This window comes from Carcharhinus amblyrhynchos, chromosome 3 (assembly GCF_965287045.1).
Source record: "Carcharhinus amblyrhynchos chromosome 3, sCarAmb.v2.hapA, whole genome shotgun sequence".
NCBI classification, from domain to species: domain Eukaryota; kingdom Metazoa; phylum Chordata; class Chondrichthyes; order Carcharhiniformes; family Carcharhinidae; genus Carcharhinus; species Carcharhinus amblyrhynchos.
In genome coordinates this window covers 82,868,300-83,012,478 of record NC_137326.1, presented here as the reverse complement: position 1 = coordinate 83,012,478, position 144,179 = coordinate 82,868,300, and the positions used below count along the sequence as shown (strand labels likewise).

At 42.6% G+C, this 144,179-nt stretch overlaps 2 protein-coding genes and 1 long non-coding RNA gene across 6 annotated transcripts; 2 read left to right on the top strand and 1 right to left on the bottom strand.

Annotated features, from left to right (window-relative positions):
* The first annotated feature begins 821 nt into the window (after positions 1 to 821).
* LOC145341425 (uncharacterized) lies at positions 822 to 7,145 on the top strand. The gene is made up of 4 exons (XM_080186370.1): positions 822 to 965; positions 1,203 to 1,323; positions 4,770 to 4,847; positions 6,167 to 7,145. The coding sequence occupies exons 1-4, from the start codon at positions 872 to 874 to the stop codon at positions 6,210 to 6,212; spliced, it is 339 nt and encodes a 112-aa protein (XP_080042496.1). The 5' UTR covers positions 822 to 871; the 3' UTR covers positions 6,213 to 7,145.
* A 41,172-nt stretch (positions 7,146 to 48,317) lies between these two features.
* On the bottom strand, positions 48,318 to 88,677 carry LOC145341424 (ubl carboxyl-terminal hydrolase 18-like). 4 transcript variants are annotated; one of them, XM_080186366.1, is made up of 14 exons: positions 88,445 to 88,677; positions 81,513 to 81,609; positions 81,186 to 81,328; positions 78,065 to 78,153; positions 76,909 to 77,040; positions 72,212 to 72,307; positions 67,704 to 67,841; positions 67,397 to 67,435; positions 61,211 to 61,252; positions 58,860 to 58,904; positions 58,110 to 58,241; positions 55,722 to 55,780; positions 55,522 to 55,577; positions 48,318 to 49,446 (listed from the first exon to the last, which is right to left on the bottom strand). In XM_080186366.1, exons 1-14 carry the CDS (start codon positions 88,485 to 88,487, stop codon positions 48,662 to 48,664), a joined length of 1,896 nt encoding a protein of 631 aa, XP_080042492.1. In that variant the 5' UTR covers positions 88,488 to 88,677; the 3' UTR covers positions 48,318 to 48,661. The 4 variants fall into 4 exon arrangements, with proteins under 4 accessions (XP_080042492.1, XP_080042493.1, XP_080042494.1 ...); XM_080186367.1 differs by lacking the exon at positions 67,397 to 67,435; XM_080186368.1 differs by lacking the exons at positions 58,860 to 58,904; positions 67,397 to 67,435.
* Positions 88,678 to 107,404: 18,727 nt separating this feature from the next.
* On the top strand, positions 107,405 to 119,057 carry LOC145340896 (uncharacterized). Its single transcript, XR_013886318.1, has 2 exons — positions 107,405 to 107,458; positions 118,800 to 119,057. It is a non-coding gene; the product is annotated as an uncharacterized LOC145340896 (long non-coding RNA).
* Positions 119,058 to 144,179: the final 25,122 nt, after the last annotated feature.

Below are 144,179 nucleotides of genomic sequence, written 5' to 3'. Positions count from 1 at the left end.
CCCTGTGTCTGAGCGGGTTTTCTCTGGGTGCTCTGGTTTCCTTCCATATCCTGAAGGACTTGCTGGTTAGGTGCATTGACCTGAACAGGTGCCGGAATGTGACGACTAGGGGATTTTCGCAGTAACTTCGTTTCAGTGTGTGTAAGCCTTACCTGTGACTAATAAATAAACTTTAGTTTGTTTTGAGGTTTGTGTGCTCTCTGCGATGCTTTGATTTTGCCTCTGCTTGTTCTCAATGAAGACTGTCAATCTGTTTGATGCTTTCTCAAATGGGCCTTCTCCATTTTGGTTGGTCACTCATCAGTGACATTCAAAGGTTGGTGTTGATGCTTGACCTCCTCAGTTTTGCTTTGTTTCATAATGCTCTAGTGAAGCACCTTAGGACGTTTTATCAAAACTATAATGTGCCAAATAAACATAAGTTGTTCTTAATGTAATATTTAAATGAAATAGTTCGGTGGAGCATCAACAGCTTTTGTTAGTGCTATACTTAAATACAAACCATGAAAGAACCAGTCACCACAACTGAGTCCTTAAAATAGCTAGATAATCTCATGAACTTAGAAGAAATGGAATTAATGAATCATCTTAGCGAGGATGAAAAACATTCTCTCCACTGCAATTTTATTAAATATTTTTGAAGAAACCCACACTCAGATAAAGTCTGCCCCCAAACTTCCACAAATCAATTTACTAAACCATTAACAAAAATTAACATGTGGTTATGACAATGGACTGATGTCTTATTTCCTTTGCGTAGTTTCTGATACTATATTCAGGAATGGACAGGGGATGAGGTTTTTTTTTGTGTGACATTTTACAGCCTATAAGACTCATTTGTGCTCCTAGCTAACAGATCAGGAACATCTGGATGTTTAAGATGCAGCAGATATTAAATAGGAGATCTCCACATCTTATTCTCTCCTTGATGATGCTTGGCTTCATTACTTTGACTGCTGGGTCATGTAAGTTGGTTAAAAATTGAATTGTAGTTAACGTGTTTACAAGCCATGTTAAAAACTTAGTTTGTGAAAGCAACAATTTACCAATAGCTTGCAAGAAACAACACTTTTCATTGTATGTGACAATGGTAAATCAATTCAGTTCATTTTTTGAGAGAAGCATGTTGCTGAATAAGAATGGAAGTCTGAAAAGGTGTTTGCACTTTATCTTGAAGATGTGTCTACCCTTTTGCTTTTCAGATCTGCGGCCAGGTACGGTTCGGCTCAGGTGCTGCGAGTCTGTTTCCCGGAGGAACTTCGATTTTAACATCACACAATACAGGATTCAGCGTGAGATGAAGCCTTGTGTTAAAGCTATTATGTAGGTACAATAGGGTAAATTGTTGTGCTGTAAAATGCTGTTTATCTCAGTTGTGGAAAATGAATCTGTGAGGAAAAAAGCAAACATTTTTCATCAAGTTAATGATGGCTAATGGGCAGGTGCCAGAAGACTTCTATAATAAACTGGATTGCACATAGTTGGCTAAAGGGAGGAAAGCAGAACTTTAATTGAGTGATACTAATAACATTATAAACGGCATCAACTGTGGTTGAATAATTTACAACAGGCACTCAAGTCTCTAAGTTGAAGCAAATAGGCTGCAAGCGAAAGCGACCATTTGATTTCTGTATTACTGATTGAATAAGCTTGCAGAACTGAATTATAAAAAGCTTTTATTCTATTTTTATTATTATTGAGATCTTGGCTTTTAATTTTCTCTTTTGAACCAGCAAGACGACCTTAGCTTAGTGAAGAAATCAGAGACTGGTACAGTACTCAAGATAGAACTCTTACCAATACGGATTTCTTTGATCTGACTTAGGGCTGCAGTGAATAGAGATTTGGAGAATGAATTCGCTGTACTTCAGTCTCTGGTGATACTGCATGGCTTCTTTCATGACATTGGGTGAAAAAACATTGGGGTGGCACAGTGGTTAGCACTGCTGCCTCACAGTGCCATGGATCTGGGTTCAGTTCTTGGCTTGGATCGCTATCTGTGTGGAGTTTGCACATTCTCCCTGTATCTGCATGGGTTTCCTTTGGATGCTCCGGTTTTCTCCCACAATCTGAAAGACATGCTGGTTAGGTGCATTGGCCATGCTAAATTATCCCTCAGTGGACCCAAACAGGTGCTAGAGTATGGAGACTCGGGGATTTTCACAGTAACTTAATTGCAGTGTTAATGTACGCCTACTTGTCCTACTTGTGACACTAATAAATAAATTTAACTTAAACAGATGTAGACTCAGCGATGATACCCCCATAGTGGAATAGTCTACCAACAATTTCAGTGCAATTTGGAACATGAAGCCTGGTTCCTCAGGGAAACTAATAGAGGCTATCATTAATGCAAAAAATAAAGTATCACGCAAAACAGAACAAGTCATTACCTTTAGGATCTAATGGACAAGGGGAACAAATAATTTTCAAAAGGCAATACCGATTTAGGGTGGATGTCACATTGTTAGTAGATTAACTTTTATTTTTAAATCACTGAATTAAGTTCTGAGAGAGAAACACAGAGAGAGAAAGAAAGAAGGAAAGATAGAACTGTAGTTTTGTTGGTTCTGGCTCTCGGTTATCTTTTCTGTACTCTTTACATGTTTTGAAGGCTTTTCTATATCTAAACCCTTTCAGACTGCATCTATCCCACTCTGTTAATGAAATGATTTCCCCTTGAATCCCCTGTAAGCCTCCAGTCTCTCATCCTAAACTCATCACTGGATATGGACCCCTCAACCAAGGGACTAGGGTCTTTCCACTCACTCCATCCACATGCTATTTTCTTTGTTTTGTAATTTTCCTTGTTCTTTGGGCAGGGGGTTTAGTTCAGCCAGGCAGCATGGTCAGTGCAAGCTTGAAGGGCCGAAGGGCCTGTTCCTATGCTGTAATTTTCTTTGTTCTTTGTACAACCCTCACAACTTTATGCATTTCAACTAGATCTCCCCTCAGGCTCCACTGTTCCAAAGAAAATAATCTTGGCCTATTCATGCTAAAATTTTCCAATCTAGGCAATATCCAGGGCAAAATCTTGGAACTCTGATCCTAACATCACTAAGAGTGAACCTACACCACATGGACTGCAGCAGTTCAATAAGGCAGGTCATCACCACTTTCTCTGGGACAATAAAGGATAGGCAATAAATGCTGGCCTAGCCAATGATGTTCACATTCCCTGTGAAAGAATTTTTAAAAATCCTCATAAATCTCCTTTGTAGCATCTCCAATGCAATTACATCTTCCCTATAATGCAGTGACAAGAATTGCAGGCTTACAGAACTCCACTTATAGGCTATTTTATACAGTTCCAGTATAACCTCCTGCCTCTTAATCCAAGCCTTAACTTACAAAAACAAGTATCTCACCTATTTAACTGCCTTATCTACCTGTCCAGTCATCCTCAGGAGTCTATGGATATGCTCTCCAAGATCCCTCAGTTCCTCCACACTTTTCACTCTCTTACCATTTATTGTCTATTCTCTTGTCCAGCTTTCTCCAAATGCATTACCTCAGAGTCTTTAGATTAAATTCCATTTTTCATTCTGCTGCCTATTAAATGTGTCTATTGATATCTTCCTGCAGTCCACAGCTTTCTTCTTTACTCCTAAACACTCAGCCAAAGTTTGCATCATCCGCAAACTTCTTAATCACTCTCCTTCCATTCATGACCAAATCCTACCTCAGAAAGCAAGGGATCTATAGTACTGAACTTGCAGAAACAGCCTTCCCGTAACAGAAATACCCATCAACCACTAAGCTTTTTTTCCCAATGCAAACACTTAACTCCCAAAAAAAAATCAGGAAAGAAGGTGAATAACATTTAATTTATTTTATCGTGTTGGGCAAGGAATGAACTATGGTCAGAGCATCAGGAGAATCTCCTTCCCTCCCTGAGGTCAACCCAGATTAGGCGCTCATTCCATGGAACTGAGCCTGAAGCTTTTATATTCAAAATGTGGGGTTACCGCCGTTGGACTGGGGTGGGTACAGTAAGAAGTCTCACATCAGGTTAAAGTCCAACAGATTTATTTAGTATCATGAGCTTTCGGAGTACTGCTGCTTCATCAGGTGAGTGGAGAGTTGGGTTCACAAACAGGGCATATATAGACACAGACTCAATTGCAAGATAATGGTTATTCAAAGTGGTTAGATAGAGTTAAGACGTAGATTAGCAATTGTCTAACTAAATGATGAAAGAGACTCACTGGACTGAATTAAAAACAGAAAATGCTGGAAACACTCAATAGCTCAGACAACATCTGTTTAGAGAGAAACAAAGGTAATGTTTCAAGTCAATAGCCCTTCTATCAACCTGAAATGCAAAATATAAACAAGAGAAAATCTATAAACTTTCTGAAAATCGTGAGAAGGTAGTATTCACAGAGCAGCCCTCAAATGGCAATCTCATCATCTCAGTTTGCGAAGAGACTGCAAGGTGGTAAATTGCTACTTGATTCACACAAAAATAAGATTAGAAACCAGGCTTGACTGCAGCCTATTAAAGATCCTGAGACCATTACAGACAATAACCAATATGCTAGGGAACAATAAAAAATAGTGTTACTGAAAAAGATGATTTAACAAAGTAGGATTACAGGGAATCTTTTTGGAAACTATTTGAAACGTATTATTCTGGATTATTTTGGAAATGGTGCATCAAAGTCATTTGGCAAGTAGGTGTCATGTTTTATTGTAATTGGGAATCTCACCCTACTTCTGGTTTCTTGCTTGTAAAGCAAATGGTCATGATTTATCTTCTCCTTTAGATTGTACACCAAAGAGAAGGGACCACTTTGTGTTCATCCTAAAGCACGGTGGGTGCCACAGAAGATCAAAAAGCTGCTGTAAGTAGGACATGATTGCTTAAAGCTGGCATATCTGCCATTAGTGCAAGAGCTACAGCCACTGAATGGCAAAGGCAGCAGGGAAGCTGCAATTAGATGTGATTAATACTAACTGGATCACTTCCAAGCTATGACCTACATTTGCTTTGCTTAATAAATGCAAGTTTGAAGAAATCAATGCCCCATTTATTTAATTCTGAAATGGTTGTGTTAAAGCAGTTCCTCTTCTAATGCCAATCCATTGAAAAGCACTGCCTCTCCTGTCATTGGAACCAATTCCAATGCACTGATCCTTATTGGGTGGAACAACTTAATGTCTTCCCCCAAGGAGAGTTTGAAGGTTGGGGGATGGGGTATCATTCAATTGAACCAGAGGGTGCAGGGTGAGGTCCCGCCATGCTCCTACCTCTGCCCGATTAAGCCCAGGATACAAAGGCTTGTGAACAGCCTAACTGCCCCAGCATCAATTGAAGTCCTTAAGAGGGCAATTGTTGCTCATTTAAGGGCCTCATCACATATCTTCTAGTGTTCAACTGACGGGGGGAAGGGCAGTTGCTACATGGGGAGCCCAAAATGCTTGGGTTCACAGGGGATCCCTTCTTGTCAGGTACTCACTGTCTGGTTAAGGCCCTGGCATCAGACATGGGAGGGTCTGCTGAAAGCCGTCCCCTGCTCTTTCTTCCAACTACCCTCACTCCCTGAACCACCAGCCACATCCAATCACACACCTGTGGCCTATGACCTCACCAATTCTGGGGCCAGAATCCTACCATTGTTCAAGCCAATGAGATCTCCCCAATCCACCTCAATGAACAGAGAGTTGGCTGGCTGCCAAATTCTCTGACCTCGCTTCAATGAGAGTGTGGCGTAAATGGGTGGTGAGAACGCGCCCTGGGGCTGGTGGCACTGACAGACTGACGGCTTCTGATTGGCTGGCAGCTTTATGGGAACAGAATTTCCACCTCTTGGGTCCTTGATCCTGGGGAAGACCTGTTTCTGGCCATAAAAGTGCCTGATTGGCATTTAATAGGGCAGACATTCCCTAATGGTTGGTGGGGGGTGTGGAATAGAGGGCTCTTGCCAGTCCTCCTGCTGGTGTACAAGGACCCATCACCTGGATTAAATTCCAAGTGTGTGGAAGTACATGTTGAAGTCCTACCTCCCAGCCCTGTACACAGTAATGCAACAGTACCATAGCTCCCTGACTACGTTGCTGTTTCTGCCCCAATGGATAGAACCTAAGAAAGCCACAGAATCTGAAATGCTTTAATTGGACCTTAATTGCATCTGTCTAAACATTTTATTCTTTACATAAACAGGTCTGCTGCTCACCTGCCTCAGCATTTAATTGAATTTCTTTACTGAAGAATGAAGAAAAGTGAAGAGGCCAGCAAGGTTTTAATGAAAATGATTGCTCTGTTTTATAATCATTTTTGCTTCATCTTTGAAATGCCATTGCTTATACTGAAATCAACAGATTGCTATAACATATATTGCAATGTTAACTAGGCTTTATATAAAGTATACATATTGGCATTAAAAATACCCACAAATAACAATTAAATGAAAACAAATCTAAAATAGAAAATTTGACGCAAATAATCTTTGGGCTGGATTCTCCGAACTCATCTGTGCCCACCCCGCTGCTAGTGAGAACAGCGAATTTGGTGTTCCAGCCAAAACTCCATTCATTTTCAGCAGCACCAGAGAATCCCAGCCATGAGCAAGGATGGAGGTTCTTGGAAAACTGTGACAATACAGACGATCACTGTAAAAAGTCTCAAAACACCAGGTTAAAGTCCAACAGGTTTATTTGGTATCACAAGCTTTTGGAGCTCCACTCCTTCAGGCACTCACCTGATGAAGGAGCAGCTCATGATATCAAATGAACCTGTTGGACTTTAACCTAGGGAGCCTCCCTAGCTTGAGAAAATTCATCAATTCATCTTGGACATGGAAGGATAATTGATATCTACAAGTCAGACACAAGTTGTTATGTTGATGATAAATTATAGCTGCAGTAAATCAGACTGGATAGCATGTATGAACCTTTACTCTGGTTACTATAATCAATAGATATGCACATGTTGTAACTGGTCAATTGTATTTGCACTTTAGGCATGATGTAAGCCTAATTGATAGTTTTGAGTGGATATTGATAATTCGTTGCAATGTATATCTTTTGATTGGTATATGCTAATTTCTTTTAACTAGATTTTAACTATGATTGTTTGAATGATTCTTAATTCAGGGTTTTTTCATGTGTGCCACTATTTAAAGCACTGAGACTTGCACAATCAAATTCACAATAAAGGCTTTGCCTGAAACTCCAGAGACTCTGTCTGGTTTGTTCAAGAGTGAGAGAATGAAGTGCACTGCGGTTGAATAGCTATACTTTTTCCCTAACATCAAATTTGCCATTTCTGGGCTCATTGTTCTTGTTAACACACTCTCCCTCAAATATCCCAGCACTTTTTAAATGAATCATCATTCAGTTGGCACCTGGTTTTATTGAGTTTTTGGAAGTCGTGGATGTTTGAATCTTTGGAAAAGTTGGAAAAGTCTATGGGGGAGTGGGTGTTGGTGGTGGGTGTTGGACGTTGGGAGGGCTACTAGAAAGACAATGAGCACAACACTTGCTCCAGGTCATAGAGGATGTGGTTTCAATCCCGATGGGAGACCACCATCAGAACAAAATAGAGTGGAAGCAGCAAAGAGGCAGCGGGAGCAGGAGGAGTAGTTCCAGCAGAGGGCCTTACTCACTTCACACCCTTAAAGAACATTCCTCTGACCTGCACCTAAGTCAAAGCAAATGTAATGTTTATGGTGCAGCTGGTACGATATGGCACAAGTGGATGCATTCACTTACCTCGACAATTTGTTTGAATTTGTAAAATGGCATAGCATCCAGGTCCTTGGGCACAATGTAGAACTGACTACCATTGGTACAAGCCTCCACTACCTTCTCAACACTTTCCTGGTCTGGATGACCTCCATGCCTCACCTGAGGGAAGAAAACCTTTGACCACTAGCCAACATCCTGCAGCAAGGTTTTCAACATGGCCTCCAAAAACTTTGGGCCACCCCCTCTGGCTTATTGTGTCATCTCTGTTGATTTTAAATCATAACAAGTTTTCCTTTTTGCTCTAAGCTGTTTTAGCATCTGCTGCAGCCAGAATGCACTTTGCCTTTAAGAAATGAAGGCTGGTTTTATTTAGCAGGTGAGCATTAAGTGTTGCCAACTGGGCCCCTTGCTGAGGTTAACCACTCAGCAACATGTTTAGCACCAGGCTGATGCCAGTGCCATCATACCTAACAGGCAGCAGACAGTTTGCACACTGCCCCCAATACTTTGAAGGGGTACAGGTTAAATGTACAGCAATCCCCACACCTAATTCAGGAGCAATCACAATTTTAACCCCATGAGTACATATGACATACATTAGCAAAATCTTGACAGAAAGTGGTGCAAAGGAAATGAAAGTAGCTTCAATTTCGAAGAAACTCTCGTGTTGCAATCTGCACCTTGACAATATTCTATCATCACAATATAATCAAAGTAAAATAAATATTTTTTAATGTGAAGACCCATGCAGTTTTATTTCAATTTTACTTTGTACTAAATTTATAAAATGTTCTTGGTCTACTTGCCATCTTTATCCTTTAGACTGATGGGATCCTTTGGCCAATTGAACCTTTTGATCTTCTTCTGCCTGAGATGCCAGAAGCCACATTTGAGCTATGCCTCACCTTTGGGGAAGCAATGGGCTAGAGGTACTGTCACTGAACTAGTAACCTAGTAGGATAATGGTCTGGGGACCAGGGTTCAAATCCCACAAAAACAGATGGTAAAATCTGAACCCAATAAAAGTGTAATGAGAACCTCAAAGCATTAATTATAAAAACCCATCTCATTCACCAATGCCCAGTGTGGAGAAATAAATCTGCTGTCTTAGGAGAGATAAATTGGCTCTGTCACAAGCTGCTCCAAATAAAATCTCATCAGTATTCCACAAATTCCTTTCCTTGGGATTCACTACCTACCCGATTTTCCCAGGGCCACCTGCATATTGAAGATATAGATGAAGGAGAGCAGGAATTCAAGGCTGGATCCTCGTGGGTGTTTTGAGGTGATGGTGTGGGAGTGGGAAGAGGAGACATTGCTAGGAATGATCAATTGGAGAATAAGCCTCAAGGGAATTGATAAGTTTGAACTGTGGACTCCCTCACAACGAAATGAGCTAAGAATCAGCAATACATTGAAGCACTCACCTCAATGACTTGTACATTTCACTTATGGCAAGATAGCGAGATATGCAGGTCTGCATCATTAATCAATATATTACCTGCAAACAAAACATAACTGCAAAATTGCTGGATCATCTTTGATGAAGCTCAGCAACCAAGTTCAATTACACCCATACCTTGCATGGACTGCATAACCTCAAAAGAGATAAACATATATACACACAAGATAATCATATTTCTCAATTTGAATCAGATCAACCAACTTGGAACTCAAGGGAAATAAATCCGATTTCTCCCCAATTATTTGGTTTCTTGGAATATTTAGTAAGTTGTCATGCTGTAAATATAAGGGGCAACATTTTTCAGATCCCATTCCACGACCAAAAATGTTGGCAAGGAAAGCATCCCCCATGATATCAGCTACCACCCCACCTCTTCCCTCTTATTTAACGTTCCCCTCCTAACCATTTAACATTCGTGGGGCACGTGAATTGGCCAGAGGCACAACTTCTGCTCCTCACTCAGGAGAAAGTCCCGCCGCTGAGAGCTGCCAATCAATCTGATTGGTCAGTAGTTTTCGACTCAGAAGTGCCACTGTAAGTGATGGTCACTGATGGGAACATTGCCCCCAGATTCAAAATGTCAAGAGTCTCATGACCAGGGACAGGTAACTTGCCAGCCTTCTCCCCCGTCTTTGATCTCCTCCCATCAATCTTAAAGTTGAGGCCAGACAGTAAACAACCCTTTAATTCATCCACAGGATGTGTGCATCACTGGCTAGGCCAGCATTTATTATCCATCCCTGATTGCCATTGTGAATACCATGGTTCACCACTTTCTTGAACTGTTAAAAGCCATGTGGCATAGATAAACCCTTGGGAAGGGTTTTCCAGGATTTTGACTCAATGACAATGAAGGAAGTGCAATGGTTCCAAATCAGGATGGTGTGTGGTTTGGAGGAAACCTGCAAGTAGCAGGTTCTGCTGCCTTTGTCCTTCGAGGTAATAGATGCTGCAGATTTGGAAGGTGCTGATGAAAGAGCCTTGGTGAATTCCTGCAGTCCATCTTCGAGATGATACACACTGCTGCCACTGTGCATCAGTCGTGGGGAGAGGAAATGTTTACAAAGATGGATAGGGTGTCAATCAGCTGAGCTGTTTTGTCTTAGACAATGTCAAGATTCTTAGAATCTATAGAATCCGTTGAATCCCTACAATACAAAAAGAAGCCATTCTGCCCATTGAGTTTTCACTAACTTGCCAAAAGAGCATTCTAGCCAAAGCCCACTCTCCTGCCCTATCCTCATAACCCTACACATTTAACATGGCTAATCCACGTAGCCTACACATCTTTAGACTGTGGAAGGAAACTAGAGTACCTGGGGAAAACCCATGCAGACACAGGGAGCATGTGCAAACTCTACACAGACAGTCACCCAAGGCTGGAATCAAACCTGGATCCCTGATGCTGTGAGGCAGCAGTGCTAATCATTGAGCCACTATACTGTTTATTGAGCGTTGTTGGAGCTGCGGTCTTCCAGTCTCTATTACTTGTCCATTTAAGGTCAAGTAATGGAGACTCCATTTCTTGTCCATTTAAGGCCCTCAATTGGGGTGAGGGCAGGTGAGACACATGGAATTTTATCAGCCCTGCTACCTGCACACCCACTGACCAGGGGTCCTGAAATTCTACCCAAGAAAACCATGTTTCTTTGATAATTAGAACCTTGACTAGCTTTTTCATCATATGTTATAATGTTCTGTTGGGTAATTAATTTGTGCCGCCTTAATTTATAAGCAACATACTGTGGATGCACCTTAATTTAGATTTGCTGCTAATTGGATCATTGCCAGAATAATTTATTAATGACATGATAACAGAGCATTTAAAGAATCATAGTGGGATTGTGTTGAGTCAACAGAGATTTATGAAAGGAAAATATTGTTTGATAAATCAATTAGAACTTTTTGAAGTGCTAACAGTGTAGATAAGGGTGAACCAGGGATTGTAAAGTAACTGGATTTTTCAAAGTCATTCCATAAGGGGCCACACAGAGGCTATCAGACAAAGTTAGGGCCCATGAGATTTGGAGTAATATATTTGCTTAGATTGAGGATTGGTTCACAACAGAAAACAATATGAATAAATTAATCATTTTTTGGGTTGTCAGGCTGTAACTAATGAGGTATGGCGAGGATCAGTGCTTAGGCCTCAACTATTCGCAATCTTTATTATGGTTTAATTAAGGAGGCTGAGTGTAAAGTAGACAAATTTGCTGACAATTAGAAACTAGTTGGGAAAGGAAGCTGTGACGAGGACACAAAGAAGCTGCAAAGGGATATAGGTGGGTTAATCGAGAGGACAAGGTCATGGTAGATGGAATATAATTTGGGGAAGAATGAAGTTATCCATTTTGGACGGAAACACAGAATATTTTGTCAATGATGAGAGACTAGGGAAAGTTGATATTCAGAGGGACCTGATTACAATTGTTCATGAATCATAGAAAATTGACAAAATTCAATTAAATACTCTGAAATATAAAGCTAGGGCAAAATTCACCCATCTGGGACTACGTCCTGTGGCAGGGATAGGGACAGGGAGTGTTTCCTGCTGGGGAGGCTGATGGGAAACCACGCCATATCTTCTGACTCTAAGCTCATAAATTATGCAACCAGGAGTTTAGCGCTGCATTCCATGGCAGGGTGGGTTTAATTGCGCATGTCCTGCCATCATATCTAGGTGCCATATTTAAAAGGCACCCAATGTGACTGACCAACTGTTGAAGAAAGAAGGTGGATATCCAAGAACACTCTGAGGCTGGAAGATGAACCTCCTGAATGAAACTGAAGCTGAAGATCCACCTGAAAGGTGCTCCACTCAGCAATTGTTGTGGTGCCTCGTGTCACTGGTGGCCTCCATCCCAAACTCTGGAGGCAGCCCCAGGCATTCTAGAGGTAAGTCTCATCTCCTGAATACTATGTTGTTCCAGATGTGTTCTACACTGATGTGTTTTCCCACTGGCATCATGAAGAATTGAGCATGAGGGGAAGATTTTGGTCACGCCCTTATCTGCATCCTATTAGCAGATGCAAATCAGTTTCGTGCCTGCCACACATCCTGATCCACAGTGGCCAGCACCAGTAGAAGATCCCATGGAGAATTCACACCAACGTAGAAACAATTTTCTGCCTCCTGCTGCATTCTTCCTCCCCGACAACCATTAAACCGGATGGTGGGGGAATGGGAGAATTCCACCCCTAGGCTGGAACTCTCTGACCTCACCCGCGGCTGGGATTCTCCAGCCCCACTGCAGTGAATGGAGATTTAGCTGAGCCCCAAATTCTCTTTTGCTGGCAGCAGTAATGAGGCATGTGGGACTGGAGAATTCATGCCCTCACCTCAATAATGGTTACTATAAAACTATCGTTGATTGTTATACGGACCTATCAAGTTCATTAATGTCCTTTTGGGAGGGAAATTTGCCATCCTTTGTTGCAACAGGTCCCTCAGTGACATCTCCAAATTTGTTACACTCCGTCCTCTCCGTGGGAGTTATCTCGGAATGGTTCCCAATTTGTTATCCTTCTGGACAGGACATCCAAATTGTTATGCTCCCGGGTGAAGATCGATGAACTGGCTTCCCTTTATTCAACTTTCTTGATTGGTTGCAACAAAGTTAATTTGAAGATGATCACTTCCCTTCTGGATACCTTTACCCAGTCCAACTGTTTCAAAAGGGGCCAATTTAACCACACTTTCTTCAGTTGAAGAAAGAGTGAGTTTATAATTTACTGAAACATTAGAAGAAAATGCTAAAATGCAATACACATGCACAGATTAGAAATGAGAAATGGGTGCTAAAATAAATGTTTACAAAAGATACACAAGTCATTTTTTGGTTTGACTGTGAGGGATAATTTCGTGGTGAATCTGTGAACTCTTTGTCACAGAAGGCTGTGGAGGCCAGTTCATTGAGTGTCTTCAAGACAGAGATAGATAGGTTCTTGATTAATAAGGGGATCAGGGGTTATGGGGAAAAGGAAGGAGAATGGGGATGAGAAAAAAATCAGCCATGATTAAATGGCAGAGTATACTCAATGGCTGAGTAGTCTAACTCTGCTTCTATGTTTCATGGTCTTATGAGTAATGGTGAAATATTGCAGTTATTTATCTGGGTGATTTCAGTGGCGCATTTGAGCAGTTGGTTTGGAGATTCCTGGTTCTGCAGGTTAGCTGAAAAGATTTGTCCTGCTTCTTTTTCTACTGTGGCTTTGCTGACTTTCCATCAGCTTGTGGCTGCGCTTTCTTCCATCAGCAGAGAGATGTTTTCCTGCAAGTTGCCTTTGCAAAGATGACTGACTGAATTCTATTTTCCATGTCACATTGTACTGCAGCTTTTTTTTAATCCCAATGTCCTGTGTTTTTAAAAATTATTCATGGGACATGGCCATCACTGGCTAGGCCAGCATTTATTACCCATCTCTAATTGCCCTTAAAGTGAGCGGCTTGCTCAGCCGTTCAGAGGGCAGTCGAAAGTCAACCACATGCTGTGGCTCTGGAGTCACGTGTAGACCAGACCAAGGTCTGCAGATTTCCTTCTCTAAAGGACATTAGTGAACCAGATGGTTTTCTCCAACAATTGGCACTGGTTTTATGGTCAACAGTAGATTCTTAATTCCAGATTTTTTTTCACTGAACTCAAATTCCATCATCTCCATGGCGAGATTCAAATCCGGGTCTCCAAAGCTTAAGCTGAGTTTATGGATTAATAGTCTAGCCGTAATATCACTCGGCCATCACTCCCCTTGTCTGTCAGGCAGTAGTAAACCACATTAAACTCAAAGCATGGTTGTAGCTTCTGCTGAGATGATAATTAGTACAATTATCACCACAGATTACAGTTCAGTTTTTGCACTACTTCTTCCTTTGAAACGTCCCTGTTTGAAGAAGGATGCAACATTCTAAAGATGTGCAGGTTGGGTGGATTGGCCATGCTAAGTTGCTCCTTAGTGTCTACAGATGTGTAGGTTAGAACCATAGAAACCCTACAGTGCAGAAAGAGGTCATTCGGCCCATCGAGTCTGCACTGACAACAAGCCCACCCAGGCCCTATCCCCGTATCCCTACATACTTACTCGCTAATCCTTCTAACCTACACATCCCGGGACACTAACGGGCAATTTAGCTTGGCCAATCAGCCTAACCCGCACATCTTTGGACTGTGGGAGGAAACCAGAGCACCTGGAGGAAACCCATGCAGGCACAGGGAGAATGTGCAAACTCCACACAGACAGTGACCTGAGCCGGGAATCGAACCCAGATCCCTGGAGCTGTGAAGCAGCAGTGCTAACCACTGTGCTACCATGCCGCCCTTAGGTTAGGGGGATTAGCCATAGTAAATGCGCTGAGTGAAGGGAATAGGACGAGAGGGTGGGTCTGGATAAGATGCTCTTTTGGAGAATCGGTGCAGACTCAATGGGCTGAATAGCCTCCTCCTATACTGCAGGGATTCAATGATTCTATCCCATTGTCTCTCTCTGGGAGCTGAGCACAATCCAGGTAAGAACTTTCTCGACAGCCACTGAATTACATGCTCAAAATTTACATTCTCGCTCATCTTTGGCTTGTATGTCCATTTTAAAAACACACCTTGCTTAAAAGTTCAATCAGTCCATAAATAATTTGCATCATAATCCATTGTTATGAAAGTTACCTGGTCTGGCTTACAAGTAACTTCAGATGCACAGCAAGGTCAATGACCCTTAACTGCCCCCTGAAATGTTCAGTTCAAGGGCAACTGGGAATGGATAACAAATGCTGGTTTTATCAGCAACACTTCCATCCTATGAACGACTAAAACAAAACATAGAGACAGGAATAATCCATTCAGTGCTTTGAGCCTATGATATTGGAGAAAGGAATATAGTGCAGAGATTATATTTTAAGCATACTTTCACAAATGCTTACACTTAAACCAATGTGATCTCCTGAACTAAAGCACCAAAGTGCGCAAGAGGTCTACTTGAGATTAATGATTTGCAAGGAGAATGGATTTAGGGCTCTGCTTTCCTACCCATTCATCAGCTTTTCCAGCCCTTAGGAGGTTCACAATAAATGGCTCACCTGTGAGGATCATGGATGTTTGATCAAACAAATATTAAATCGTCTTGAAGTACAAAGTAATCTTGTAAGATGGTCTAACGCTGTTTGTCATAAAGCGTTATTTCACCCTCAAATTGTAGCTTCAATGTTTTGTTGCTAAAATTACCTTTCTGGAACTTTATGTAACGTTTAAAATTATTGCTTAAAGGTTTCTGTCAGGGAACAGTAAAACAAACAATTTCAATGTACTAATTTTAACGCAAATTACATAATCAGAATCAAAATAAATAAAGTAATCTTGTTTAGCTCTGATCCTGTCCGCATGGCACCTCAAGGGTGCATCACAATCAGCAAAATGCTGTTTCTTTTTACAGTGATATTTATTTCAGAACTAATATGAAGGACAGGCAGGGGGTGCTGTAGTCCATATCATTCAGTCTGGTATGGTGGAACTCAAAAACAGATGAATGCTCTGAATGCTGCCAGAAGAATGAGATACTTGTTGAAATTTAACTATAATGTTCATAAGAGTTCAGATGTGAAACCTACAGATTCTTTTATTGCCATAAATTTGACAAGGTGCTGACTGATGTTAGTTGTGCAAGAATAAGAAGTGTTAGAATAGCGTAAGTAGATATTTTCAAAGCCAATTCACCTCACCAATGTGTGGTATATCATGGTGCTGTACCGTTTACTTGTCACGAAGTGCATAAGTGAGCAAGGAAAGTAAACAGGCCCTTTCACCCAGCCCTTCCCACTGGATGCCTTGCCCATTTTTCTAAGGTTTATTCTATGTGAATTAAGGTCCCTTGTATTGGGAGTATATCCTTCATTATGACACAATTTTCCCCTTGCTTCAATCAGTAGTGTCCTGAAAGCAGAAGCAAATTGTTGAAATGTTGAAAGTTTGAAGGTTCCACACCTTTTCATGCAAAGAGTCAGTCCATCGCTTCTCAGCTATTTAGCTCAGACCAAGTGTCAAATCAAGCCCAAGAGGGGTGCAATGTCTTATCTTGTCAGTTTGGAACTTGTTTGTCTCTCTGGTGGGGACCATGAATTTGATTCAACTGGAATTTGAATTTTGTTTTTGGAGTGAGCAAGGAATGGATTCGGGTTTGTCCGTTCCAGTCTGAACATTGGCTTTGTCACTTTAAGAATGGAGTTAAAAAAAAGACAGTCCTTCTGTTGGCTTATGTTGAAAGTGGAATTTTTGGTATAACTTCCAAGCTCTGAGCGACACTAATTCAATGTTTTGGTGCCATCATATCATGCGTCCTGCAGCAACAATAGCTGTGGAGATGAATATTTGATAAAGGTGAAATGTTGTCTGTCTTCAGTCAAATCGTTGTCAATGGCATGTACTCACAGAGATATTTGCTGACAGGGGTAGGTGTTCCAGTGAAATGAAGGCGGCAATCCTCCTTTGTTACACCTCTTCCAGCAAAATTCCCCTTCCATTTTCTACTTCTCCAGTATGTCTCAGTAATTGCCAAAAACTGACCTGTGGAAAGATGAGGCCATTCATGTCTGAACATCAGCAACTCTCTAAGAGCCAGGTATCCTACTCCAGCCAACAATTTAGCAAGCTTCATAATGGATCCAAACTGTAGAGGCTGAACAATTATTGAAGTGAGCTGACCTCTCAAATTCTCATGGTCAACTTAGTATATCTTCAGCAAGCCATGGGACCACCAAGTTAATTATCTCTTATTCTTATATAATCTCCCCAATTCACCAATAAAGTTAATGGATGGGCAGGCCTAGTGTGATGTGTGATAGAATGAGGACATTCAGCCCATAGTCAAAGGAATTAAGGGTTATGGGGAGAAAGCGGGAAAGTGGAACTGATCCACTTCAGATCAGCCATGATCTTATTGAATGGCGGGGCAGGTTCGAAGGGCTAGATGGCCTACTCCTGCTCCTATTTCTTATGTTCTTATGTTTTTATCTGCCAGATAATCTCACTGTCATAGTCCTAGATCTTCATCTGGCACAACTCTCTGTCAAACAATCTCCGAATTCCCCTCTTCACTCTAGTAATGACAATCTTTATGCATTCTGTCTTGTGGTTAGCATTGCTGCCTCACAGCACCAGGGATCCTGGTTGAATTCTGCATTGGTGGATAGATTAATAAATACGATAAAGTTACAGACATTAATCAGCAATTAAACAAGCACTGCGAATTCACATGGTCCAACTGTCCAAGTTGTGATGAAACAGCGGTTTAGCATTTTTTTCTTCTCCGTCCTCTCCTGAACATACTGATTGATATTGGGGTGTAATTCATCAGCCACTAGCCTTGTTAATCCATCTAAATAAATTTTCTACAAGAGTAAGCCTTATCAGAGAGTACTGGCTGTCTCTTTCACCATTAGGGGCATCTTGCTCTGAGGGCCAGTCTCACATTCCTGCTACAACAGCAAAACCAGGGAAACGGTCAGAAGTGATAACCATGGCTCATTTTTTCATAGAATCATAGAATCCTACAGTGCAGAAGGAGGCCATTTGGCCCACTGAGTCTGCCCCGCCTACAATCCCACCCAGGCCCTATCCCCATAACCCCATGCATCCCCCGCCTCCCCCCCCCCCCCAGGAGACAGAGGCCAATTAAAGTAAAATGGGAAAGTTTGGGAGCAAAAGCAAAAATAAGTGCAAGTGATGGCACAGCAAATATTTCAAAAAAAAATCTTGGCTCATAAACAGCTAAATGTTTGGAATGATCAACATAGTAAGATCACAGAGACAGAAATATTGGCATTATTGAAAACACCGCCCAGATTGCATGAAGGAAGAGTTTGTACTGTAGGGGTGAATGTGATGGCTCAGATGGTTTCTTCTTCTCACTAACATAAAACTTTACCACATAACTCAGCACCCTGCCAACAACCCAATAAACTACCATGACACTGATGAACTTTTGAAGTTCCTAGCTGTGATGCTTTTTGCATCAAAAAACAAATGAAGTTTGGAATTAATCTTTGTATTCATAGAACATAGGTATAAATTTGAAGAAAAATGAAACCATCCATCAGTTTCTCCCAGATTGAAAAGGAGATCAGACTCTCACTCCTTGGGGGCGATTCTCCCAAAAGTGCTGAATTGGCGGGAAAACTAGACTGTGACTGTTCTGACAGGTCAGCTTCTCACCCGAATCTATGCACTACACCAGTGGTGAACATCATTAAACGCTCGGGGGGAGGGGCCAAAGAGCTTGAAATTGGCAGGACGAGTGGGAACCCGCACATGCGCATATTGCTGGGAGATCGCGGAAAAGACTTCCCAGCATCCAAATCATTGCCATCAAAACCCCACACACATTGTTGGCCTCATGGTTGGCCCCCACAAGACCCCCTCAATACATTGCTGGCCTCATTGCTGCCCCCGCAATCCTCCCCACAGATCGCTGTTCTCATTGCTGGGACCCACACCCCTCCACATGTCGCTGGCCTCGTCGCTGGGACCCACCCACCCCCCAACCCCCCAACCCTCCAACCCCCCCACCCTCCAACCCCAACCCCCCCACCCCCCCACACCCCAATCCCCCCACCCCCTCCAACCCCCCCACTCCCCCAATCCCCCCCACCCCCCAACCCCAACCCCCCACCCCTCCCACCCCCCCACCCCCCAAGCGCAACCCCCCACCCCCCCAATCCCCCCCCAACCCCAATCCCCCCACCCCCCCAATCCCCCCCACCCCCCAACCCCAATCCCCCCAACCCCCCCACTCCCCCACCACCCCCCACCATCATACGAGCAAACAGCTCGTATGTAGTGGATTCCTAGAGAGAGATTGAAACACAATATAATATAGGGAATTGCATTACATTTTAATTTTGAAAGAATATGGAATATGACACAAATGTTCTTACTCAAGGTGTTATTAATTCTGATTTTAATGTTGAGCATGTTAAAATCCTTTTGAAATAAACAAAAATGTTATTGTTCTTATATTGTAAACTAATATTGCACGTGAAAACATCTTTAAAACAGTCTGGTTTATCAACATTTCATCCACCACTTGAACATCCTTTTCCTTCACTGACGATGCACAGTGGAATCAAAACTATCCACAAGATGCGCTGTAGAAACTTTTCAAATATCCTTTAACAGTGCCTTCCAAACCCATGAACCCATCACCTAGATGAATAAGGCAGCTAATACCTGAGAACCATCATCTAAAGGTTCCCCTGCAAAATGCATTAGATCCTGACTGTTCCTTCACTATTGCTGCAGTAAATTTGTAATACCTCCCCCCCCCACCCCTAGTAGCATTGCACCAGATAGACTAGTTCAAGAATGTGGCTTGCCACAGCCTTTTTAAGGCAATTAGGAATGGGCAACAGATCCTGGTATTATGTCTCTAAGAGATGAAAGTGTTCATAAACTGCTCAAATCAAATCTTACTTTTTTACTTGTTTAAAAGGTGGATTTTTCTGAACAAAAAGTCACGTGATTCACAACTTGGTTACAGTTTCCAGAAATTTCCAACATCAGCTATAGGACAAAATTTTAATCCTTGTCACACAACCCTATATTTAGGCACAGGGCAATCAACAAAACCAGTGACCAACAGATGGACTGCCTCCCTAGCCTGGTGGTATAACAAAGTTATACCTGCAGAGGCATGAATAGCCACCATCTATCTCCTAAGGTGAACAATAGATTTTGACCATAGGCACTGAAACTGTTCGTTCATCTGCAGCAGACTTATTAATGGGCAACTTCACTTGATCTAAGCTTCTAACCTTTAGAAAGTTTTAATATTACATTTCTAGACTTTCAATGCAGTCTGTTGTTTAAACTTCAACCTGGAAGGGCTCCACGCTAACCAACAGATTGCATCAAGTTTAAATCTCCTGAAAGCCTGTTTTCTCTGGAAGATTCCTGCCATCACATGCTGAGCAGATCAACTGTCAGTATAGCAAATTAATCTTGTAACATCACCATCAACTTTAAAGAAATTCTGAAACTCTTGCTTCAGCCTCCAAAATCCTGATTTGGAAATATATTGCTGTTCCTTCATTTTCTCTGGATCAAAATCCTGGAACACTTTCCTTAACAGCACAGTGGGTGTACCAACACCACATGGACAGCAATAGTTCACAAACAGAGCTGCTCACCAACATCTTCCAAAGAGCAGTTAGGAATGGGCAATAAATTTCGGCCTAACCAGCAGCTCCCACATCCCATGAATATATGTTAAAAATTGCTGAACTCAACTGCACTGTAACTCTCTCTGAAGGAAACTTTGGTGGAGTTTGACTTTCTGAACTCCAGCGCTGCATGAACTGATGTTGGTATGTATCGTGCTCTTTGCAAAGTTATTCGTAGTTGTAAAAACTCCTCTTTCCTACTTCCTTGTCGTATGCAAGACGTTGCAACAATTCCCTACCTTTTAATATATGAATAAGCTATATTTATAATTTTAAAATGTGAATCAATTCCAATTGGCTATCTGACCTATTAAAGCTCCCAGTTTGGAAACACCTTAATTTTAAAATTCACTTTGTCTTCAATCCCCCCACTGCCTCACCCATCCCTCTCTCTGTCTTGTCTTGCATTCAGACAAACCTTTGAGATCTCTGCACTCTTCAATTTTGTCCTCTTACAAATCCTTGATTTTAATTCTTCCATCATTTACAGTTGTGTCTTTAGACCACAGCACCATATTCTAGAAACCTCATCGTGCCCTTCCCTCTTTTTTCATTTTAAGTTATTCCTTATCTCTTTCACTAAGCTTTTGAGCAACCTTTTATGCAACCTGGTGCCAAATTTTGTTTCCAAACATTTAGTGAAGCACAATAGAACATTAGACTATGTTAAACGTGGTAGGGAAATGTACATTGTTGTTGCTGTTGAATAGATAAAACTCAGGAGGAGTTTTATCTATGCATTCATGCACATAAAAGGGCTTGGCCAGATTTTTGCCTGTTTGAGACACAGTCCATGTCAATGCCATGTGATCGCCAAACAATTCAGAAAAGAATGATGCATGGATATTCCCATATGCCGCAGCTATAGATAGACAGTCCTTTTAAAGTAATAAAACAGACCATAAAATGACCTTTGATACGATATAATAATATGCCTCAGGCAGACGTTGTACAATTTCCCAAGTTCAGCACTCCTTACCTTCTGTTTCTCATCTTTTGATAGTTTCTGGCTTTCTTCAGATTCATCATTTCTGGATACTTTTGCTGATTGTGGTTCATGCTGTGTAGAATCTGTCTGTTCTGTTTTGGATTCCTGTGAAAATTTTCAATCAAAACCTTTTCAATGTACAGTAAAAACACTATATATCCTACTTCTCAATTTTCTATTTAAATGTTCATGATTGCAATACAATATTAGAACTTAGAGACCCTATAGTGCAAAAAGAGGCTATTTGGCCCCATCAAGTCTGTACTGACAACAATCCCACACAGACCCTAATGCCTCTTTAGTAACCCTGCTAATACCCATTTAATTTTAGTTTTCTTTCTTGCCAATTTCCTTCCTGAAGTTGGTAACTGCTTACTAGGTGCAGTTCTATCAGTGTTGGTCATCTCTAAGCACTTCATCCAAGCTTGATATTTTGCAGTGAGTTTTTGCAGACTATAGGCAGGGTACTCGAAAAGTAAGCCAAGTTGTGTTCCTGGACAGCTGTATGCATTGAGGGTTAATTTTTTTCTCTAACCTGTTGTGTTCTGAAGCCAAGCTGGTTATGATTAGCTGCTAGCTAGCAAGGGAGTCTTCCTGGCCTATAAAGCTCAGAATGAAACCCGAGCCATGAGGACAATTTGCTTCTGACGGCTGATTGAGGCACACATACTGTGTAAAAGCATTACACTTCACGAGATGGCTGGACTGTATATAAATGTAAAATAATGATTTAATGTGCCTGACTCCATGCAGTTTATAATTTTGTGTAGAAATGGTGGAAGTTTAAAAAAAGTATAACCTCTGAGTGCTCCGGTTTCCTCCCACAATCCAAAGATGTGCAGGTTAGGCTGATTGGCCATGTTAAAAATTGCCCTTAGTGTCTGGAAATGTTTAGGTTAGAGGGATTAGTGGGTAAATATGTAGGGATATCGGGGTAGGGCCTGGGTAGGATTGTGGTCGGTGCAGACTCGATGGGCTGTATGGCCTCTTTCTGTATTGTAGGGTTTCTATGATTTTGATGACTTCTAGGGTCAATTTAGCATGGCCAATCAACCTAACTCACACATCTTGCGACTGTGGGGGGAAACCAGAGCACCCAAGGAAACCCGCACAGACACGGTGAGAATGTGCAAACTCTACATAGACAGTGACCCAAGCCGAGAATCAAATCCTGGGTGCCTGGCACTGTGAAGCAGCAGTGCTAACCACTGTGGAATAATAATTAAGTAAATTTTCTTTATTCTGATTGTTGTGTTAATATAAGTTCATATTGAAGAAAAGATTTAAAACAAAACACATTCCACTATAAAGCAAAAACCTGATGACATAAATCTGTCTATAGCATCCTCAGGAAGTTAAATACAGTATTTGTTGAAAAGAAAAGATTTATAATTGTATGAAAAAGTCTGGCAAACTTAAGAGTCGGGATGGTTTTAGAAAGTAATAAATCACACATTAGAACTCGGTAAAAAAGGGAAACATAATATATGAATTACATTAGCTAGAAATATAAAAACGGATTATAAGAACTTTCAAAGAATATAAAAAGGCGACAAGTGATTAAAGTAGATGTTGCCCTTCAGAGGCAGAGACAGCAGAAATAATGAGGAACAAGGAAGTTGCAGAGACGCTTGTTAGGAATAGATCAGAAATTTCTAGGTATATCATAAAGTTAGAGGAGACTATTTTTTCATTTTGACATTAACGTGAGGATGAGGTAATATTGCCGTGGTACTGGCCATAATTTTGCAGCCTTCCTAAGACTCAGAGGTGGCTATTGAACACTAGAAAATTGCAAATGGTTCACCCCTGTTCAAAAAGCATGTAAAGACATTCCCTCAACCCAGATGGTGTTTTTTTTTTGGCAGCACAGGCAACTCAACATTAACCAATGGCAGGATCTTTTGGTTTTTCCAAATTTTTTGATGCTTTGTATGGTTCACTCAACTGTGCCAGGGAACCTATCACGTTCCCAACTTTTTTGGGAGATTTCGCTAGTGGGAACCACCAGAAAATCCTTTCCAACAATTCAGGAAAAAATTAATAGTCACAGAGATAAATGTGAGTTAATTAGGGATAGCCAGTATGGATTTGTTACGGCAAAATCATGTTTATCTAACTTGCTGGAGTTTTATGAAGTAACAGAGAGGCTCTGCTGAGGGTAATGCTGTTGTATTGGAGTACATGGACTTCTAAAATATATTTGAAACAGTGCCACACAACTGGCTTGTAAGCAAAGTTATAGCCCATGAAATAAAAGGGATGGTAACAACATGGATAAGGAATTGGCTCGGTGACAAGAAACAGAGTTGCAGTTCAATCTATGCAGAACTTAGCAGTAGGGAATGCTTCCCCCATACAAACTTCAAACGTTTTGCTTAATGGATGGTTTTCTGGCTGGAGGAAGGCTTGTAATGGATTTGCCTGTGGATCCTTCCACGGCTTCATCCATCCCTGTCGTTGTGATCTCCTGCGGTAAGACAAGCCTTTGAGATCTCCTCAATCCTCAATTCTTCCATTTTACTTATCCTTGGTTTTAATTCTTCTCCCATTTGCAGTTGTGCCTTGAATTGTCATAGCACCATGTTCTGGAAATCTCGTCAACTCCTTTCCTCTTCTTTATTTTAAATTACTCCTTAAAGCTTGTCTCTTTGACCATATCCCCTTATGCATCTTGGTGTCAAAATTTGTTTCAAAATACTTTTGGTGGGATTTTACAATCTCGGCGAGTGCGGTCGTACTATCTCACCCAAGGCCATTGGAAATTTCCATTCTGTGAGCTTCGCCCAGCCTGATTTCGGTGTGGGCGAGGCGGTAAAATTCCAGCCTTACTTTAATGTTCTATTGTGCTTCATTATGTTAAATGTGGTAGAGAAATGTACATTGTTGTTGCTGTTGAATAGACAAAACTCAGCAGGAGTGAAATAATGTCCATAAAAGGGCCTGGCCAGATTTCTGCCTGTTTGAGACATTGTTCATGTCAATGCCACGCAACCTCCACACAAGCGGTGTCGATCGTAGTCATGATGTGGAGATGCCAGCGTTGGGCTGGGGTAAACACAGTAAGAAGTCTGACAACACCAGGTTTAAGTCCAACAGATTTATTTAAGTCTAACTGAAATAAATCGGTTGCTCTTAAACCTGGTGTTGTCAGATGTCTTACTGTGTTTACTTACACACAACCCAGAAAAGAATGATGCATGAATATTTCTACATGCCACATCTAGAACAACAACCAATAGATATACAGTCCTATTAAAATAATAAGAGTTCATAAAATGACCTTTGATACCAGATAATAGAATGCCTCAGGCAGAGCTGTGTGCCTTGTACAATTTCACAAGTTCAGCACTCTTTACCTTCTGTGTCTCATCTTTTGGTCGTTTCCGGCTTTCTTCGGATTCATCATTTCTGGATATTTTCGATGATTGTGGTCTAGCTGTGTAGAATCTGTCTGTTCACCTTCTTTAGATTCCTGTGGAAAATTTCAATTAAAACCTGTTCAATGGACAGTAATAGCACTACATAGACTACTCTTCAATTTTCTATTGAAATGCTCATGATTGCAATACAATATTAGGACATGCTATGAATGTTTTGGAAAATACTCGGCACAAGATAGTAATTGAGGACATTTTCTTTATTCTGATTGTTGTGCTAATACAAGTTTATATTTAAGGAATTATTTAAAAAGAATCAACAAAACAAATTCCATCATAAAACAAAAACTCAGTGGCATAAATCTGTGGTGTCCACAGGAAGTTATTCGAAAGTAAATGTTTATAATTTCACGAAGAAATCGAACAAACCTGTGAGTTCGGGGGTTTTAGAAACCAATAAGTTACACACTAGAAGTTGATAAAAAGAGACAAAACCTAATCTATGTAAGATATCTAGCTAGGAATATACAAACTCAAAAAATATGGAAAGGAGACATGTGGTTAAGTCAGTCTTCAAAGACAGCAAAAGTTAGCCTGGGTAATGCAGAAGTAGCAGTAACATTTGTTAGGGACCAGATCAGAAATCCCAAAGTATTTTATGAAGCTAGACTAGACCCCAACTTGGGACTAGTGTAAGGGTAAGGTGTTTCACTCCAGTGTGATTCCATTGACACACTTGAAGCTTTACCAAAACAAGCTTTATGTTAACAACAGAGTTTACGTGTAAGAAATTAATTAGCTTAACTTTTACCAACTGAAAAACTTAAACTTAACTGCTAACCTCTCTCTATTAGTTCCAATTTAAGCAATGTTCCTCATAGACTTAACCCCTCTTCAAAATCAATAGGCAAACAACAAAGGTTTATGTGTTTTTACCTGTTAATCGTCATAGAACCTTTGAACACCCCGGAGAGAGAGACACATCTGTCACTGGCAAATTCAAAACAGCAGACTCCAGAGAGAGAGTGAGAAACACCTTTTGCTCCTTTCAGGATCAAACAGAAATTAAGCTAATTTAACTAAGCTGCAGGATAGGTTGAAAGAGTGGTTAAGAAAGCATAACGCTTTATTAATAGGGGCATAGATTACAAGAGCAAGGAGGTTATGTTCACCTGTCTAGCTTGGTCTCAACTAAAGCTGAAACAAACCATTGCAACCTTTGTTATTCTATCTAACCCTGAAAGCAGCCTCTGGATGATTATCTCCTCCAATACTGCGAATGTCTACTTCCAAATCCATTCTATTATGCATCACACTCCCTTATTCAAACCTTCTGATACTGAAATCCTCCCCCCATACTTTTCTTACCTCCAGATTTGTCTATTCAAATGCTTTCCTGGCTGACATCCCACCTTCCAACCTCCACTAAAGATCAGTTAATTTATAATGTGGATCAAGTCCCATTTGCTATTTGAGCTTTGAAAGCTCCCAGTTTGGAAACACTTTAATTTAACAATTCCCTTTGTCTTCAGTTCCTCCACAGCCTCAACCATCTCTGTCTCTGTGATGTCCTGCACTGAGACAAAGCTTTGAGATCTCTGCACTCCTCAATTGTGGCCTCTTGCAAATCCTTGATTTTAATTCTTTCACCATTTGCAGTTTTGCCTTCAGATGCTACAGAGCCATATTCTAGAAACCTCATCATGCATTTCCATTTCTTTTCATTTTAAGTTACTGCTTAAAGCTTACCTCTTTTACCAAGTTTTTGAACATCTACTGTAATATCCCCTTATACAACTTGGTGTCAAATTTTGTTCCCAAACACTTAGTGAAGCACAATAGAACATAAGACAATGCTGAATGTGGTCGAGAAATGTACATTGTTGTTGCTGTTGAATAGAGAAAACTCAGGAGGAGTGAAATACATGCCCATAAAAGGGTCTGGCCAGATTTCTGCCTGTTTGAGACACAGTTTATATCAATGCCATGCAACTTCCATGCAACTCAGAAAAGAATGATGCATAAATATTTCTATATGCTGCAGCTAGATCAACAACAACCTATAGATAGACAGTCCTTTTAAAGTAACACAACAGCTCATAAAATGACCTTTGATACTATATAATAATATGCCTCAGACAGAGCTGTGTGCCTTGTGCAATTTCCCAAGTTCAGCACGCTTTATCTCCTGTCTCTCATCTTTTAGTAGTTTCTGGCTTTCTTTGGATTCATCATTTCTGGACATTTTCAAAGATTGTGGTTCTAGCTGTGTAGAATCTGTCTGTTGACCTTTGTTAGATTTCTATGGAAAATTTCAACCAAAACCTGCTCAATGGACAGTAATAGCACTAAATATTCTATTCTTCAATTTCCTATTTAAATGTTCATGATTGCAGTACAATATTAGAGCTTGTTACAAATGTTCTGGAAAATACTTGGCACAAGCTAGTAACTAAGAAAATTTTCTTTATTCCAATTGTTGTGTTAATATCAGTTCATATTTAAGGAATGATTTAAAAAGACTCAACAAAACACATTCCACTATAAAGCAAAAATCTAGTGACACAATCTAACTGTGGTGTCCTCAGGAAGTTAAAAACAGTACTTGTTCAAATGAAAGGCTCATAATTTCACAAAGTAATATAGCAAATTTGAGGGTTAGGAGGTTTCAGAAACTGATAAATCACGTACTAGAATTCATAAAAAGGGGGAGAAACATAATATATGAGGTATACTAGTTAAGAATATCAAAATGTTTTGTAAGAACTTCCAAAAAGTATCAAAAGGAGACAAGTGGTTAAAGTGGATGTCAGTCTTCTGAGGCAGAGGCAGCAAAAATTAGCCTAGGGAATGAAGAAGTTGCAGAGACACTTGTTAGGAATCAGATCCGAAACTTCAAGGTATAGTGTGAAGTTAAATGAGAACCCAATTTTTTTTTATTTTGGCATTAGTGTGTGAGGATGAGTGGAAATTGCAGTGACATTGGCCATAATTGTAAGGCTTCCTAAGATTCAGGGATAGTTTCAGGACATTAAAGAATTACAAATGGTTCACCCTTGTTCAAAAAGGATGTAAAGATGGTGTTTTGTTTTTAGTGGTGGAGGCATCTCAGTATTAGCCAATGGCAGGATCTCCTGGTTCCACCAAAGTTTTTTGGTGTTTTGCATAGTTCACCCAACTGATGCCAAGGAACCTATCATGGGCCCAACTTTGTTGGGAGAGGAAGATTCCACTGGCGGGAACAACAGGCATTCCTGCCCAATAATTCAGGACAAAATTAATAGTCATAAGGATAAATGTGGGTTATTTAGGGAAAGCCAGCATGGATTTCTTCAGCAAATTAGTTAAACATAATTTTGCTTCAAATTTTTTGAAGTAGTAACAGGGAGGCTTGATGAGGATAATGTTATTTTGTTGGAGTACATGGACTTCTAAAAGATATTTGAAACAGTGCCACACAACAGACTTGTAAGCAAAATTATAGCTCATGAAGTAAAAGGGACAGTAACAACGTGGATATGGAATTGGCGGAGTGGCAGAAAATAGAGCAGTTCAGTCTGTGCAGAACCTAACAGCAGGAACTGCTTCCTCTTTCTGACTGGGGGAAGGCTAGCAATGGAGTTCTGCAGGGGTCAATGTTGGGACCCTTGTTTATAATGATATGTTCTATGGCACAATTCCAAAAAATGAGGATGATACAAAAAATTGGAAATATTGTGAAGTGTGGGAAGATAGGTTAGAAATTCATAGGCAAGTTGGTGGAATGGGCAGACAAATGTCGATGAAACTAAATGTGAAGTGATTCATTTGAACCGGAAGATCATGGACAGACAATATAAAATAAAGGGTACAGATTCAAAAGGTGCTCAGGACTTTAATGCACATGTGCATAAGTCAATGAAGGATAGGTTGAAAGAGTGGTTAAAAAAGCATAAATGTCCTTGGCTTTATTAATAGGGCACAGATTATAAGAGCAAGGAGGTTATTTTCAACTGTCTAAGATACTAATTCAGTCTCATTTAAGGCTGAGGCAAACCATTGCAACCCTTGTTATTCTACCTGACACCGAAAGGAGCCTCTGGATGATACATCTTCTCCAACATCTTCAACATGACGAATGTCTACTTGTATATCCATAATATTATCCATTGCACTCCCCTATTCAAACCATCTGATGCTGAAATCCTCCTTCACACTTTCTTACCTCCAGATTTGTCTATTCAAATGCCCTCTTTGCTGGCATCCTAACTTCTAACCTCCACTAAAGATCAGTTAATCTAAAATGTGAATCAAGTCCCATTTGCTATCTGATGGTTTAATTTTAAAATTCTCTTTGTCTTCAATCCCTGGATGGCCTCATCCATCCCTGTCTCTGTGACCTCCTGCACTCAGATAAACCTTTGAGTTCTCTGAAATTCCTCAATTTTGGCCTTTTACAAATCCTTGATTTGCAGTTGTGCCTTTAGTTGCCACAGCGTAATGTTCCAGAAATCTCATCATCTCCTTCTCTTTCTTTCCATTGTAATTTACTCCTTACAACTTACTTCTTGTACCAAGTATTTGATCAACTATTCTAATAACCCCTGATGCAACTTGGTGTCAAATTTTGTTTCCAAACCCATAGTCTAATGTTCTATTTTGCTTCGCTATGTTAAATGTTGTTGCTGTTGAATAGACAAAACAGAAAGAGTGAAATACATGCCCATAAGAGGACCTGGCCAGATTTCTACCTATTTGAGATGCAGTTCATGTCAATGCTGTGCAACCTCCACACAGCTCAGAAAAGAATAATGCATGAATATGCTGCAACTATAACAACAATAACTTATAGATAAACAGGCCTTTCAAAGTGACAAAACAGTTCATAAAATGACCTTCCATACTGTATAATAATGTGCCTCAGACAGAGCTGTGTGCCTTGTACAATTTCCCAAGTTCAGCACTCCTTACCTTCTGTCTCTCATCTTTTGGTATTTTCTGGCTTTCTTCGGATTCATCATTTCTGGATATTTTCGGTGATTGTGGTTTTAGCTGTGTAGAATCTGTCTGTTCTCCTTCTTCAGATTCCTGTGGAAAATTTCAATCAAAACCTATTCAATGGACAGGAATAGCACTATATAATCCAATAGCACTATTGAAGCATAATAAATCACACATTAAAAGTTGATAAGAATGGAAAAAGATATGAAAGTAAATTAGAATATAAAAACAGATTGAAAGTTCAAAAAATATAAAAAGGAGACAAGTAGCTAAAGTAAACGTCAGTTTTCAGAGACAGAGGTAAGCCTGGGGAATGAGAAAGTTGCAGAGACATTTGTTAGGGACCAGATCAGATACTCCATGGTATATTGTGAAGTTAGGCTGGATTCCAACTGTTTTTTCTTTATTTTGACATTAGTGAGAAGATGTTTCACTCCAGATGTGATTCTTTTGATGCACTAGGTAGCTTTTATTGAAACAAACTTCATTTTAACAATATAGTTTAAATATAATGAATGAATTAGCTTAGGTTTTACCAATTGAAAAACTTAGATGTGACAAGAAACAATTCTATCTCTGTTAGTTCCAATTTTAGCAATATTCCTCATAGACTTAAACTCTTCTTCAAAATCAGTAAGCAAGCAACACAGGCTTAGATGTGTTTACTTGTTAATAGTCAAAATATACTGCTGGAGAAAGAGACACCTGTTTTCTGACAGCTCCAGAACTGTAGCCTCCAGAGAGGAATGAGAGACACTTCTTCCTTCTTTCAGGATCAATCAGAAACTGTTTTTCCCTCCAAGCTTAGTTCTGCACAATCAGATGAATATGACTCTTGTCAATCAAACAAATTAAATCCTACTCTGAAACCCCAGGACAAAACCAAAAAAATACAAAAATTCATTAATTCAGATTAAAGCAAATACTACATTATCTAGGATCAATTATTCTCTTGCATTCCTTAAGTTACTCCTTAAAACCTCCCCCTTTGACCAACCTTTTGGTCATCCATCCTAATATCTTCTTATGAGGTTGGATGTCAAATTTTGTGTGTAAACACTTCAGTTAAGCACAATAGAACATATGTCACATTAGAAGTGCTATTGAAATGTACACTGCTGTTGAATTGAAAAACCAGGAGTAACATACCTGACCATAAGGAGCCTTAAGATTTCCATCTAATTGAGATGAAACGAAGATGAGTGGAAAAGCAAATTGCGTGGAGGGTGTGGAAAGTCTGCAGAGGGATCTGGATAGGCTAAGCGAGTGGGCGAGGACCAGGCAGATGGAGTATAATGCTGGCAAGTGTGAGGTTATCCACTTTGGCAGAAATAATAGTAAGAGGGATTATTATTTAAAAGGCAAAAAGCTGCAGCATGCTACAGTGCAGAGGGACCTGGGGGTCCTTGTGCATGAGTCGCAAAAACCCAGTCTGCAGCTGCAGCAGGTGATCAAGAAGGCGAATGGGATGCTGGCCTTTATAGCGAGGGGGTTAGAATATAAAAGTAGGGAAGTCTTGCTGCAACTGTACAGGGTACTGGTGAGGCCGCAGCTGGAGTACTGTGTGCAGTTTTGGTCGCTGCACTTGCGGAAGGATATATTGGCCTTGGAGGGAGTGCAGAGGTGGTTCACTAGGCTGATACCGGAGATGAGGGGGTTGGACTATGAAGAAAGACTAAATAGACTGGGTCTGTACTTGTTGGAGTTTAGAAGGATGAGGGGGGATCTTATAGAGATGTATAAGATAATGAAGGGGATGGATAGGGTAGAGGTAGAGAGATTCTTCCCGCTTAGAAAGGATAGCAGGACACGAGGGCACAGCCTCAAGATAAGGGAGGGGGGGGGGACAGTTTAGATCGGAGTTGAGGAGGAACTTCTTCACTCAAAAGGTGGTGAATCTCTGGAATTCTCTGCCCGTTGAAGTGGTGGAGGCTACCTCGCTAAATATATTTAAGTCACGGGTAGATAGGTTTTTGATAGACAGGGGAATTAAGGGTTATGGGGAGAGAGCGGGAAAGTGGAACTGATCCACTTCAGATCAGCCATGATCTTACTGAATGGCGGGGCAGGCTCGAAGGGCTAGATGGCCTACTCCTGCTCCTATTTCTTACGTTCTTATGTTCATGTAACACTACATAACTTCCACACTCTCCACAAGGAAAGAGCTTCCAATGATGTACTGTCAAGGTATATGAATATTTATATATGCCACAGTAAAAACAACAGCTTGCCTATGTAGGGGGTGATCTTACCAAAAAAATTCTAAGTGCTCAATGAGCTTGAAAATGAGACTTTCAGACCTATTTGCTTGATGAGAGAAAAAAAATCAAATGTGTGACACTTAGAAAAAACATGAGGCAAAGTGTGATTCTCATCAGTAGGGAAGATGGAAGGAGTCTATTCATACTGGGAAGCCAGCTGCTGAGTGCTAGAGAGCATGATTGCGCATGCACTCTGATCAACATGACACAGTGCACTGGGAGATGTTGCTCTCCTACACGCTTGGACATTGCCTCACCTCCCACCACCGATCACCTACCCAATTACCACCGATTAATTCCCACCCCCTCCTCTCTGGTGATCCTCTCCCCTGATTCACCCTTCCCAGTCAACTGCTTTCCCTGATTCTGCCCCTGGGTGATCACCATCCCTGTTAGCCACCTCCAGTCGATCGTTGCCCCTCCCTGATGATCCTGAGTGCAGAGTGCACAGCTCCCACATGCTGCCTCCCCTTCAGGCCTTGTCCCTTTTGCAGTGCCTAGTGCCCAGTGGACAGTGCCAGGGTATCAGGAACTGTCAGGGTCCCAGGTTGGTAGTGCCAGGTTGGCACTGCCCAAGGGGCACTGCCAGCCCCTGTCTTCAACCAGGGGCTTTAATAGCTTCCGGTCCCACCGGTGAGACCATGATATCTGGCCCCCAAAGCTGGGGACCACACGTGATCCACGTCAGTGAGGCTGTTAAGGCAACTAAGTCCAGACACTTGCGTCCCGGGTTCGCTAGTAATACTTAACTACCTTATAAATATTAAAATCAGCCTTGCGCTGATTACACCAGCATATCAGGGCTAGTATGATCACGAAAGGCAAGAAACCGGGTGTGAATCTGATTTCTCATCTCTCGCAATCTTACCAGCTTGATCCACTAATTGACTGGCGTGATGAGCCCATAAGATCTCCACCACAGTATTTTTAAAGTATCGCATAAAGGGATTTCCCACACTATGTATTGATATGTCTCAGACACAGCCATGCGTCTTGTTGATATGCCATACCTCTTGGCTCTCATCTTTTGATATCTTCTGGCCTACTTCAGATTCATCATTTCTGGCCTTTTTTGATGGCTGTGGTCTCAGCTGTGCATCATCTGATCTTCCTCCTTCTTTGGAGTCCTGTGGAAAATTCAATGAGCCATATTAGTATTGTAGCAGGGCTTCCAGTGGTGGTGAAATTGGAAGAGAGAAACAAACAAGTGGTTGGCTTATTTGGAACTGTCCCTCGGGGAGGAGAGCCTCAAACAATCTGAAGGCAGAGACAGGTGCCCTGTGGCAAGGGGGAAAGCAGCCAGGTCAAAGCCAGGATGAGTGACAAAATGATAGGAGCCTACGACAGCTTGAAAATCCTGAGCGTGGTGAAGCACCAGGAAGGGGGAGGTGGGATCATATTCAGACAAACTGGCATAAATCCTGAATCTTAGCGATCTCATGAAAGGAGCGATGATCAGGACTGCAGCCAGGATCTAGGCAGCAGGACATGCTGAACATAAGTGCTGAGGAGCCGACGCTCAGAATAGATAGAGATTTGGAGCATCGGCAGCGAAAATTCTCTGCACAGCCTTTTCTTGGAACACTTTGCCTTGATAGTTAATACAGTTCTGATACTGGTGGAATAATGGAATCTTGGTTTCCATTCTCAGTGCTGTCTGCATATTTAAATCACGTTACTGTAATTTACATTCTACTTCTTGTTAGAAAATTTTTCTACTGAAATATTCAAGGTTAATCAACATTAATCGAATGAATTAAGTAATATCAACGGAGCAGAAGTATTAGAGAAACTGAAGGGACTAAGAGCTGTCATATCCTAACGATCCAATGGACAACATCCTGGGATTTTAAAAGAGGCAACTGCAGAGAATCAAAACACTAAAATAGGGCCCTAAGTGCTGGGCAGACTTGAAACTGGGAGTGTTTCAGATCTGATTTTTAGACCTGTTCTCAAGTGCCCCCATATACAGTCTACCTGCAAAAATATCAGTGAGTCTGAATCACACTGCAGAAGCCTGTGGCTGGGGTTTAACATGCCCGAAACCCTGCAGATCCGATCAGCACCTCCAACTGCGCATGCGAAGAAACAAATGAAAGAATGCTGCTCCCCTGCCACATCCCTCCCGGGCCGAATAATGCACCTCCCTGTCCCCCACTGACATTGCCCCATCCCCACAGCACTACTGACCCCCTCATCCTCCCCACGCCCTCGCCACCCAGACCAATTGTGGGCCTGTCCTCCCTTCCCTCCACACCAATCTCAGGCAGAGTGGCAGCAGACCACTATCCACACCGCGCACCCTACCCCCCCATCCCCACTGATCTCAGGCAGAGTGGCAACAGATCCCCCTCTCCCCCGATCTCAGGCAGAGTGGCAGTGGACCCACCTTCGCCCCTCCCCCTCCCCCCCACCCCGCACCGATCTCAAGCAGAGAGCCGTTGGATGCTAGGCACTACTTCCCCACTAACTGGAGCGCCCGAATTGGACTTCTGTGAAGCACGTCTCTTTCACACTGATTCTGGATGGACGAGCGCAGTGGTAAACGGGAAGTTCTGGTAAAATTGGTCCTGCAGCCTATTAAATCAATTTAAATGCATGCAAATGCATTTAAATGGCTGTTGCCTCCATTTTCAGGTCTTGGTAAAGGGGGAACCGGTGCGGAGGTGGGCATGGATCGCGCTACTCGCCTCAGGCCCCACTTTACCAAGTTCACAATGCAATGGTAAAATTGGGCCTGTTCAATGCTCTGCTTATGGTTTTCAAAAGTGCCTGGATTCTGCACTCTCTTGTTTCCTTCTATATGAACAGTATGCTTTGTCTTATAGCATGCAAGAAACAATACTTTCACTGTATACTAACACGTGACAATAGTAAATCAAATCAAATCAAAATCACTTGCTATTTTACTCTGTTCACAGAAGGTTGAAGGTTTCCTTTACAGGATTCGTGATACATGGCTGATTTCACAACTATTCATTATCATCGTATGATGCCTGCTATTTCACAATTTGATTGACAGCTACAAATGGTTATAGACTCTTACATGGCATTATTTCCAATACTTGTTATAATGGATTGTTCACTTGAACTGTTTGTTGTTAAAAGGTTTTACTTATGTGAAGGAAAGTAAATGGGTTTTTTGAATGAGACATTCTTTTTCAATACAGTGAGATTTGAAATAGACATTTAGAACTTTATTTTATCTCATTAATGCATGGGACCTATCCCTGCCCTCCCACCCCCCATGAAAATACTAGGTGAGTTGACAAGGTAGGTATTAGGGAAAAGGGTGGTACTTTGGGGCATGAATTGTAACTAAGTTGGCACAGGGACTATGGAGGGCCATGGGAATGAGTGGAAGAGCTATAGGTTGGCCTGGAGGGGTTAAAAGGTCATGGAGGAGGTGGGTAGAAGACATGAGATGCCATTGCAGGGTTTAGGTATTGGTAGCGTGTGCGTTTGTGCACACACGCATGCAGGGTTTGGTGTTGGGAGAGAAAAAGTCTGTGCTGAAACACGTAGGCAGAATTTTATTGCCCTGTTCGCTACGGGAATTGGAGCTGGTAAAGGGCAGTCAGTGGAAAAGTCCATTGACCTTGGGCGGGATCTTATGGTTTCGGGACAAGTGAGGCTGTAAAATCTTGCCGCTAGTCCTTCACATCAGCCCCAAAAGTACTTAAGAATGATTTGCTCTGTACAAGGAAGCCTTTTAATGATAGGTGAGTTAGATAAAAATGGGAATGCAATGTTTCACCTTTGAAGAGGCTTCAGCTAAAATGGGTTTGTGATTAAAACAGATATACTCTGTATGAAATAAGCAGTTTGGTAGATAGAATAGTCTGTTGTGTTATCAAACATAATTTCTGACTATAATAACTACAATAGTCTATATTAAAACAATCTGCACCCTGTAAAGGAATCAGGATATTTTGAATTTACCTGAATATTTAGTTTCTGGTAGCTCATGTGCCTGCTGTTGGACTAGCTTAGCTGCATTTTTAAATGAAATAAAGATGCTGGCATTCCTGTCAGCCACCGCAAAAAACCTCGAGGAATTTAGCAACCCAGAGCCAAAGCCAGTTGTTCTGCATTTTATTTGGTAAAGCCATATTTGTGATTATTTGGGAGAAGTAATTGCAATATCTTTGAATTTAAATCACAATATTCAATATTAGCCACTAATACTGTGGCAAGGGAACTTCTGTCTCAGCAGCTAACATCAATAGATGTTCGATTCAAGTCATTTATTACATTAAGCAAGCATATTAATATTCACTTAAAATATTTTAAAACATTTTTACTGTGGTAACTACATCAAAGTGCTCTCTACCCAGGAGAATAGTAATTATGCTTGTCTTCACCTACATGTAGATACTGCGTTGACCAAACTTGTAGTATTTTGTTTTGTAGTGCAGGGAGCTGCAGTTATTCAGGATACATCCATGAATATGCACACAAGCACATGACTTTAAGCACTGTATGTCACCCAGAAGCCTACAGCATCTTAAAAATGCATTACCTTGGTGATCGTCAGCTAGGGCCTTTCTTTGGTGCTGGGATTTTTGCTTTCTGAATATTTGATTTATTTCCTGACCATAAATTTTGTATTTTTTGCTTGAACAATTTTTGGGGCTTCTTGATGGATATTAGGATTTAAAGAATGTGCATCAATGGCTGTATGGTGTTCACCAGGAAGTGCCCCAGAAACCTCACCGCTAACATGTCCCACCGAGGTGACTGTATCAGTGTAGGTGGATTGTGTGGTGGAAGACTGTGTCAACTATTGGGTGCTTTCCTCGGAGGTTTCGATGGGGGTTCAGGGGTGCACTGATCCCTGACGACAATCTTCACTGGGTTTCTCTCCTGCAAAACAAGACTCATGGTTCAATGCAAGGAAGGGACAAGTATCTGGGCAGACTGCGACCTACCTGAGATAGTTCATATGAATGATGGTTTTGTGGCTCCTCACTTCTGTGGCACATACTGACCTGTCTTGTTAGTCAGAACTTCTCCTCAGACTCCCCCAACAGTTCCATCACATGCTCCTCGAAAAGAGTGAAGAGGTGCAGCTCAGAGACCTCACCTCCAAACTTCTCCTGCTGCCAGTGCAGTGTTTTCTCCTGTGCAACCAAAAATGGGAGATTGAAAGCCTGATGGTTGGAAAGGTGCAAGTGTCAGGGGTGGGTGCAGTCAAGTGGTGTATGTTGGCACCATGCCACGGCGGGCAGGAATTCTGATGGGGAATACCAGATGGTTTCGAGGCAGGTGGTAGGGGGTCAAGTGCGGGAAGCCCACAGGACATCAGAGTGGATGCAGATGAGAGGCAGGACTGATGCCAGGACAGGATGGACACTCACCCTTGCTGCCCGAAAGAGGTCATTCATTTTCTTGCGGCATTAGGCGACAGTCTTCCATGCCAGTGCGTGGGCACACACTGTTACTGCTATCGCTTCCCAGGCTGCATTGCTAGCCTAACCCCTGGACTGCTGACTGTCTCAGTAGTAGCCATCCCAGCTCTCCCTCTGTAAATTGTGGGGCTGCTCTACGTTGGGCCATCTTGCTGATGTGACTGACTATGAGTGCATCGTTAGTGTTTAAATGAAGCTCCCCTTTGTTAACAGTGCACAGCTTCAGCCACTTTGGGTGAGTCACACGCTTCGAGCCTCCATAATGTATGATTCACATGGAGACTCTTTCTTTTAACTAAGTGTCAAAAGATTGTAATGCCTGAGAGACTGGTATGGGAAACTCCTGTTTTCTCACCGTTATGAGACGTAGGAAATTTCTAAGTGTCAGAATAGTGAGAATAATGGAGTGATCCACGCCAGTTTCTCAGGTCCACTCCGCAATGTAAATCTCCAACATTCAGTCACATTTTTAGAGATTTGGGAGTTTCACACTGGTTCAGGGTAGAGAGGGGCCCAAACATGTTGGTGAGCCTGGCTTCAGAGTGCTCAGGCATCATTTTGTAGAGGACCTTGATCTCATAACACACTGGCAAACCCCTTCCCTTATCCCATGAACATGAGGATCATTCCTCCTCACACTTACAAGTCTCACATTTAATTTTAGATTGACTTTTCACAGATCCACAAATCAAATTTACATGATATTAATTTGACAATAATCGCAATCAATAATTACATCCTCATGTTTGTATCTTCATGCACCTTAGAAATAAGTGCCAAAATATCCCCAGATTACCAGCTACAGATAAAAGAAACACTTTAGCCAAAATTTTCCAGAAGTTCCCAATGGCGGATCATCCGGACCTATCAGCTGTTATACCCCGCCATAGGTTCCCCGGCAATGGAAGATGTCAACAACCGGAAAATCCGGTAGACAGCAGTGGCACCGGAAGATACTGCTGCTGCTGCCTCAAAACATGCCATGCGGTCCATGGGGTGCCGGGGGAGTGTGGGGGGGGTGGGGGGGTGCGCGGGTGTGGGATGTGTGCTTGTGGGGAAGAGGGGTTAGTGGGTGTGGAAATCACGCTCTTCAAATTTGAACTCGTTTAAATCACATTTATGATACAAATGGAAACATACGAGGGCAGAATTTTATGCTGCCCCCCAAGGCAGTTTGGTGGGAGGTGGTGAGCATAAAATTGAATCAACATGATTCCTCCCCCCGACCCCACAACCTGCCAGCCAAAATCCAGACTCATTTTAAGACTTGAATGGGCAGTACCTCATATTAGAACCCCATCTTTTCACCAATTACAACTGTTGAGAGGTCATTGGACTTTTTCCACTCAGCCTCAATGGGAGTGAGTGAAGGTAGGGTGGGAAACTGACAAAAACAGTTTTCCTATTGAGGCACAGCGACTAGCATTGCTGCCTCACAGCGACAGCGACCTAGGTTCAATTCCGACCTTGGGTGCCTGTGGAGGTTTTCTCCAGGTGCTCCAGTTTCTTTCCACAGTCAAAAGGTGTGTGGGTTAGGTTGATTGGTCATGCTAAATTGCCTCTTAGAGTTTGGGGAATAAGCAGGTAAATGTGTAGGGTTACAGGGATAAGGGCTTGATAGGATTTTGTCGGTGCAGGCTGGATGGGTTGAATGACCTCCTTTTGCTTTGTAGGGATTCTGTCATCTCAGGTGGGAATGAGGGAGAGATCGCAAATGGTGCTGAACATTGTGCAGTCATCAGTGAACATCCCCATTTCTGACCTTTTGATGGAAGGAAGGTCATTGCTGAAGCAGCTGAAGATGGTTGGGCCTAGGATACTATCCTAAGAAACTCCTGCAGTGATGTCCTGGAGATAAGATGATTGATTTACAATGACCACAATCATCTTTCTTTGTGCCAGCTTTGACTCCAACCAGTACAGAATTCTCCACTGATTCCCACTGAATGCAATTTTGCTAGGGCTCTTCAATGCCATACTTGATCAAATACTGCTTTATAGAGTCATTGAATCCTACAGTGCAGAAGGAGGCCATTCAGCCCATTGAATCTGCACTGACCACAATCCCACCCAGGCCCTATCCCCCTAACTCCATGCATTTACCTTAGCTAAGGGGAAATTTAGCATGGTCAATCCACCTAACTCACATATCTTTGGACTGTGGGAGGAAACCAGAGGACCTGGAGGAAACCCACGCAGACATGCGGAGAATGTATAGACCCACACAGATAAGGACCCAAGCTAAGAATTGAACCCAGGTCCCTGGCAGCCATGCCAAACACTGTGCCACCATGCTGTTCCGATTAAGGGCAGTTACTCTCACCTCACCTCTGGTGTAAAGCTCATTTGTCCATGTTTGAATCAATACTGTAATGAGGTCAGGAGCAGAGTGACCTTGTTGGAGCCCAAACTGAGTATCCATGAGCAGGTTATTGGTGTGTAATTGGTGCTTGTTGATGATCCTTCCATCACTTTACTGATGCTCGAGAGTGGACTGATGGAGCAGCAATTGGCCGGGTTGGAATTAGTCTGTTTCTCGTGTAGAAGACATACCTGGGCAATTTTCCACACTACCAGGTAGATGCCAGGGTGGTAACTTTACTGGAACAACTTGGCTTATTTTACACCTATGAGATTAGCGGTTTACATATCCAGTTGTCTGGGTGATACAGACAAAGCTGAATCACCCACACAGTCATGATCAACTTTTACATTAATCCGTGAAAAAAAATTGGTCTCCTTCATTGAGGCTTTCTGTCTTTAATTCAACCATTGTAAATTCGCATTTCCTCTCTTGCTTTCTGCTTTAATTCAATCAAGCGACTAATGGTTACAGAAAAATATTCTCAATAATCTAGTCCACATTGCAGTGGCACAGTGGTTTCATTGCTGTCTGACAGCACCAGGGACTTGGGTTTGACTCCTGGGTCATTGTCCATGTGGAGTCAGCACATTCTTCCTGTGTTTACATGGGTTTCCTCCCACAGCCCAAAAAGATGTGCTGGTAAGGTGCATTGGCCGTGCTAAATTCTCCCTCAATGCATCCGAACAGGCACCGGAATGTGGCGGCCAGGGAATTTTCACAGTAACTTCATTACAGTGTTAATGTAAGATACATGTGACACTAATAAAAAGCTTTAGATAACACTTGGAGTACTGACCAAATGACCAAGGGAAAAGATGTAATCTCTAACAAATTGGCCCACATCTGGCTGTTGTCACAATGATGTGACGTGCACGTGTGATATTAATCTTTAATTTCACTGGTTGATCAAATATATGTCAACCTACTTACAAAGGACTCAAAGAACTAGAAAGCAGGTGTTGAAGTTGTTCATTGTATGCTGTGGAAAAAGAGAATGTTTGCTGGCAGTCATGGGATTATATGATGGCTGATGACCCGGGTGCGAAACATCAAACTGAGGAACAGGCATTGTACAACACCTGCCAGCTTAGTACAAGGCCCATTTCTGAACAGGATATGGAGATGCTGGTTTTGGACTGGGGGTGGGCACAATAAGAAGTCTCACAACATTAGGTTAAAGTCTAACAGGTTCATTTGGAATCACAAGCTTTCGGAGCACTGCTCCGTCATCAGGTGAGTTACTCAGTTACAGAAAACTCACTTTAACCTGGCGTTGTGACACTTCTTCCATTACTGAACAGGCCATTGGCCTCCTGAAAAATAACAGTACCTTGACTGGTTCAGGGATACCCTCCATTATAGTTCATTGAGGGTTTCCTACATTGGTGTAATCTGCTGTGCTCTGCACAACATGGCTATTTGGTAAGGAGTGGGCCTGGAGGTGATTCAGAAGGAATAGCAAGCTGCCTCATCACAGCATGAAGATTTCAATGACGACCAGTGAATGATAGGGCAAGGCAATGCAAAGATATACCAATCAGGATGTTGAGGGTTGACATTGGGTTCACATATCCTCAACGTTCCTATATAATGGATATTGCAAAGCTGTCCTGCTCAGAGGTGTGACATTCCTTTCATCATCCTTAATTAAGCTTTATTGAGAACTTAATGTCTATAAGAATAGAAGAATTTGTTCCTCAAAGTGTCTGTGGTTTCAGAAACTTCAAAGGGCATGCATGATTGACACTTTTATTAGTTTCTTTCAAACATAGGGAAAAGTGATCAAAAGATTACATCTTCCAAATTTTTTTTTAATACACATTGCACTTGACATTGTGGTATTCATTGTTTCCAGAAAGTACAGTGGGTCAATCAGCATGAATGTGCCAAAGATTGGCACAGGGAGCATGAAGAACCTGATGGGATCAGTGGAAGGACAGAAATTGGCATGGGGGCATGAAGGACTTCAGGGAATAGTGGAAGGGCAGAATTTAACATGGGGGTAAAACGGGCCTGAAGTGCTGGATAAGGGCATGAAGAGGCATAGCTAAGGCATGGGCAGGGTGAGGAGGGATGAGGTGGTATGAGTGGCAAGGGATTTGTTACTTCTTTCAACATCATCTCAAAGGCCTTTGTATTTCTATTTAACTGGGTTAAGTTCCTACAGTGCCATTAGAAGCCTCCCCTGTGACTGCTTCTGCAATACTTCCTGAGTCAGCTGACCAAACTCCAGGCTGCCCTGCTCCTACAATGAAAATCCTCCCTTTGTGGGCACCTTCTTTTAAGGCTGACAGCTGGGAACGTTCCCCACTTCCCTTTCCTGCCTCTAAATTCCAAGTTTAGTTGCTGAATTAAACCAGAACACCACCTTCCTCCCCAGCCTTTATATTAGGCACAGTGGAGCAGCATTATAGTTATACGGTTAGTAGATACACTTCGAAGAGTTTGCACTTTACATGGTTACTGAATGGTGAAAGAGATAATGGGAGAAATGTGAATTTATAAAGCAGTTCATTACTTTTTTCTGTATCATTCCAAAGGCTTTTACATATAATGAATTGATTATGTAATGGAATAATGGAGCAAAGTGAAACCAATCGTTTCTGATTTAGAGATAAAAGTGTTGTCAATAGAGTTAAGCTGACACTTTGCCAGTCATTGGCTGGTCCCACCAACGGTGCACCACCGCTGAGTGGTTTCCTGACACTGGAGGTTGCATTCAATTGAAAATCCCATTGAAAGTGGTGAGACTAGAAGATCCTGCTGCCAGCCAATAGTGGGTCACCTCCCACCCCGAGAAAGAAGCCACAAAGTGTATGGAAAATGCCCCCTGGTGGTAGCCAATGTCAAATAAAACTCAACAGCCGGATTCTCCGGTTCTCCCCGGCAACACATCCTGATGCGTTTCCGCCATCATGGGTGACATCATTGGGAATCCCCATTGACAGCAGCAGGTCCAGAAAATCCCGTCGCTAGCAAACAACGCATCACCTCCCACTGGCAGGAAACACGCAGCTGGGAGGCTGGAGAATCTTGCCTGACACTTTTATCAGAACAGGGATGGGAATGTCTCAGACCAGAACACTTGAGATTAGAAATGTCCAAATACAAGTGTGCATGAGTGACGGGATGATTGAACATGGGGAACAAATTCAATCAGGCCCCTTAGCAGCACAATAGGGTGGGCTAGCAAAATGCAATGATCTAGTGCTAAGCCCCACTGAGACAGACAGCATTTAAAATCTGTGCTGCCTTCTCATTTACATAATGCATTGTGCAGCCCAACATGAAACGTGCTGCTGTTCTGACTGCATACTCAGCAGGGCCCAAGTGTGTGCAAAATTAGGAGAACATGTCACTTCCCTGCACTTCTGATAGGCAACCTGTTCCTCTTAAAGGGAAATTGCACTGAGTTAGAGGTGGTACTGGAACACTCAGGAAATCCTTGCTGGAAGGAAGAGGACTACAAGTGGAGCAACAGGCTAAAGAAAGGGAATGTTTCTCTTATCCAAATGCAGTAATTTTTAGTGCAACGGGCAGCAGAATTATGTGTGAACTGATACGTGAGATTTGCGCTTGCTTTTCTGATGTGTGTACACCTTTGAGTGCAGGATATCTGGTGCGGTCAGGACTGCACTGGAAACTGGTGGGAACAGTAGGTAAGTGATTTTAATCTTATTTTAACGCCATTAGTGGACCTGATAGCATCTCCCACACCATCAGTGTAATTTCACTCCAGTAGGATTCAGACTAGCTCCCCACTTTTGGGTAACTAGCAGAAGGGAAGGGAAGGAGTGAAGATGTCCCCTGGGCATGGGTATCCTGGCAATGCCAGTCTATGCCCCTGGCACTGCCCAAGGAGCAAAGTGCCCAGACCCAGGGAGCTTTGGCAGTGCTCACTGAGCATAGGGCAGTGCCAAGGGGGTGTCGTGGGGTGGGGTGTCATGCCCTGCTGCCACTGTGCACTGGGATCATTATGGGCAGGACAGAGGCCAGTGATTAGGGCAGGCTGAGGGGGGGGGGGATGGTCTGTCAGGGGTGTCTACTGGGGAGGGTCTGCCTCCAGGGGGAGGTGGTGGTGGGGAAATCGGGGTGCTCGTGAATAGGGAGGGGGGTTGGTTTGGTTCCGGGAATGCTCATGGAGGTTGCAACGGGCTATAGGGGAAGGATGGGGAGGCAACACTCTAAAGGTCCCAGGCTGGCCAGTGATTCAAGTCTGAACTCCCACTGAAAAAATAATCGTGATTTATACCAGTTTTCCTACAAATTCAGCACTTGAGTTTGAGATTTTTTTGGGGCAAATCGCCCTCCCAAAAGTGCTTCTTAGGTGAGGGGGCAAAAATCCCGTCCTTGCAGCATGATTTCTGAATTTACCGTTGTCTCACTGATACTTAATGTGGCAATGGATGGTTCATGGTTATAATGTGACGAATTTACTGAATTAATATAGCAGATGTTGACAAAGTGCGTCAATAACAGTGAGAAACACATGCTCATTGATATATTTTTTATAATTGTATTTCACCACCATTTCAGAAAAGTTAACATTCTCGTTATTACTTTGTCCTCAAAATTCTCTTCAGTTACTAAATATTATGCAACCAAAACATTAATTCATATATTATCCAGTCACTGAAATTGTATAAAAAGTTGTGATCATTTAACCTCCCGCTTCCCACATTGACCAGTTGTCCCATCACATTGTACTGCAATTCCAGACCACAACGTTGAAATATCAACAATGATCGATCTCTCACACACACGGATTAGTATAATGGGTTGTCTTCAATATGGGTCACCTAGCTTGTAGGTATAAACTACTTATTAAAGCAGTGCAGTAATATTAACAGTTCATAATTTCAAATGTATTCCTGTTGATTGGAAATGGCATATTTTTCTAGGATTTAGGCTACAGATGACATTGGCGATTCACCTTAAAGCAATGCTCATATTTTTTCATAAGACCAATACTATCATGTTAAATTTGCCATCAACAAATTCAGGCAGTGGGAGTTCTATGACCCCACTAACTGCCACTCTACCGCAGCTGTATTCACAGCCAGATGTCTCTAAAGAGAGGGAACACATGGTGTTTACCAGGACTATTGAAGCCAATATGTGGTTTGGGGTGATTTATCAACTCTATAAATCACACTTTCATTTATTGATTTAAGTTTCCTTTTATGATTTGTGTTTGACTGATGCAGTACCCCTTTAAAGATCTGTTCTCTTGATTTGTCCCTTAGGGCCCTATTTTACCACTGTCTCGCACCCGAAAATGTGGTAAAGTCGGGTGCGAGGCCATTAACGCGATCCACACCCACATTTGTACAGATAGCCACTTTGCTGAAACCCGGGAATGGTGGTGATTCGATTTGCACCCAAAATGGGAGCAATGACGATTTAAATGCATCTGCATGCATTTAAATTGAATTAATGAACTGACTGCCCAACTTTCAGCATTTCCCCCTTTATCACTGCATTTGCTGATCTGGAACTGCGCCATAATGGACCTGCTAAATAAAAGTCTGAATCGGGTGCTCCAGCTGCTGAAGAGTGCGTTCGGTGTGTCCAATGGCTCTCTGACTCAGATCAGTGTTTGGGGGTAAGGGGGGGTGGGGGTGGGGAAGTGAGGGGAAGGAGGAGGGATGCAGGCCTGATCATTCTCTGGTGGGGGGGGGGCAGGGGAATGAGACCAGATCGTTGTCTGGTGGGGGAGGGAGGAGGGGAGAGAAGGAGGAGAAGGTGAGTCAGATGTATCTCTGGTAGGAGAAGGGCTGATTCTTATCTGGTGGGGAGGGAGAAGGAAGTGGGTCAGATGTTCCTCGGGGAGGTGGGGTGGGGGTGTGGTGTTAAATGAGTGAGGCCAGATCATTGTCAGGGTGAGGGGTGGGGAGGAGAGGAGGGATATGGATAATTGGTATCTCAGGCACAGAGAGTGCAGACAGACTGCTGGCGAGGGGGGTAGTGGGGGAGACAGGGCAGACAGACTTCTAGTAGTGGGGGAAGGGGAGGGGGAGGTCAGACAGACCTCTGGGTGGTGGCAGGGGCACGGGGAGGTCCGCTGCCAGTCTGCAGATGATCAGTGGGGGGGAGAGGGGAGCAGGGATGGCGATTGTTTTGGGTAGTGACGGGGAGTGGATAAAGGGAGAACACTGAACGTGTGTGGGTAGTGGCACGGTGAATAAGGGGACAGTGATGTGTGTGTGTAGTTGTTGGGGAGGGGGGGGGTGGATAAGGGAGCCCGTAATGTGTGTGGGGGCCATCGCTCCTGCTCTTCTCTGCAGAAGGCGGCCCAGGAGTGATCTGACAGGTGCATTTTTCAAATTTTTTTCCTACTGTGCATGTGCAGTTCAGAGCTCTGATCGTTTTGGCCACGCTGAACCCTGCCCACAGCACAAGTGGGAGTGGAGGTGGCTGACAGCGTATGGGGGCGCCCGAAAGCAGATTTCTAAATGGGATCTGCGCTATGCCCAGATTCAGCACATAGAATGAAAATGGTTTTTTAAACTTTAGTTTATTTTTTTCAACCAAAATAGTGTTCTGTAATGTTGAGTATCCACTGCAGCAAAAATGATTTTGGTTCACACAAAAGGTTGTCATACAAAACGTACTGAATAAAAGCAACTGCTTACTCAAGATTTTTAAAAATCACATTGGTATTTCTCTAAGCAAACGATTTATTCTGCCGCCCAACCAATTAGATACGAGAGATTAGGGTCAGAATGAATGAACCTGAACCACCCAAAAGAATGCTGTTCTGACTTAGGAATTTAAAAGAAAAATAATTAATCAGATCCAGTTGTAAATTATTGCCCAGATCTTCCAGCCTTTGGATAGTTGGAGACCAGGTGTATTCTAGAAAATATACGACATAACCTCTGAGATCCCTTTAGAGGTCTCTGTGGAAGTTGCCAAAAAGAGAAAATGCTGGAAAATCTGAGCAGGTCTGGCAGCATCTGTAAGGAGAGAAAAGAGCTGACATTTCAAGTCCAGATGACTCTTTGTCAAAGCTCCCTTGCTCCCTGAAGTCTCATGGGATCAGAGGTGAGTTGGCAAGATGGGTACAAAACCAACTCAGTCAAAGAAGACAGAGGATAGCAGAGGAAGGGTGTGTTTCTGAATGGAGGGCTGTGACAAGTGGCACTCCTCAGGGATCAGTGCTGGGACCTTTGCTGTTTGTAATATATATGAATGATTTGGAGGAAAAATGTAGCTGGTTTGATCGGTAAGTTTGTCAATGACACAAAGATTGGTGGATTTGCAGATGGCAATGAGGACCATCAGAGGATACAGCAGGATATAGATCAGTTGGAGACTTGGACGGAGAGGTGACAGGTGGAGTTTAATCCGTACAAATGTGAGGTAATGCATTTTGGAAGGTCTAATATACATAGGAAATATACAGTAAATGGCAGAACTGAGTATTGATAGGCAAAGGGATCTGGGTGCACAGGTACACAAGTCACTGAAAGTGGCAATGCAGATGGAGAAGCTAGTCAAGAAGGCATACAGCATACTTGCCTTTGTCGGCTGGGGCATGGAGTTTAAAATTGGGCAAGTCATGTTGCAGCTTTATAGAACCTTAGTTAGGTCGCACCTACGATATAATCTTCAATTTTGGTCGCCATACTACGAGAAGGCTTTGGAGAGGGTACAGAAAAGATTTACCAGGATGTTGCCTGGTATGGCGGGCATTAGCTACAAGGAGAGGTTGGAGAAACTTGGTTTGTTCTCATTGGAGTGACAGAGGTTGAGGGGAGTCCTGCTAGTAGTCTACAAGATTGAGAGGCATGGACAGAGTGGATAGTCAGAAGCTTTTTGCCAGGGTGGAAAAGTCAATTATTGGGGACACGGATTTTAAGGTGTGAGGTTTAAAGGAGATGTGCAAAGCAATTTTTTTTCCTAAATACAGAGGATGGTGGGTGCCTGGAACTCGCTGCTGAGGGAGGTAGTGGAAGTGGATATGGTAGTGGCTTTTAAGGGGTGTCTTGACAGATAGATGAATAGGATGGAAATAGAGGGATATGGTCCCAGGAAAAAAAGGCAAGGGGTTTTAGTTCAGTTGGGCAGCATGGTCAGTGCAGGCTTGGAGGGCCAAAGGGCCTGTTCCTGTGCTGTAATTTTCTTTGTTCTAACTGAGTTAGAGTTGGACAGTTCAGCCAGTTCTAAGTTGCTTACCTGAGCAGTTATCCAGGAAATATGAGAAAAATCTAGCATAACTCTGGGGTAACTATAGAACTGATACGTACAATCACTCACACTGACCCCCCCCACCACCAACACCTGCCTTCATCCTCCCCCAGCCCAAATGCACTAACGTACTCTCCCCCTGTACTCCAACTCCCACCCGAACCTGACCTGACTTGATTGGGCCCCACTATCTGACTCCTACCCTCACCCTCATTCTCCTCACTAACTTGACTTCACCCGATCTCACCACCTAACTCCTGACTGGTTCTTTACCTCCCCCCCAATATCAAGTTGCCCCCATCTACTCCAGTAGCCCCAACCTGACCACGCTTCACCAGCAACTCATCCTCCTCCTACCTCTCTTGACCCCACTTCATCCCTGACTCACACACCCCTTAACATGCCCTGACCTGATCTCACTATCCTACTCCTTCACCCTAGCTATTCTATCCCTTTAGCTAAGCTCTCTAACACCTTACTCATTTATCTCATCTACCCAACCCCTTATCCACTCACCTTACCTTACCCTACCCTCTTTTTATGCCAAGACACTTCAAGCACGTTCATTGGACGATTGCTCAGATAAAAAAATCCATGGAAACTAAGTGTGTATGTTAAATATCTGATCTGGGTCAGAAATAGCAGTTCTAATCCTCAAAAGGAAGAGTTGGGCCAATTATTACTGAATTCTTGTGTAAATCCACATAAACCGCAGATCAATTATAATAATTAAGAACTAGGTGTGCAAACAGATTTAATGTTGATTCTCCTTTTACTCACCCCTCTATAACAAGGAAAGCTCCTACATTTGACTTGTTCATTTTTCCTCTTTGAAAAAATCACCACAAAGCAAGTAAAACAGCCTGTGAGTTTTGTAATTCTAGTTTTTGTCTCTCTTGACTCTAATTCACTCTTCCTCCTTGGACTCATTTCCCCCCACGTTTGCTCTCGCTTTTTTTCCTCTTCCTTTGACTTCTCTAACAAAGCTTCCTCTTGGCTTTCTTTCTCACTTACAATCAGCTTCTCTTCACATACTGAAGGCTGTTTATTTTTCTTTGGTCCACCGATTCTTCGAGTGGAATTTTTGTTTACCTTATCCATACCACCTTCATTTTCTACTTTCCTCTTACTGTTCCTTTGCTGTCTCTTGGGGTCCTTTTCAATCCTAATATTTTCTTTTCTATCTACCTGACACTGCTCTGCTGGTATTTTCTCACGTGTAGCCATCTCACCTCCTTCGATGCTCTTTTCTTTTCGAACACTCACATCTGCTTCTTGTGTTTGTCTTTTATTTTTCTTTGTTTCACATGTTTTTGTTTGTCTCATTTTCTCATTTCCCTCTCTCACTCCTGAGTCATTCCTTTTTGAAGCAGTGTGTGTGTTGCAGCAGGCAGCTTGTTGGCTTTGTCTAAGCGAGTAATTGTGTGCTCCATCGCCCATTCTTCCTTGTTCATCATTTCCATTTCTCACTGTTATTGATTTATTTGATTGCAGATGAAGAGAAACATTCTCTCCTTTGACACAAAGGAAAAATGACAATGGTAAACACTGCATACAATACAACACAATAAATAATGATAACTTAATTCAAAACATGTTATTTTAAGATGGTCATCAAAATAGCAAACGTTGCTTATTGTGATAACAGCAAAATACTGCAGACACCGGAATCAAACAAAAAACAAAAACAGAAAATGCTGGAAAATTTCAGCAGGTCTGACAGCATCTGTGGAGAGAGAATAAAGCCGATGTTGAAGACAAGGAAAATTGGATAAGTTTTATATTGTGAGGATAGGGCGGTGGGTGGTGCCTATCACTGAATTCTTGCCAAGGTTATCAGCAGGATAGTTTTATCCTCTTTGACGAACCCCAAAATTGGTTTGTGGTCAGAAACCCAGGTAAAGTGTTTACCTAAGAGGTGAAATGTCACAATGCCAAAGACTGTGGATAGTCCCTTGTTCCTGATTTGTGAATTCCTTCTTCCAGCCATTGAGAAGGTTCCTGGCACACATCCTATCAGCCTTTCAGAGCCATTGTTCATCTCATGGGACAACACTGAACCAATACCATATGGAGAGTGTTGCAGGATGATATCAGTTCTTTAGAAGTGTATTAACAGGTTTGAGGAATGCAGCAATTGCTTCACTCTGTTAAAAGCCTCTATTTGGGGATCATTCCAAGACCAATGATAATGATGTTTCTTTCGCAGAATATGCAAGGGGGCCAGTACAAATGATTTGGATAAAACCCATCCATAGAAGTTTACCATCCCCAAAAATGATTTGAATTTTGTGAGGGAAGGCACCTCCTTTATCACCTTGATTTTTTTTGCATGGGATGTAATCTTTGTGCATCTACACAGTACCAAGGTGACCTACCTGGGGCAATATAAAACATCCATTTCTCTCGAGATGGACCCCTAACACCTATTCTAAGTCTGCTCGATGCTCAGCCTCCCTCAATCCAGCTATAAGGACGTTGTCAAAGTTTACTACAACCTTTGGTTGCCATCTCTGTGTCATCCTTTAAAATATTGTGCATGCTGAAGGCATGCTAAAAGGCAGGCATGAGTATTGAAAAAGGCCCTTGTGTGTATTTATTGTGACATATCCCTGGGAATTGTTATCCAGTTTGAGTTGCTAGTACATGTGAGTCATATCCAGCTTTGTGTAATATTGACCTCCTGACAGTTTTGCATACAGATTTTCAATTCCTGGAATTAGACATTGATCAAGCTTGGCGGTCCGATTAACTGTTAGCTTATAATCGTGACAAATACCTTGTCCGGTTTCAATATGGGGACAATGAATGCTGCCTCTTCCAAAATCTGAAGCAGCTGGATAATGCCTAGTTCTTCAGCTGATTTAAATCATGGACTCCCTACAGGTGCAGGAGGCAGCCATTTGGCCCACAGAGTCTGCACTGACTCAGTTCCTTACCAAGGCTCTCTCTCTGCCATATCCCCGTAACCCCACACATTTACTATGGCTAATCCAGCTAATCTACACATCTTGGGACACTAAGGGACACTCTAAGTCATTAAGTTAGCATTCACTTTTCCTTAAGGCATATGGTACCAGCTATGCCCTGAAAGAAAAAAGTTGCTTCTGGATCAATGTAAATTTAGCTTGAAAGCTTTTGATTTTACTTGATTTCTCATGGAAGATGTTGCCATATTTTCTAAGAATTATGCAAGTACCCCTGCCTGCACATGAGATCTCAGACCAATTCAACGTGACTTCTTTTAAGCCAATCATGGTCCAGAAGGCTTCATCCTTCACCCATCACTATTATTACCAGGAGCTGCCAGATTGCTACTCAAGACTTCACTGGTACGAATGTGGTGCCTTTTACTTTTATTGAATCTCCCATGTTCATCAATTGGCAGAAGTGCTTTCGAAGTTCAATGGTTTGGTACCCTCAAGTACCGAAATATGTTCTCAGTTATCACAATGGCTGATGGCCCTGTATCCACTTCCATACGTACTGGTATCCCATTTACATGGGGTGTTATAGTAATAGGATCTGACTTGACTGGTTTAAGATCAAAAAGAGAGTAAATTTCAGAATCAGTGGTGTCAGGTTCTTTCATATTATGTACGTGTAACATCTTGGTTGGTCAGGTAATTGGCAGTCATGATGCAGCTCTGCACTGTTTTATCAAATGTCCTCTTTTGCGTCAATAATGATACTCGGTCTCCTTGACTGTATATAATTCAGGAGTGTGGTTATCCAAGCAGTCTAATTGCTTTCACTATATTGGTTTGTTCTGTAGGTGACTGGAATTCTTTCCTATTTCATGACTGCTTTTGCCATTTTGGCACCATTGCTGGCCATAGGTTCCCATCCTGACGGGTGACCAGTGCCATTTTATGTGTCCTATAGATCTTGTGAATGAATCTTTCTCAGCACTTTCCATGGCCAGTGCTATTTCCATTGCTGATTGAAATTTACACCAACTTCTGCTAATAATCAATGCTGTGTTGCATCATTGCTCAACCCGTAAACTAACCAATCCCATAGCATGTGATTTAGAGGCAGTCCAAAATCACAATGCTCTGATAAATTAGTTTAGCAATGTAAACCACAATCAATTCACCTGAGGCCCTCACTGTCAAATTAAATCTGAATCTCTAGATTATGAATGATGGTTTGAATTGAAAATGACCTTTCACTAAATTCACAGGTTCACTGATTGAATTGGAGTGGGGCAATTCTAGGGCTGAGAGACTGTGATTAAGATTGTAGGTCTAACTTCTACAGATGCTCAGTACAATTGCTTGAAATTTTGCCTCTTCCCCTATTTCATTTGCCTGGAAATAAAACCTGAGGTATTGAAATATGGACTCCAGTCCTCCATCCTCCCTGGAAAAGTTGAATGGGTCTATTTGCCCGAATAGATGCATCCTGGTGAGTACATACTTTTCCTTCAATTTTTTTTTACATAAAATGGGATATTCACACCTAAATGCTGGATGCAGTACAAAGACCATTTATCCTTATCATCAAATATGATGATAGACTGCCAGAGGCTTCTCAAATTAAATAAACAAAATTTACAAGGTTGTTTTATTAGCTGCATCCTTTGAACTAGTCCATATAGGACTCCAACTTGGAAACTAGAAAAATCTCTTCGCTTTTAAAGATTCTCCATGCTGCACATTATGTGGTCTGAACAACCAATCACTCAGTAAGACTGGTCTTAAAGTGACACAGTCTGTCTGCAAATTAAAGGATGCTAATTTCAAAACCTGGCAGAAATTGGGCAATTTGCTCCTTTATCTCTACAGGTGACCTTGAAGTAGTCCTCCAGGGTAATCAAAATACTCGTTTGTGTGCAAAAAGCAGAAAGCCTTCCTGAGAACCTCTGAAATCCACCTCTCTGCAAAATAACTGCTCGCTGAACGAGCTATGCGTTAAAGCCATAAGAAATAGGAACAAGATTAGACCATTAGCACTTTGAACCCGTTCAGCCATTTAATAAGATCATTACTGACCTAACACTCAAAGTCCACTTTCCTGCCTTATCTCTGTAACCTTTAATTCCTCATCTGATTAAAAACCTATTGATCTCAGCCTTGAATCTCCACAGCTTCCTGGGGTAAAGGATTCCAAAAATTCCAAAAAGGATTCCAGTCTTCGAGAGAGGAAATTCTTCCTTAGATCCATCTCAAATGAGCACCCCCTTATTCTGTGACTGTGCTCTCTCGTCCTACACTGTCCCATGAGTAGAGACATCCTCCCCACATTTACCCTGTCTAACTAAGAATTTTATAAATTGGCTGGTGGCTTCTGGCAACCTGAATGTCTTCTACAACCTCCAGCCCAGCAGTCGCTTTACATCATTATAGCTGGGTAGCTGATGGATGGTATCTGGGGGAGGCCCAGTTAAAATATCCTTGGCCTCAAGCTGAGGGCAGTGATTGAATTTCATACTTGCCTTCTATCCAAAACCCATTGTGGGTTCAAACTAATCCCAGACACTGGATTATGAAGTGATGAGCAGAATATTTAAACAATCACTAAATCTCACCTTACAAGACATGTTTCCAAAATTAATTGGCTGTTACACAAATGTGATTTAATAGCGTGGAAATATTTACCTCACCGAAAAGGTAGTTGGACATGTCCGATGCTGAGCAACTGACAAAAATCCATTAATGATACCTCAATGCTCACACATTTCTTTCAAACTGAAAATAATTCATTGTGAGGAATAAAGTCAAAATTATTGAAGTAACTTGCGTCACTCTAAACCTGGTATAACATAAGAACATAAGAAATAGGAGCAGGAGTAGGCCATCTAGCCCTTCGAGCCTGCCCCGCCATTCAATAAGATCATGGCTGATCTGTTGTGGCTCAGTTCCACTTTCCCGCCCTCTCCCCATAACCCTTAATCCCCTCTCTTATCAAGAACCCATCAACCCGCTTCTTAAAAATATTTAGCGAGGCAGCCTCCACCACTTCAACGGGCAGAGAATTCCAGAGATTCACCACCCTTTGAGTGAAGAAGTTCCTCCTCAACTCCGTTCTAAACTGCCTCCCCTTTATCTTGAGGCTGTGCCCCCTAGTCCTACTGTCTTTTTTGAGCGGGAAGAGTCTCTCCACCTCTATCCTATCCATCCCATTCATCATCTTATACGTCTCAATGAGATCTCCCCTCATTCTTCTAAACTCTAACGAGTACAAGCCTAGTTTATTCAGCCTCTCCTCATAGCTCAATCCCCTCAACTCCGGTATCAGCCTAGTAAACCTCCTCTGCACTCCCTCCAGGGCCAAAATATCCTTGCGCAGGTGCGGCGCCCAAAACTGCACACAGTACTCCAGCTGCGGCCTCACCAATGCCCTATACAGCTGCAGCAAGACCTCCCTACTTTTATATTCAATCCCCCTCGCTATGAAGGCCAGCATCCCATTCGCCTTCCTGACCACCTGCTGCACCTGCAAGCTGGGTTTTTGCGACTCATGCACAAGGACCCCGAGGTCCCTCTGCACCGTCGCCTGCTGCAGTTTTTCGCCACTTAAGTAATAGTCCTTCCTACCATTCTTCCTACCAAAGTGGACCACCTCACACTTGCCAACATTAAATTCCATTTGCCATTTCCTGGCCCATTCGCCCAGCCTATCTAGATCCTTCTGCAGACTCTCCACACCCTCCGCACAATTTGCCTTTCCCCCAATCTTGGTGTCATCAGCAAATTTCGACACCCTGCACTCGGTTCCCTCCTCCAGATCATCTATATAAATGGTAAATAGCTGAGGCCCCAGCACCGACCCCTGGGGCACCCCACTAGTCACCAACCACCAATCCGAATAGCACCCATTGACCCCCACTCTCTGCCTCCTATTTGACAACCAATCCTCTATCCACGCTAACACCCTACCCCCAACTCCCTGTCCCCTGACCTTCTGCAATAACCTCTTGTGAGGTACCTTGTCAAACGCCTTCTGAAAATCCAGAAAGACCACATCCACCGGCTCTCCTCTATCCACTGCCCTAGACACATCCTCATAGAACTCCAGTAAATTTGTCAGACACGACTTCCCTTTAATGAAACCGTGTTGCGTCCGCCCTATCAAGCAATAACCTCCTTTCTAACAGTAGAAAGAATGAGACTCCATAAGGATCTTTTCTATCTATTTATTTTCCAGAATGCAATCAAATAACAAGGTATTTTTCCACTTAACCTGTTCCATCTGACCCTTTCAAGTCAATATTTGAATGGAAGAATGTTGAAGTGCAAAATATATAAATTATACTGACTCATGTTGCAACCTCATTGGAATTTAATTTTTTAAATAAAGTAGTCCATGTATAGAATAAAATATTAATAAATGGCTGAAAACCTGATTCAAGTCAGTTGTTCAGTGTAATACTACCAAAATATACTAAGACTGTATATCTCGGGTGAAATGTTGCTGCTTTCAAATTTATTATTCTAAGTAACTCAAGAGAAGAGCTTTACTGTTGTATGAATTTGCACAAAATGTTTCTTTACATTTGAAAAATCCTGCTTGAGAACGTGAGACAGATAAGTTGCTGAATATAAATTGATCAATCCTGTGTCAGAATGGAAGATAATATTTACCAAAACAGTTGTTTACTTCTGCCTTCCTGTACATTAGCATGTACGCTGTATTTGATCTGCGGTTTAAAATAAATACATTGTTAAAAATTAGTTCTTATCTTACAATTTACATTCTGAAACCTTTGGGAAGGTAATGTAGTAAACAAACTAAGGGATAATCAAGGACATTAAATCTGAAGCACAGTTTAACAACATTCTACCTTATATAAGCTGTGTCACCTGTACTGTCAGTGCAGTATCCAGGAATGAAATCTTTCACCTGTAAAAGTAATACCCCAATTAATTTATGGTTGAAAAAAGGTTAAAGGATTTTCATTTTTTAGTTCAAAGAATGCAAAACTCTTGTTCATAATTATAGCATAGAAATCACACAAATATGCTATTGCAAAAATGACAGGATTATTTGGTGGCGGTGAGGGGTGATGCAGCAGGGGATGGTATATGTAGTAGCTCAGTATGTGAAAAATGTGCTGCATGGAGGAACAATTAGGTTGTGTGCAGGCAGTGTATCATGTGCCCAAGTATGGCCACTTATCAAATATTAAAGGTATTGAACAGCCAACAGAATTTACAGAATGTTGATATAGGATACATGGCAACTTCAAGATTCCTGCCCCTTTGACATCAGACAAATCTGGATTCAAGGTCTTGGGCATTTTTGCTGCACAAACCCTTTAGCTTTTGACAGTAATCTGGGGGTGTATCTGATGGGGCATTTCCACACAACCTGCCGTATGCATTTCTGATTGGTCTAGCAGCTTCTGCATTTGCCAATATCAGATGGTAGTTCTCTGCTCAGCTGAATTCAGGTTGCAGAGTTAAATAGGCACTCAATAATTGATCCGAGTGGTCACTTGTAATTAGAACAGTGACTCAATGCTGAAGAACATTTCAGGAAACCACCAGCAGATTTCTCCCATCCAGGAATGAGTCCCGTGGTGGACACGTGGCGTGTTTTCCGCTTTGGAGGTCAATGGGAAACAAAGCCATATCTTCTGTCCCTGGTGTAATTAGTTATGCCTCCAGTGGGATTCCCAATCAGCTACGGTGGGCAGCATCGGAAGATACCATTGTAATGTCACGCCAGCCTCAAACTGACTTTGAGTCTCCTGCTGAATTCTACTGCTCCACCCACCATTGATCTCACCCATGGCTGCTTGGGGGAATTCCACCCATGACCCTTTTCACCTTGGCCAACTGGTTTTCATCTTGAAAGGGTAGCATTCCAAAATTAAACTGCCTCTGCTGAGTGGTAGTACCTGCTGGGCCCTACCTGGGTTTCAAAACAGGGTCAGTGATAAGTGAAAGCAACAGATAGCCTCATTACACTGATAGCAGTGTGAAAACACTGGTGGATTTTTTTTAACCTTAAAATACTCTCTTGAAATAATGGGTGGAATTTTCCATTTTTTTTTAAGTGTTGGATTAGGAGAGAAAACAGGTGTGCAGTTTGCCCCCTGCAAGTTGGCTTTTCTCTCCATATTTTCCACACTTGGTTATAAAAAATACTGCGGTATGTCTGACACCATCACAGTATGGGGAGGAGATGCAGGGGAAGGTAAGGTGAGCAGTCAGCAATGTTGACACTCCAGAGATCAGGCTGCTGCTTTTAAATGGCATACCAATCTTAATAAAATTTAAATTTCAAAAGACCCCCCTCCTTCCCAAGGACAGAGACCTGCCCCCATGCACATGCTCTCTCCCCCGACACTGCGCGCGCGCCCCCCCCAACCCCAAACCCTCCCTCAGGAAGCCTCCTGCCACTACCATCCCCACCCCTCCCCTCCCCCCCTACCACTAACATAGGGCATGGACAAGTCTAACTGAAAGCCCACCTCCACCCACTCTCCCAGCACCACTTCTGGCACATTGTCATTGCCAGGAGTTGCACAAGGGCACTTCCCAGTCATGTGCCTCCCTCCAGGGGGCTATTTTTACCTGTACACCCTGGTTCCCTTCACCTTGTTACTGGTTATAAAAAGAAAAATCGGTTGTAAACCTGGTTGACTTGAAGTTGATGAGGAGGGAATTCCTAATTAAGGGGGAACAATACAGAGGGGAGTCTGCTAATTATATTTAAATATTTTGAAATAAGATTCCTGACTTTCCTGGGCAGGATCCTCATTGGTAGGTGTTGGGGAAAATCTGAAAGGTGAGATCTCACCGTTGAGATTCCCATTTTCTAGCTCTTGCTGAATTCTGAGGCATATCACTATTTGTGCTTGCAGTGAATGTAGGAACAATCTTCATCCCTTCATTGTCCAAGTAAAATTAATTTTATCTTTTATGAAGTTATTTTATGCACAGCAAAATATCTAGAAATCTATTTAAGTAATGGGTTTTAAACTTCCAAAATATATCTGGATTCCTTAAGGCGATTGAAAAATTGCCCCGAATGTTACATGTTTGATTTTATGCTTAGATATTCTCTTACTCCACCATAGCCTCCAGTGCTATGGGCCACATGCTGGGAAATGGGATTGGTGTCATCAGGTCTTTGTTGATTGGTGTGAGAGGGCCTCTTTCTCTGTTGTAAAGATCTATGAATCTACAGTTAGAATATATGTCTCAAAGAAGAAAACGTTTACCTCTTTGACAATTCTATCATTGAAACAGTACCAATTACTGTGAGAAACTGGTTTAATGTAAGCAACATAATGGCCACTGCCATATCCTCCCAAATGATCACATATTGCAAACAGCTCGTATGTAGTGTATTCCTAGAGAGAGAGATTGAAGTACAATATTAAGGAAATAACAATTGCAGTTTAAACTTCAAAGTCTTTAGAACAGGACAGCAACTTAACTGATGTAAGTTTCTAACACAAAAGTGGGTCTTAATATCGATATCAACGTTGGAAAATATCCAAGCTTGGGCTGACAATTGGCAAGAAAATGTTTGCACCACACAAATGCCAGGCAATGACCATCTCCAACAACAGAGGACCTAACATCGTCCTTTGACTTTCAATGACATTACCATCACAGAATTCCTCACTATTAACATCCTGAAGGTTACCATTAACCAGAAACTGAACTGGACTAGCCATATTAGATAATGTGGCTACAAGGGCAAGTCAGGGGCTAGGAAACCTGTGGCAAGTAATTCACTTCCTCACTCTCTAAAGCCATCTACAAGGCCAAATCAGGCATGTGATGGAATACTGTCCACTTGCCTGGATGACTGCAGCTTCAGCAACACTCAAGAAGGTCTAAACCATCCAGAACAAAGCAACCTTTTTGATTGGCACTGCTTTCACCAACTTAAACATTCACTCATTCCATGCACAGTGGCAGCAGTGTATTCCATGTATACAAGATGAACTGCAACAACTCACCAAGACTCCTTCAACAGCACCTTCCAAATCCGTGACCTTGACCACCTAGAAAGTCAAGGGCAGGTGTTACACCAATCTACAAGTGCGAGATTGTGGCAATGGTTAGCACCCAGATTCAATTACGGTACTGGGTGACTGTGTGCAGTTTGTGCATTCTGCATGTCTGTGTGGGTTTCCTTCCACAGTCCAAAAGATGTGTAGGTTAGGTGGATCGGCTATGCTAACTTGTCCCTTAGTGTCCCAAGGGATGTAGATTAGGGGGATTAATGGAGCAAATACGTGTGGTTACAGGGTAACCAGGATATGAGTTGGTGCAGATTCAATGGGCTGAAATGGCATTGTAGGGTTTCTACTAGTTCCCCTCCAAGGCAGATACATTCACCCACTTGAAAATACATTGTTGTTCTTCTACTGTTGCTGGTCAGAGTCCTGGAACATCCTCCCTGACAGCACTGTGGGTGTACCTACCTCACATGGAAGGTTCAAGAAGGTGATTCACCAACACCTTCTCAAGCACACTTAGGAATAGGCTTGGCATATTAACAAGCTGCTAAGTAACATTTCTTAGGAGAAAAATAAACCATAAGTACATATGTCACTACACATCACATTCAGTATTGTAAAGATAATGAGATACTCTATGGCTCATGATCTTTACAGTTTGAGAGTTTTATGTCAATCTGAAAATATTCAGCTTTTCAATGCACAACTACGCCATCTCTCACCTATCAGCATCTCCATCAATCACAACTAATGCCTAATCTTTCTAACTTCAGCTCATCCTCACAAATGCATCACTGCCATAAGCCTCAGACCCATGTAACAGATTACATACACTGTCAGCTATTAAGAACATAAGAAATAGGAGCAGGAGTTGGCCATCTAGCCCTTTGAGCCTTCCCCACCGTTCAATAAGATCACGACTGATCTGAAGTGGATTAGTTCCACTTTCTCCCCATAACCCTTAATTCCCTTGTCAATCAGAAATCTATCTACCCATGATTTAAATATATTCAGTGAGGTAGCCTCCACCACTTCAAATGGGCAGAGAATTCCAGAGACTCACCACACTTTGAGTGAAGAAGTTCCTCCTCAACTCTGATCTAAACTGTCACCCCCCCCCCCCCCCGTTATTTTGAGACTGTGCCTTCTAGTTCTGCTATCCTTTCTAAGTGGAAAGAATTTCGCTACCTCTACCCTATCTAGCCCCTTCATTATCTTATAAGTCTCTACCAACATAATAATTACAAATCACCCAAACATCTTGCACCATGCTCACTGATACACTCCCCCGCCCTACTGTTGTGCTTTTTCTTTTCAGATATCCAAAAATGGCACGAGGGGAAAGACTGAGGTCACATTTGGATTATCCTCCAGGGACCTGGTGCTGTGCTGTGTTGATAAATGGTCATGAGAATATGCACTGAAATTACTGGCACATTGGCACACCTATCAGAAAGCTGGCTTTCACTGTCAAGGAGATGGAGGAAACCCAGCACAATTTGGCACAAGGCTTTGGAGAAAAGCTTGGAGCCCATCTTCCTGGCAAGGAAATAGTGACGAACTCCACAAGAACAGGTGTAGCCTCATCCATAACATATGGCTGAATTGCTATTGTTTCAGCTTCCATTTCATTGGTACAGTGGAAGGTTTTACTGAAGTCAAGAAAACACAACTTGCAACATTGGAGATGCAGGCTACAGTAGAATGCGACACATGCTCTGGACATGACTGCATCACTCCACCCGAGCAGTGAAAGCATTGCTTACAAATTCCAATAGTCAGCTCACTGCTATTTCTGATGGTAACATGGTTGTTGTTGCGTGTGCACGCTGTTCACTTGTACTTGGGTTGCACATCTAAATCATGAGCTAGGCAGTCATCAGAAAGCCCTGGTTGTCCAAGAGATCCAGAAATTAGTTTTCTCACCAATTCCCAACTGTCAAAGAAATAGATACATTGCCAACAAATCATAGAACCATAGGATCCCTAATGCCGAAGGAGGTGATTCAGAGTTGGAATCTGCACCAATTCTCCAACTGAGCATCTAATCCAGGTCCATTCTCCTGCCCTATCTCAGTAACCAAAGGCATTTACCCTGCTAAATCCCCCATAACCTATATATCTTGGGACACTAAGGGGCAATTTAGCTGGGCCTATCCACTTAACTGGCACATTCTGGACTAAAGGAGGCAGCCAGAACACCCAGAGGAAACCCACATAGACTCAGGGAGAATGTACAAACTCCACACAGTCAACCAAGGCTGAAATTGAACCCAGGCCCCTGGTGCTGTAAGGCAGCAGTGCTAACCACTACCATTAGAATATTAGAAAAGGTGAAAAAGTCTTACCATAGGGATCAAACACCACTCTGTATTATCAGTGTCTCCAATCTGTGAAAAGAAATTAAGCTGAAACTTTTGTGTAAATCAAGTTTGCTGGTTTTTAATAGCATGGTCATGATAAAAGAAACCTATAGTGTAAATGTATTTTTTTCTCTTATTAGATTACTACACATGCTGGCAAGGATTTGTTGGCCATGATCTTGTCAGTGTATTTTCCAATCTTATAAATGGAGCTGTGCTCAACCTCCACTCTCTGGGCTGGATTTTATGGTCGCACTCATCCCGAAACCATAAAATCCTGCCTGAGGTCAATAAACCTTTCCATGGTCTACCCTTCACTTGCTCCGATTTCTAGTGTGTGCAGGACCGTAAAATTCCAGCCTCGATCTTTTCGCCTTTCCCACTCAAATTATAATTAAAACTCTAAGTGCCGGAGATGTTCATGCAAAACTCAATTTAGCAGTGGGAAAGCTTCTCATTGATGAAACAGTCAGCTGACAATATTAAATCTACTTTTGGTTTATTACAGAGCTGGTTTAGCTCAGTTGGCTAGTCAGCTGGTTAGCAACACCAACAGCACAGGCTAATATCCCTATACCAGCTGAGGTTGTTTATGAAAAGCCCTGACTTCTCAGCCTTGCCATTCTCAAGTTAAATCGCCACCAGTCACAGCCTATGATCATCCAGGACTATGGTGACTTTATGTTTGATATGTGTAAGTGACAGCAATGTCAGAATGGTCTGCATGCCAGCTGAGAAAAAGGCGATGGCAATCACTGAAGAGGAAGAAATTCATCTATTGTAGATAGCCAGGTTGAACCAGCCAGGAATAAGGATGATGAGGCAACTATCATAATGTTGGTAAATGGGCAGATAGAACACACAATGAAATGTGAAGTCCTCAAACTGATGGTTTCTAATGTGATTCCGTTTGGTCTCTAGGTGTCAATCTGGTGAACACAGGACTACTTGCATACCACATAAGTAGCAAGTGATAAACACAATTAAGCGAAGCTCAAACCAATGAAACAGGTTGAAACTCTGTAGCCCTTCCACAACCAATTGTGAATGGTGGTGGACAATTAAATAACTCTCAAATATCATCTTCCTTAATCATGGGTGAGCCCCACACATCAATGCAAAAGACAAGGCTGAAGCATTTGCAATCATCTTCAGCTAGAAGTACCGAGTGGATGATCCATCTCAACTTCCTCCAGAGGTCCCCAGCATCACAGATGCCAGTCTTCAGACAATTCGATTCACTCCACATATCAAGAAATGGCTGAAGGCATTGGGTACTGCCAAGGCTATGGTCCCTGACAACATTCCAAGAATAGTTCTGTATTGCAGAGCTTGCCATACCACTAGCCAAGCTGTTCCAGTACAACTACACCACTTGCATCTATCCAGCAATATCAAAAATTGTCCAAGTTTGTCCTGTATAGATAAAGTTGAACAAATCCAGGAATGCCCGATCTGTCTATTCTTAATCAATAAAAGGTGGTGATGGAAAGAATCAATCAAGGAGTATTTACTCAGCAATAGCCTTCTCAGACGTTCAGTTTGGGATCTACCAGGTTCACTCTGTTTACAAACTTGGTTCAAACACAGACAAAAGAGCTGAACTCCAGCGGGTGAGGTGACTGCCCATGACATCAAGGCAGCATTTGACCAATCATGCCAGCCAGGACTCCTAGCAAAAAACTGGATACAACAAGAATCAAATGGAAAACTCTTCCATGATTTGAGCCATATCTAGCAAAGAAGGTGATGGTGGAGATTGTTGGCAGTCAATCTTTTGGTTCCAGAATATCAGGTCAGGAATGTCTCAGGGTAATGTCCTAGGCCCAACTATCTTTAGCTGCTTCATCAATGACCTTCCTTCCATCATGAACACCAGAAGTGGGGATGTTCACTGATGATTGCGTAATGTTCAGTACCATTTATGACTCTTCAGATACAGAAGTAATCAAGTTCAAAATGCAGCAAGTCCATGTCACTTGTCAGTCCAAGCCTGGATGTTGTTGCCGGTGATCACTGCCTGGCATTCGTGTGGCACAAAATGTCACTTGGAACAAGAGAGAATCCACTTGACATTCAATGGCATTCTCATCATGGAACCCCCCCATTTTAAAACAGTCTGTGTTCCCATTGATCAGGAACTCAGACCAGACATAAATATTGTGGCTTCAAGACTAGATCAGAGGCTAGGAATTATGTGGTTGATAAATCACATACAAATTCCCCAAAGCCTGTCCACCAACTACAAGGCACAAGTCAGGAATGTGCAAACACCACCAGCTAGAAGTTCCCCTCCAAGCTAGTCACCACCCTGACTTGGAAATATATCACCATTCCTTCACTGTCACTAGGTCTAAATCCTGGAACTCCCTCTCTAACAGCATTGTGGGTATACCAACATCTCATGGACTTCAGTGGTTCAAGAAGGCAACTTACTACCACCTTCTGAAGGGCAATTATGAACAATAAATGCTTGCCTAGCATGAATAAATAAAGAGTTTTACACCATTTTTCCAACTTATTTGGACTTCATAGAATTCTACCAACGGATCAAGTGGCCTCCTTCTGTGCCACAATGATTCTATGAAACAAACCTAATTTGAGATACATTGGTTTTAGTCTTGTTGGAATCAAGTATTGTGTGGCATATGCCGCTGGTAAATGTTTCTGCATCCTTCAGTTTGAAAACATGTTGTGCGGTAACTTTTGGAAGTGAAAGACAAGGAAAATGAAGTATCTGGGACCTTAATCAATAATGAGACCAATAGAGTAACTCCTTAACCAATGGCATTTGTGGACTGAGAACATACAGAAAATTAAGGAAGATAAATTAGAATTCTAAACTATTATAATAGAAATAAATGTGGAAATTTTTACTTGCAGGAACAAGCAAATTTGGGAGTGGGTGGAGTTTGAAGAGTGCTGAAATTAACAAACTGATTTTAAGCCCTCAGATAAGTGCAGCATGTTAGACTGCCTGTATCTAATCCCTTCAGGAGGGTGAGTTACTCTCTTGTTAACAGTGATTTTAACATGGGTTTTGAGATTTAACTGGTGATATACAGGTTTCCCAAACTTCCTAGAGCTCGCTGGTTGGAACAATGTGGGAACACAGGATAATTAAGGGCGTACTGTAGAAATTACAATCTCAAATTCCCATTAGTATTGAAAACTCAGCCAATTTTCACCTCTGAAATACTTTTTTCACAGAACTTGTTATGAGATGATATAATGGTTAGCATTGTGCCTCTCAGCACCAGGGATCTGGGTTCAATTCCTGGCTTGGGTCACTGCTTGTGCCAGCACACTCTCCCCATGCCTGCATGGGTTTCCTCCGGGTACTCCAGTTTTCTCCCAGAGTCTGAAAGATTTACCGGTTAAGTGTATGGCCATGCTAAATTCTTCCTTAGCGTACCTGAACAGGCACTGGAGTGTGGCAACTAAGGGATTTTCACAGTAGCTTCATTGTAGTGTTAATATATGCTTATTTGTGACACCAATAAATAAACATTAAACTTCATGAGTTTACAGTTGAATTTCACTTCAGATGTTTAGTGTCTAATCAATTTGCAACTGTGATTAATCAGGTTAGCATGGCTGATGCTTATGCTGTCATTATTGGTTCTCAGATGAAGACCAAGATAACCAGCACCAACAGCATGAAGAATAGCACCAGCATCAGGTCAACAGGAGCAGAAACCCCAGCATATGTACCAGACACACACACTGGACCTTATTTTACCATTTTGATTCTAAGTGCTGCAGCTTGAAACTGGGAGTGTTACAGATATGACTTTTAGACCTGTTCTCAGGCACCCCCACATGCACTCTGCCTGAAAAAAAAAAGTGATTCTGAATCGTGCTGCAGAAGCCCATGGGCAGGACTTAACATGCCCGAAACCTTACAGCTCCAATCAGCGTCTCCAAATGTGCATGCACAGAAAAAAAAGGACAGAATGCTGCTCCCTTGCCACATCCCTCAAGGGCCTGCTAATGCTTCACCCTGGCCCTCATAGGCATTGTCCCACCCCTACAACATTGCTGACCTCTATCTCCCCACCCCCCAGACAAATCATGGGCCTCACCCTCCCTTTTCCCCCACCGATCTCAAGCAGGGTGGCAGTGGACCTCCTTCCTCCCCCCAGCCCCCAACCGATCTCAGGCAGAGAAGCTGCAGACATGCCTTTTCCCCCATTGATCACAGGCAGAGTGGCAGTGGTCCCCCTCCCACCTCACCAATCTTAAACAGAGAGCTGTTTGATGCTAGGCACCTATCTCCTCACTAATTGGAGCATCCGAATTGGACTTTTATGAAGCATGTCTGTTTCGTGCTGATTCCGGATGGACGAACGCGACAGTAAACGGGGAAGTGCCAGTAAAGTCGGGCATACAGCCCATTAAAATCAATTTAAATGCATGCAAATGCATTTAAATGACCGCCACCCCTTTTCAGGTGCAGTCATTTTCCGGCTTTGGTAAAGGGGGAACCGGCGTGGATCGCACTATTCGCTTCATGCCCAACTTTACCGAGTTTTTGCACCAAAAAAATGAGCACAACATCCTGGTTAAAAAAAAAATCAGACCCAATATCAAGTTTCTCCTTATAGGCTTATCAAAGAGGTAATGAGCAGTGAGTTAAAGATCACAGCAGATGATACCCAGAGGAAAGAGGAAGAAAGAGTAAGCTACCTCAATATCCAAAACATCAGTGTCTCAGATGCCCTGGGTCTCATGGTAGGCGTCTGCAGCTTTCTGAATACCCCTGCCAAGCTGAACCTGATTGATAGTCACTGATAAAGCACAGCAAAGTCACCATACCCCCAACTTGCAACTGCCAGACAGCTCTGGCTAGTTAGCTATGGTGTATGGCATCATCAAGTGCACACAGATGACAGCTTAGGCACTCCCATATTACCCAGGTGTATTCATTACGTGGATCTGGAAACAATAAGGCGTTGTCCTTTTAGACCAGAGAGGAGGAGGATTTTTTTTCCCCTCTGAGGATTGTGCAACATTGGAACTCTGCCACAGAAAGCAATGGAAATGGACTCATTGAATATTGTTAAGGTTGAGGTCGATAGATTCTAGTTAAGCAAAGGATTCAAATATTTAGGGACAGTAAGTGGGAACGTGGAATTTGAAACACAAATAGGTCTGCTATGATCTTATTGAATGCTAGAACAAGCTCAAGGGGTCAAATGCTCATATTTCATGTACTCATGTTCATAACTACAAGAACTTCCACTCTCAATTAACCACAAAAAGATGCTTATTACAAGTCTGTGTAAGATTTCTGGCAGCTACCACGTAGATTCCAATCCACACTCCCTGACTGATTCACACCTCAAAAGCAGAGTTATATCTGGCTGCTTGGCGATAAGAGACACCCATGTAGAGTTTTGCTCCTAACGCCTCTGAGGAACCCACTCAAATGAGTCCCAGGAATAATATAACGAAAGCTGATTGTAATCCAGAGTCGTCACTGAGCCAGCGATCACCGTGCTGAAAACGTGCTTCAGATGTCTCAATGGATCTGGACTCATCCTTCAATATTCAACAGCTAAAGTTTCCTACTGAGCTCCTCTGGACACAACATTCCACGGTGGCAAGGTTTGGACTTCCAGCTGAGCAAGACAGAGCACAGACCATGCTCGGAGGATTAGGAACAGGAATATGATGCTGGTAACACTTCAAGAACAATGTACATTTCTGCCTGTGATTTTCCACATTGGAGAGGTTTGCTTAGGTTCCTGTATTGATCTCATCTTGTAGCCATACGCAAAAGTTACTCCCCCAGAACAAAGCAATCCTACCATTAACTGAGCTTCCCTTTCACAACCCAACTACTGTTTAGCAGTAAGTCCTATCTTACTATTTAACACAAGCGAAAAACTCACTGCCAAAATAGAAAATATAGGAAAGTGGTGGAAACAAATAATATTTATGCAGCTCAATTATAAAACAAAAACTTAACCACACTTATTTCTGGGTTGTATGCACACTAACAGGCCAACCTTGCCATCACGTCTTGCTTCCTATGCCACTTCAGGTTAATATTATTCCCAAAGAGGAATTAAAAAATTGGATCAAGGGAGACACAGAAAATAGACTAACAGAATGTCATAAGTTTAAAGCCTGACATTTTAAAAATCTTTAATAACAATTCACTACCTGAAAGAATGATACTCCACAGTTCCAGTTGTTTTCCTTCTGTACCAGAGAGTTTGATGCATTGCATTAAAAATTTAAGTTAAACTTACACTGTTAATTACCAGGCATAACTTTCTTTCAAAACTTTAATGGACAATTAATTTGCAAATCCAACAAGTTCTTAAAATAACAGGGAGGCACTAATTGCTCTTTAATTTAAAAATTCAAATGAAGCCTGTGCCACTTTGTCATTGTTCCTACTCCAAGAAGCTAGTAACCCATAAAAAGACAAAATATGACAAAGTAAAAAAGCAAGCCAAATCTGTACCTTTTTCTTCTGAAATTTTAACTTCAGTGGAATCTCCAGAGTGTTATGCAGCTTTATGTAGCACATCCTGACATAGTCAAATTCAAATCTTTTCACCTGCAGAGCCAATATCTTTGGCAGACTTTCAAAATAGTATCGCTGAAATTAAAAAGGAGACAGACAAGAAGTTATGTTGATGTCAATTTATATTCTTGCAGTAACATTCAAAAAAACTGGTGCAGACTGAATGTTATAGAACAGGAATAGTGACCCTTTTTTAGTTGTCAATGGCACACATTCACAATGGGCAAAGGAATCAAACATTTGACAGAAGGTTAATGTTCAAATAATTCAGGGATTATAGAATACGCACCATTGAACCTGCTCCACCAATCAATATGAGTAGTGTTAATTTTTTGTGTCAGCTTTATTTTCCCCACCTACATCCCTTGTTTGCCAGAGACACCAAAAATCACAACCTTCTTAAGTAAAGAATTCTAAAGACTTACAACCCTCTTGAGTGAAGCAATTTCTTCTCATCTCTGTCCCAAATGATTAGCCCCTTACACTAAGATTGTGCCTCCAAATTAATCTGTCAAGACCATTCAGTACCTTTTATGGGAAGAATTTGAAAGGAGCAGATTTTCATTTGCTGAGGAAGTTCGGGGTTGATGGGTTTTCTTAACTATAGAGTCAGCATGGGGGGTGGGGTGGTGTTGGGGGACCAAGATAGGTTGTTGGTGACCTGGACACCAAAAAACTTGAAGTTCTCAATCATTTCTACTTTGTCCCCACTGATATAGACAGGGGCATATTCTCCACTACGTTTCCTGAAGGCAATGACAACCTCCTTTATTTTGTTGATATTGAAGGAGAGGTTTTTGTCACCACACCAGTTCACCAGATTCTCTATCTTATTCCTGTACTTTTTCTCATCATAATGTGATCTCAGACAATCATTCAATAGCTCATCTTACATTATTTATAAGATATTAGCACCAATGTAAAGAACTCAGCCAAATATTCTACAAAGATTTGACCATATATCCAGCCACAAAACACAATTTTTGAATACACACTATTAATATCCTGGGCGCCCCTGTTGAACAGAAACTGAACTGGACCAGCCATATTAATACTGTGGCTACAAGAGTAGGTCAGACACGAGGAATCATGTAGTGGGTAACTCACTTCTTGACTCCCCAAAGCCTGTCTACCATCTACAGGTCACAAGTCAGGACTGTGACAGAATACTCTCCATTGCCTGAATAAGTGTAGCTGCCAAGATGTTTGACAGCATTCAGTACACAGAAGTCACTTAATTGGCCCCATTCAGAAACATTCACTCTCTCAACCAGAGACACAGTGGTAACAGTGTGTACCATCTAGAAGCTGCACTGCAGGGCCTCAATGCTCCTTAGACAGCACTTTGACCTCTATCACCTAGGACAAAGGCAGCAGATGCATGGAAACACCAGCACCTGGAGACTCCACTCCAGGCCACTCACTATTCTGACCTGGAAAATATACCATCTACACTCCCCACTAAAACTGCAATTGGGATTTCTGAACTTGGACAAAATTTAAGTAATATCAGCACTTTAACAATCCATTATTCCTGCTAGATCATTTAGAAGATATTAGCACTGATGGAAAGAACTCAATCACATATGTTACACAGATCTGACCTATGCCTCACAACCAGATATATACTGACATCATTTTTGAATGGTCAAGGACAAACATGACACTTTTTGAAGCTATTGGAATATCTGCTGTTGCGTGTTTTACTGTTCCAGCCCAGGTCCAAGTTATACAGAATCATATCACTTCTGATCATTCACTCCTACCTCAATCTCTGATCTGTGTCTAAGTGACCTCTGAATACTAGTTTGCTGTGTTTATTGCATCACTGATAATTGTTTTCTGTGCAATTCCACATAACAGATCCCAGATTTGGGTGAACAATTCTTCAAAAAGTGACTTAAGAACAAAAAAACACCCAAACAATTCTCCAATGCAGCCTGTGGCGAGTTTGGTGGCAGGTGGGAGTGGAGATTCTGGTGGGAGCCAAAAATTCAGAAATCTGCTGGTGTAAAGTTACATTTCAAATCTCCCAATGGCAGGTTAATGCTATTTGCATTCATTTGAATCTCATGAATGAATATTAAGACAGCGGCCCACAGGCAAATCCCATCAGGCCTTTCAATTTCACATCATGCCAGTGTGAAATTACATTGGTCTAAACCCAATTGTTAAAGAGTGGCACGCAGAAGATAGTCCTCAGTTAACAAGAGACATCACAGAAAGTGCAACAACTTTCTGCTATAATGCTGCATCTCTCCAGATGTTCTATACACCACTCTTCCAGGGCAAGGCAGTTCCCACCCTCCCTCTCCACGTTGAGCTGGACTTCAGCATCTGCCGCAGGAGTCATGATGACACAGGAGGGTCCAAGTCAGATCAGTACTGCATCTGGGTTAGGGTTCCCTCTGGTGCCACACACCAGTGTCTATCTCGACAGCACTGAGCTGTGGGACTTATGCAACCACCGCAACAAAATCCAAAGTTCAACTGGGTGTGGGGGGAGGTGCTGGGGTTGACTTAGGAAAGATAAGAGGGACAATGTGGAAGGACGGCTCTGCAAGTGGGGGTAAGAGCAAAGTTGACGATGGCAGTCAGAGGGGCAAGGAAGCGGATGAAGACAACAAACAGTGGAAGGCAAAGAGAAGACCAAGGGGAAAGAAACTAGATTCTGACAAGGCTGCAAGAAACTCAGACAAAATGGTTTAAAGGGTATCCCTTGTATTACTGGAGGAGGAAACATTAGGTGGCAGACAATAGGTGGGAACCTGTTCATCTGGCACAATCAAGATGGTTTACATGAACACTAAGCAGGTTGGAGCTGCTGTATTTTGTGTTACTATTATCCATGATCCTCTTTGGAAACAGGAACTTTGGGGGTATATCTCCAGTCTTGCACACTCAGGATTAAATCATGTTTTGGCCAGAAAATCTCACATGAGGGTGTGAATCAGGTTAGCAATTTATATATGCAAGGTCAGTCATCGCTGGCTTCACCCACTCCCGAAATTTGCTGACCCTCCAGTGCCATGAGAAGCCAACATGAATTCACTACCAGTTTTTGCCAATGAAAGCTAGGCGGGATGGCTGCACCAAGGGGCTTGGAAGTCATTCAAGCCCCTGGATGGTCAGAAGCATAGCTGGATATTGAAGCTGGCAATGCTGTGACAGTTCTTCCTGGGCCCCCTCATTCTCAGATGTGCTCCAAAGGCTGGGAGAGCTGCTAAATTGGCCATGAGGCCACATTGTGCTGGTACCTGCAAATTACAGAAGGCCAGTTTGAGTGGATGAGCTGAAGCTAATTCAGAGTATTTTACACTCTGTGTAAATTGCAGGATTGGGTGTAGGGGGATTTGTAATAGATTGTTGTGGGAGGCCAAGCTTTATGTCATCATGGGAGCGATTCTTGTCCTCAAATGGTAAGCTCTACAGTGGCCTCCTTGAAACTGCTGACACCAATGATTTCTGCTATCCCTCCCCATCAAATTGCTGTCGCTTGTTGTGAGCAAGTTTGATGTGTATGGAGACAAAAGAGAGCGATGTGATCAGAGGGAATGAAGCAGAGGTTGTGTAAAAAGTATGTCACCTTGCCAGAACAGACAGAGAATGGAGTCTGAGCAACAGGCAGATGGGATGTTGTGAATGGCAAAGTTGAGAGAACAAGTTATGATATGTTTCCTGCAACTGAACATATGAGAGACCCATAAAGAGAGTTGCTGTTTGAGTAACTGATGCCATGCTGAGAGTTTGCTAGTGAAGGGAGCTAAGAGAGGGCTTACTCTGGCAGAGTGGATGAGATCATTCATCCCCTTCCTACACTAGATGGTGCTTCTTGAGCAGGTAGTAACTGCACTACCTCCTGGGCAGCAGCCTCCCAAACCAAAGTGGTAAGGTTTGTGTGCTTTCTTGAGACATCCCATTGAGCGAGCACATCGGTGAGCCTGGACTCCTCAAATAAGGGCCTCGAGTGGCTGGAGGCTGAAAGCTGATGCTGTCTTCTTCTTCAGGCCGCTTGCCTCTTCCCTCTGGATTGCTGTCACAGTCTGGTGAAGACAAGTGAGCTAGAGAGACACTGGTACAAGTGTGCTGGATTGGTGTTTAAATATGGTGCCAGGACCTTCAAAACAACTGGCAGATGAATTGGCTGCCAGCCCACCAGGAGAACTCGCCAGTGCATAATTAATAATGGTCCCAAGCACAGATTTTTGTCATTTTGGCAAGTGGGAAAAGCTCCACTGCAACTACCCGCTGTCTATAATATTTACTTAAATATCAGTTTCTATTTTAAACAGGATCTTGCTTAAACATCTGTCAGTGGTAAAGTCTCAGTTATGCGTTTCACATACCCCCAGTAATACTGTATCCATCCTTTAGAGCATTTTTCATGTCCCAATTAACAAAATTAGAGAGTAGCTGTTTGAGAAAAGAACAGAACATTAACTCACCATCTCAGTCTCTGTTTTCTCATCACAGGTTTCACAGTAACACAAATTATCTCCACTCAAAGTTGTAACTTTTAAAAATTCTTCAAGTGATTCATTCTATTATGACAATTAGAAAATAAGTGGTGATTTTTTGCAACAGATTTTCATAAAAAAAAGATGATAACTGGAAGATAATGGCTATTCTTTGTGTGTTACATTCACATCAATTTGGTCATATTGCAAATGAGACATTGTAATTTTATTCCCTTTTCATTTCAGTAGCCAGCAAAACAAATGTTTCATTCGATGGGAATGTCAGCGTTGGAGTTCCAGTGTAAATTGCTGGGAGTGAACGCTATGTTGATTGTTTTGTTCATGGGAGGTGAAAACTCCTTGATTAACACAAATAAATAGATAATTTTCTATTGCACATCAGAAACAATAATCGGGAGAAGGAATATCTGAGGGCAGCAAAGCATCTGCTTGCTTCTCTCTCTTTCAACTGAATAGACACTACCTGCTCATATTGTACTGTGGACAACAGACAGAGGAATTCTAAAGAAGACTACAAATTCCAGAAAAATAATGAGAACTACAGCTTTAAGAACTGCCTTAGCCATGAACATCAATGGGGGACTCAATCAATGAATTTTTTGTATCTTTGCCTTTTATTACTGAATCTTAAATTTGTCCAAAGGTTAACCTTCTCTACTTTGCAACTTCTGCAATTGTTCAAGGTCCTTGTAGCTTGTATGGATGGCAGTGGGGTCTGCAGGATACATAAGTGAACTAAACTGTGGTACCAGAAACTATTCAAGTGAGTGACAGTATGGTAAGGGGGATAGACAGTTCTCTGCAGCTGAGAACATGAGTTCAAATGGCTGTGTTGCTGCCCAGTGCCAGGATTCAGGACATCTGATAACTGGGGAGGAACTTGTAATGGGAGAGGGAGGGTTCAGTTGTTGAGTACAGGTGGGTGCCAGTGACATAGTTGGGAATAAGTAGCTAAGGATGGAACTAAAAAGGTTGAACCACAAAATTAATAATCTCTGCATCATTATCTGAGCCACGTGCAAATTGTCAAAAGGGCAAATAGGATAGAGATGTGAATGTGTTGGAAAAATGGGTTTTTCATTTATGGGGCAGTGGTATTAGCATTCGATTGGGACTAGCTTCATCTGTGCTGTTCTGGGACAAGTGTTCTGGGGAAATTATGACTAGGGCAATAGATAGGGCTTTAAACTAAATAGTGGAGATGGGATCATGTAAGAGGAAATGTAATAAAAGTCAATGGGCAAGAATGAGACAACAAAAAAAAGGTAGTGTTTTAGGTAATGATAACCAGACTGTAACAGGAAGGAACAGAGTACAAACTTAAGGATACACCTGGAGATAAAGTCACAAATTGCAAAAACGTTAACAGCTCTGTATCTGAATGCATGCAGCACTCTTAAGAAAATGAACGAATGAATTGAAAGCACAGATGGAAATAAACATGTACGAACTGATAGCCAATACACAGACATATTTGCACAGTGACCAAAGCTGGGACCTCAAGGTATACAAGTCTCCAGGGCCTGATGGGATATATCCCAGAATTGTGAGAGGGGCAGGAGAGGAAATTGCTGGGGCCTCGAAAGAAATCTTTGTATCCTCACTGGATACAGGGGAGGTCCCAGAGGACTGGAGAATAGTCAATGTTGTTCCTTTGTTTAAGAAGGGTAGAAGAATAATCCAGGTAATTACAGGCTGGTGAGCCTTACATCAGTGGTAGGGAAATTATTGGGGAGGATTCATTCCCACTTGGAAATAAGTATTAATGAAAGGCAACATGGTTTTGTGAAGGGAAGGTGGTGTCTCATGAACTTGATCGAGTTTTTCGAGGAAGTGACAAAGATGATTGATGAGGGTAGGGCAGTGGATGTTGTCTACATGGATTTCAGTAAGGCCTTTGACAAGATCCCTCATGGCAGACTGGTGCAGAAGGTGAAGTCACATGGGATCAGAGGTGAGCTGGCAAGGTGGATACAAAACTGGCTTGGTCATAGAAGATAGAGGGTAGCAGTGGAAGGATATGTTTCTGAATGGAGGGCTGTGCCAAGTGGCATCCCTCAAGGATCAGTGCTGGGACCTTTACTATTTGTAATATATACACATATTTACATATATAAATAAAAGTGATTTGGAGGAAAACGTAACTGGTTTGATTAGTAAGTTTGCAGACAACACATGTTGGTGGATTTGCGGATAGCAACGAGGACCAGAGGATACAGCAGGATATAGGTCAGTTGGAGACTTGGGTGGGGAGATGACAGATGGAGTTTAATCCGGACAAATGTGAGGTAATGCATTTTGGAAGGTCTAATACAGATAGGAAATATACAGTAAATGGCAGGATCCTTAAGAGTATTGATAGGCAAAGGGATCTGGGTGTACAAGTCACTGAAAGTGGCAAAGCAGGTGGAGAAGATAATCAAGGCGGCATATGACATGCTTGCCTTTGTTGGCCAGGGTATTGAGATTAAGATTTGCCAAGTCATGTTGACGCTTTATAGGACCTTAGGTGAGGCTGCACTTGGAATATAGTGTTCAATTCTGGTTGTCACACAACCAGAAGGATGTGGAAACTTTGGAGAGGGCACAGAAAAGATTTACCGGGATATTGCCTGGTATGGCAGGCATTAGCTATGAGGAGAGATTGGAGAAACTTGGTTTGTTCTCACTGGAGCGACAGAGGTTGAGGGGAGACCTGACAGAAGTCTACGAGATTGAGGGGCATGGACAGAGTGTACAGTCAGAAGCTTTTTCCCAGGGTGGAAGAGTCAATTACTAGGGGGCATAGGTTTAAGGTGCAAGGGACAAGTTTTAAAAGAGATGTATGAGGCAGTTTTTTTTTTGCATAGAGTGGTGGGTGCCTGGAACTCGTTGCTGGGGGAGGTAGTGGAAGCGGATATGCAAGTGACTTTTAAGGAGTGTCTTGACAAGTACATGAATGAGATGGGAATAGAGGGATGTGGTCCCCAGAAGTGTAAGGGGGTTTTAGTTAAGACGGGCAGCATGGTCTATGCAGGTTTAAGAGTGCCAAAGGGCCTAGTCCTGTGCTGTAATTTTCTTTGTTGTTTGTTCTCAACATTGAAGGGTATTTGACTTTACAAAAAGATGGAAGCAAGAAAAAAAGTGGGTTAACGCCATTAAGGATGTAATTAGTACCGCTGTCAGAGATTACCCTAGTTCAAAAGAGCAAGATTAAGATGGGATTAGGAAAAGAAAGCAATAAAGAAATAGAAAGATAATAAGTCACTTGAGGGAGCAGTTTACGAGCCACTAACAGTAACTATGCCACAAGACAGTATATAGGAAGTAACAGAATGTACATGAGAAAGGTATTGTAATAATCATGGATGACTTTAATCTATCCATAGATTCACCCAAAGGTAGCCAGGAATATGAATCCATTGCGTATAGGTGGAACAATTTCTTAGAACAGCATGTTCTAAAGCTAATTAGGGAGCAGGCTAAGGAAGTATCAAAATGAAAGAAACATTGTACAAATCTACAGAGTTCAGAAGATTGTTCAGACTTCTGCCTGAAATAACCAGCAAACAATGCCTAAAAAGAACGCAAAGGAAGAGAGTACGAGAGAAAAATGGCTAGTAATAGGAAAGCAGATAGTAAGAGTTTCTACAAATATTCAAATAGGAAAGAATAACTAAAGCCAATGCTGGTCTTAGAGTGCAAGTCTGTGGAATTGATAATGGAAAACAGGAAAATGGCAGAAGTGCTATTTTATGACTGTCTTCACTGTAGAAGACTCAAGCCTATAACTTCCAGCGGAATGGCAACTGAATCAGATTGCCACTCCACTCGTAATTATCTTGCCAGGGAGGTGGTAGATTGTAATCGGCTGTGGAATATTGTATCCTGGGCCTCAATGCAATAGCTTGCCAATTTTTTTCTGAAAGTTGGAACAAAAAAATTCGGCCTGACATTCTCAGGTAACATCAGGATAAAATGCTGCAAACTAGGCTCGAGTCACAGATTTGGGGATGAAGCCTGATAATACTAAAATGGCTTCCTTTTCTGATCAGTAAATCCCCCTGCAGGCGGAAGTGCAGCTGGAAGTCAGGGTAATTACCACTCAAAAGGGGTAATCATATGATGACAAAATCTTAGAAGTACTCAAGGATATCCTGTATTTTCTATCATTTGTTCCCTCGCAATGTCAAACACAATGGAATCGACCACTAAAGACTCTGTGGTAATGGAAATTTAAAGTTAAAATAAAACAAGTTTCTAAAAAAAATCACAGGGAAATTGACATTTTTCAAGAAACTGGTGAATGAAGCCATATGTGCTTTTAAACATGTATAACACTTGCTGGGCTGGGTCCATTTATAGAGTGGCAAGGTGCTGCAATAAATCCCCTTGCCCCAAACTTTGAACATTTCACATATATACATAGGTAGTGTGAGTGTTGTCATACATGTTTAAATGTCAGGACACGGGCTGGGAACAGGAGCAGAGACAAAGGGAAGATAAAAAGATCTGACTTCTCCTCAGATCCAATACTAAAAAGGTCATCACAGGGTGTTATAGCCTATATTTCCAGCCTGGTACAGCATTCACTATTTATAGTTTGATGCTGTACTTCATTGTTGTCATATTATTAAATCAGGATTTGCTGGAATTGTAAATAGGAACAGTAATATGTTACTTACCACACTGTTGAGACAAATGGAATGACCAAATGAACGAATGGATAAAGGGACATCTAAAAGAATGCAATCCTCTGGGCTTTCAATCTTGCATTTCAAACACTTCAGAGAATTAATCACTTTACTCTGATAGATCTGAAGAAAAAGATTATGTAAGAATGTTTTCCTCTCCCCCATTCCCCCCACCTCAACATCCCTGCCCCTTCTACCTTTCATCCTTCTATGGCTTTACATTGTTTGACTTTACAATGATAAAGAAACAAACACTTTTTTTTCAGTTTTCTTCTTTTTATAGTATGCATCATCTTTTAGATGATGACGCATGCCATGATATAGCTGCACAGCAATCAACATTCCTGTGGTATTTTGGATAAGCACTTTTTTAAAAAAAAACGTGAGCCCAGGCAGTTTTTGCTCATCACGGAGGCATTAGAGTCCAGTCTGGTTCTATTTTCATCCAAAATCCTCCCATGTGCTCTCTCCAGCAATCAGAGCTGGGACCCTTGACTACTTTCATTTCATGCCGGCTTCATCCAGAGACATTAAAGACCAGTTGAATTGCCCGTCACAGTATTCATATTAAAGGCAGCCTGGAGGTACCCACAAATAGATGTGTACAGCTCTTTCATAGAGCCAGGGGATAGTTATGCTCAAAAGGGAATTTGAGTTGGAAATGGGGCTGGACAACTGTAGTACCAAATCTATCCCCTATTAAAAAACAAATCTCCATCAAGAGGGTAAAATTGCTAAATTTGTCCTATTGTGTTCTTAGCAATGTATATTTGCCAATAATGATATATAATATCCCTAATGCACTTGTTTGCAATCAGGGTAAGAACCAACATTCAGTTAACAGCAACTTTACATCATTTCGAAAATAGATGGTGAACAAGAGCTGAATGGCATTTAATAAATTATTAGTCAGTGCCCCATTAATACTTTAAATATTACACTTAATGATGGCAAAAATCTACAAACTATAGGTCATTATGGCAGTATAAGAAGGCAACAGTGTGAAAGATGAGATGTGGTCACTTGCATGCAATTAATCCAACAAGATAAAAGAAACCCAAGGAAGATTAAGATCAAATTACTCTTAAATCAACTCTATAGACATGGAAGAATTGATTTTAAAACTTCCCCTACATTCTCAGCTCACCTGCAATATATTACAAGACCCATCACTTTCTGTAGCAACTTGGTTCAGTAACTGTCGGAAATATTCTTCTATGTCCTGCTGTTTGAATGCTGAGGAAAAACGCAAAATCAGTTGTTATAGTTTTGTTCTTCAATAATTTGAATTTGGAATAAAAGTTATATATTTATTCCGAAAAAAATTCAGGAAACAACAGTATTATTGAAAGCACAATGACAGCATAGAGAATGACATCAGAGCATTACAATAATAACTTGATACTTCTCAGAGGTCAATGCTTACATTATGAATGAACTTTCAATTTGATCATAAAAGAATGAATGGGAGTTGCATTTAAAAAAACCACCTACCTGCTCTGAAGACTAGATTAATATAAATTTCCAATAAGCAGACTCTCATCAATGGGAAAATAGAGCACTGACCTCAATGCTTAGTTTGCCAATGCATTTAAAAATGGAGGGAGAGAATAAAGGGAAAATCATAGACTAGATAGCCTGACATTAGTGGGGAAGATACTAGAGTCTATTATAAAAGACATGATACTAGAACATTTGGAAAGCATTAACAGGGTTGGACAAAGCCAGCATGTTTATGAAAGGCAAATCATGCTTAATAAATCCACTTGAGTTTTCTGAGTATGCTACTAGTAAAATAGATAAGGAAGAATCAATGGATATGATGTATTTAAACTTAGAGAAGATGTCTGATCAGGTCTCTCATAAAAGGTTAGTGGATGAAATTAACACATATGGGATAAGGGGTAATATATTGGCATGGATTGAGAATTGGTTGACAGACAAGAAACAGAATGGCAGACAGTGACTAGTGGGTACCACAGGGGTCAGTGTTTGAGTTTCAGCTGTTCACTTTTGCTGAGATAGAGCAAAACTCCCATTCCTAGCTCCTGGCCACCACCACATAAATGAATCCCCCCCCCGCAACTTCTGATGAGGCTCCCACTGGGGCCTGCCCCTTGGAACAGGTTGGCACTGCTAGGTTGGCATGCTGTCAACCTGGCAATGCCAACCTGTGCCAAGGGGCATTGTCAGGCTATGTCTTTCTCCCCCAGGGGAGAATTTTACACCCCTAGAAGAGACCCCCACACTGGTTCATGCCTAGGTGAATCTATTGCAAACTGGGGTGTCAGTATATGGCAGGAGATCAACATCTGGCAAGGGAGTGAGTTAATGATATTAAACTTTATTGAAATGCATTTAAAAGCAGGTTTAGCCCATTAAAGGTATGTTTAAGCCTAAACCCAGTATACAATTTGGTTACCCTTTTCCAAGCATGAGTGTTTGAGCATGCATGTGCAATTTCTTAGCAATTGAGTGAGAAATGTTCCTGAGCTGTTATAAATTGAATATCTTTATTTCTTCAAAAAAAGTTAGTTCATTCCTCTGAAAGTTACGCAAGAAAATATAAAGTTGCTAAAATATGTACACAAAAGGATTAATTAAAATCTAAGTGACATGATATTCATAAATGTAAATCAAGACAAGGTCAAATTCGGTGCAGACTTGCTACGTTTCGAAGTTGAGATGCTGTGTTATTTGAGGTGAAGGTCCTGAATTTGCAGTTGTGGAAACAACTGTACAATGACTTCCACTGTTGAACTGCCAGATATTGATTTTACAGGTGAGCTTAGTAGGTGGAATCCAAATTTATAGGGAGGAGAGAGAAGGTTCTTACTTCTGCTCTGTAGTCATGCCATCTTTAGCTGCCTAGTTACTTCACAGCAGACCAGTGGCTGCTTTTAGATTTGTGTCACCATAGGTTGAAGTTTTTTCTTCAAGATGGTTCTCTATAAATCTACAGATACCTGCCATTTTCAATTCATATTTGCAACTCAGGCAAGATGCTGGCTCACCAAATGTTGATTTATTCTCCATATCACGCAGGTGATAATATCATAGTTATACAAAATCTACTTCTGTCATGTAATGATCAAAAGGGTCAAGGCTGTTCACAACTTATCCGGGCTTCTTAGTGTCTTTGAGTTTAGAGGAACAGCCACCAAATCAATGAGTTTCTGTTCAATCTTTGGGAACACTCATTGAATGTTAAATGTCTGAGGAATGCATCCTTGTTTCCTCAGGAGGTCAAAGAAAGATGGTTGAAATCCAAATCTTGTCTTGTAGCAAAGAGCCATTTTGAAAACAGTTTTTAAAACTCTATCTCCATTTTTTAAAATATGGCCTTCAGAAAAGTTTTTTTTCTAAAAACGTGGGCCAGAATTTCACTCTCCATTCTCAGCCAGATCAGAGGCAGGAGGAACATAAAATTACATGGATAGAATTCTCTCCAGGATCTCACCATTTCTGACCTAGATGCAATTTTACAGTGTGGCGAGTAGGGCCTCAGATGAGAAGTCCGCCCATGTCCTTAAAGACCTATTTAGGGGCTTTTCCTTCTCAGCCTCAAATTTTAGGCCAACAGGCATCCCTGATGACTGAAGGTTGGGAACTGAGAAGTTTTCACCATTGAGCTCAAGGGAGGGTGGAGGGGGTGGGGAGATGGGGACGGGGACGGGGTAAGGAGTGCCTCAATCAGAAAGCCCCTTCAGACAGGTGCCATGCCCTCAAAAGACCAGGCAAGTCCAGTCCTCTCCCACCCTCCCCCACCCCGGCTCAGCTAGGCCATTCCCTACTCGCACCTTTGAGACCCCTTGAACTTGCCTGATTGCAGTCCCAGGGCTTAAGTCTCAGGCACAACAGTGCAATACCTCTTCCCATCACTGCAGCACTGTGCCTGGAGGGCGGTCAGCTAATCTGATTAGCCAACAGCTCTTCAAAATTGGACTTCCATCCAAGTGCAAACAGAAGTTCCACCTGCAATCAATCAATACTACATTGAGCATAAAATTACAGCAGGCCTATTATATCATCTGCAATAAATCTGCTAAAAATGGGTAAAAAGGAATTTCAGATGAACATCAAAAACCATCCTTTCAAATAAATTCACCATATCACATGATTTTGCAGCCAATAATTTGCACTTAATGGTAGCTTTAATTTAGTACTCAATGTTTTTGGGGAACTGATACGTATGTGCTGTTTTACATGATTTTCACGATCTATGCCAGTCTGATATATATTGGCTTTTCCCGCACTTTGTGACTTACCATCTTGCTCATTCATGCCCAGGTTCCTTGTAATCCCACGTGTGTTTGCTGTATGATTTGCATCTAGCTCTGCAAACAGAACTTTCAGCTGGTAGCAAATGCTGGAGTCCTTATCGATCTTTCTATCTGTCGTTTCCACAAATCTAGTGGGTTGATTATTTGTTTAACAATTTAATACGTTTCCAGTACAGAGAATAACTTTTACATAATATATTATTCACTTTTCATATGTAAATATTCAAACCAAAATCAATTTACACTTCAAAGTAGTTAGAGCACATGTGACTGACATATTCAGAAGCTCATTATTGTATTAACTGCACAAACCTGTTGATAGCTTCCTTTACTTCAGGAGTCATGTAGAGAGTTTGAAGCAATGTGTTCAGGTAGCAAGTGGCTCCTTGGTTATGTAATCCTGAAAACTCTAAATCAGAAATAAAAGTTTTGTTAACACTGATCATAATGTAGAAAAACAGAGTTTCTTAACAGACAATAAACAAATGTTATGTGTGTAACCCACAAGATTTCCTATAACTGTTGAATTCTGCTGATTAAAAAGATACAATACATGTTACATAGACCAAGTGTTTTATTGTGGTAATTTTAAATAAATATCAATTAGCAACTTTATGTTTATCCATATCACAAGGTTGAATATTTTGGAATTAAGGTGAAGATATTACTCAAATATTTCATTACTTTCTGTAGTCAATCCCAACAATTAGGAATAGTATAGTTAAGTAATTTGTTTTCAAACTCTGACTTCATCACTCCAATACTACATTCTGCCTTTATGCAACCTCAGATCAAATTGTGACCGAATTGTTGACCATAAGCAACCTTGCATCAATCTGAATGATGTTAACAACCTACTACCAAATTGTCATGAAATGTCATACTATGGACATGTGCCCATTAGAATTGAGTATGTAATTGATAATTGCCTGTTAAGCACAGGTAATTAGGCCTTGGTACAATTTTTTTCCAAAAATATACTTTATTCATAATAATCTCAAATAAACCATTGCAAATCTACATGTCTTTGAATTGCAAACAGTGCAGGATTAAAACTTTTTACAGTTCTATACAAATTACAGTCATAAGTGCCCCAGGAGTCGGTGCTGGGGCCTCAGCTATTTACCATTTATATAGATGATCTGGAGGAGGGAACTGAGTGTATGGTGTCGAAATTTGCTGATGACACCAAGATTGGTGGAATGACAAATTGCGTGGAGGGTGTGGAGAGTCTGCAGAAGGATCTAGATAGGCTGGGCGAATGGGCCAGGAACTGGCAAATGGAATTTAATGTTGGCAAGTGCGAGGTGGTCCACTTTGGTAGGAATAATGGTAGGAAGGATTATTACTTACGTGGCAAAAAACTGCAGCAGGCGACAGTGCAGAGGGACCTCGGGGTCCTTGTGCATGAGTCGCAAAAACCCAGCTTGCAGGTGCAGCAGGTGGTCAGGAAGGCGAATGGGATGCTGGCCTTCATAGCGAGGGGGATTGAATATAAAAGTAGGGAGGTCTTGCTGTGGCTGTATAGGGCATTGGTGAGGCCGCAGCTGGAGTACTGTGTGCAGTTTTGGGCGCCGTACTTACGCAAGGATATTTTGGCCTTGGAGGGAGTGCAGAGGAGGCTTACTAGGCTGATACCGGAGTTGAGGGGGTTGAGCTATGAGGAGAGGCTGAATAAACTAGGCTTGTACTCGCTAGAGTTTAGAAGAATGAGGGGAGATCTCATTGAGACATATAAGATAATGAATGGGATGGATAGGATAGAGGTGGAGAGACTCTTCCCGCTCAGAAAGGACAGTAGGACTAGGGGGCACAGCCTCAAGATAAAGGGGGGGGGGGGGGGCGGTTTAGAACAGAGTTGAGGAGGAACTTCTTCACTCAAAGGGTGGTGAATCTCTGGAATTCTCTGCCCGTTGAAGTGGTGGAGGCTGCCTCGCTAAATATTTTTAAGACGCGGGTTGATGGGTTTTTGATGAGAGAGGGGATTAAGGGTTATGGGGAGAGGGCGGGAATGTGGAACTGAGCCACGACAGATCAACCATGATCTTATTGAATGGCGGGGCAGGCTCGAGGGGCTAGATGGCCTACTCCTGCTCCTATTTATTATGTTCTTATATCATTTCAAACCTTAAAACTATATACATGCCTCAAAAATTTCTGTGTGCCGTTGTTGCTCAGATTGGTACAATTGGTTAATAACCAGAAATTAGAAATGTAAGCAACAATACCTGACAGGGATGAAACCACGATTGAGCAGAGGACTAGGCTATCCTATTATACTGGGGGCGCGCTGATGCTTGTGATCGTGGTTTCCTTAAACTGGGAAAGTGTAAAGGATCAGGATAGCCAATGAGATGTGCGGCCAAACTGGCCACCTAAAACAGCAATTTGTAAAGCACTCTGGGACAATTGGGCAAGAACTAAAACAACAGGCTGCAGCCTAAAAGACAGAGATAAACAGGCTACAACTCAGATGACTGAATACACATGATATGGATCACCTCCAGGACCATAGGGATTTTCTGGTCAAACTGAGTTGTTTACCAGACATAGGGGCATTGTAACCCCTTAGTTGAGAGGGAGGTGCCCCAGCACCTACAGACATGCCCACAGGGCATACATCCAGAAATTGGTGTGGCAGCACCCAATTGGACTTTATCAATCAGGATGATCAAGTCCTAATTGATTAATTGGCAATGGCCAAAAGGAGCACAAAACCCAATGGGGTATAAAGGTTGCTGCGCAATCAAGAAATTCTCTCTCTCTCTGACCCCACAAACAAACAACAAGTGATCGTCGCCAGCAGCGACCAGCACAAGGAGAGCCACCACACCCAAGAAGGAAGACAGGCCAGAGCCAGAATGCCAGACCAAAGAATCAGACTACCTGGAGGACTACCGAAACCAGCGCACAGATAAAGGCCAATATCTGCTTGGGTATTTGCCAGTCACACAATGTCAGGACAAGGTCTCATATTGGACTTGAACTTTAGTATTTTACTTAAGATAACTTATTATTGGTTGGGTGGGTGATTATTGATTGTGTGTTTTAAAAAAATGTTGGTTATACTAACAAGAAGTCTACTTGCAATTCTTTGTCCATTGTATAAAGGGTTAAAACAGACTGTGAGGCAGGCCCAACAGGTAAAACCAAGGCTTTAATGTAATTTTTCAAAGCCATTTCGGCCTTTTGGCTAAGAATAAACTTTAGATCAAGACCACGAGGGGGTGTAATGCCTCATGTCCTCAACTTGGATCTTTGAGCCCAAGATGGGATGCAATATCCTTGTCTAATCATCTTGGATCAGGTTTGTCCCTTATATGAGGATCATGATTCCTCATCCAAATCATTAATATGAATGACAAATAACAGTGGACCCAGCACTGAGCTCTGAGGCTCACCTGACGAAGGGGAAAAGCTCCAAAAGCCAGTGGTGTTTGCTAACAAATAAACCTGCTGGACCCTAACCTGGTGTTGAGAGACTTCTTACTGTGTTCACCCCAGTCCAATGCCAGCATCTTCACGTTACATCATTGGTCTCAGGCCTCCCGTTTGAAAAACAACTCTCTAGAACCACCCTCTGGTTTCTGTCAAGAAGTCAGTATTGTATCCATTTAGATACCTCACCCCGAATCCCATGAGATTTAAATTTATGCAACAATCTGCCATGTGGTACCTTGTCAAAGGCCTTGCTAAAGTCCATTTAGACAATATCATCTACCTTATTGGTTACCCCTTCAAAAAAACTCAAATTTGAGAAATTATTTTCCACTTAAAGTCATGCTGACTGTCCCTAATCAGTACTTGTGTCTCTAAATGCCTGAGGATCCTGTCTCTCAAAATACCTCTCAACAGTTTACCTAACACAGAAGTGAGGCTCACTGGCCTACAGTTCCCAGGCTTTTGCCTGCAGCCCTTTTTAAACAAAGGTAAATATTTGCCACTCTCCAATCTTTAGGCACTTCACCCATTACTATCAATGATTCAAATATCTCGGCTAGGGGACCCACAATTTCCTCCCTAGCCTCCCACAACGCCCTGGCATACACTTCATCAGGTCCCGGGGCTTTATCTACCTTGATGCACTTTACGACTTACAGCACCTCCTTCTCTGTAATACGTACACTCCTCAAGACATCACTATTTATTTCTCCAAGTTCCCTAACATCCATGCTTTTCTCAATAGTAAATAATGAGAAATATTCATTTAGGATCTCAGCCATCTCTTGCGGATCCACACATAGATGATCTTGTTGATTCTTAACAGGCCCTACTCTCCCTCATTACTATTTTGCCCTTTACGTATTTGTAAAAGTTCTTTGGATTCTCCTTTGCCTTATCTGCCAAAAGAAGCTTGTGTCCCCTTCTTGCCCTCTTGATTTCTCTTAACTCTACTCCTACATCCCCTATACTCTTCAAGGAATTCACTTGATCCCAGCTGTTTATGCATATCATGTGCCTGATGGAAAATTCCCCACTTGCTTGGATGGGTACGTCTCCAACAACACAAGAAGCTTGACACTATCCAGGACAAAGCAGCCCACTTGATTGGCACCACTTTTACAAGCAAGCACTCCCTCCACCACTGATGTTCAGTAGCAACAGCGTGTGCTATTTACAAGATGCACTGCAGCAATTTACCAAAGATCCTTAGGCAGCACTTTCCAAACCCACAACCACTTCCATATTGATGGACAAAGGCAACAGATACATGGGAACACCATAACCTGCAAGTTCCCCTCCAAGCCACTCACAAACCTGCTATGGATATATATCACCATTCCTTTGCAGTCACTGGGTCAAAATCCTGAATTCTCTCCCTAACGGCATCATGGGTCAACCCACAGAACATGAACTGCAGCAATTCAAGATGGCAGCTTGTCACCTCCTTCTCAAGGGTAACTAGGGATGGGGCAATAAATGCTGGCCAGCCAGTGATGCCCATGTCCCATGAATGAGTAATAAAAAGTAGCTGGTGAAATTAGCAGCTCACAGAACCAGGACAAAGTGGATCACCAGACTGCAACTAGTATTTAGTTGCTTTTCCAAAAAGTGTTTAGTTCTGAATACTGATGAGTGTGATGCTTCATCTGGGCAGCCAGAGCCAAGTCCATGGCACTATGGGTGGCTCAGCTGTACAGAGAGGTACACGGACAATATGAAGAGCCATTGTGGTAGGTGATCCAATAGTAATAGATAGGAGTTTCCACACCAGGATGGTGTGTTATCTCCCTGGTACTAGAGTCAAGGATGTCACTGTACAAATTCAGAGTACCATGGGATGGGTTGGGGAAGGAAGCTTTGTGCATGGTGAACAGCCAGCATACATGGTACACATTAGTATCAACAACATAGGCAGAAAGTGGGATGTGGTCCTGCAGCCAGAATTAAGGAAGTTAGGAAGGAATTCTCTCAAAAGTAATAATCTTCAGATGACTCCCAGTGCCACACACAAGTGAAGTGTCAAAATAGGTAATTCCAGCAAATGAATGTGTGGCTGGAGAGATGGTGCAGAGGGAGGGCTTAAGATTCCTTGACATTGGGACCAGTTCTGGGGGAGGTAGGAACCATACAAGCTGGAAAGCAGCTCAACAGGACTGGACAAATATCTTTGCAGGGAGATTTGCAACCATTGTTGGGGCAAGTCAAAATTAGTTCAGTAAGGGTTGGAAACATGAAGGTTAACACAGATGGGGCAAAATCAGAAATGGAAATGGAAATGGAAAACAGAAGGTTAACGAATCAGTCTGGAAAGCTGAGGAAATAAAGATTAGAAAACTGGGTGGTATGGTGGCATAGTTGTTAACACTGCTGCCTCACAGCACCAAGGACCCGGGTTTAATTTGAGGCTTGGGTGACTGTGTGGAGTTTGCACATTCTCCCCATGTCTGCCTGGATTTCCTCTGGGTACTCCCATTTCTTCCCACACTCCAAAGATGTGCAGGTTAGGTTGCCTGGCCATAGAAAATTGTCCCTTTGTGTCAGGGAGACTAGCAGGGTAAATAAGTGAAGTTATGGGGATAGGCCTAGGTGGGATTGTGGTTGATGCAGACTCGATGGGCCAAATGGCCGCCTTCCGCATTGTAGGGGTTCTATGAAAATAAAAAGAGAGTTTGGTAGTGCTAAAGGATATATTCTTCAATGCAAACAAATAAAGCAGGGAGGCTGAGGGCACAGATAGAAACATGGCAACATGATATCATTTTTATTGCAGAAACACACCTTACAGATAGACAGGAAAAGACAACTTAATGTTGCTGGTTACAAGGTTTTCAAACAAGATAGAGAAGGAAATAAAGAAATTAAAAAGCAATGGGCAGTAGTTCTGGTTAGAGAAGCAATTATAACTGAGGAGGGTTGGTATGATCAGAATGATCAAATGAGACCATATAGATTGAGCTAAGGAACAAAAATCAGGGAGATAGAAGACCCACTTCCACAGACATCTTTGAGAAGCGCAAAAACAATAGGACAGTAACAATAGGGATTTAAACTGCTCACTCATAACCAAGATAGCTTTAGTGTGAAAGGAATGGAGGGAACAGAATTCTTGAGGTGCATACAGGAGGATTTTTGGGGCCAGTACATATCAAGTCCAATTTAGTTTTAGGAAATGAAGCTGGGCAGATAGAATAGTGACATTTTGATGTTAGTGGCTGTAATTGAGTTATTTTTAGAATGATTAAGGAACAGAGCAAAGAGAAAACAGGAGTTAAAGTTCTAAACTATGGCAAGGCCAATTTTAATAAGCTATGGAGTGATTAGCAAAAGTGGAGTGAAAACAGCTACTTGAAGGTAAATTAGTGTCAGATCAGTAGGAAGCATTCAGAGGGGAGATTGAAAGGGTTCCGAGTGCACACATTCCCTAAAGTAAAAAAGTGGATCGGCCAAATCTAGAGTCCCTTGTACCTCAAGGAGCATAGAGGGTATGATAAAGCAGAAAAAGAAAGCAATGTTAGACTCTGAGAAATCAATATTACAGAAGCCAAACGGAGTAATAGAACGTGCATGGGTGGTATGGGTTTAGAAGCCTGGCGCTGTTTCACTACATAAATGTCATACATTGTTAGCTTCCAGAAACGGCTTATTTCAATAATTAGTTATTTTTGTGACAGTACGTTTGTGCAGTTGGCGATACATCAAAATAAAAACTACCATCGCAACAGATGATTTTTTTTCTAAGCAAAGCAGGTTAATGACATTACTTCATTATTAATTCACTGTACAATAATTTCATCCCTTACTTTCCGGACTGTCCCCGGATGGTCGTCTCGACCTTTTCCCCATTTCTCTCGACTGTTTCCTTCCTCTCTGCAAGTAAATGAACGACGTCACTCAACAAGCTTATTTAACCATTCCCTTCCACGTTTATAATTAAATTCATGCATTCTTTCTTTACTATAAATTATTCAGCTCCGGGAAGTCCCTCTCTCTTCTACAGAAACAGTGAAGCGAGTGTTTCAGAGCCTGAGGGTGATTCCAGCTCTCTGCACTAGGATTCAACTCACTCCTTATTTATCTCGGCACCTCCCCACATTCATTCCGATTCGGAACAGCAACAAGTTTCAGTTTCTATTCCTAAAGATTAAACATACGCAGCAATATTAAAACAGCACAGGGTTTTTCTCAAATGCTGCTGCATCTATCTTCCCTTTAATTACAGAAAATATATTTTACTTTGATATTAAGTTTAAATGGGGGAAAATATCACTTTCTAGTCAATTTATGTTAATCTAGAATCAATCTCCCTGGGGTTTGAACTCAGAGATGAATCCGGCACTCATTTTTCATGACACTTCAAGTGCCCACAAACGTTAATAGGAAATTCATTTCTGCGTTGCCCTCCACAAGGTATCTGGAACCTACGTGAATAGGGCATGTAACACAGGGAGGAATTTCACCCGGAGGAGGCCTCCCTGCTAATTCAAACACTTGCAAACATTGAGCCTTGGGTCTCTTTATTCCTTTTGAAATCGAATCATTACATTTACATTCCCTTCTTATTCTTCCTACAAGAAAGAGTTATTTCACACTTCTCTGCACTAAATTTCATCTCCCATTTTTCTGCCTATTTCACCTGGGTTTCGGTGAAGTTGGCTACTGCCTTTTTCACTGTTTAGTACCAATTTTGTGTCATCTGCAAACGTTGAAATTATTCCCTAGTCATTATATACGTAGAAAAAAACAATGATCTCAACCCTGAGCCCTGGGGTACACCACTGTACACTGACCTCCGGTCTGAAAATCAACTATTGACCAGTACGCGCTGTTCCAGTCTCTGAGGCTATTTTGTATTCCTGCTGCCGTTTCACCTTTAGTCCTATGGTTTTAATTGTGTTTGTACATTTTTATGTGGTACTTTCTCATCCATCCTTCCAAAGTCCTCTTTCACAACATCATGCTCTGTCCTCATCAACCAATTCAATTATCATCAATTAGTAATCAAACTCAATTTGCCTTTAACAAATCCATGTGGGCTTTCATTTATTAAGACATATTTTTCCAAATTCTGATTACTTTTATCCTGGTTATCATTTGTAAAAGTTTCCTCACCATTAGTTAGTCCGCCTTGCATGTAATTGCTGAATTTATTCCACTCACCTTCATTGATTAAGAATATTTGCTGTGGTGCAGTTGTTAACACTCTTACTGCTGAATTGGAACATTGTAAGTTGAAGACCCATTCTAGAAATTGAGTACAAGAATCCAGGATGACACTTTAGTGCAGAAGGGAATCTGTCGTTTGGTGAAATGTTAAAGCAAAGTCCTATCTGCTGTCTCAGAAAGGTAGATAAAATCCCATGGTGCTGTTGAGAAGAAGAGTAGGGGTGTTATCTTTAGTGTTCTGGTCAATATTTATCTCTCAATCAACTTCAGAAAAGCAGATTATTTGGGCAGTATCACACTGTTGTTTATAGGAGGTTGCTGTGTCCAAATTAGATGTTACATTTCCAATGGTGACAGCACTAAAACTACCTCATTGGAAATTCAAGAGACTTTACAACCAATCACCATGAAAAACTCTAGAGAAGCAGGATTTTCTCCTTCCTTTTCTCTGAAATCACTCCTGAAGCTAAGGAAAATGGAAACTACAACTTCAGTGGTTTCCAATCAAATTTCCCTCAGCAAATGAAAATACGTCCTGATCAGATTGGGTGACATTTCTATGTGAACACCACAAACATTAAAATTCTTTCTCTATACCTATTTTTTTTCCTAATTCCTCCACTACCTTCACTGTAACATTGACAACAGCAGTTCTGATCTAGTACCTTAGTCTTCTATGTTTATGGTATCAATTAAAGGTAACGTCCATACAAGTGGAAGGCATTGATTAGATGGTTACTTTAGCACATATAAAGAAACACTTTCACAACTGGTGGGTGGTGCAAGGGCCGGGGCGTATCATGCTTTGGTTTAATTAGGTAAGTTTCTTTTGATGTTTTATTTTAGCTACAATGCCCCACAAGGGGTTGTCATTTCCTCTCATTTTGTTTAATTTGTTGATTTTTGTTTTATTGAAAGAGTATAAAGAGTAATTTACTGACATGGGAGTTAGGGGAGCCAAGAGATATATACCTGTAATATTTCACTCTGTAAATAAATATATTCCAAGTGAAGACAGGCTTTGTCAAATGGCTACCAGGAGTATAATACTCACCACAAGATGATCTTCTCTTTGAACCTTAGCAAACTCAACACTTGACTACCCCATTCCCTTTTCACCACACTGTTAAATAACAAATCTCAGAAATTCCTGGGGCTGCCTCACATGATCAGAAGGCTAATATAATTGATCCCAGAAGGAGATAGTGATCTTGTTAGGAGAGTTAGTAATTTTGTTTGGAACCAAACAAATGGAGTAAAGATTTGTGATGAGTCTCCTGGTCTGGATGAATGGGGATTTCATTCAATCACACTGACAGCAGCTCACCCAGGAATTTCCAGACAGAAATATCTAGCTGCCTTTGATGCATTTTGCTGCATATTTTCAGCTTTTTTATAGAATCACTACAGTGCAGAAGGATGCCATTTGGCCCATCAAGCCTGCATTGAAAACAATCCTTCTAGGCCCTATCCCCATAACCCCATGTATTTATCCTACTAATCCCTCTGTCATTAAGGGGCAATTTAGCATGGCCAATCAACCTGACCTGCACATCTATAGGCTGTGGGAGGAAACCAGAGCACCCAGAGGAAACCCACTCAGACACGGGGAGAACATGTAAACTCCAAAAAGTCACTCAAGGGCAAAATTGAACCTGGGTCCCTGGCACTGAGAGGCAGCAGTGCTACAATTGTGCCACCATATCACACCAAGCGTGATGCGGGATGAAAATGGAATATATTTTAAACATAGGTAAAGGAATTAGATGTTTATGTAAATAAGGCATCCAATTTACAATTTTCATAGGGCAATCAGTAGAACTGTAAATTCCATCCCTAAAACATATATAAAAATCGAAGAAAAACACTTAATAAAAATAAAGTTTGATTATCCAGTCAGCATAAAGCGGTGGCCCTGATGTTGTCCTTTTTGTGGAAAACGCATCCACATTGTCATAAATCAGTGAGTCTTCTGACTCATTTGAGCAACATCACAGGAAATTGTGTGAAATTAAAAGACAACGAAGGGATGGGGAACAATTAAATATTCTAGGATTTGTGGTATAGATTAGACCCTAGCAGCTGAGCGTTTGTGAAAACAAATGTACATTGACAATAAAAGCAGTTTAAATGAGGCATAATGACTACTTTAATATATAATTTCATGATGCTGTTTGTAATAGTGTGAAGATGCTTGATATTTTAATACACAATACAGTTTATTTGCATTCTTGGATGTTTTGAGTTGGTGTGAAGAAAATGAATCATGAAGGGATTTTGGAAAAATGATAGGAAAACATGCAATGAGATGACTTGTATAATCAAGAAAATCAGATATAAAGTAAGATCTGTTTGAATGTTTTGTGACACATTACACATTTCACTTTAATTGTTATTTAAATTGAGTTATTACAAAAATAAAAATAAATGGTCTAATACTGGGTTTCCCAAACTTTTCCAGCCATGGAGTTATTTTCACCTCCCAAGAGAAATGAAGGAACCCCTGAAAAAGATTCTTATTGTCATGAAGAGTTCAACTGTAAAAAATGATTATTTTCATGCAATATGTACAAACACACAAAGACTTAATTTATGGATAGTTTTTCAGTTTCTCATATGTATACATTCATAATAATTAAGAAATTTCTCTTACCTTTGTCATTTTTAATGGGAAGAGTGATGCTGGAAAGCTGGATTCTCATTTTAGAAGTGTGCGCATGCACTCATTTCTCTCCCTTTCTCACACACACACACACACACACACACACACACACACACACACACACACACACACACACACACACACACACACACACACACACACACCTCTCTCTCACGTGCACATACATACGCTCACCTCTCTCACATGCACACAGACATTCACCACTCCCTCACACACACACAGACACACACACATTCACCAGTCTCTAACACACACACACATTCAGCTCTCTTACTCTCACATACACTAAGCTCTCTCTCTCTTTCTCATACACACACAAACCTTTCTCTCTCTCACACACACACACACTCCCCCCGCACACACACTAACCTTTCTCTCTCACACATACAGTCACCTCTCTCACACACATATTCATTTCTTTCTCTCACACACACACATTCACCTGTCTCTCTAACACATTCTCACCTGTCTCCCTTATGCACACATTCACTTCTCTCTTACTCTCGCACGCACACACGCAAACTCACCTCTCTCACACATGCTTACCCACCTCTCTCTCAGATAGACACATATTCCCCTCTCTTTGAGACGCGCACACACACACACACACACACACTTCTCCCTCTCTTTCACATGCACACACACCTCTCTCTCACACATGCACACTCACTTCTCTCTGTCAGCCATACATGTACTCACCGCTCTCTTTCACAAGCACACTCACCACTCTCTCTCAGACACACACATACTTACCTCTCTCTGTCACAGATACACACTCACCTCTCTCTCTCTCACACACGCATACTCCATCTGCCAGTTATCCACCCATTTGACCATTCCGTCTATATCTTCCTGTAACCCAAGACACTGAACCTCACTGTTAACCACCTAGCCAATCTTTGTGTCATCGGCAAACTTACTGATCCTACTCCCCCACATAGTCACCTATGTCATTTATATAAATGATGAACAACAGGGGGCCCAGTGCGGATCCCTGGGGTACATGACTGGTCACTGGCCTCCATCACTAAAACAATCGTCTGTCACTACCCTCTGTCTCCCACTGCTAAGCCAGTTATATATCCACCTTGTCAGATCACCCTGTATAGCATGTGCATTAGCCTACTTAACAAGTCTCCCATGTGAGGCTTTGTCAAAGACTTTGCTGAAATCCATGTAATCTACATTAACTGCACTTACTCTCATCCACACACTTGGTTACATGCTCAAAAAATTCAGTCACATTTGTTAGGCATGACCTCCCTATGACAAAACTGTGCTGACTATCCCTGATCAAATCTTACCTCTCCGAATGGAGATAGATTCTCTCCTTCAGAATCTTCTCCAGTATTTTCCACAGCACAGACGTGAAACTCACTGGTGTGTAATTCCCTGGCTTGTCTCTACAACCTTCCTTAAATAGTGGGATCGCATTAGCTGTTTTCCAGTCCTCTGGCACCTCCGTGGTGGCCAGGGAGCAATTAAAAATTTGGGTCAAAGCTCCTGCAATTTCCTCCCTTGCCTCCCACAACAACCTGGGATACAATTCATCTGGACCTGGATATTTGTCCACTTTTAAGCCTGTCGGTACCTCCAATACCTTCTCACTCCCTATGATCACTTTCTCAAGAGCCTCAGTCTCTCTCCCTGAATTCCATCACTATCTCCTCATTTTCAGGGTGAAGACAGAGGTGAAATATTCATTTAACACCCTACCAATGTCCTCTACCTCCACCACAGATTTCCCCCTTTGTCCCTAATGGGCCTACTCTTTCCCTGGTTATCCTCTTCCCATTGATATACTTAGAGAATATCTTCCCCTTAAAGAAAGAACTTAGCAGTCTTATTCCAGAAGACTTAAATTTGCCTGCATATTTATCGACTCTAAGGGGGTGATTTTTAAAATGATGGTATGTAACAGCGCCCCACCCCATCTACTTATTTTTTACAATGTGTCATAAGATCCGGAGAGAAAAGCTGTCTGCTTCTCTGGAGAGAAATATACTGGTTTTTAGTCAGATGCTTTGCCAGTTTTTGGTAAGGGTCTACAGACTCCTTTTTATGCACAGTTCACACTACTCATTCGAAGAACTTCAATAAATTGGTTAAACTTGGCATGTTGAATGGGAGATGTTCGTGTCATCCATTTCACGGGATTCACACATGTGTTCCCGACATATGCAAGTCTCCCACTGCTGGAGAGCAGGTGTGGTTGAGGCCACACTGCAAACTGGCAGGAACATCAGGTAAGAGATTCTAATCTATTTGTAATGTTATTTAAACGTCATTATCAGGCCCAGGACTGAATTCTCTGGGCTTAACAGCATCACCCACCCCACCAGTGCAATTTCACTCCAGCGGGGTTTAGAGTAGCCCTCCACTTTTGGGGAACTAGTAGGAGACGCCACTGGAATGAAGGGGTGAGCGATCAGGGCCCCGCCAGGGATTGGACGGCAGGGGGTGGTGCCCCCTGAGCATGGGTACATTGGCAGTGCCAGCCTGTGCCCCCGGCACTTCCCAAGGGGCAAAGTGCCCATGCCCAGGCATACATTGGCAGTGCCCACTGGGCATCAGGCATGGCAAGGGGGCATGTCCTATTGTGGGCTGGCCTTAGGGATGATCAGTGGGGGTGCAGGGTCCTGCTGTCACTCTGCATGGGAATCGGTCAAGGCTGGAGGGAGGCCAGCGATTGGGGTGGGCTGGGGAAGGAGTGGTCTGCCGGGGGGGTCTGCCTCCCATGGGGACTCTACCTCCCATGGGAGGAGTCTGATGGGGTGGGGAGAATCATCACTGCTGGGGGGGGGGGGTGTGCTTGAGATCGGGGCACTCTGGGATGAGAGGAGGGGAGTAAGGGCTGGCTTGGGAATGCTCATGGGGCTGCAATCGGACCATGTGGGGGACTGGGAGGGGCAGCACTGTGGAGGTCGCGGGCTGGCCAGCAATCGAGCAGGCCAGCAAATGGGAGTCTCACAGATCGGGGCCACTATGCATGCGCAGAGGCCCGAAACTGTCAAAGTCCAAAATGAATAGGCCCCGCCTCCCCAAGCTTTTAATGAGATTCATGATTGTGAGTTCTCAATTGCACAGAGTGTTGGGAGATCCAATCTGAACTCCCACTGAAAAAAAACAATCATGATTTACACCATTTTTCCTGCCAGTTCAGTACTTAGAATTTTTGGGGGAGAATCGCCCTCATTGTGTTTCAATGTAACAACATGAAAAAAAAGTTCAAAGGATGTTTTAAAAGAGAAAGCAATGACAATGCCGTTTGGCAGTCTTTTAGTCTTTCTCTGTCTGGTGTCCTGAGTGTGAATGACCCAGATCATTCCGTCAATGTGATCTGTGGGTGCAGGGCTCACTACATTGGCCTCTGGAGGCGTTGCATATCCACTTGTATATGAAACCTGTAAGAAGTCTCACACTAGTTTAAAGTCCAACAAGTTTATTTGATAATAAACTCGCTAGCTTTTGGGGTTTGCCCCTTCCAACATATGAATGCCTGTCTCCACATATGAAGCCTGTGTCAAGGGCTGGATGACTGAAGTACTGTATCATCTGTTGGTGTTGATTCCGAGACCTGTAGGAGGTTGGTTACATAGTGGGCACAGTCTGAGGCAACCATGTAATTGTTCAGTTGTGGGGCATGGCTGTGCACAACCACCAACTGATCATGGGTACATGCAGTCTGAATCCTGACAGCTTGACCAGGTGTGAAATGTCCACAGCACTGGACATCTAAATGATGGTGTGTTTTTTTTTCTCAACTGCATTGCGAGAGGGTATTATTCACGTTGATTTCAAGTTTGGGCTGCAGCAAAGCCTTAGCAGAGGGAATCATGGTCCTGGTTCATCTGGCAAAGAACCGTTGTGCTGATGAGGGCAGGCCCTGTCCTGATAGATTTCACAGGCTGAGGAGTGCAGCATAGTAGTCTGTGCAATCCCATGCACACTTCTCTAGAAGATGCTTGGCTGATCTTACTGCCCATTTCACTGGACCGTTTGACTGTGGATAAAGGAGGCCCTTGTAATATGTTCAAATTCCCATGTGTGTGTGCAAGGTTATGAAGTTTAGTGGCTATGAATTGGTAAGAGTTGTCTGTCATGAGTCTCTACGGGATATCGTGTGTTGCAAAGTGTATCTTAAGCCTGATGATGACTGTGTCATTTGTCAAGTTCAGGTAAGTTTTTAAGTTTAAAGTTTATATATTAGTGTCACAAGTTGGCTTCCATTAACGCTGCAATGAAGTTACTGTGAAAATCTTCAAGCCGCCACATTCCTGCGCTTGTTCATGTATAATAAAGGACAATTTAGCATGGCCAATGCATCTAACCAGCATTTCTTTCAGACTGTGGGAAGAAACAGGAGCACCCAGAGGAAACCCATGCAGACATGGGGAGAACGTGCAGACTGCACAGACAGCGACTGAAGCCGGAATTGAAACTGGGTCCCTGACGCTGTGAGGCAGCAGTGCTAACCACTGTGCCACCCCTCTGGTAGTCCAGTCCAAACCGTCCAGAATATAAACCAACTAAGGCTAAGGGCAGGATTTTCTGGCTGCGCTCGCCCCAAAACCAGAAAACTCCACTCGAGGTCAATGGACATTTGTATGGTCCGCTCCCAGCCTGCTACGATTCCCGTAGCAAGCAGGATGGGAAAAGTCCCTCCTAAATGTTGTTTACTATTCCATGTGAAGATTTCAGCTGCTGTAAACAATCATGGCAGGTCCAGGCACTCATGTGAATGCAAGAGTTCTTGTGCTTGATGCAGCTTGTGTACATTGCATGGTGCACATCTGGAGACTTGCCTTTCCATGTCTGCATACATGGAGGGTCAATGCAGTAAGTCCTTGGCCTGTATCTGGCTGCTTCCAACCCAGGAAGGCCCTGGTGAAACTGTCGGGTGTAGTATCTCTGAAGCAAACTAGGGAGAACAAATCGCCAGCCATGCAGTTTCAGTCCATCCTGTATGGTTATTTCATCTATGATAGCAAAGAGCTGTGTGGAGCTCATGAGGAAACTCTCTTGAGGATCTGGTCAGCCCCTCATGATGACATTGTGCAATTGTCTGTATGTAATCTCTACGCACAAGGCATCTTGGAGTTCCTGAATTTGACAAGGACCGTACCTTTATTAATGTGATGTCTATGTCTAATTCATGACCTGACTGATCTGTAGTGGGTAAGAAGGGCATCAGCCAAGTACAACTCCCCATGTTTACAGACAACATCACGATTGTAATGTTGCAGCTTTAGCACTGTGCATTGTGGCCAAGCAGATGCAGTGTGGAGAGGCTGTTATAAGCTATTATGAATAGCTGATGACCTCTTTCAACAGTTGCAGGACGATCAGTGATGAAATTTCTGACAGGCAAAGACTAAAGCACGGAGTTCCTTTTTTCAATTTGTGCATAATGAGTTTCTGAATCAGTGAGAGCCCTTCAAGAAAAGGCTTATTGGATTGCCATTCTGGGTGCAGATTGCACCATGTCTGCTGCTATAAGTATGGGTAATCAAATGTCAAAATATGGTAGCGCTGCTGCAAGTGCCTACTTAAGAGCACTGTTGGAAGAGAAGTTGGTGAAGAGGGCAGTGACCTCACTATGAACTTAGAAAGATATTGTCATATCAAGGAAGCACTGAAGAGCATGCTGGTCCACAGGAATAGCCATGTGATGTGTAGCCATCGTGTTGCCTAGAATGGGCTTTACCCAATTGGCTGTGAGCAAATGGCTCTTATGAGGTTGACCCTGAGTCCACATTTTGCAGGTTTGGGCAGCCCTAATTCTGTCAAGGACAAGATGAAGATGTGCATTATGTTCTTGAACAGTATGACCCCAAACTAGGATATCGTCAACAATGATCTCACAAGGTTGATCTGCTATGAGTTGCTTTATGCACTCCCTTGCAGATCCCCTAGGGTATATGAAGAAAACAGTATCTGCCTACCTGATACCTCAAGGTCTCTGAATCCTTTGCAAATTCTTCATCTAACGGGATATGCCAGAACTCACATTTCATACTGAGTATGCTGAATACCTTGGCATTTGGCATGCCTGCAATCATCTGTTCCAATATCCTCACAGGATAATGTGGGCTGAGCAGCACTTCATTCACATGCACTGGGTCAATGCATATCCTGACTGTGCCATCTGTTCTTTTAACTGTGGTCACCATTACTGAAGCCCATTCCGTGGCTTCGTCTATGGGAATTATGACACCTAGTGCTGTTGTCTGATGGAGCTCATTGACTACTTTCTGCTTTGTGGTGGTACCGACTCATCTATTCCCATGCAGTATACAACTGGTAGCTTACCAATGCCACAGTTGAAGAGGACTTTGTAAGATCTCATCTCTGGGGCCTGACGTTGTAAAGAATGCACTTCTGGACCATGTTGAATGTGCCCCAATGTGATGCTGTCCTAAAGACCTAATATTGGCCTTATATTCTGGTCAACAACACTGAGTGCAATGGAGAGTAGCTACACCTTCAGTGCGGATGGTTTGTTCAGTATAAATCACAAAGTTCACCTGGGTATTGGGGTCTGGTATTGCATAAGGGTCTAGTTCCTGTAACATTTAGCTGGACAATATGTTACACTTTGCTCCATTATCAATCTTTCAGTTTTGCGTTGCTGTTAAATACATTGAGGGTGGAGAAGATCTCACCCTTTTCTGTGATGGTGTCTACACTCTCAGAATAGAGTGTTGTTGGAGGCTCAGTAACTTAGCTGCTTTAGCTGAGCTCCAGTTCATTCATCTTGTTGATACTCCTTCCCCCGGAGGACCAACTAACGACCACATGGCTGACGGCAGAAGAAAGCTGCTATGGTATTGATTCCATTTCCCATATTTGTTGCATCTTTTACCATGTGCACAAGTTATCTGTTCAGAGGGTACTGGACACTGTAATTGGAGCAGGAATCCCCCTATACTGCAAACACTTTTGTTTCCTGGCAAATCTTTCTGCTACTTTTTTTAAATGGCTGTTTGTTTGACATAAGAAAATAAGAACATAAGAAATAGGAGCAGGAGTAGGCCATTTAGCCCTTCGAGCCTGCCCTGCCATTCAATAAGATCATGGCTGATCTGAAGTGGCTCTGTTCCACTTTCCCGCTTTCTCCCCATAACCCTCAATTCCCTTGCCTACCAAAAACCTATCTACCCGTGTCTTAAATATATTTAGTGAGGTAGCCTCCACCACTTCAATGGGCAGAGAATTCCAGAGATTCACCACCCTTTGAGTGAAGAAGTTCCTCCTCAACTCATTTCTAAACTGTCCCCCCCTTATCTTGAGGCTGTGCCCTCTAGTCCTGCTGTCCTTTGAGAGGGAAGAATCTCTCTACCTCTACCCTATCCATCCCCTTCATTATCTTATACGTCTCTATAAGATCCCCCCTCATCTTTCTAAACTCCAATGAGTACAAACCCATTCTATTCAGCCTCTCTTCATAGTCCAACCCCCTCATCTCTGGTATCAGTCTAGTGAACCTCCTCTGCACTCCCTCCAAGGCCAAAATATCCTTGCACAAGTGCGACGACCAAAATTGCACACAGTACTCCAGCTGCGGCCTCACCAGTGCCTTGTACAGTTGCAGCAAGAGCTCCCTGCTTTTATATTCTATCCCCCTCGCTATAAAGGCCAGCATCCCATTCGCCTTCTTGATCACCTGCTGCACCTGCAGACTGGGTTTTTGCGACTCATGCACAAGGACCCCCAGGTCCCTCTACACCATAGCATGCTGCAGCTTTTCACCCTTTAAATAGTAATCCCTCCTACTATTATTCCTGCCAAAGTGGATAACCTCACATTTGCTAACATTGTACTCCATTTGCCAGGTCCTCGCCCAATCGCTCAGCCTATCTAGATCCCTCTGCAGACTTTCCACACCCTGCACACAATTTGCTTTTCCACTTATCTCCGTGTCATCAGCAAATTTCGACACCCTACACTCAGCCCCCTCCTCCAGATCATCTATATAAATGGTAAGTAGTTGAGGCCCCAGCACCGATCCCTGCGGCTCTCCACTAGTCACCAATCAGAATAGCACCCATTGATACCAACTCTCTGCCTCCTATTAGACAGCCAATCCTCTATCCACGCTGACACCTTACCCCCAACTCCATGCCCCCTCACCTTCTGAAGCAACCTTTTGTGCGGCACCTTATCAAACGCCTTCTGAAAATCGAGAAACACCACATCCACCGGTTCCCCTCTGTCTACCACACTAGTCACATCCTCATAGAATTCCAATAAATTTGTCAGACATGACTTCCCCTTAACGAATCCGTGCTGCGTCTGCTGTATCAAACAATTCTTCTCAAGATGCCTCGGTATTTCATCTTTGATGACAGATTCAAGCATTTTTCCAACAACAGACGTTAAACTAACCGGCCTATAATTCCCTGCCTTTTGCCTGCTACCTTTTTTAAACAGCGGCGTAACATTAGCTGTTTTCCAATCTTCCGGCACTTCCCCGGAATCCAGCGAAGTTTGGTAAATAATCACTAAGGCATCCACTATCACCTCTGCCATTTCCTTCAGAACCCTGGGATGCATTCCATCCGGTCCTGGGGACTTGTCCACCATCAGTCCCGCTAGTCTATCAAGCACTACCTCTCTAGTGACAGTAATCGCATTCAGGCCCTCAACTCCTACCATCCTTCTATCTTTAATACCCGGCAAACTATTTGCGTCCGCCTCCGTGAAGACCGAGGCAAAAAACTTATTTAAGGCCTCAGCCATTTCCTCATCCTCCACCACTAAGTCCCCCTTCTCATCCTCTAAGGGTCCAACGTTCACTCTAGCCAGCCTCCTCCTCTTTATATATTTATAAAAACTCTTACCGTCCTTTTATATATTTAGTGCTAGTTTAGCTTCATAGTCCCTCCTTCCTTTCTTTGTCAACTTCTTCGTCAATCTTTGTTGATTTTTTAATCTCTCCCAATCTTCTACTCGCCCACTACTTTTAGCCACTCCAACCGCATCAGCTTTGAATTTAATACTCTCCTTTATTTCCTTCGATAACCACGCTGATCATCCCTTCTTCTACGTTCCTTCTTTACCATTGGAATAAATTTCTGCTGAGCACCAAAAAAGATCTCCTTAAAGATCCTCCACTGTTCCTCAGCAGTCTTACCGACCAATCTGCGCCCCCAATCTACATTTGCCAATTCCTCTCTCATCCTATCGTACTCCCCTCTGTTCAAACAGAGGACATAGGTCCTGAACCCTACTTTCTCATCCTCCATCTGCATCAAAAACTCAACCATACAATGATCGCTCGTCCCAAGAGGATCCCTCACAAGAAGATTCCTAATTCTACCTGCCTCATTACATAACACCAGATCTAAGATAGCTCGCTCCCTCGTCGGTTCCATCACACACTGTTCAAGGAAACTATCCCGGCAGCATTCCAAGAACTCTTCCTCAAGCCCACCGCATCCGACATGGGTCAACCAATCAATATGTAGATTAAAATCCCCCATAATTATCGCCGTTCCATTCCTGCATGCATCATTTATTTGCTTGTTTATACATGCAGACTCTAATGGCTGCTTGTAAAATTACGGGTGGCCCGCACTTTCCCCGAAACCAGAAAATCCTGCCCAAGGTCAACAGACCTTTCCATAATCTGTCCCCTGCCCATTACAATTCCTGTAGTGGGGGGAATGGGAAAATTCATTCTTAGATCTTTCTCTTGTAGAAGTGTTCTTTCAACTAATAAAGCTATTCATAACTTCAAACACATCTATCAAAATTTGTCTTAAACTTTTCTTCATGAAGGAGACAACCCCAGTTTCTCTCATCTCTGTACATTACTAAAGGCCGCATCCCTTCCTCTCATTCTACTGATTCTCCCCTTGGTGGCATTGACATCTTTCCAAAAATATAGTGCCCAGAAATGAACACAATACTCCAACAAGGGGCTGACCAATGATTTGTAACTGTTTGGTGTAACTTGCTGGCTTAAGTGTTCAATAGGCTGGATTTTCACAGAGTCTGCAAGATTACGTGAACCTTTAAAAATGGCAACTTGGTCCTGATTCTGGGATTCCTGGCCCATTCCCAGCATTCCCAATTTTATCGGTATAGAATAAGAGTGCAGTTTGAAGCAGCTCACTGGCCTTCACCCATGTGCTCCCAAACTGGCCAGCTCCAGTGTGAGGATAGACGCCTTCCAGGACTGTGTAGTTTGGGTAGATTAGCCATAGTAAATGCATGGGTTTATGGGAAAGGTTGGGAGCAATGCCTGGATAGGATGCTCTTTTAAAGAGTCAGTGCAGACTTGATGGGCTGAATGGCCTCTTTTTGCACTGTGGGGATTCTATGATTCTTCTATGGCCTCCATAGGCTCTTTAAAATATCAGTAGCAGAAACCATAAGCACTTGACACCTCTTTACAATGCTCTGAAATCCCAGAAACATATGTGCAGAAAGTGTCTACAGCTTATGCAGATTTGGTTCTGAGTTGCTGAGCTGGAATTTGAGTTGTAGACACTATCAGGCACCATGGACAAGGAGAGTTATCGGGACACTTTGTGCTAGGAGCCAGTCACTCCCCTTGGGTTAGGTCAGGACAGGAAGAGGTGACTATGAGTCATGCAGGGAAGAGAAACTACCTTGTATTGATATAGTACTTGTCCAACAGGTTCAAGGTTTCCTGTTACCTATGTGAATGAGGAGAAGAGCTGCAAAGTGGGTGAATGGGCTAAGATTGGCACCATGGTGAAAGATGTTGGTTAACTGGGGGGTGCAAAGAGTAATGTGGCAATGATAGGAGACAGTTTAGGCAGTAGATAGATACAGTTCTCTGCACAGAGACAATGGCCTGGTGGTATTATCACTAGACTATTAATCCAGAAATGCAGCTAATGTTCTGGGAACCTGGGTTTGAATCCCACCACGGGAAATGGTGGAATTTGAATCCAATACATAATATCTAGAATTAAGAATCTACTGATGACCACAAAACCATTGTTAACTGTTGGAAAAGCCCATCTTGTTCACTCAGATCCTTTAGGGAAGGAAATCTGCTGTCCTTACCCAGTCTGGGCTACACATGACTCCATAACTACAGCAATGTGGTTGACTCTCATCTGCCCTCAAGCAACGAGGGAAGGGCAATAAATGCTGGGCAGCCAGCTGTGCCCATGTTCCATGAATGAAGTAAACAATGTAGGGGAAGATCAAATAAATCACAATTAATAAATGACAATTGATAAACTTAACCAGAATATGGCAGGAAAGCACAGTGATTGAAAACTTAGGTGTGTGGCAGCAGATAGAGCCAAAGTTTACAAAAACAGTAAAAAAAAGTAAAAAAAAGTAAAAAATGCGCTCTGTGCATACCCCACAGCATTGGCAGTTAAATAGATGAATTGTCAGCTCACATAAAGATGCATGTGTATGAATTGATCACCATCACAGAGACATGCCTACAACTGGAAACCATTGTTGGGGCCTGAATATATCAGGGTATGTGACATTCAGGAAGGAAAGTAATTCTGTTAATAAGATGTGTGCAAGCTGGTTTTCTGCAGCAGTACATTGAAAATTTACAATAGGGGATAAAGAAGTGGCGAACAAACCAAACAAATAGTTCATTCTGTCTTCATGGAGGAAAACACTAAAATTCCCAGAAGTAATGGAGAATCAAAGGACCAGTGGAAATGAAGAAATGCAAACTATTAATATTAGTACTAAAAAATTAATGCCACTTGAAGTAGATAAACCCCCTGGACTGAATAACCTATGTCCCAAAATGCTGAAAGAGATCATACTGGAGATACTAGATCGTTGGAGAACATCTTTCAAAAGTTATAGGCCTTATTTTACCATTTTGATTCTAAATGCTGAGTGGACTTGAAACTGGGAGTGTTTCAGATCTGACTTTTAGACCCATTCTTAGGCCCCCAAATGCAGTCCGCCTGTAAAAATATCAGCAATTCTGAATCATACTGCGGCCTTCAGGTGGGGCCCAAAATCCTGCAGCTCTGATCGATGCCTCCAACTACGCATGTGCAGTAAATAAAAGGATAGAATGCGGCTCCGCTACCACATTGCTCCCGGGCCAGATAATGCCTCCCCCTGACCCCCACAGACATTGGCTTACCCCCACATCATTACTGACCCCCTTATCCCCCTCACCCCCTCAGACCTAACGCGGGCCCCTTCCCCTCACCGATCACAGACAGTGTGGCAGCAGATCCCCCCCCTTCCCCCTCACTGATCACAGGCAGAGTGGCAGTGAAGCCCCCCCTTCCCCCTCACTGATCACAGGCAGAGTGGCAGTGAAGCCCCCCCTTCCCCCTCACTGATCACAGGCAGAGTGGCAGTGAAGCCCCCCCTTCCCCCTCACTGATCACAGGCAGAGTGGTAGCAGACCCCCCTCCTCCCCTCCCCCACCGATCTCAAGTAGAGAGCCATTGGACCCAGCTCTCCCCACCCACCCCACCCCTGCCACCAATCCTAAGCAGAGAACCGTCAGACGCTCGGCACTTAACTCATCACTAGCTGGAGCGCTTGAAGACATGTAGAGCATGTCTGTATTGCACCAAAACTGGATGGGCAAATGCAGTGGTAAAAGGGGAAGTGCCAGTAAAGTTGGATGTACAGCCCATCAAGTCAATTTAAATGCATGAAAATGCATTAAATGGCCATCACACCCGATTCAGGTGTGGTTCGGATCATGGCAATTTTCAGGCCTTGGTAAGGAAGGAACCAGCACAGAGGAAGTCGCAGATCCTGCTAGTCGCCTCATGCCCATCCTTACCAAGTTGTTGCACCTGAAAACGGTCGCAACTTGTGGTAAAATGGAGCTCATAGTCTTTGGAACAGTTCCTTCAGATTAGAAGGTAGCAAATGTAATGGCACTATTTAAGAAATGAGAGAGAGAGAAAACAAGGAACTACAGATCTATTGATCTGACACTGGTGTTAGGGAAAATGCTAGAACCCATAACATAGGACAAGATAATTGGACAGCTAGAAAATAAGGGTAGAATTAGATAGAGTAACATGGATTTACGAAAGGGAAATCATGGTCACAGTGGCACAATAGTTAGCACTGCTGTCTCACAGTGCCGAGTTCATGCTCTCACCGTGTTTGTGTGGCTTTCCTCTGAGTACTCCGGTTTCCAAAGATTTACGGGTTAGGTGGATTGGCCATGGTAAAAATTGTCCAAGTATCCCAAGATGAGTAGGTTAGGGGGATTAGACATGGTAAATGTGTGGGGTTAGGGGGATAGGAAGGTGGAGAGAGCCTGCGTAAATTACTGTGGCAAAGAGTCAGTGCAGACTTGATGGGCCGAATAGCCTCCTCCTGCACTTGAGAGATTCTATGACTTTACCACCCCTCCCACATGGTAAGATATCACACTTCCTTTTAAACTGTGCAATGGTTATTGTATTGTGTTGTACAATCGTCCCAAAGCATTTCACGATTTAGTCATTAAAATCTGGGGCGGAACATTTAAGGAAGCTCTTTAGTCACGTGACAGTGCGATTGTTCAGTGTTGCGTAACTAGTTCCAAACTAATTGAAACTGAAAGTGAAAAACAAACTTGTATAAGCTTGTACAGCTAAGGAAAGGACAGTGCATCTTTCACAGTCTCTGTGATTGTACAATAGGGAAAATGTACTACTTGCGTGTAGTTGGGCTAAAAGGCCGAACGTTGTGTGTTAATATCTCCCATTCTGAGACAGAATTTAATGAGATGACAATCTCCAAACTGAAGAAAACTGTGTTAGAGAACCTGTCAGGACGTGAGTAATGAGAGCAATGAATGATCTTTCCTAATGAATGTGATAACAGTTGGGTGGGTAATCTAACTCGCCAAGTTAAAAATTGCACCCTTTCCCCACCACCACCACGTTCTATGTACCCAATGGGAAAGCAACTGAATGTATGACGACAGAATTGCATTATTTTGATACACTGGGGCCCGATTTTACCATTTTGAACCAAAATGCTGAACCTGGGAGTGTTTGAAATCCGATTTTTAAACCTATTCTTAGGCGTCCACATACACACCCTGCCTGAGAAAAAAAGCAACGATTCTGAATCGTGCTGCAGAAGCCTGTGCTCCGATTGGAGCCTACAATTGTGCATGCGCAGTAAAAAAAAATTTGAAAAACACTCCTCTGCCACCTCATTCCTGGGTCTGATAATGCCTCGCCCCAGCCCCCAAAGACATCCCACCCCAAAACATTCCTTTTCCCCTTATTCCCCTACCTCCTGCAACCTAGATTAATCACGGCCACTTACCCCCCTTTCCCCCCACCAATCGCATGCAGAGTGGCAGTGGGCCCTCCCTTCCCCCCCCACCAGAGAGCCATCTGATCCACCTTCCTTCTCCCTCCACCAGAGAATGATCTGACCCACCTCCCTCCTCCACCCCCCCACCCCCACCAGAGAACAATCTAACCCACCTCCCTTCTCCTCCCACAAGAGAGCCATCTGACCCACCTCTCCCCCCCACCCCCAATCAGAGAACAATCTGACCCACCTCCCTCCGTGCCCCCTACCACCGATCTGAGTCAGAGAGCCATTGGAAGCTCTGAACTTACCTCTTCAGAAGCTGGGGCACCCGAATCAGACCTTTGCGGACCATATCTGTTTCACTCTGAATCTGGACGGGCGAACGTGGTGGCGAAGGGGGAAATGCCGCTAAGTTTGGGTGTCCAGTCCATTAAGTTAATTTAAATGCATGCAGCTGTTTTGAAAGTGATGCTTGATCTCAGTCTTAAAATCAGAATAATTATTAATGGTGGTGTTTAGGATGTGCTTGCTGGTTTGTTTAGATTTGATTTTTGCTCTTTTTTCCTAGACCATACTACTCATGATTGGCGCCTTCTTCATGCAGGTGTGGAACTGGAGGATGAAAAGACATTGTCGGATTATCAAATCAAGAATAGATCCACAATTTTGTGCGTACTCCGCTTGCCAGGAGGAGGACCAATACCTGGAAGTAATTATTATCATTTGAACTTTTACTGATAAATGCAATTTTTTTTGGTTCCTGGACAGGAATCCTAATTTTCTATACCATTGCAATAATTATTCTAATTAAAACATCATACAATGAAATGGGGAATTTACAGGACCTGCTTCACAACAGGACTGTGTGAAATGATTATTAATATGGACATTACCCTCCCCGCCTCATTACCAACCCTGCAGAGTTCCCTTTCCCGCATTATCTCCCATGCAGATTCTCCTCTCCCTGCCCTTTCACGATCACCACCCCTGCAAAGCTCCCCTCTCCCTGCCCCTCCCCAATCACCTCCCTGCAGAATTCCCTCTCCCTGCCCCTCCCCCTGTTACAGCAAAACAGCTTCTAATTATTTGCACTGGAATGGACCCTCCGAGTGCGTGACCAACGCAGACTGCCTGCAGCTGAACTCCCTTAAGAAAGGAGAGCTCTGTATGAACTGTAATGATGGACACACAGGTATTCACGTCAGGAAGATGGCACCTCGGAGAATTGCTCCAATGTTTACCGAGAGTTAGCTGAGCCGTCTGCTAGATGGGATGGAGGGGAGAAAGAATACATTCTTCCCCCAGAAGGGCAAGTAGCCGGGGGTCAGAAAGGCAATGTGGCCTGGTTGGCAGTGGTAGTCAGTACCTGTGCATTGGCATGTAGGACTGGCCACCAATACAAGAAGCAACTGAATGACCTCATTCAGGCAACATTCACCCTGCGGCCTTCCAGCACCTGACCCACTAACACCTGCCTCCAACCCCTCCGACATCCTCTGCCACAGCCCCTTCTGGCTGAGGCACAACCTTAACAGACCTTGCATTGCGATCCTCAACCTTTGCACCCCAAGATCCTGTGCCTTTTCAGCCATCAGGCTTACAATCCTCCCACTCTGTCCCCACAGGAGGAGATGACCATGATTGCTATGAGCAGGAGAAGACAGTTGGTGGTATACCCAACCTATGAGCCTTTACTCCCCAGGCAGTAAACAAGACAAATTGCATGTTGGTTTTCATAGCAAGAGGATTTGAGATAGGACTAGAGATGTTTTACTGCAATTGTATGGGGTGTTAGTGAGGTTAGTGTTGTATGCAGTTTTGATGTCCTTATCTGAGGAAGGATGTCCTTGCTATAGAGGGAGTATAGCAAAGGTTTACCAGGCTGATTCCTGGGATGGCAGACTACCATATGAAGAGAGACTAATCAGTTAGGAATATATTCACTGGAGTTTAGAAGAGTGAGAGGGGATCTCATAAAAAACATATAAAATTCTAACAAGATTAAATGGGGTAAATTCAGAAAGAATGTTCCCAGTGGTAGGGGAGTCCAGAACTAGGGGTTATAGTTTGACATTGCTCTGACTTCCCCGGCCTCTTTGAGTTAATAATCCAAGCGGAAGAGTGATGACAACTCGCTTTGCAGCACACTATGATGCTGCCCTGGTGCAAACCAAATCTGACTCCTACCTGCTCTCTGCATGCACACTGGTGCTTGGGCCTGGGTCACCAATGTCTGCTGCAATGCCCTGGAAATTGGGGTTGGCAGCTGTTTGGGGAGTGAGTGGTGGGGGGGTGGTGGGGGCGGTGGGCTGCAGAGGGTGTTGGGGATGCCATGCCAGGTTGTACGACACAGTGAGCTTGAAGGCACCTACTGCTGGTACAGTTTGGTGTGAGTGTGTGGAATAGAGATGTTTTACTGCAATTGTATGGAGTGTTGATGAGACCACACCTGGAGTAGAACTGAGGTGAGGAGAAATTTCTTCACCCAGAAGGTGGTGAATGTGTGGAATTCACTACCACCACAAAGTAATTGAGGCCAACAGGTTGAAGAAGAAATTAGATATAGCTTTGGGGCTAAAGGGATCAAGGAATATTGGGGGGAGGGGGGATCAGGATATTGAATTTGATGATCAAAATGAATGGTGGAGTGGGCTCGAAGGACTGAATGGCCTACTCCTGCTTCTATTTTCTATGTTTCTATGTAAGTGCCAATATTAACAGCACTATAAAACAGGTGGATGCTCAGAGCATTGCTCTACGTGGGGGAGACCTTCAGCCCACTGAATATGAGATCACCATATGTGAGCATCTGTGCCATATTTCTGACTGGCGTGGCATTCCACACACTCGCACCAAACTGTACCAGCAGTAGGTTCCTTCAGGCTCACTGTGTCACACAACCTGGCATGGCATCCCCAACACCCTCTGCACCCCCTTGCACCCCCCCTGCTCCCCAAACAGCTGCCAACCCCAATTCCCAGGGCGTTGCAGCAGACGTTGGTGACCCAAGCCCAAGCACCAGTGTGCATGCAGAAAGCAGGTAGGAGTCAGATTTGGCTTGCACCGGGGCAACATCACAGTGCGCTGCATGGTGAGTTGTCATCACTCTTCTGCTTGGACTAGTAACTCAAAGGGGCCAGGGATGTCAGAGCTCCGCAAAATAAAGCTATCACACACACTCCCCGTTGGTATGCACACACGTGCATGAAGTTCATATTGTGGTCACAGACCATTTGAAAATTTAGGGAGTGGAAACCCTTTTTGTTCAAGAACTGCGGTGACTGGTGTTTTTGGGAACTGCAAGGCGATGTGTGGGCGATCGATTGCGCTCTGCACATTTGGCATTCCGGTGATGATAGCAAAACCTGCGGCCCGGGCTCCCTAAGGGGCCTGGCCCACATTGAAATGGATGTACTGGCCTGCTTGGGTGAACAGGGCATCTAACCCCTCGTCGTGGACACACTTGACTGGGCAATCCCACAAAGATCCCTGTTGGCTGCGTGAATGGACCCAGTTGTGTAAAGGTTGAGGGCCACGTAACCTTCACTGCCAGCAGGCGTGGGCTCGTTGGGCCGAAGGGCCTGTTTCCCGGGCTGATTTTGTTCTTTAGTTTTCTTTAGTCCCCCTGTACCATGAGGTGCCAGGTCCTTGGGGACCTGACAGAGGTGCCACATGATCTCCTTGCTGAGCCAGAGCCTGCGATGGCACACGCTGTCTGGCAGCCCTTCGAAGGACATGCATGTCTTGAACTGCTGGGCTCTCCATCAACTCTGCCCTGGGCACTTCCTTAGGCTGATGGGCACCTGCCCCCGACCAGACAGCTCCCTGTTATCCAGATGCAGCCTGTGGCCTTCAACTAGTTAAAGGAGCCATGGGCTCAGGAGAGATTAGTAATGTTTCCAGACCACATAATAGGACAGAGAGTATAGAAGGTGACAGGAATCTAACCTCAGGCAGAGTAAAAAAGGTGACAAGCATGAGAAGGGAGGTGGTCAATACAGTGCAGGGAAATGGTCTGGGGAAGAATAACCAGTTTGCAACAGGAAGGGACAGAGCATGCAAACAGAGGAATGCACTAACAAATCAGGTCCAGTAAGAAAGACTAACATAAAGACACTTTACCTGAATGCACGTAGCATTCGAAACAAAGTGAATGAGTTGACAGCGCAAATCAATACAAATGGGTGTGATCTAGTGGCCACAGAAAGGTGGTTGCAGGGTGACCGGGACTGGGAACTGAATATCCAGGGATATCAGACATTTCGGAAGGATAGACAGGAAGAAAAAAGAGGCGGGGTAGCTCTGTTAATTAAGGATAACATCAGGGCAGTAGTGAGGGATGATATAGGTTCTAAGGATCAAAATGTGGAATCAATGTGGGTGGAGATAAGGAATAGTAAGGGGAAAAGAAATCACTGGTGGGCAAATAACAGTTGCGTGCAAAAATGGAACAGCAATAATCATGGGGGATTTTAACCTCCATATTGATTGGTCAACTCAAGTTGGACTTGGTGGACTTCAGAAAGAGTCCTTAGAATGCTGTGGAGATAGGTTCTGTAACATACTGTTCGAAGAAACTATGAGGGAGCGAGCTATCTTGCATCTGGTCCTGTGTAATGAGACAGGTAAAATTAATGATCTTCTTGTGCAGGATCCTCTTGGAATGAGTGATCACAATATGGTTGAATTTCTAATACAGATGGAGGGTGAGAAAGTAGGGTCCCAAACCAGTGGCCTCTGCTTGAACAAGGGGGAGTACGATAGGATGAGGGTGGAATTGCTAATGTAGACTGGGAACACAGACTAGTTAGTGGGACTGTTGAGGAACAGTGGAGGATTTTTAAATCCAGCAAAAATACATTCCAGTGAAAAAGAAGGAATGTAAGAAAAGGGATAACCAGCCATGGATAACTAAGGAAATAAAGGAGAGTATCAAATTAAAAACCATTGCATGGGGAGTGGCCAAAATTACTGGGGAACTAGAAGATTGGGAAAATTAAAAAAAAACAACAAAGAAGTGCAAAGAAAGCAATAAATAAAGGAAAGATAGATTATGAAACTAGCACAAAATATAAAAACTGATAGTAAAAGTTTTTACAAATATATAAAACGGAAAAGACCGGCTAAAGCAAATGTTGGACCCTTAGAAGATGAGAAGGGAGATTTAATAATGGGAAACAATGAAATGGCCAAGGTCTTAAACAATTTTTTTGTGTCAGTGTTAGCAGTGGAGGACACAAATACATACCAATAATTGACATTCATGGGACTGTAGGGGGTGAGAACCTTAAAATGATCACAATTACTAAAGAGGTAGTGCTGGGTAGGCTAATGGGTCTAAAGGTAGACAAGTCCCCAGGTCCGGATGGAATGCATCCCAGGGTAATAGAAGAAATGGCAGAAGTAATAGCAGATGCATTAGTTGTAATTCATTAAAATTCACTGGACTCTGGGGAGGTGCCAGCTGATTGGAAAACAGCTAATGTAATGCCACTGTTTAAAAAAGGGAGGTAGACAAAAGGTGGGTAACTACAGGCCAGTTAACTTAACATCTGTAGTTGGGAAAATGCTGGAATCCATCATTAAAGAAGAAATAGCAGGACACCTGGAAAAGAATGGTTCAATCAAGCAGACACAGCATGAATTCATGAAGGGAAAGTCATGTTTGACAAATTTATTGGATTTTTATGAAGATATAACAAGTGCGGTTGACAGAGGGGAACTAGTAGATGTGGTGTATTTAGATTTCCGGACGACATTCGATAAGGTGCCTCACAAAAGGTTGCTGCATAAGATAAAGGTACACGGAGTTGGAGATAAAGTGTTAGCATGGATTGAGGATTGGCTATCTAACAGAAAGCAGAGAGTCAGAATAAATGGGTGCTTTTCCAGTTGGCAGTCAATGACTAGTGGTGTGCCGCAGGGATCGGTGCTGGGGCCTCAACTGTTTACCATATACATAGACAATCTGGAGGAGGGGACCGAGTGTAGGGTAACAAAGTTTGTGGATGACCCAAATTTGAATGGGAAAGCAAATTGCGTGGAGGACACAGGAAGACTGCAGAGAGATTTGGATAGGCCAAGTGAGTGGGCAAGAGTCTGGCAGATGGAGTATAGCGTTGGCAAGTGTGAGGTTATCCACTTTGGAAGGAATAATGGTAGAATGAACTATCATTTAAATGGTGAAAAATTACAACATGTTACTGTGCAGATGGACCTGGGGGTCCTTGTGCATGAATCACAAAAACTCAGTCGGCAGGTGCAGCAGGTGATCAAGAAGGCAAATGGAATATTGGCCTTTATCGCGAGGGGGATGGAATATAAAAGCAGGGAGGTCTTGCTGCAATTGTACAAGGTATTGGTGAGGCCGCACCTAGAGCACTGTGTACAATTTTGGTCCCCTTATTTAAGAAAGGATATATTAGCTTCGGAGGGGGTGCAGAGAAGGTTCACCAGGTTGATTCCAGAGATGAGGGGGGGTTAGCTTATGAGGAGAGATTGAGTCGACTGGACCTGTACTCATTGGAGTTTGGAAGGCTGAGGGGAGATCTTATTGAGACATATAAGGGTAGAAGCAGTGAGATTACTTTCACTTAGAATGGAAACAAAAACTAGAGAGCATTGCCTCAAAATCGGGGGAGTCAGTTTAGAACAGAGTTGAGGAGGAACTTCTTCTCCTAGAGGGTAGTGTATCTTTGGAATTCTCTGCCCATTGAAGCAGTGGAGGCTACCTCGTTAAGTGTGTTTAAGGCACAGATAGATAGATTTTTGACCAATAAGGGAGTTAAGAGTTATGGGGAGCAGGCGGGTAAGTGGAACTGAACCACTATCAGATCAGCCCTGATCTTATTGAATGGCGGGCAGACTCGAGGGGCTAGATGGCCTACTCCGGAGGGGAGGTGTGGGTCCTGATCTCCGTGGGGGATGGGATTTGTAGGGGAAAGCAGGAGGTCTCCCAGCAAGATTAGGATCTTCTCTCAACCCAAACCCCTCTCCTCTCACTCCACTCCATTGGTTAGAATCACAAACTAGCACTTTTCTACACTAACTGTCAAAAGGTTGCAGTTTGCAGCTTACCCAATCGGCATTTAGAGTTAATGGTAACCAATGTGCACATATCTAACTAGAGCATTATTCTGTATTTTTTTAAAGTAATTTTCAATAATTTGAAACTAAATTGCTCATAGGTTTTGGATTGATATTGATTTAAACTGATTTTCTTTCTAAATTTGCTAAGGAAGTGACAAATGTGCTCCAATTTAACTGAAAATAGTTTTGAGAATTTTTGAAAGTAATTTGAGATGAGAAAACTCAAATGGTAGATTGACAGATGTAAAATAATTTGTGTTTTTTTGCAATATTGCCAGATGTTGCTACTGGCAATATGTAAATTTGTCTGAGTAGGAGCTCAGAGTAAAAAACTTTTTACAAAACAGACACAGGGTGTCATTTGCCCTGGAATCACTAATTGCACTCAAAGCTGAAAGTAAACCCCATCGGGTATTTGATACTAAATTTCTCTAGATTCCACTCTGGCCATAAATTCTTTGAGACATTCTCCAACCTCCATCTTGACAATGGTCCCACATCATATGTCAAACCAACATTCACAGACCATCACTGACCTAATGTCCTCTGGAGAGCTATCTGCTTTGGACTCATAACGTCAGTCCACCAGGATAAACAGCCCAATTCTACTTCCTTCCCAAGATCCACAAACAGTTCTACACTGATAGACCCATTGTTTCAGCCTTTCTTGCCCAAGAACTAATTTCTTCTTATATTGATTTTGCCTCAGGATTCCAACAGATGGGGGCAGTGTTTCAGGATAAAGGGTCAATAATTTAGCTCTCAGAGTCTTTGGAATTCTTCATCCAACAGCATTGTGGATGTTACATTATTGAATATACTTCAGACGGAGATCGCCAGAGGTTTAGTCATTCAAGAAATAAAAGGACATAGGGAACAGATGTGGAAATGGAGTTGTAGCAGAAAATCATTCATGATCATGTTGGATGGCAAAACAGAATAAGAGGACCATTTGTCCTATTCCTGCTCAAATAGCTTATGTTCTTAGTTTTTCTCCTGTTGTCAAGTCTCTTCTGACCTACATCCACATCTCCCCGTCACCTTCCGCCCCTTTAATAATTTCTTAACCCTGACAGTCTCCTTTTCACCATTGATGTCTGGTTCCTCTACAGCTCCACCTCCTACCAGGGCAGCCTGCAGAATCTCCACGTGTTAATATAGAGATTGCTGGATGGTAGTCCTGAAGAACTTACATGGAGATAGGCCACAGGAACAAACAATGTTTATTTAATGAACAGTTCCACTCACACTCCAGCCCTCAGCTGACTGTAAGGCTGATTCCCAGGCAGGTCACATCAAACCCTGCACCCCCCCTACTCCCTGGTCACCTTTTGCCTGCATACATAACAGTTCTTCCTTCAGAATAGCACTCCCCTATACAGAAATAACAGTTAACTATTTACATAGATGGTCATGAATTTATATAGTACGAACAGCAATAAACATTCATTTGACCTCCCACACATGTTATATCGACATGATCAGTTGGTCCGGAGGATGACGGTTCCGTAGGGTTCTTTCCTGGGAGCTGGAACTGGCCTCAGGTCCCTCTCCTAATAATTGTGGCTCTGGTGAATCCGCTCTCAGAAGTTCTTCCATCTGCAAATCATCAGTCACCACTACCGGTGCTCCCAGCATATCGGCAGAAACTATGATACAGCTATGGGCTCCATGTTCCCTTTTTCTGATACCTCTGCCAGATCTGACTACAACATCTCCATCTCCCAAGCTGCTGTTTCCACCCCTCGATATGGTGTCACCAGTAATTGATCTGCATGCCTATGCCAAACCAAATTGTCTCAAGTTTTCAATGGTATAGGACAACGATCCAGTCTTGGCTAATATTACTGGTGGAACCCACTTCTCCCCCAAACATAGTTCATAGTTAGAACTACTTTGTCCTTTTGAAAGGTTCTCAGTTTTGCACGTTCTGCTTGCTGCTCCATGTGGGCCTCTTGATTTCTTTCCGCTGCTCGTTTGGACTCCTCCAGTCTCAGTAAATTGAATATTGCCCATAACTGTCTTCCCAGCATCAACGTCGCCAGGGACATTTTGTCGTTGCATACAGGGTATTCCTATACGCCTTTGGAAACTGGTTCACTCTTCGTCTCAATGACCATGCTCCCCTTGAAAACTCCAAGGAGTGCTTAACTGACTGCACAAAACGCCCTTCTAGACTATTCGGCGCCGGATGATGTGGTGCAGGCATTACATGTGGAATACCATCTAGCTCCATGTACTCTTCAAATTCCTGCAACATAACTTGTGGTCCGTTGTCATTTATCACTTACTCCAGATAACCAAACTTGGCAAACATGTCATCGAGCCCGTCCAGGGTGCCTTTGTGGTAGTGGATTTCATGCGTATCACCTCAGACTATTTGGAGTACGCATCCATAACCACCAATAACATGTGGTTTTCCAACAGCCCAGCCACATTGATATGGATGTGTTCCCAAGGTCCTTTTGGCCATACCAATGGAAATAAAAGCAATGCTGGTGGGCTTTCTGAATTTTGGAGCATGCTATTCATGCCCCTGCTTTCCCTTTTATGCTAGCAAGAATGTTTGGCCACCAGACATAATTCTTGGGCATCTCCTTTATTTGCACCACCCCTGGGTTCCCTTGGTGCAGCTGCTCCAGCACCTTCCTCCTCAATGAAGTCAGGATAATGACCTGCATACCCCACAACAAGTAGCTATCCTATACTGACATTTCCCACCATTGGTTTAAATAGGATCACAATTCTGGGTCATTTCAGTGTTAAATTGTTTCTTTCCGGACGAGGTCTATCACTCGATTCAGTCAGTCTTTTCTTGTGGCTTGTTTAACATTCGCAGCTGTAGTCGGAACTTAATTCTCTTGGGAAAAATACATTCGCTGGAATTTTACCGCCTCGCCCACCATGGAATCGGAACGTGCAAGAGGCGGACAATAGAAATGTCTGATGACCTCTGGTGGGAATTTCCATTCTCATTCAAGCAGGCTGTAAAATTCCACCCCTTATCTTTACAGTTTCCTCAAAATCCTCCCTGTTCCCTGGCAAGGGCAGTCTCGATAACACATCTGTGTTGGTATTTTTGTCTGACTGGCAATACCAGGTCTCATACTCATGTCCTGACAACATCAATGCCCACCTTTGCAACCTCGCTGCAGTCATCAATAGAGGCCCAAAATTTTTGTGAGTGGCTTCTGGTCCGTCAACAGGACAAATTTACGGCCATACAGGAAAATGATACCAAATGCCACCTCCTCTACTTCAGCAAAATCATGCTCTATTTAAGCATAATTTTCTTCTGCCCTAGAGATCAACCGAGATGCAAAAGCGATGGGTCGGTCTTCCTCGATGGCCATCACATGGGATACAACTGTTCCCACACCATATGGTGGCACATCACAGACCAGCTGAAAGGATAATTTTGGGTTAAAGTGCCAAAACCCCAGGCTCATTTAATGCCTCCTTTGCTGCTTGGTAGGCCCTCTCACATTCTGGTGTCCACTGCCATGTCTGAACTTTTGTTAGTTGTCAATGCAGAGGCTGAAGAACCACTGCCAAATCTGGAGGTACAAATTTGCTATAATTGATAAGTCCCAGAAAAGATCTCATCTGGGACACATTTGCCAGCCTAGGTGCCTTCATAACAGCTGCAAGTTTATTCAATGTCTTATTGAACCCTTCACAGTCGATGACATGACCAAGGTACTCAACTGAGTCCTTGAAAAATTCGCACTTGTCTTCCCTAATCTGTAGACCATGTTCCTGCAGTCTCTTCGACGTCTCTTCCAGGTTCCGTAAATGTTCCTCATTGGTGGCACTATATCATCAAAGTAGCATTGGACTTCCATCAGACCACTTAGAATTTGCTCCATTTGGAAATTGGCCAAAGCCAATGTAATTCCAAAGGACAGTTGTTTGTAATGAAACTACCCTTTTTGAGTGATAATCGTTAATAGTGCTTGTGACTCCTTGGCTACTCCCACTTGCAGATATGCTTGGGAAAGCACATTTCTGTAATTTTTTTTCCCTCAGCTAGGCCATTAAAGAGATTCTCAATGATGGAGAATGGATACTCTTCCATGCATTGGTTCAGGTTCTTTGTGATCTTAAAGTCTGCACATAACATCACTGATCCATTGGTCTTTGTGAACAGGACTATGGGCACGGCCCACTCGCTTGTGGCCACTGGTTTCAATACCCCCAACTCTACCATTGTCTCAAATTCGGCCTCCACCTTGGGGCTAATTCCATATTGGAACTGCATGGGCTTTCATGCTTCTGGGGCAAACTCCTAATTTGTCTCTTTGAATGAGGTGGGGAGATGGTGGCATAGTCTTATTGGCACTGGACTAGTAATCTAGAGACCCAGGGTAATGCTCTGGGGTTCCAGGTTCAAATGGAGAAGAAGAAATTTAAATTCAATAAAAATCTGAAATTCAAAGTCTAATGATAACCATGAAATCATAGTCAATTGTTGTAAAAACCCATCTGGCTCTCTAATGTTCTTTAGGGAAGGAAATGTGCTGTCTTCACCTAGTCTGGCCTACATGTGACTCCAGGCCCACAACTGTGGTTGACTCTTCACTCGTGATGGACAATAAATGCTGACCCAGCCAACAATGCCCAGTTCCCATGATCACATGATATTCTGACCCTATGACACCAGATCACATGACCTCACCAAATGTCATTGTAGTCACTTTATAAAATGTTGGATGTCCTTTCTATAGTATTTCTGCTCATTGTTTAGTCTGGCATCCATTGTGTGTAAAGTTTCAAGAATTCATGAAGGAATGGGAAAGTTGAGAACTGGGAAGAAGGGAAATTGAAGAATCCTCAATTTCCAACTTCTACCTATAAAATGACACATGTTTTGCTGTAACGTGGCCAAACGCTTAAAAATGGATTGAATTTGATGTGCCAGTCTTAATAACACAAAACTGTTGCAAATTTCCTTTTTATAGCTGAGGAAGACCAGGAGCAGAAAGAACCATTGGACATTTGTAGAAGCGTACTCCAGACGGCGGTATGCGTAGCCGCAAAGCCTGCATTCGTTCAGAAGTTTAACAAGAACTAAATAAAACATACTTTGAACCCATGTTATGTCTTTCACTAATCTTGAAATGCTGTTAAGAATGCACAAGTTAATTAAAGTATAGAGCCATTGTAAAGTACTTTGTTTCAATGTGACCCCTTTCAATATAACACTATAATAACCCTCATGAATTCCATGGTGAATCACTAATTGATCTCTCTGTGGGGCTCTCTGAATATGAGTGCTCTTGGTAACAAACAATGGCCTGCCCAGGTGGAACTCATTGCTCAAACGCTTTATAAAGCAGACACCAGGAAGGGGATGTACAATTATTGGCCCAGTTGGGACTTGTTGGGACTTACGTATGTTATTTTATATTTGGCAATAATTACTGTTCATTTCTAGTTGGGTTTCCTGAATTATTACAAGCACCTAAGGTTATGCATGAAAACAAGCATAAGGATGTTTTAAAGGTATATCACTGCTGGATTACCCGTTCAGTGTTAATGTGTGAGGTTTTTGCTAATTGTCACTTCGGTAAGGGATAGATCCATGCATCCTAATGCATAATTTTTTCTTAATTTTCATCTTTGATGGGATCTAATCATGGTTATTCATGATCTGTTTACCCTAATACAAACAAGAAGCAGCAGTAGGCAATTCAGCCTCTCAACTTACTCTGCCATTTAATAGGATCTTGGCTGATCTGATAGTACCCTGAAATCTACGTACCACCTGCTCCCAATAATCTAGCACGCCTTTGCTTACCAAGAAACTATTTAGCTCGACCTTAAAAATATTCAAACACTCTGCTTCCATGACCTTTTCAGGAAGAGAGGTCATGATCCTTTAAGTGGAAAAAAATCTCTCCTCATCTCTGTTTTAAATGGGCAACCCTGTATTTTCAAACAGTGACCCTAGATTTAGATTCTCCTACAAGAGGAAACATTCTCCATCCCCCCACAACTTAGCTGATTGATAAATAATTTAAGAGTTCAAAATCTCAAAGTGTTCAGTGCTGAATATTTCAGTGATATATCAAAGATGTTCCATTATTTTCGTGTAAAGTGATATGAAGAAGGAAGTGAGAAAATGATTGAATCTATTAAGGCAATGAGCTTGTTTCATGTTTTTCACATATAGTATATCAGCATTGCATATTTAGCATCATATGTATGTTCAGCTTGTGAAGTGACAGCAGGAAGCTATAAGTAGATCTATCCAATTATTCACCTTCTCCTCTTCCTCCATTGCTCTGCAAAATAATCATCAAATTCCCTTTGGAACGTTACCACAGAATTTGCTTTCAGATGGTGCATTTCACTTTCCATAACGAACTGTAGATTCTTCTTTTCCACATAATGCCTTGGAATTTTTTGCTAATCAACTGAAATCTGCGTTTTCTGCTTAACGATCCTACTTCGTCTGGAAAACATCATATTTGATCAATGAAATCAGCACATGCTTTCAAACACAGTGATCAAATTTCCCCTTGAACTTTTTAGTCAGTGTTTTGGCTGAAACTTTCCTTCCTGAAAGAAAACAACTCCAGTTTCTCTAATCTCTCCACGTTGTTGAAGCCCACATTCCTTGTCCCATTCTAGGAACTCTCCTCTGCAACCTCTCTGTGACATTGACAATTTTTTGAAAATGTCATGTCCAGAATTCAACCATTTTCACCATTTTCATTCGAAGTGCTGAATCTGGGTGCAATTCAGATCTGACTTGGAAATATGCTTTCAGGCGCCCCCCCCTTTTGCACATCGCCTGGAAAAACAATCGTGAGTCTGAATCGTGCTGTGGGTGGGGCTTATCTGACCCGAAACGATCAGAGCTTTGAACTGCGCATGCGCAGTGACCAAAAAAAAATTGAAAAACGCGCCCTGTCACATTGCTTCCAGGCTGCAAAAAGTGAATAAAGTGGCCCAGAAATGAAAAGCGAAAATGATGGCCCCCACAGACATCTCCCCACCCTGACATAACTTTCTCCCTTATCCATCTATCCCCGGTACCCAGACTGATCACAACTGCCTATCCTTTCTTTCCCCCCACCAATCGCCTGCAGAGTGGCAGGGGTCGCCCCTCCCCCGCCCCCCTGCCCCAAGAGATCCATCTGGCCTCCCTCCACCCCACAGAGAATAATCAGGCCTCCCCCCACCCTGCAGAGAATGATTGGGCCTCCCCCAAAACCCCTCCCCCAGAAAAAGTTTGGGCCTCCCCTCAACCCCCCCAGACAATGATTGGGCCTCCCACATCAACCACCCCCCCTCACTAGAGATACATCAGACCTGCCTCCCTTCCCCACTCACCAGAGAATGATTGGGCCTGCCTTCCCCCCACCCCGCCACCAGATGACAATCTGGCCTCACTCTGCCCTTTCCCACCTCCCCCCACCCCACCTGGTAGCGATCTGTCCTCCCTCCCCCCCACCCCCATCCACCAGACATACATCTGGCCTGCCTCATCCTCCCACCCGCCCTCCCCTCACTAGAGAATGATTTGGCCTGCCTCTGCTCCCCCCTTACTCCCCATCACCGATCTGTCTCAGAGAACCATTGGAAGCTCTTCAGAATCTGGAGCATCTGAAACAGACTTCTGCCAAGCATGTCTGTTTTGCGCTGAATCTGGATGCGCGAACGCGGTGGTAAAGGGAGAAATGCTGACAAAGGTGGGCGGGCAGTTCATTAATTCAATTTAAATGCATGCAAATGCATTTAAATCACCATTGCGCCCATTTCAGGTGGGAATCAGATCGCAGCTATTCCTGGTAAAGTGGACATCTGCGCGGATCACGTTAATGGCCTCATGCCTGACTTTACCGCATTTTCACACCTGAAAACGAGCACGGCGCAATGGTAAAACCAGGCCCAATGTTTTAAAAGTCATTCATTCATAGCTTTCTACTTTCTTTAGAGAAAAAGTGATTTTATTATTATGCCCTATAAAAACGTAAATCATCCAGATCTTTTAAAGTAAGGAATGAGTGAATGGACAAGTAAGTGCCAGAGATTGGCATGAATGGTATGAGAGGCCATACTGGGCGGGGGTGGGGGCATGTGGAGTGTATGAGGGGCCATGGATGAGCGACATGAATTGGCATGGCTGGGATCTGGGAATGAGCTAGGTGGCTGCTCTTTTGTTTCATTGGCTTTATTGTAGCTGAGATGAAATCGCAGAGCACCAAGGTATGCCTTTTTTAATCAGTCCACCTTGGCATCAGGCTGCTTCAAACTCCTCCTGGGCCATCAGATGTAACTCCACCACACACCCAAACTGAATGATAATCCCACAGTTGCAGACACTTTCTCACAAAGCGGGTCATGCTGAGTTAGGAAACCTCCTGCCTCTGGTTTGGAAATGAAGTCCTGTATCTCTGCTTCTAAAACCAAAGGTCCCATTTGCCTTCTCAGCTTGTCCTTGCTAATTCATATACTTGTGTACGTTCATCCCTGGGTCTTTCTGCCCCTGCAGCCTTTTCAAAATTGTATCAGGACTTTTATCAAACCTTCTTATCCTAAGCACTAAAATGAATTACTTCACAATTCTTTGCATTAAATTTCACCTGTCTGTCACGTTTCTGTCTATTTTTATCTATGCCCCCTGAAGTTAGTTACTATCTCTTCTCACTGTTTACTGTTTGTTTGAGTTTTGTACTATCTGCAAACTTTGAAATTATTCCCTATATATCTGAGCCATTATTATATATATCAAAATTAACAGTTATCTCAACCTTTACCTCGGGGGTACATTAATGTACACTTCTCTCCATTGAAAATCAACTATTGACCGTTATGTTCTTATCTTGTCCCTTAGACAATTTGTATTCTTGTTGCCATTGCACCTTTAATCCTTGGGTTTTAATTTTGTTTTACATTTATTACGTTGTGCTTTCTCATCCATCTTTTCAGTCTTCTTTCACAATATCATGTACTGTACTCACCAACCATCTCCATTTCTTTATCAAATAATTCAATCAAAGTAATCAAGTATAATTTTCCTTTAACAAATCTGTTAGCTTTTGTGTATTAACTCTAATTTTTCCAAGTTCCAATTATTCTTTTCCTGCTTTACTAGTTGTAAACGTTTCCTCACCAGTAGTTAAGTTTCCTAGCCTGTAATTGCTGAGTTTATTCCACTCTTAGAACATAGAACATTGAAAAACTACAGCACAAACAGACCCTTCGGCCCACAAGTTGCGCCAATCATATCGCTACCTACTAGGCTTACCTATAACCCTCAATCCTATTAAGTCCCATGTACTCATCCAGAAGTTTCTTAATAGACCCTATCAAATTTGCCTCCACCACCACTGACAGCAGCTGATTCCACTCACCCACTACCCTCTGAGTGAAAAACTTACCCCTGACATCTCCTCTGTACCTACTCCGCAGCATCTCAAACCTGTGTCTTCTCGTGGCAGCCATTTCAGCCCTGGGAAAAAGCCTCTGAGAAGCCACCTGATCAATACCTCTCAACAACTTATACACCTCTATCAGGTCACCTCTCATACTTCGTCTCTCCAAGGAGAAAAGACCGAGCTCCCTCAACCTATCCTCATAAGGCATGCCACCGAAACCAGGCAACGTCCTTGTAAATCTCCTCTGCACCCTTTCAATGGCTTCCACATCCCTCCTGTAATGAGGCGACCAGAACTGAGCACAGTATTCCAAGTGGGGTCCGACTAGGGTCTTATAAAGCTGCAGCATTATCTCCTGACTCCTAAACTCAATCCCTTGATTGATGAAGGCCAGTACACCATACGCCTTCTTAACCACATCCTCCACCTGCGAGGCCGATTTAAGAGTCCTATGGACCCGGACCCCAAGGTCCTTCTGATCTTCTACACTGCTAAGAGTCTTACCCTTGATATTACACTCCTTCATCCCAAAACGGACCACTACGCATTTATCCAGGTTGAAGTCCATCTGCCACTTCTCTGCCCAGTCTTGCATCCTATCTATGTCATACTGCAACTTCTGACATCCCTCCAAACTATCCACAACACCTCCAACCTTCATGTCTTCAGCAAACTTACCAACCCATCCCTCCACTTCCTCATCCAGGTCATTTATAAAATCACAAACAGCAAGGGTCCCAGAACAGATCCCTGGGGCACTCCATTGGTGACCGACCTACCTGCAGAAAAAGACCCATCTACAACCACTCTCTGCCTTCCGCGGGCAAGCCAGTTCTGTATTAAATCAGGATTAAACTCTTCTATATTAAATCAGGATCTGCAGGTATGTAGTTAGTAAGAGTGTTGCCTCTGAGTCGGAAGGTTATAGGTTCAAGCCCCACTCTAGAAATTGAGTACAGGAATTTAGGCCGAAGCTCTTGTGCAGTAAAGAGGGGGTCCTGTCTTTTAGATGGGATGCTAGGCAAGGTCCTCTCTGCTCTCTCGGGAAGATAGAAATGATCCCATAGTATTGTTGCGAAGAAGAGAAGGGTATTTTTCCCTGAAGTCATGGTCAAAATGTATCCCTCAGTGTTGTCATTTTGCTGGTTGTGGCAGCTTGCAGTGCCCACACTGGCAGTCACATTTCCAATGGTGACTGTGCTTCAAAATGACCTGAAAGGTTATAAAGTCTTTTGAATTTCCGATCGCTGTGAAAAGCTGTAGAGGAATGTAAGTTTAGTTTATTCCTTTTCTCTGAAACTACGACTAGCACTAAGGAAAATTGCAAGAATGTGGCCTGATTGTAACTTCCAGGCTTAATCTTATTACCCTCAGCAACTGAAGATACATCCCATACAGACTGAGTAACTTTTCTACTTCGAAAACTGACCACCGATAAACTTGTAGATTTTTTTTATCCTATCCAACACCTTCACTACCTTTACAGTAACATTGGCAGAAGCATCTAGTAAAGTCAGACATAAAATACTAATGGAGTACCTCGGTTCTCTGTGTTATTTGTTTCAATTGGGGGTAAGTAAATATAGGTGGAGAGCATTGAGTAGATGGTTATTTGAATACAAATAGAGACACTGATACAAGAGTAGGGAGGAGTCAAGAGCTATATACTTATATGTTTCACTCTATAAATAAATCCATTCTGTCCAGTTTCCCTGGTTAAACCACCAACTGGGATCATAACAAATAAAGGACTGTGAAGATATGGGGCACACTGAAATATTCTAGGAATTGTGGTATGGATTAGACACTAGCAGCTGAGCATTTGTGAAAGGCAAATATACATTGTCAATAAAAGCAATTTAAATGAGGGATAATGACAGCTTTAATAGCCAATGTCAGAATGCTGTTTTTAATAGCATGAAGAGGTTTGATATTATTTTATTAGGCTACAAAGTTTATTTGCGTTCATGGGTGTTTTAAGTTAGTGAAAAGAAAATCATGCATATGAAGGGCATTCAGAAGAAGATAGACAGGAAAATATGCAATTATATCATTTTTATAATTAGAATATCATGTACAAAGTAATAAATCTCTTCTTGAATGTGTGTGTGTTACACATCTTAGGATTATGGAAGTTAACAAGGTTAACAATGATCTTGAAATTAAAACAAAATAATAAACAAATAACATTATTAGTAGGTGTCAAAAGCAACATTGAAATGCAATTTGTCCGGTAACAAGATTAACAGGTGTCTAGAGAAATTGAGTTATGAATTGCCAGATCAGACTCATTGTTTACCAGAGATCAGTGAGGCTATACAACTTTTAAAGGCAAGAAATTTGTGAGACGTAGACAGCCAAATCCACATTGTGGGATATCAAAATGGCTGAACGGTATAATTGTTAACACTCTCATTGGGGAAGAAGGCTAGTTTTCCATCCAGTCAGACAAAGAAGTTCCATCTATGATCAGAGGCAGGGCAGATTGCAGCTATTTTGCTCTAAAAAATGTAGTTTTGTGCCTTTGTTGAACCAGAAAAAGATGTTTTCACAGACTTCGTCATCTGTGTGGTCGGTGCAGACTCACTGGGCTAGATGGCGTCTTTCTACATTGTAGGGCTTCTATTTCTATGATTCTATGCTGTATTGTGTCATAACTAAGAGCTGGATTTAACTTATAGACTTACTAAAGTGAATGTTGTTTGGGAAAAGGGACGTCTCAGTGAGCTCTGGAAATGTGGGTGTAATTTGGGAGCAAGAAGTAATTTTGGATACAACAGTGTATTTAGTTATTGATATAATTAAGTGTCACAGTGTATTTTTTTTGAGTGACTTTCTTTTCTTTTGCTTTAATAAATACTCATTATTAATTGCTATATGACTGGACTGGGCACCTCACTGGTACAACATTCCTCACATTATTCCAAACTAATGTACACCACTAAGAACCAATGTTTCAAGTTATCCCTTGGAGCTTTGAGATGTTTTCGCAGGTAACATCTGTTGAGTTCTTAACACCCCTTTTGCTTGAGTTTAAGAAGTCACTTATAGGCTTTGACTTATCAGGACAATACAATAAGTATTCTGATGCAAAAAATGTAATATGTTTAAAATGGGGAAGATATTCGACCGTAATTTCCAAAGAATGCGACACAGTGGGCAGGATCTTGGAGGTGATGGTGGCAAGAACTGAAGTGAGTTGGCAATTTGGGTACAATTTCATGCCAGGAGCTGGCACGATGGTTTACTGGCACCACCCACTTCTGAGCTATTTCAGGAAGGCCTACGGAGTTTAGAAGAATGAGGGGAGATCTCATTGAGACATATAAGATGATGAATGGGATGGATAGGACAGTAGGACTAGGGGGCACAGCCTCAAGATAAAGGGGGGTGCGGTTTAGAACGGAGTTGAGGAAGAACTTCTTCACTCAAAGGGTGGTGAATCTCTGGAATTCTCTGCCCGTTGAAGTGGTGGAGGCTACCTCGCTAAATATTCTTAAGACGCGGGTTGATGGGTTTTTGATAAGAGAGGGGATTAAGGGTTATGGGGAGAGGGCGGGAATGTGGAACTGAGCCACGACAGATCAGCCATGATCTTATTGAATGGCGGGGCAGGCTCGAAGGGCTAGATGGCCTACTCCTGCTCCTATTTCTTATGTTCTTGTGCTCTTATTCCCCTCCTATAATGGTGCACTTATGGCCATTTTATATTTCAAATAGTCTTAAGGTATTGAGAGAATATCTATGGGCTATTAGAAACCTGGCCGCTGTCCTTGATTGGAAAGTAAAGTCCTCCTGCTTCAAATTGGGCAAACCAGCCTATATCACTGCCTTATGGGTGCACCTAGCAAAATGGGCTTAGCGCCAATATCGAAGTTCCAACCCAAATCAGAAAATCCTGTGTGGGAACTTTATATTTACAAGTTCCTGAATCTTGTACAATGAAACATACATCTGATGACCTCACTTAATCCAGCAGCAAACTAAAAAAAATCAAATACTCACAAAACAATGTTCAACATGAAAAAAATCAGCAATTTGGAAACTAAGTCCCAATTCTCTACTTCATTTTCAAATAACATAAGCATGATTGATATATACAATGAAATACAGTGCTAATAATGGGTGACTTTAGATAAAAGTTGGGAAACAGCCTTTCATTTACAGTGTAATGGGAAAAAGCTGAGTTAATTTTCTAACAGGTTAAACCATAGTTAATTGTAGCAGATATATTCAGTATGAAATAAGTACTATGATAGACAGAGCATTCTGTTGTGTTTTCAATGGAGCTGATTATAAGTCTGAAAACCATCCCAAAACAGCAATTTCCCCCAAAAAGTAGTCAACCACATTCACCATAACTGATGCATGGGTAAAGATAGCTTGAAAGCATGGCTGAGGAAAAGTGGAGTTTCTGACCTGGATGATTATGTAAAGAAAATAATTCTTCTCATCTGAGACATGTTGGAGATGCACCATGTTGCTGGTGTTGCTGCTGAGGTTAGATCACAGAACCTTAACATTGCAGTGATTCCCGGTGTTCTAGCCAGCCTTGCTCAACCATTGGATATCTCTAAGCAAGCCCAGACAGCATGAGGAAAAATAAGAATGATTGGATGATTGAAGGCGAGAAGCCATTCACTGAGGTAGGCTGCAAATGGGCTCCAACATCAGCAATCTAGTGTGAATATTTGTTGAGATCTGGGATGAAATCAGAATGGAGATTGTGAAATATTCAATGCACTTGATTATACTGAAGGTGATTATTAGTGGAATGATTGGCAACATTGTTGCTGCTGCTGATAATGACGATGGTGATGATCCATTTGATGATGTAATTCAAAAAGCAGATTAGGAAGACTTATTTGATGCTGAAGGTGAGGAGGAGTAATTTTTATGGATTTTAAAATGTTCAGTGCTAAGTAATATTCATTTCTGTACCATTAAAGTAACCTAAATAAAATTGTATACATTTTTATATGGCTTTTGCTTCAATAAATCTAGTATATACCCTAATTGTTGTCTGTCCCCATGGAAGTTATTCATTTAAAAATAAAAAAAATCAACAATTAAAGTACTTATTTCATATCACTATCTGTATTACACTTCACACTGCATTGCATTAAACAAGGAGAAATGAAAATTTTCCTTGGCTACTCTGGCTAGTTTTGGGTGTGGGGGTTTATAGGGACAGTCTCTGACTTGGCAACTCTGCTATTAACTGATGTACCACCCTTAAACAGTTAGGTAATGGGACGATGGGAGATAATAGCACCAATTAACATAAACAATGAGATAAGTCTTTAATTGTAAAGTGAAATATGATGACTCAGAGTGGATTTGTCTTTGTTGTATCCAAGAAGAATTCTAAGTCATGGCTGCCCCTTCTTAAATCACTGAAAGCAGGATGTAGCTTGCTGGTAATTGGTAAATATTTTTCATGGTTAAGATCCATGCCTCCAACATGGATTTCAACCCATGTAAATATTGCTCGTGGATTAGTCAACCCTCTATCTTTTGCTTAGAAGTTTGTTCTAAACACTTAACTTTTCTACAAGTGTGCATGGTAATTAAGCTGCATTTTTGAACAAATTAAAGAAGTGGTATTTCCCTTCTCCACAAAGCCCAGAGAAGTCTATCAACCCAGAGGCCAGTTGTTCTGCTTTTTACTAGGAAATGTCATCTTTGTGGTTCACTGCGGGGAAGTCAATGACAATCATTGAATTTACAATGAGTTTCAACATACACAGCCAGCAATGCGGTAAAGACATTTTCCACAAGAGCTGATGTCAACTGCTCAATTCAAGCCATTTGCTGTATTAGTCAGTGGTATGACTATTCATTCCAGATGGTGCTGAACCTCCTTATGATGGTAATTACATTAAATTGCTCTTTACTCAGGACAATGGCAAATATGCTTGTGTGCAGCTCACCACCACCTCCTCAAAGGAAATTAGGGATAGGTAATAAATGCTGGTCTAGCCAGCAACATCTACATCCCATGAAGAAAAATACATGGCAAAGCAGTACTGACAGTAAGGATGTTATGTTGAATTTGTATAATATACCTGTTAGGCCTCATCTGGAATACTGCAACCAGTTCTGGGTGCCATACTTGAGGAAGGATGTGAAGACGTTGGAGAGAGTACAGAGGAGATTCATAAGAATGATTCTGGGTATAAATAACTGGAGCTATGAATATAGGTGAGAGAGGTTGAGACTCTTTTCCTTGAAGAAAGGAAGGCTGAAATGAGCATCATGACTCAATGCCAATCTCCAGCTTTCCCTATATCCCTGCACATTGTTTCTCTACAAATAGTCATCTAATTCTCTCTTAAATGCCTTGATTGAAGTATCTCCACCACATTTCCAGACAGCGTATGCCAGACTTGAACCACTAGCTGCCTGAAAAAGATTTTCTCACATCATATTTGCTTCTTTTGCAAATCACTTTAAATTTAACTTTTTGCTCTTGATCCGTTTACGAGTGGAAACAGTTTCTCCCTATCTCCTCTGTCCAGCCCTCTCACGAATTTGAACATCTCAATCAAATCTCCTCTTAGCCTTGTTCTATCTGAGGATAACAGTCCTAATCTCTCCACTCAATCCACATGTATGAAGATTTTCGCCCCGAGGTGCCAGGTCCTGCAATAAATGGCACAGACATTGCACTGTCTCCTTTCGGGGCTAGAGCTGTCAGCAGCACGCGATGTCCAACAGTTGCTCAAAGGGCACTCGTGTGCAGAATTTCTGGGGACTCCACTCCCGCCTTCTCCTGCCCCCCTCTGGGCAAAAATGGTGGCTGCTTCCTGCCTCCGGTGGCCATCTCCGTCTCCTCCTGTGAGTGGTAAGGCTTGGGCCTCATCTGCCCATAATTCATCTCCTGCTCCTCCTCCTCAGATCCAATAGCAACCAAAAAAACCGCAAGATCAACTGGTTGCATTGCAAAAGTCATCTCGTCAATATAAAGAGGGGGCAGGATGGGTGGGTGTCGGGGAAAGGGAGAGAGACATGGGGAGGTTAAAGAGCTCTGCTCACCCCCAGCCCAGCAATGCACACTCCCCACCCTCCCCCCCACACCCCCCCAGCAACACACACTCCCCACATTACCCCCTACAACCCACCCAGCAACACAGTTCCCATACCCACCGCAGCCACCCAGCAACACACACTCCCCATATTCCTCCCATCGCCCCCCCAGCCTCACGCACTCCCCACATTCCCCCCACAACCCCCCAGAATGACAATATAGCATCCCATCCCTCTCCCATTCTTAAACACATGTCAAGAACCTATGCAGTCATAACCACAGACAGTGATGTGGCTGCAGCATTTCCACTTCAAAGAGTTTCCAGCCTATCCCCCACCAGTGCTTGCTGCTGCCACCACTAGGACCCAGGGTCAGCACTAAGACCTGAGGTTAGCCCTCAGACCCGGGTCCATGCTGAGAGTCTGAAGTCGGATCCAGTGAACGACAGCAGCCCCTACCACAGACCCCACACATTTGTAGGCTCCCCCCGACCCAAAACATGACATGGCCACGAAGAAACAACACCCCCCTTCCCCTGAGCAGCACAGAGCAGTTTGAAAACAGAGACCTCCCTCCTCATTCACCCTCACTGCTCCAGTGCCTGAAGCCGACTTCTACACTCGAAGTGTTTTCCTGACAATTCCAGCCGCAGCAAATGAGATGGTTAAGGCAGATGAGCTGGGACAATTAGGAGTGAAGCTCACTAATGACATTGTGATGAATGCAAAAAATTCAAATGGGCATTTTGTCTGTTTTGGGTGGGGTCCCAATTATGCAATTTCTTTTGTGGTAAAGTGGCGAAGGGTATGAAAATGGGCGCTATTCCTGCTCGTCGCATCACGCTTGATTTTATGACTTTTACCCACCACAAAATGGACAGGGCGAGGTCATAAAATTCCACCCACTGGGCGCGAATGTACCGGCCATTCAGGCCCCACTGCCGCTGCAGCGAGGACAGAGAATTTGACACTTCGCCAAATCTCTGTTCTCTGCAGTGAGTACCAGAAAATCCCGCTGGCATGAACGGCCGTCAGTTTCTGCCCATAGAATTTTACAGCACAGAAAGAACCCTGCACCAGTCACCAAACACCTATTTATTCTAATTCCTTTTTCCAGCGCATGGTCTGTAGCCTTTTAATCTATGGCATTTCAAATGCTCAGCTAAATGCTTCTTAAATGTTGTAAGGATTCCTGTCTCTACCGCCCTTTCAGGCAATGAGTTCCAGGTTTCCAACATGCTCTGGGTGAAAAACCTCTCCCTCAAGTCGCCTTTAAAACTCCTGCTCCTTATCTTAAATCTAAGCCCTCTGGTTACTGACCCCACTGCTAAGGGGAAAAAAGTTTCTTCCTATCTACTCTTATTAATGTCTGTCATTCATTTTGTACACCTCGATAAGGTCCCCCCTCAGCCTTCTCCACTCTAAGGAAAACAACCCCAGCCTAACAAAGCCTCTCGTCATAGCTGAAAGGCTCCAGCCCAGCTAACATCCTAACATCCAGGGCCCAGTTTTGATGTTTTCAGAGTGTTAGGATTTCTCCTCCCTCTTCTCCAGAATGCAAAAGGTTGAGTGAGACACTTGGCTGTAAAATTTACTAAGTCCTGAAAATAAGCACTGGAATCATGACATACTATTATCTGCAATGTGCAGTCAGCATTCAGGGCAGCGCTGACCAATTGTGTGTTGGGGCAGGGTACCACTTAAAACCAGCTGCACTACTCACAGCCAGCTTGTACTCTTAAAGGAAAGGTGTGTTTTGGTTGCAACAGCTCCTGGAACGAGAAAGAGGAGCGAAAATGGTGCCACAAGCAAGACAGTATTCCCATTATCCAACACAGTACTGGAGGCCTTGCTGCTGAAAGTGGACAGGAGGAGAGAGTTTCACTATCCGTGTCTGACCAGGACTCTTCCTGACATGCACAGAGGAGGCAGGAGAAACTGATATTTGTTGTGATCAGTAACAACCCCAAGATCCTGGATGCAATGTCACAATGATCATACATAGATCAGGGAAGATCTGTAAATGCATCATCAAAAGCCAATGCCGCAGTCCTCCATGCCCGCTGATCAACATGGCGGACCAGGAAGTTGGAATGAGAGACTAAAAATCTGATTTGCGCAATTGCTATCTTCTCTGCCCTGTTTAACAGACGAGAATGCTTTTTTGCCCAGAAAGGGTGTGAAGCTCATTACCATCAGATTGCCTGGATCTCCATATAATTAGAGAGTTTGGCATGGCTGCTTCTCCCTCCCAAATGCTTCCAACCTTGCCAGGGAGATGTAACATCAGTGAGAATCACTCCTGCTCTGCAATAGCAGAGACTAGGCACGTTGGACACACTGAGGGTATCAGGGGCCAATGATATCCTTGAGTAGTTGGAGGCATGGCTGGCCACTCCCTGTGCCAATTGGGAATTGCCTGCCTGGCAATACTAACCTGGCAGTGCCTGATTAGGTACTGTGGATGTGCTGGGGAAATGCAAAAGCAGTGGGGCCTGAGTAGGGGTGGAGCTTAAATGGGGTTGGGCTGTGTATGACGGGTGGGTTGAAGTGGACTATACATGGTGGTTCTATGCACAATGATGGGATCTATGAATGGGGCGGGGTGGAGGTCATTCAGGGGTGTTATGCAGGGGGATGGTGTAGGGGGATCATCCAGGGAGGTGTCATGCAGGGAAGTTGTGCAGGGGCACCACAGACGGGGACATGACTGGTGGGGGAGAGTGTCAGAGGTCCACCAGGTGACCCATCAGGAGGATCCTGATGCCTCCATGTCAGCAGCCCATGTCAGTATGGGAAAGGGTGTGGGGGCTGGGGGGAGCAGTGACAATGCCACTGATGATGGGTTTGGGGGGGGTGTCTGATGTCCATGAAGAGGTCTCCCGGTTCACTGGCAGATGGGGGCCCATTGTGGAATGGCCATCGAGTGCTCTGAAGCCTGTTTCATCTGTGTAATTAGACTCTGCCCCACCCCCATTGGCACAATGCTCCCAGCTGTCTGAAATACTGACAGAGTGCCAGACGTTTGCAGTATTGCGCTCACTGAAAATATCGGTGTGAAGGACTCCCTCTTTCTTAATATTAAATTTTTTGGGGGAAAACTCCACCCAATATTTTACCAACTAACTTCGAATCTCACACACTGCTCAATGCATCATATCCCCTTCCAACCCACCCAACAATCACCTGACTTATTAACTGAATTTAAATTCCAGCTACTGCTGTTGTGGGATTTGAAACCGTCAACCAAGACTCATAACTAGCATTCATAGCCTCACTTTCCTGTCTCACAGCATTGCAAACCTCACAATGGCAGCTCTCAATTTGGACGCCCTCACAGCTATTCAACTATGATAGCTCTGTCGCATTTGGGGATGTAGTAGCACAGGAGTAATGTCATTGGACTAGTAATCCAGTGGTCCAAGCTAATGGAGCTGCGCGTTCAAATCTCGTGATGTGGGTATGCCGGCGTTGGACTGGCGTAAACACAGTAAAAAGTCTGACAACACCAGGTTTTAGTCCAACCTATTTATTTGATAATATTCTCACAAGCTTTCGAGGGGTTACCCTCTTCGTCAGGTGAATGGAGAGTTCTGGCCTCAGACAGAGCATATAAAGCACAGACAGTTTAGAGATTACTGATTAGAATGCGAATCCTTACACCTAACCTGCTGTTCAAGACCTGAAGTGGCTGACAATGTGAGTGGTAGGAGCACTGATCACAGTTTAAAGAGATGTGTATTGTCTCCAGACAGTACAGTAAGTGAGGTTTTGCAAACCCAGGCAAGTCACGGGGGTTACAGATAGTGCGACATGAACCCAAGATCCCTGTTGAGACCGTCCTCATGTGTGCGGAACTTGGCTATCAGTCTCTGCTCAGCGACTCTGCGCTGTCGTGTGTTGTGAAGGCCGCCTTGGAGAATGCTTACCCGAAGGTCAGAGGCTGAATGCCCGTGACCACTGAAGTGTTCGCCAACAGGAAGGGAACAGTCTTGCCTGGTGACTGTCGAGCGATGTTCATTCATCCGTTGTCGTAGCGTCTGCATGGTCTCCCCAATGTACCATGCTTCGGGACATCCTTTCTTGCAACGTATCAGGTAGACAATGTTGGCCGAGTTGCAAGAGTATTTACCATGTACCTGGTGGATGGTATTCTCACGTGTGATGATGGTATCCATGTCGATGATCCGGCATGTCTTGCAGAGGTTGCTGTGACAGGGTTGTGTGGTATTGTGGTCACTGTTCTCCTGAAGGCTGGGTAGTTTGCTGCAAACAATGGTCTGTTTGAGGTTGTGTGGTTGTCTGAAAGCAAGAAGTGGGGGTGTGGGGATGGCCCTGGCGAGATGTTCGTCTTCATCAATGATATGTTGAAGACTCCGGAGAAGATGTCGTAGCTTCTCCGCTCCGGGGAAGTACTGGACGACGAAGGGAACTCTGTCCACTGTGTCCCGTGTTTGTCTTCTGAGGAGATTGGTGCGGTTTTTCGCTGTGGCGCATCGAAACTGCCGATCTATGAGTCGAGCACCATATCCTGTTCTTACGAGGGCATCTTTCAGGGTCTGGAGGTGTCTGTCACGATCCTCCTCATCTGAGCAAATCCTGTGTATACGGAGGGCTTGTCCATAGGGAATAGCTTCTTTAACATGTTTAGGGTGGAAGCTGGAGAAGTGGAGCATTGTGAGATTGTCTGTGGGCTTGCGGTACAGTGAGGTGCTGAGGTGACCGTCCTTAATGGAGATGCGTGTGTCCAAGAATGCAACTGATTCTGGGGAATAGTCCATGGTGAGTCTGATGGTGGGGTGGAATTTGTTGATATCATCATATAGTTGTTTCAGTGATTGTTCACCATGAGGCCAGAGGAAGAAAATGTCATCGATGTATCTAGTGTACAGCATCGGTTGAAGATTCTGTGCAGTGAAGAAGTCTTGTTCGAACCTGTGCATGAAGATGTTGGCATATTGAGGCGCAAATTTGGTCCCCATGGCTGTTCCATGTGTCTGGATGAAAAACTGGTCGTTGAAGGTGAAGACATTGTGGTCCAGGATAAAGCGGATGAGTTGTAAAATTGCATCTGGAAACTGGCAGTTGTCAGCATTGAGTACTGATGCAGTCGCAGCAATGCCATCGTCGTGGGGGATGTTGGTGTAGAGCGCTGAGACATCCATTGTGACGAGGAGTGTCCCTGGTTCAACTGCTCCATGTGTGCTGAGTTTCAGTAGGAAGTCCGTAGTGTCGCGACAAAAGCTGGGGGTTCTTTGTACAATGGGTTTCAGGATGCCCTCGACGTAGCCGGAGAGGTTCTCACACAGAGTTCCATTGCCTGATACGATGGGACGGCCAGGTGTGTTTGCCTTGTGAATCTTTGGGAGGCAGTAGAGATCTCCAATGCGGGGAGTACGTGGAATGAGAGCACGGAGGGTGCTCTGAAGGTCCGGATCAAAGGTCTTGATCAGATTGTTGAGTTGACGAGCGTGTTCTTTGGTCGGATCTGTGGGTAATTGTCTGTAGTGTTCCTCATTGTTTAGTTGTCGGTACACTTCTTTACAGTAATCCGTTCTGTTCAGTATGACGATGGCCCCTCCTTTGTCTGCTGGTTTTAAATTCCACCTCCTGCTATGGTAACCGTTCAAATCTCACCATAGCAGGAGGTGGAATTTAAATTCAATTAATAAATCTGGGCTTTTTAAAAAAGCTTGACTCATTAAAAGTGGCCTTGGAAACTACTGTTGTAAAAAACTGCCTGGTTCACTGATCCAATTTAGGGAAGGAAATCAGCTGTCCTGACCCGTCTGGCCTACATGTGGCTCCAGACCCACAGCAATGTGCTTGATTGTTAATTGCCCCCTGACATGGCCTAGCTAGCCAGTCTGTTAGATCAAACCACTACAAAAAGGCATGAAACCAGATGGATTGATCACAGTATGTCTGGACACCAGAAGTATATTGGTAAACTCAGACCTGTTGACCCTGCAAAGTCCTCCTAAACTCACATCTGGGGGCTTGTGGCAAATTTGAGAGAGCTGTCTCACAGGCTAGTCAAACAACAGCCTGACATAGTCATACTCACAGAATCATACTTTACAGACAATGTCACAGACCCTTTGTTTAAGAAAGGCAACAGGGATAATCCAGGAAATTACAGGCTGGTGAGCCTTATATCAGTAGTAGGGAAATAATTGGTAAGGACTCTCAGGGACCGGATTTACTCACATTTGGAAAAATATGGACTTATTAGCGAAATGCAGAATGGTCTTGTGCAGGGGAGGTGGTATCTCACAAACTTGATTGAGTTTTTTGAGGAAGTGACAAAGATGATTGATGAGGGCAGAGCAGTGGATGTCGTCTACATGGACTTTAGCAAGGCCTTTGACAAGGTCCTTCATGGCAGGCTGATACAGAAGATGAATTCACATGTGATCCATGGTGAGCTGGTAAGATAGATACAGAACTGTCTTCTGTCATAGAAGGCAGAGTAGTTTTGGAAGGGTGTTTTTCTGATTGGAGATCTGTAACTAGTAGTAATCCACAGGGATCCATTCTGGAACCCTTGTTGTTTGTAATAAATATAAATGATTTGGAGGAGAATGTAGATGGTCAGATTCATAAGTTTGTGGCTGACACAAAGATTGGGGGAGCTGCGGATAGAATTGCCAGAGGATATAGATAGGCTGGAGACTTGGGCAGAGAAATGGCAGATGGAATTTAATCCAGACAAATGTGAGGTGATGCATTTTAAAGGTCTAATACAAGAGGGAAGTATACAGTAAATGGCAGAATCCTTAGAAGCATTAACTTAAAGATCGATCTAGACTTACAGGTTCACAGTCCCCTAAAAGTGGCAACACAAGTGGATGAGGTGGTCAAGAAAGCACATGACATGCTTGCCTTCAATCAATCAGGGCAGATTGTATAAAATTTTGCAGGTTATGTTGCAGTTGTACAGAACTTTAGTTCGGCCACATTTGGAATATTGCATACAGTTCTGGTTGCCACGCTACAAGAAGGATGTGGGGACTTTGGAGAGGGTACAGAAAAGGGTTACCAAGATATTACCTGATTTGGAGGGTATTAGCCAAGACCAGCCTGAATCTTAGTACAATCATAGTATAAAGACTGCAGGGCTTGTCCAGCTCAGTCCAGGCAGCAGGAGCATTGTTTAAACATCCTAAAAATCTGCCCAATGAAATTTTAAATGATAGCATTGTCCTCGTTATGTCGAAATTGCTTGTGTCATAGAAGTTCATAGAATGTGTCTGAGATAGTTTCTTTGAACAGTATGCAATGGAACTTACAAGGAAGCAAGCTTTCCTAGATCTGGTCTTGCGTAATAAGAAAGAAATAATTAATATTTCACAGTTATGATCTTCTCGGAAGGAGTGATCACAGTATGGTCATATTAAAAATACAGTTGGTGTGTGAGAAGGTAAATCCAATACCATGTCTTGTGCTTAAACAAAGGAGACCACAATAGGATAAGGGAGGAGTTGGCTAAGGTACACTGGGAGCAAAAACTTTATGGTGGGCAATTGAGGAACAATGGAGGACTTTCAAAGTGATCTTTCACAGTGCTGAGCAGAAATATGTACCAGTGATAAGATAGGACTGTCGGAAAAGGGACAATCAACCGTGGATATCTAAGGAAATAAAGGAGGATATCAAATTGAAAGAAAATGCATACAAAGTGGCAAAGATTAGTGGGAAACTAGAGGATTGGGAAATCTTTAAAGGTCAACAGAAAGCCACAGAAATAGCTATAAAGAAAAGTAAGATAGATTATGAGTAAACCAGCTAAGAATATAAAAAAGATAGCAAATGTTTCTACAAATGTACAAAAAGGAAATGGGTGGCTAAGGTAAACTTTGGTTCTTTAGAGGAAGTGAAGGGGGAAGGAATAAGAAATGGCCGAGGCATTGAGCAGGTATTTATTGTCAATCTTCACAGCGGAAGACAGAAATAACATGTCAAAATTTGATGATAAGAAGGTAATGAAGACTTAGAAACATTCATTATCACTAAAGAAATAGTGTTGGGCAAGCTAATGGAGCTAAAGGTAGATAAGTCTCCTGGCCCTGATGGAACGCATCCCAGGGTACTAAAGGAGATGGCGAGAGAAATAACAAATGCACTCATGGTAATTTACCAAAATTTGCTGAACTCTGGGGCGATTCCAGCAGATTGGAAAGCAGCAAATGTGATGCCATTGTTTAAAAAAGGAGGTAGACAAAAGGCAGGTAACTATAAGCCAGCTAGCTTAACTTCTATATTAGGGAAAATGCTTGAATCTATCATCAAGGAAGAAATAGCAATCTCTGGATAGAAATTGTCCCGTTGAGAAGACACAGCATGGGTTCATGAAAGGCTAGTCATGTTTAACTAATTTAGTGGAATTCTTTAAGGACATTATTAGCACAATGGGCAACAGGAAACTGGTGGATATGGTGTATCTGGATTTCCAGAAGGCATTTGACAAGGTGCCGCACAAAAGGCTGCTGCATAAGATAAAGGTGCTCAGCATTATGGATAATGTATTAGCATGGATAGAAAATTAGTTAACCAACAGAAAGCAAAGTGTGGGGGTAAATGGTTGATTTTCTCCTTGGCGATCAGCGACAAGTAGTGTGCCTCAGGGGTCACTTTTTGGGACTGCAATTGTTTACAATTTACACAGATGATTTGGAATTGGGGACCAAGTGTCGTGTCTCAAAGTTCACAGATGACACTAAGATGAATGGTAGAACAAAGTGTGCAGAGGACACTGAACATCTGCAAAGGGATATAGATAGTTTAAGTGAGTGGGCAAGAGTCTGGCAGATGGAGTACAATGTTGGTAAATGTGAGGTCATCCATTTTGGTAGGAATAACAGCAAAATGGACTATTGTTTAAATGGTAATAAGTTTCAGGATGCTGATGTGCAGAGGGACCTCGGTGTCCTTGTGCATGAATCACAAAAAGTTGGTTTGCAGGTGCAGCAGATAATTAAGAAGGCAAATGGAATTTTGTCCTTCATTTCTAGAGGGAAGGAGTTTAAAAACAGAAGTTATGTTGCAGGTGTACAAAGAGCTGGTGTGGCCATACCTGGAGTACTGTGTACGGTTTTGTATCCTTCCCTAAGAAAGGATAAACTGGCACTAGAGGGGGTGCAGAGGAGATTCACTAGGTTGACCCAGGAGTTGAGAGTGTTGGCTTATGAGTAGACTGGGACTATATTCATTGGAATTTAGAAGAATGAGGGGGGAAACTTATAAATATATAAAATTATGAAGGGAATAAAGAAGGAAGAAGCAGGAAGGTTATTTCCACTGGCGGGTGAAAACAGAATTTGGGGGCATAGCCTCAAAATAAGGCGCAGAAGATTTAGGACTGAGTTGAGGAGAAACTTCTTCACCCCAAGGGTTGTGAATCAGTGGAATTCGCTGCCTAGTAAAGCAGTTGAGGCTACCTCATTCAATGTTTTTAAGACAAAAAATCTTTGATCAGTGAAGAAATTAAGGGTTATGGAGAGCAGGCGGGTAAGTGGAGCTGAATCCATGAAAAGATCAGCCATGATCTTATTGGCTGACAGACCGGGCTCAAGTGGCCAAATGGCACACTCCTGCTCCTAGTTCTTATACTCTTGTGTTCTTATGTCTGTGCCACTGAGCAAATTCAGCAGAGCTTGGGGTCAAAAGCACTTCCTATCGGCTTCACAACTTTCAATACAAACGACCAAATACCTCTTAATAACCTTTCTAATATTCAGCATTCAGTATGGAAACTCAACAGTTCTGATCAGAAAGAACATAATCGCTTCTCTTACAACTGGTTTATAACAATTCCAACTCAAAGTTAATTTATATTGGGTGAAAATTCCTCTGTGACACCATCTGGTTACGGTATGTTTTGTAAGAAGATCTTTCACAATTTACTATTGAACATTGCATCATACTTGGGTTACTTCACTGTCAGATGTGACTCAGCGATAGCAACCTCACCTTTGAAACCACACTCTGTGCAAAAAGTCTGGACAGATGCTAGAGTGCAGCATCATGTTCCGTAGCAAATTTCAAAGGATCTTCTTATGAAACAGACACATTTCAGAGAAATAACAAACCATACTGGAGCAAGATGGTATCTCAGAGGAATTTTCACCCAAGACAAATTAACTTTGTTTTGGAGTTGTGCAAGCTATAAACGAGAAGTGGTTATGTTCTTTCTGATCCAAACTGTTGAGTTCCCATATTAAATTAAAATGCTGAAAATAAAAAAGGTTATTAAGAAGTGTTTGGTGATTTGTACTGAAAGTTGGTGAAGTCTCTGCTGTATCATCTGAAATATTACCTTTCAGATGAGGTATGTTGAAGTTACATCTCAGCTGAACACAAAAAAGATACCAGGTGACTATTTGGAAGAGTTCTCCGCAATGGCCTGGCCAATATTTATCTCTCATCAACTTCACTAAGTCAGATTATCTGGTGGTTAGCACATTGTTGTTTGTGAGACATGCTGCATACAAGTCAACTGTTTCATTCCCTACATTCCCTAAAGATGTACATCAATGGCTGTTAAATTGCTTTGCTATGCCCTGAAGTTCTAAAAGGTGCTGTGCTGTGCAGAATTTATTTTATGATTGACCACAATTTGGATGTCATCCTGATGGTAAATGTTTTGAGGCACAAGAAAGCACAACAATGCAAGCATTGAGGTAGAGCTATAGCGGCAAAAAATCTAGGAGACCATCTGAGGAATTCATTGTTAGTTCTAGAGGGGACAAGGGAATTTTTTTTAATTCATTCTTGGGATTAAGAGCATTACTGGCTGGCCAGCATTTATTGCCCATCCCTAGTTGCTCTTGTTCAGAGGACAGTTGAGAGTCAACCACATTGCTGTGGCCCTGGAGTCAAATGTAGGCCAGATCAGGTAAGGACGGCAGATTTCCTTTCCTAAAGTACATTAGTGAACCAGATGATTTTCTTTCTAATAGGGGACAATGGTTTCATGGTCATCAGTAGATTTTTACTTCCAGGTATTTTTCATTGAATTCAAATTCCACCATCTGCCATGGCAGGATTCGAACCTGGATCCCCAGACAATTAGCTGTTTTTCTGGATTAATTGTCTAGCAATATTACAGTTGGACCATCACCTCCTCTTGCGATGTATTTATAATGAAATTATGAAAGTGTTTGATTAAATGACTGGGCGTTTACTGTAGACTTTTGAGAATAATTCTTGCTTAAAATCAGCATTGCAATTTTTACAATTGCATTTTTAAACAAATTTAGTGAATTTGTAGCTAAAGGGTTACACGTTTAAAAAAAGTAGTAATTGGTGTCTGGATATGAGTGTTTCCTTTATTTTTTACGAGAGTTGACTTTCATGGAAAACATTTTTCTCATTCCTATTTGCCTTTGAGAAGGTGGTGGTAACCACTGTCTTGAACTGCTGCAATTCATCTGGTGTTAGGAAGGATTTTGGACCTGAAGCAATGAACATAAATTTCCGAGTCAGGATGGTGTGTGACCTGGAGGGGGATCTTGCATGTGGCAGTGATCCCATGTATCTACGCCCTTGTTCTTCAAGGTGGTGGAGTTCATCAAATGAGGGGCGGAGACGGAGAGGAAGAGGAAAAGATGGTGGCGGGGTGGGGGATGGTTGGAAAGTGTTATTGAAGGAGGCTTGGTAAATTACTGCAGTGCATCTTGTGGCTGGTACAACATAGCACTGCTAGACATTTGTGTGGGGGGCGGGGGGGAGGGCGGAAATGAATGTTTTAAAATAGTGGATGGAGTTCTAGCTAAGCAGGCTGCTTTCTTCAAGACTGTGCTGAAATTCTTGAGTGTTTTTGGACCTGCCCTCATCCAGGCAAATGGAGAGTATTCCATCACACTCCTGACTTGTACCTTGTGGATGGTAGTCATAATGTCCACTCACCTGATGAAGAAGCATTGCTCCGAAAGCTTGTGATTCCAAATAAACCTGCTGGACTTTAACCTGGTGTTGTGAGGCTTCTTACTTGTAGATGGTGGAAAGGCTTTGCTGAGACACTCATGGTAGAATTCTTAGCTTCTGACCTGCTTTTGTAGTCACAATATTTTTAGGACTGGTTTAGCTTCAAATTAACAATCAACCCCAGAAGTTGGAAGTGAGGGTTTCATTGCTGGCAATGCCATTAAATGTCAAGAGGAGATTTTAGTCTGCCATTAGAAATGTCATTCTCTAGCACTTTGCGTGGCACGAATGTTACTTGTCACTTATCAGCCCAAGCCCGAATGTTGTCCAGGTGTTGCTGCATTTGGACACCGACTGCTTCAGTATCAGGAGAGTCACAACTCTTCTGTGAAAGCAACACCTGAAATGAATCTTAAATCAGAGTTTGAAATATGTAAGTCTGGAGTTCTGCTATTTCTCATTTTTTCCCTCTAATTAGCCTAGTTGTGTGTATGCAGAAGTGAATAGAAAAATGATTGAACTGAATCTAAATATGAGTTATTCTAATTTTTTTTGTTTACTGATTTGAACTAGCTTCGTTTTTGTTTTTAGTTCCTTTACAGTTATTGCTGGCACCTTGTCTTCTCAACAAACTGCCAGATTGCTTGAATATTGAAATGTATCTGAAACTCCCTGTTAGAAAATGGGAACCTGTACAAATATGTGAATACATCATTTTGGGTGGGAGATTGGACATGGAGTTTATCCATTTCTGGTTAGGTTTCCTGAAATTCATCAAGATTACCTCACTTGCAGGTTGAGTTGATGGTTAGAAATGCAAATACAATGTTATCATTCATTTCAAGAGGACTAGGATAAAGGACTATGTTGCTGAAGCTTCATAAGGATCTGGTCAAATCACATTAGAATATTGCGAGCAATTTTGGGCCCCATATCTTAGGATGTGCTGGTCTTGGAGAGGGCCCAGAGGAGGTTCACAAGAATGATCCTGAGGTTGAAAGACTTGACGTATGAGAGTGTTTGAGAACACTGGGTCTCTGCTTGATAGAGTTTGGAAGGATAAAGGGGATCTCATTGAAACTTATAGAATACTGAAAAGCCTGGATAGAGTGGACATGGGGGAGATGTTTCCATTAGTATGAGCGACTAGCCTCAGAGTAAAAGATTAATCCTTTAAAACTGAGATTAGGGGGAATTTATTTAGTCAGAGGGTGGTGAATGTATGGAATTAACAAGATTATAGAGGTATTAAGTGTGTTTAAGACAGAGATAGATAGATAGGTTCTTGATTGGTAAGAGGACCAAAGGTTATGGAGAAAAGGCAGGAGAATGGATTCAGACACACATCAGCCATGATTGAATGGTGGAGCAGATTTGATGGGCCAAATGGCCTAATTCTGCTAATTCTGTATCTTATTAGCGAAACATTATAAAATTTACTTTTGGCCAACATTTTATCTTGTTCTTCTGAAGCACTGACTCCTTTTTGAGTACTTTCCACATTCACAGATCACCGCCTGGAGCTTACCAAAAACATTATTCTTCTGAGAGGTTTGTCAGAGAGTAGCACCAAGTAATTTTCCTGATTTGGGAAAGCAATATTAGCTGAGTGTCAATAGATGTAAGTCAGATGATTTTTATTTCACTTAGCTAATTGCCCAGGCACAATTACACTAGACGGTTACTAATTTAAACTGGCTTTGCTTCACAGTTACAAGAATTATTGATCTTCCATAGGAAAAGGATCTTGAGGAAGGATTTCAAATCATTTGCTGATTTCACACAATTGAGATCAATCTAATAATTACATTGATCACCCTGAAGCTATCATGAAGTGGCTTGTTTCAATTGTCTCTTTAAAGAATCTTATATACTGCTTATCGTGAAGAAATATCACAAATGTGAGCCAAAATATTCTATCCTCATTGGCAGCTGGGGTGTTCCGGCGCCGCTAAGATTGAATGAGTTTTGGCTGGAATGCCAAATTTTTCACTT

Bases quoted from the DNA above. Each gene is read 5' to 3' on its own strand.
- LOC145341425 (XM_080186370.1), top strand. From the start codon at position 872: ATGTTTAAGATGCAGCAGATATTAAATAGGAGATCTCCACATCTTATT. The intron at 1,324-4,769 runs GTAGGTACAATA...CTTCTCCTTTAG, and splicing joins CCTTGTGTTAAAGCTATTAT to ATTGTACACCAAAGAGAAGG. The intron at 4,848-6,166 runs GTAAGTAGGACA...TTACATAAACAG, and splicing joins CAGAAGATCAAAAAGCTGCT to GTCTGCTGCTCACCTGCCTC.
- LOC145341424 (XM_080186366.1), bottom strand. From the start codon at position 88,487: ATGGGGAAAAGGTCGAGACGACCATCCGGGGACAGTCCGGAAA. The intron at 72,308-76,908 runs GTAAGTAACATA...TTGTCATAATAG, and splicing joins CCATTTGTCTCAACAGTGTG to AATGAATCACTTGAAGAATT. The intron at 58,905-61,210 runs GTAAGACTTTTT...TTGACTTTCTAG, and splicing joins AGTGGTGTTTGATCCCTATG to GTGGTCAAGGTCACGGATTT.